Source organism: Xenopus laevis, chromosome 6S, assembly GCF_017654675.1.
Source record: "Xenopus laevis strain J_2021 chromosome 6S, Xenopus_laevis_v10.1, whole genome shotgun sequence".
In the NCBI taxonomy this organism is placed as follows: Eukaryota; Metazoa; Chordata; class Amphibia; order Anura; family Pipidae; genus Xenopus; species Xenopus laevis.
Window position 1 is genome coordinate 7,291,654 of NC_054382.1, and position 135,811 is coordinate 7,427,464.

Consider the following 135,811-nt stretch of genomic DNA (forward strand, 5'->3'; position numbering starts at 1 on the left):
ATAGAGCACCATCTCTCCCTACTATACCTGCTATCCCACAGTCCACACTCCCTTCCCAGAGACTATTATCCACTGTTACTATAGACACCATCTCTCCCTACTATACCTGGCTATCCCACAGCACACTCGATCCCAGAGACTACTTATCATGTACTATAGCACCATCTCTTCCCTACTATACACTTGCTATCCCACAGTCACACTCCCTTCCCAGAGACTATTATCCACTGTTACTATTAGGCACCATCTCTCCCTACTATAACCTGCTATCCCACAGTCACACTCCCTTCCCAGAGACTTATTATCCACTGTTACTATAGGCACCATCTCTCCCTACTATACCTGCTATCCCACAGTCACACTCCCTTCCCAGAGACTATTATCCCACTGTTACTATAGACACCATTTCTCCCTACTATACCTGCTATCCCACAGTCACACTCCCTTCCCAGAGACTATTATCCACTGTTACTATAGACACATCTCTCCCTACTATACCTGCTATCCCACAGTCACACTCCCTTCCCAGAGACTATTATCCACTGTTACTATAGGCACCATCTCTCCCTACTATACCTGCTATCCCACAGTCACACTCCCTTCCCAGAGACTATTATCCACTGTTACTATAGGCACCATCTCTCCCTACTATACCTGCTAAACCACAGACACAGCCCCTTCTTAGAGAGTATTACAGTGACACCTAGTGGCTAAGGACCATCTAGTGAGTGTAACAAAGTTTTCCGGCTGAGACTGAGTGACACAAGAGCTTACAGTTCACTACATGGAAAGAGAAGAGATGAATCTTTCCCAGACCAAAGCAGTTTGTCAGATAATATTTTATTAGCATTCTTTAAAGGAAATGTAATAAAAGGTGCAACATTTGGGTAGCACTAACTGGTCAGTTGTTTGAAAACATGCTTTTAAATGGTTGCTATGGGTTACTAGACCGGGGCAAAGTCACACCTTGTATTACAAAACACAGCATTCAGCAACCTGATATTTAAGACTTTCATTAACCTGGTACAACCTGCATTCTGTGTTCTACCCCCTGGGCCTGTTGTTTTTGATCTTTAGGAATAATTTAGCTTGTAAATATTTGGTCCCATATTTTCCATGGATGAATCAACTGGTCACACCCCAAATACCCCTGACCCATAGACAAACAGGGCATGTGCCATAGCTCATGGGATTAGTGCAATCACTGTGGCTCAGATATAAGGTTCCTTTATACAGAAGTGACAGTAGCCTCTTAGGCTGGCTATTAAATAGGGAAGTACCTGAGCCGCACTGAATGCACCCATTTAGTTTCTGGGGTCGGGGAATGCTGCACTACAAGCTGTCAAGGCGGGGGCCCATCACAGGGAGACACACACCATTCTCAATAGAATACTTTGCTTCTTGCAGACTTTGCAGCAGTGCGTATGACACGCAGATAAAGAACGTGGGCAGGTCCAGAAGATGCAGCAATAATCTTCCTTAAATATGTCCTGTGCCTGAATGAAAGCAAACCCCAAGAATAACTACAGTTTTACTTCTGTTTTTTAAAGGGCAGATGTACACTTTTTCCTTTGGTTTTATGTAATGGAAGAATTAAGATTGAAATCAATAATTATATCCTTTTGCTTCCATTTCTAGAAGGGCGTTACTGGTTTTGTATTGTGTTTTTGCATTGCCATTGTCTCACAGGCTGGCTAGTGACAATCATCTTTATTAAGGTTTGTAGCCCTCCATTTTGTTACCTTCACAAATAGAAGTCAGAAAAGGACAAGGACTGATAGCTTAGGGATACTACTGTGAAATCAGAAATCGAAAGGTTGACCTAATGAATGGGACAGTAATGGATTTTTCCACAGAAGGAACAACACCCAAGGTTTAAGTATAGTATGTGCAGGAACATCACATATGTTTGCTCATATATGCCATAAAACTATAACAGCATAGGTATTCCCTGTACTAAGCACAATTCAGCAGGAACAGTCCCTGAGTTTGCTCATAGTCTGTACAGAGAGATCCCATAAAACTATGGCAGCATAGGTATTCCCTGTACTAAGCACAATTCAGCAGGAACAGTCCCCTAAGTTTGCTCATAGTCTGTACAGAGAGATCCCATAAAACTATGGCAGCATAGGTATTCCCTGTACTAAGCACAATTCAGCAGGAACAGTCCCCTAAGTTTGCTCATAGTCTGTACAGAGAGATCCCATAAAACTATGGCAGCATAGGTATTCCCTGTACTAAGCACAATTCAGCAGGAACAGTCCCTAAGTTTGCTCATAGTCTGTACAGAGAGATCCCATAAAACTATGGCAGCATAGGTATTCCCTGTACTAAGCACAATTCAGCAGGAACAGTCCCTAAGTTTGCTCATAGTCTGTACAGAGAGATCCCATCGAACTATCACAGGATATCTATTTTCAGCAAAATATGAGTGGTATAGCGGCCCTTTAGTTGCACAGTAGTGATTTTTGGGTCAAGAAAAATTTGATCCGCACCTGACCCCAATCCACCACCTGCACCCTAACCTGGCGAGCCTCCAAATATATAGGCTATGTAGGCGCAAATCTTTAAGAACCACTTAAAGGAGGCCGCAGCAAACTGTGACCGACATTTCTATGCTGATGATATCAGTACAATGACTGCACTGCGAGAACCCATGAGAGTTAAGAGAGGGCAGACGTAGGGTGGTAGTAAGGGGCAGGTAAAGTGCATGTAGGGTCATTGCCAACCCATTCATCACTAAAAACTTGGGCAAGGTCTCAGGAGTCCACAAAAACAAAATATTCAAAAATGTTATTCTTACACCTCTGCTGCCTCCATATTTTAAGCCCCAAGAAATTCTTGGGTATGGGTCTATGGGGTGTCAGCTTAGTGGGCAAAAGCTGTCCATTGCCTGGTGCACCAGGGCGTTTGACATCAGTATCACCCAATCAGCAGTCTTTTTTATTAACTCAGCACAAAAGGCAAAAACGAATGTGTCTGACATCGGGATAGGAAGTGGGTTTGTTCTAACTGTAACTGTAGTCTATTGCTGCAATGCCTGTAAGTGACCATTGTGGAATCAGTCAGTCACCACATGCTCTTGTTACCATGTCTTGTTGTTACCATACATACAGGAATGCAAATCTCATTTATAAGCAGGACTTTGTCTATAATAAATAATAATGTAGTGTACACAGGACAGTCAGCACATTCCTTCTCTGTATATTTGTATTAAACATTTAGGTATGAGCGGTCATGTTTAGTGATGGGCGAATTTATTCACCAGGCGCAAATTTGCAGCGAATTCCTGTGATTCGCCGCCAAGGAATAAATTCGCGAAACGGCCGCGAAAATTCAACGGCATCAAAAAAAAAGGAAGCCGGCATAAAAAACGAGACGACAACGTCATTTCGCGAATTTTTCGCCGTTTCGCAAATTTCCCTGGAAATTCGCAAATTTTACGGCAAAACGCCCCAAATTCGGCCATCACTAGTCATGTTGTTTCCACAGTATAGGTATGGGACTTGTTATCCACAATTCTCAGGATAAGGGATCTTTCTGTAATGTGGATCTCAATGCAGAAAGTCTGCTAAAAAAATATTTAAACATTAAGGGGAACATTTACTTTGCTCGATTGAAGGAATAGAATAAAAAAAACTTTGAAATTTGAATTTTTTTTTTGGCTACTTCGACCTTCGACTACGACTTCGACTTCGAATCAAACGATTCGAACTAAAAATCGTTCGACTATTCGACCATTTGATAGTCGTAATATTGTCTCTTTAAAAAAAAACTTCGACCCCCTACTTCGCCACCTAAAACCTACCGAGGTGCAATGTTAGCCTATGAGGAAGGTCCCCATAGGCTTTGTAACAATTTTTTGATCGAAGAAAAATCGTTCGATCGATGGATTAAAATCCTTCAAATCGAACGATTAGAAGGATTTAATCATTAGATCGCACTATTTGCGGTAAATCCTTCGACTTCAATATTCGAAGTCGAAGGATTTACATTCGGCAGTCGAATATCGAGGGTTAATTGACCCTCGATATTCGACCATATGTAAATCTGCCCCTAAATAAACTCAATAGATTGTTTTACTTCCAATAAGGATAAATGATATCTTAGTTGGGATCAAGTTACCTGGAAACCCGTTATCCAGAAAGCTCCAAATTTTGGGAAAGCCTTTCCCATAGTCCATTATAATTAAATAATCCCTATTTTTAAAAATGATTTCCTTTTTCCCTCTAATAATAAAACAGTAACTTGTACTTGATCCAAGATATAATTAATCCTTATTGGATGCAAAACCAGCCTATTGGGTTTATTTAATGTTTACATGATTTTCTAGTAGACTTAAGGTATGAACATCCAAATTACGGAAAGATCCATTATCCGTAAAACCCCAGGTCCCAAGCATTCTGGATAACAGGTCTCACAAATGTACAAGGTACTGTTTATTATTATAGAAAAAATGGAAATCATTTTGAAAATGTTGAATTATTTGATTAAAATGGAGTCTATGGGAGATAAGAATCCCATAATCTGGATAACAGGTTTCCGGATAACAGATCTTATATCTGAAACGTATAATAGTGTGAGATGTGCATTGTTCAGTTTTTTTTTTTGTGGTTCTAACATTATTTAGCTTTTTTGTTCAGTGGCTCGTAATTTTAGCAGTTGCCTAGGGTTCAATTTACCTTAGCAACCAGGCAGTGGTTTAAATGAAAGAACAAGGGGATTAAGGAGAGGGCGCACACAGAGAGATAATTCTTCAAAGTAATAATAACAAAATTGTGACCTTACAGCGCTATATTTTTTTGGTTGCTGGGGTCATTTATTTTTAAATATTGTATGTGCCAGTCTGTTACATCATGTATTTAGGGGGGTTATTTATTAAAATCTGAAATTTTCACACTTTTTTCTGAAAACAACTCTGACCAAAAAATTTATTGTGCGGGGAAAAGACTTGATAAAATCAAGAAAAAATCGGAATCATAACATTTTTCGGATTTGTTGCCTGAAGCAATGACTTTTTTGGATTTGACGCCCAAAACCGAGAAATCTTCGGATTATTGATTGAAACCCAGCTCATAACAGGATATCTTAAAAATATCAACGGGGACATCTGGCATTGATTTCTACATGAACTCGGCAGGTCTGAGTTGGAGTATTTTTTATTCTGACTTTTAACACCATCAGGGATTTATAAACCTCGAAAAATTTGAGTTTTTTTTTAACTACAAGAAAATGGTGTTTTTCCCCTTTAAAAGTCCCACCAGAAAAAAAATAGGACTTTAATAAATAAGTCCCTAAATCGCCTCCACCGCACATGCAGTTTCCTCTATTTTATTTTTAGTGGTGCGGTTGCAAAGGTGACTGGCCGCAGGCAGGGATGCAGTTGCTGAATTCAGGAAATGATACTGAGCCGAGAGAGAAGTGGATGCAGGAATGAGCAGGCAGTTCAGGACTTGTTAAAAGAAATATTCCAATGGCAGATGGATGTATTTAGATTTATTACAGGGGATGCAACACAGGACCAGAGCAGATAGTTAAGCTTGAGGCAAACCTTGACCACAGTAGACAGCAGCGTCTAAGACCAAGGGCAGATGGAGCTTGGTTACTTGTAGTAATGCTGTGTGCTGTCTGCCATTGGCTACTTGTAGTAATGCTGTTTGCTGCCTGCCCTTGGCTACTCGTAGTAATGCTCTGTGCTGTCTGCCATTGGCTACTTGTAGCAATGCTGTTTGCTGCCTGCCCTTGGCTACTTGTAGTAATGTTGTGTGGTGCTTGCCCTTGGTTACTTGTAGTAATGCTGTGTGCTGTCTGCCATTGGCTACTTGTAGTAATGCTGTTTGCTGCCTGCCCTTGGCTACTCGTAGTAATGCTGTGTGCTGTCTGCCATTGGCTACTTGTAGCAATGCTGTTTGCTGCGTGCCCTTGGCTACTTGTAGTAATGTTGTGTGGTGCTTGCCCTTGACTACTTGTAGTAATGTTGTGTGCAGCCTTCCCTTGACTACTTGTAGTAATGTTGTGTGCTGCTTTCCCTTGGCTACTTGTAGTAATGCTGCTTGCTGTCTGCCCTTGGCTACTTGTAGTAATGTTGTGTGCTGCTTGCCCTTAGCTACTTGTAGCAATGTTGTGTGCTGTCTGCCATTGGCTACTTGAAGTAATGCTGTTTGCTGCCTGTCCTTGGCTACTTGTAGTAATGTTGTGTGCAGCCTTCCCTTGACTACTTGAAGTAATGTTGTGTGCTGCTTTCCCTTGGCTACTTGTAGTAATGTTGTGTGCAGCCTTCCCTTGACTACTTGTAGTAATGCTGTGTGCTGCTTGCCCTTGGCTACTTGTAGTAATGTTGTGTGCAGCCTTCCCTTGACTACTTGCAGTAATGCTGTGAGCTGCTTGTCCTTGGCTACTTGTAGTAATGCTGCTTGCTGTCTGCCCTTGGCTACTTGTAGTAATGTTGTGTGCTGCTTCCCCTTGACTACTTGTAGTAATGTTGTGTGCAGCCTTCCCTTGACTACTTGTAGTAATGTTGTGTGCTGCTTGCCCTTGGCTACTTGTAGTAATATTGTGTGCTGCTTGCCCTTGGCTACTTGTAGTAATGCTGTGTGCTGTCTGCCCTTGGCTACTTGTAGTAATGTTTTGTGCTGCTTGCCCTTGGCTACTTGTAGTAATGTTGTGTGCTGCTTGCCCTTGGCTATTTGTAGTAATGCTGTGTGCTGTCTGCCATTGGCTACTTGTAGTAATGTTGTGTGCAGCCTTCCCTTGACTACTTGTAGTAATGTTGTGTGCTGCTTGCCCTTGACTACTTGTAGTAATGTTGTGTGCTGCTTGCCCTTGGCTACTTGTAATAATGTTGTGTGCAGCCTTCCCTTGACTACTTGTAGTAATGTTGTGTGCTGCTTGCCCTTGACTACTTGTAGTAATGTTATGTGCAGCCTTCCCTTGACTACTTGTAGAAATGCTGTGTGCTGCTTGCCCTTGGCTACTTTTAGTAATGCTGCTTGTTGTCTGCCCTTGGCTACTTGTAGTAATGCTGTGTGCTGTCTGCCATTGGCTACTTGTAGTAATGTTGTGTGCAGCCTTCCCTTGACTACTTGTAGTAATGTTGTGTGCTGCTTGCCCTTGACTACTTGTAGTAATGTTGTGTGCTGCTTGCCCTTGGCTACTTGTAATAATGTTGTGTGCAGCCTTCCCTTGACTACTTGTAGTAATGTTGTGTGCTGCTTGCCCTTGACTACTTGTAGTAATGTTATGTGCAGCCTTCCCTTGACTACTTGTAGAAATGCTGTGTGCTGCTTGCCCTTGGCTACTTTTAGTAATGCTGCTTGTTGTCTGCCCTTGGCTACTTGTAGTAATGTTGTGTGCTGCTTGCCCTTGACTACTTGTAGTAATGTTGTGTGCAGCCTTCCCTTGTCTACTTGTAGTAATGTTGTGTGCAGCCTTCCCTTGACTACTTGTAGTAATGCTGTATGCTGCTTGCCCTTGGCTACTTTTAGTAATGCTGCTTGCTGTCTGCCCTTGGCTACTTGTAGTAATGTTTTGTGCTGCTTGCCCTTGGCTACTTGTAGTAATGTTGTGTGCTGCTTGCCCTTGGCTACTTGTAGTAATGCTGTGTGCTGTCTGCCATTGGCTACTTGTAGTAATGCTGTGTGCTGTCTGCCATTGGCTACTTGTAGTAATGTTGTGTGCAGCCTTCCCTTGACTACTTGTAGTAATGCTGTGTGCTGCTTGCCCTTGGCTACTTGTAGTAATGCTGCTTGCTGTCTGCCCTTGGCTACTTTTAGTAATGTTATGTGCTGTCTGCCCTTGGCTGCTTGTAGTAATGCTGAGAGAAGCAGATCTGCTCCATACTCCAGATCCATTCATTGTAACCGCTTTCTCTTGCGTGCAGTCTCATGCATACTGCTTTTGTGTATTTGCTCCGCTGCATGTGACTGCACATAAACCGGTCTTATTCAAACCAATGGAGGTGGGGCATGGAGCAGATCTGCTTCTCTCAGTCTGAAAAAAATATGCAAAATAGAAAATATTGTGTGTGTGCCTTAACCACCTTATTAACTTGTAGGTTGGGTGCAAAGCAGTCCAGAAACCCTTGCCAGGGGTTTGCATAGACATACAGGAAAAGAAAAATACCGCTGCAGCACGTCTTTGTTGCAAAAAGTGAAAACTTGAATTTATCAGATCAGGCAACATTTCGGGCTCGCTCTTGTGCCCTTTCTTAGGAGGTGTGGCCATAAAATGGGCGGGCCAATAACATTTAGCCACAGGTTTTTGTCTCTCTTTTTGTTTTTCAAATGTTGGGAGGTGCATGAATGATTCTGCATATTGGGAATGGCAAGACAAACAAAGGCCCGACTGCGTAAGGGAGTTTTAAAAATAATAAAGACAATATTGGTGACTCACATGGGCCTGTGACTTTGAGATTGTTTTGAGAACAAAGTATAGACAATCCCTGTCATGGGGCAGGGAACTGAATATTTCCCAGAATAACTGGCAGGCGGCCAAAAATCTGAATTTCTGCTTTATGTCAGTCATTTTAGGGAAGTCTTTGGTTAGACACACTGTATCACCAGGCACTCCTTTATCTGGAACAAATACTAAAATACAATTTACCCCATATAGCCAGGCTTGTTCCATTATATATCGGTGCAATGACTTCCGGTCAGGCGCACTTCTGAGGCCAGTCCATTCCCTGTGGTAAGTGTGAGGCTCAAAGAGACTCTCTGGTGGGCCTGCAAATGGGACACGACTGGCTGAATTGTTGGCATAGTGGTGGGACCTGGTCTATTGAGGGGCATAGCAAGTGCACAACTTAGCGTTGCCACCTTTTTTGGAAAAAAAATACCGGCCTTCCTATATATCTATCTTTTTTCCCTATTAATAACATTGGGATCACTGACCTTCCTATATATTTATCTTTTTTCCCTATTAATAACATTGGGATCACTGGCCTTCCTATATATTTATCTTTATTCCCTATTTATAACATTGGGATCACTGACCTTCCTATATATTTATCTTTATTCCCTATTAATAACATTGGGATCACTGGCCTTCCTATATATTTATCTTTATTCCCTATTAATAACATTGGGATCACTGACCTTCCTATATATTTATCTTTATTCCCTATTAATAACATAGGGATCATATCACTGGCCTTCCTATATATTTATCTTTATTCCCTATCAATAACATTGGGATCACTGACCTTCCTATATATTTATCTTTATTCCCTATTAATAACATTGGGATCACTGACCTTCCTATATATTTATCTTTATTCCCTATTAATAACATTGGGATCACTGACCTTCCTATATATTTATCTTTATTCCCTATTAATAACATTGGGATCACTGGCCTTCCTATATATTTATCTTTATTCCCTATTAATAACATTGGGATCACTGACCTTCCTATATATTTATCTTTATTCCCTATTAATAACATTGGGATCACTGACCTTCCTATATATTTATCTTTATTCCCTATTAATAACATTGGGATCACTGGCCTTCCTATATATTTATCTTTATTCCCTATTAATAACATTGGGATCACTGACCTTCCTATATATTTATCTTTATTCCCTATTAATAACATTGGGATCACTGACCTTCCTATATATTTATCTTTATTCCCTATTAATAACATTGGGATCACTGGCCTTCCTATATATTTATCTTTATTCCCTATTAATAACATTGGGATCACTGGCCTTCCTATATATTTATCTTTATTCCCTATTAATAACATAGGGATCATATCACTGGCCTTCCTATATATTTATCTTTATTCCCTATCAATAACATTGGGATCACTGACCTTCCTATATATTTATCTTTATTCCCTATTAATAACATTGGGATCACTGACCTTCCTATATATTTATCTTTATTCCCTATTAATAACATAGGGATCATATCACTGGCCTTCCTATATATTTATCTTTATTCCCTATTAATAACATTGGGATCACTGACCTTCCTATATATTTATCTTTATTCCTATTAATAACATTGGGATCACTGGCCTTCCTATATATTTATCTTTATTCCCTATTAATAACATTGGGATCACTGACCTTCCTATATATTTATCTTTTTTCCCTATTAATAACATAGGGATCATATCACTGGCCTTCCTATATATTTATCTTTATTCCCTATTAATAACATTGGGATCACTGACCTTCCTATATATTTATCTTTATTCCTATTAATAACATTGGGATCACTGGCCTTCCTATATATTTATCTTTATTCCCTATTAATAACATTGGGATCACTGGCCTTCCTATATATTTATCTTTTTTCCCTATTAATAACATTGGGATCACTGACCTTCCTATATATTTATCTTTTTTCCCTATTAATAACATTGGGATCACTGACCTTCCTATATATTTATCTTTATTCCCTATTAATAACATTGGGATCACTGACCTTCCTATATATTTATCTTTATTCCCTATTAATAAAATCGGGATCACTGACCTTCCTATATATTTATCTTTATTCCCTATTAATAACATTGGGATCACTGACCTTCCTATATATTTATCTTTATTCCCTATTAATAAAATCGGGATCACTGACCTTCCTATATATTTATCTTTATTCCCTATTAATAACATTGGGATCACTGACCTTCCTATATATTTATCTTTATTCCCTATTAATAACATAGGGATCATATCACTGGCCTTCCTATATATTTATCTTTATTCCCTATTAATAACATTGGGATCACTGACCTTCCTATATATTTATCTTTATTCCTATTAATAACATTGGGATCACTGGCCTTCCTATATATTTATCTTTATTCCCTATTAATAACATTGGGATCACTGGCCTTCCTATATATTTATCTTTTTTCCCTATTAATAACATTGGGATCACTGACCTTCCTATATATTTATCTTTTTTCCCTATTAATAACATTGGGATCACTGACCTTCCTATATATTTATCTTTATTCCCTATTAATAACATTGGGATCACTGACCTTCCTATATATTTATCTTTATTCCCTATTAATAACATTGGGATCACTGACCTTCCTATATATTTATCTTTATTCCCTATTAATAACATTGGGATCACTGACCTTCCTATATATTTATCTTTATTCCCTATTAATAACATTGGGATCACTGACCTTCCTATATATTTATCTTTATTCCCTATTAATAAAATCGGGATCACTGACCTTCCTATATATTTATCTTTATTCCCTATTAATAACATTGGGATCACTGACCTTCCTATATATTTATCTTTATTCCCTATTAATAAAATCGGGATCACTGACCTTCCTATATATTTATCTTTATTCCCTATTAATAACATTGGGATCACTGACCTTCCTATATATTTATCTTTATTCCCTATTAATAACATAGGGATCATATCACTGGCCTTCCTATATATTTATCTTTATTCCCTATTAATAACATTGGGATCACTGACCTTCCTATATATTTATCTTTATTCCTATTAATAACATTGGGATCACTGGCCTTCCTATATATTTATCTTTATTCCCTATTAATAACATTGGGATCACTGGCCTTCCTATATATTTATCTTTTTTCCCTATTAATAACATTGGGATCACTGACCTTCCTATATATTTATCTTTTTTCCCTATTAATAACATTGGGATCACTGACCTTCCTATATATTTATCTTTTTTCCCTATTAATAACATTGGGATCACTGACCTTCCTATATATTTATCTTTATTCCCTATTAATAACATTGGGATCACTGACCTTCCTATATATTTATCTTTTTTCCCTATTAATAACATTGGGATCAACCATCATTTTTACTGGCCAGGTGGCAACTAGGGTTGCCACCTTTTCTAAAAGTCTTTACCAGCTGGTGGGGGGGGGGGCGGGAACAAAAGGGGCATCCCATGATGCAAAAGGGGGCAGAGCCAAGCAAATTGCCACAAAAGGGGGTGGGGCCACGACTCGCGATGACCAGAAAGCCAAAAAAGGTAAGTTCTAAGCGAAATTGAGGGCGGGCCAAGGTCTTTTTTTTAAGGGTATTACAAATTTACTGCCAACTACATTGCCGGTTATTTTGTAATAGTGGCCCCCGGCATTGGCAGGTGTTTTACCGTCTAGGCCAGTAAAATACCGGCTGGGTGGCAACCATAACACAACTCCATTTTTTATTTTTTTTATTTTTCTTTCCACCCCATTTCCTTAGTTGGTAGGGCCCACTCTGAGGTGAAATCCGTGCTAAAGGCCCTAACGTGTTTGATAACATCTCTGCATTCAGTGATTTAAATATTAACGTTATTGCACCCTGGATTCAAACACTACCTCACCAATAGCGCCACAGAGGGGAGGTCACATGATCTCCTACCATAGACACCAGGCCAGCAGATAGAAAGTCTTCCCATTCTTTCCTTACTCTGGCAACAAAGTGCCACTTTTCTGTGGTAGCTTGCGGCTTGTTTGTAGAGAGGGAAGGAAGGCAGTGCTGCTGATTAATCTGTGCCAAGCTCCCATGTGAGGGCCAGCCAATTGGTCAGGATTGCCCTATAAATAGTTTGTTAAGCACGGCTGTGTGTCATTCATTCATTCAGACATATCTGCCAGCACTTACTACTACAACAACATGTTTTATGGCACCACATTTCCCACAGATTACTGAGGGGAGAGAGGGACATTTTGACTGTCACAGTTCTTTGACCATTGGCAGCCGCAGGCCAACAATAAAAATGCCCCGTGTGACTTTAAGTTTCACCCTGATTTGTTCCTCAGACTTGGATTTCAAGTGTATCTGGTTATAACATTGAATACAATGTCCAGTATATATATATATATATATAGGTATATAACTGGTGAAAGATACTGTTGGGGGGTCTGCAGATAGAGGAGGCCCAGTAAGGACCTGTGAGGTATTTCTTGTTCAGAAAACCACTGGAATTATAAAAGGGTTATTGTCAGTGTTATTTCTATATATCTGTAACCTTGTTATGAGCTAAGGGGGCCCAGTCTGAAGGTCAGTTAGGGGGAGATTTGGGGTGAGTGTTTATTTGTGCCCTGGGTACCCCTGGAACTATAGCAGGGTGACTGTTACCCCAATGTTTCTAGATATCTGTAACCTTGTTATGAGCTAAGGGGACACAGCCTGAAGGTCAGTTAGGGGGAGATTTGGGGTGAGTGCTTATTTGTACCCTGGGTACCCCTGGAACTATAGCAGGGTGACTGTTACCCCAATGTTTCTAGATAACTGTAACCTTGTTATGAGCTAAGGGGCCCAGTCTGAAGGTCAGTTAGGGGGAGATTTGGGTACCCCTGGAACCAGGGCAGCCATCAGGGGGGGACAGGGGGGAGAGTTGTAGGGGGCCCCAAGGGCCCCGGCCACACCACACTTACTTGATTAGCCGGGCCCCCCATCTTTCTGAGAGCTGCTGACTTCGGGAAGGCATGGACGTTTAAGGGGCCCTTGCCACCAATTTTCTCATAATGTGGAGGGGGGGCCCTGGCCACCAATTTTTTTTTCTCATGTGGGGTCCTAGCCACCAATATTTTTCATGGGGGGGCCTGACCACCAATATCTTTTCATTAACATGCAGGAACCCTAGCCACCAATATTTTTTTTTTTCCTACTGTGCGGTGGGGGGCGGACCTGTGGGGTGGGCAGGGCGGACCTGTAGGTGGGGTTTGTGGTGGGTGCAGCCCAGGGGGCCCAGGAAATTTTGTCGTATGGGGCCCTGCGATTTCTGATGGCGGTCCTGCCTGGAACTATAGCAGGGTGACTGTTACCCCAATGTTTCTATATACTGTATCTGTAACCTTGTTATGAGCTAAGGGGCCCAGCCTGAAGACCAGTTAGGGGGAGATTTGGGGTGAGTGTTTATTTGTGCCCTGGATACCCCTGGAACTATAGCAGGGTGACTGTTACCCCAATGTTTCTATATAGCTGTAACCTTGTTATGAGCTAAGGGGACCCAGCCTGAAGGTCAGTTAGGGGGAGATTTGGGGTGACTGTTTATTTGTGCCCTGGGTACCCCTGGAACTATAGCAGGGTGACTGTTACCCCAATGTTTCTATATAGCTGTAACCTTGTAATGAGCTAAGGGGACCCAGCCTGAAGGTCAGTTAGGGGGAGATTTGGGGTGAGTGTTTATTTGTGCCCTGGGTACCCCTGGAACTATAGCAGGGTGACTGTTACCCCAATGTTTCTATATAGCTGTAACCTTGTTATGAGCTAAGGGGACCCAGCCTGAAGGTCAGTTAGGGGGAGATTTGGGGTGAGTGTTTATTTGTGCCCTGGATACCCCTGGAACTATAGCAGGGTGACTGTTACCCCAATGTTTCTATATATCTGTAACCTTGTTATGAGCTAAGGGGGCCCAGTCTGAAGGCCAGTTAGGGGGAGATTTGGGGTGAGTGCTTATTTGTGCCCTGGGTACCCCTGGAACTATAGCAGGGTGACTGTTACCCCAATGTTTCTATATATCTGTAATCTTGTTATGAGCTAAGGGGCCCAGTCTGAAGGTCAGTTAGGGGGAGATTTGGGGTGAGTGATTATTTGTGCCCTGGGTACCCCTGGAACTATAGCAGGGTGACTGTTACCCCAATGTTTCTATATATCTGTAACCTTGTTACAAGCTAAGGGGCCCAATCTGAAGGTCAGTTAGGGGGAGATTTGGGGTGAGTGTTTATTTGTGCCCTGGATACCCCTGGAACTATAGCAGGGTGACTGTTACCCCAATGTTTCTATATATCTGTAACCTTGTTATGAGCTAAGGGGCCCAGTCTGAAGGCCAGTTAGGGGGAGATTTGGGGTGAGTGATTATTTGTCCCCTGGGTACCCCTGGAACTATAGCAGGGTGACTGTTACCCCAATGTTTCTATATATCTGTAACCTTGTTATGAGCTAATGGGGACCAGTCTGAAGGCCAGTTAGGGGGATATTTGGGGTGAGTGCTTATTTGTGCCCTGGGTACCCCTGGAACTATAGCAGGGTGACACCCCAATGTTTCTATATATCTGTAACAAGGAAAGGTTGTGGTAGCACTCCATGGCTAAATAAAAATATACTACAAAACAATGGAAGTGCTACTGATCTGGCCAAATTAACTACAGACATAGAGAAACAGAAGAGAGATTTATCAATGCACATTCCCTGGTCCATTGTCATTTCAGAAATCTATGCAGATGCATGTATTTACAAAGACAGGGTTTTTTTAGTTACAAAATTATGATCATAAGATTGATAAGCCATCATACGATGTCAAGGTAAAACCCATATGGTGGTCCCTAACTATTTACCTCTGGTCTGGCCTTTTGGTACCTTATCAGACTGTCAGTACTTTCTAAAGAGATGTTAAGGAAATGATCTGCCTATGGCAAACCTGAGCACAGCAACATTGAAAACACTGTACAATGGGACTCAGAGAAGATTTCAAGTGAATGATTATTTCCTCTCCTGTAAACCCCAAGACCTGTAGCACATAACCCATCTTTCTGCGTTAATAAGCCACAAAGAGAGTGAGATATGCCACCAAACTTGATTCATAAAAAGAACTCTGCATAGCCAGGACAACTTTGATTTTTCTCAGCCTGTTTTGAGAGATATTGTAAATACCAACCCTTATGGTTACATAAGGAAATGAATAAAAAAAAGGAAGTAATTGAGTCCCTTTGGCACAATTTACATATTAATTTTATTTTAAAAAATTAAGATTACAAAGTATACAAATTAATAAAAAATATAGGCATAAAATGTATGGTCCCGGACATGGATTTACAATATAGAGTTTATGCTTCATTGCTCTATTAATATGAATGTACAATAAACGTTCCACATTTTCTATATGAGTGCATAGAGTGTTTGCCACTCCCCTACACAGAACCTTAGAAAAAGTCTAAGAACGTATAAATAGCAACAAGTGCCCTTAAATCACCTCCAGAATAAGGCAAAAATATAACAATGCACTTTGGCCATCAGTATAAATGTCTATAATGTATAAACATGGGTCTCACTCAGATCTGAGTTCACTGATCACCATTATTTAATACCCATCCTATAGTAGTTTGGGGGCTACGTAACATGAGTGTGCTCTGGGCCAGCCAATCAGCAGTTGGCTATCGCTGTTCTAGTGCAGTTAGAATAATGAAAGCAATTTCTTTATTTGCCATTGGCTGCTGTACTGGGGTGAACATTTGCCCATGTTTCTGTGTAACCCCAAGTAATTATTTTAGATACAACTGTTTTTTTTTTATATCAAATAATTCCTCGGGTTACATCCTTCATTGCAATTATCGTATTATGTGAATAATAGTTCCTAATTAACCTACAACTATCCATGTATAGCTGCAATATTTCTTACCTTGACTGAGGCATTTTGTGTGGATCTCTACAAGACCTTTATTTAGATCCACTGCGAGGGAAAGCAATACAGCAGCCCACACTCATAGATCAATATAAATATGCAGAACTCGGTAAAATGAACTATACCCTCATTTATTTATTTAAAGAAAGAATAAATGATAAATATTATCAAAGCACCGTCTCCCTTTAAATACTATAATACTGCATCTTTTGCAGTATTATTATTGGGTTTTACAAGTGCTATAGTTTGGTCTAATCTGTTGAAAAAGTATTTTTGTAATTTCATCAATATTTTGGTTTTGTCCAGTGTTTCAGAGTGTAGAAAAAAATAAAAATGTTTTGCTCATGTGCTAAATTACCCAGAAATTCAAGATTCAGACCATCTCAATTCTTTAAACAGCATACTAAAGGGACACTATATATGATTTTGTGCAATTCCAATTTGTGAAGAGGACAAAAAAGCTTTAAAGGATATGGAAACCTTAAAAATAAGCATAAAATTGATGAGGGGGCTATTCTAAACACTTTTGCAATGTACATTCATTATTTATTGATTTTTATTCCAAGATATTAAAGGATACATGTACTGTTAATATGAATGAATTGTGTTACAACAGCGCCACTTGCTGGTCAGTTTCTGACCATTCTGACCCCCAAGTAGAAGAACATCAGAGCAGCCTCTTTCTTTCAGCTTCCTTGACTACTTGGTGCGTCTCAGGGGATTCGATTGATTGAAAATCGGGCAGATATCGATTGGGCAGGTTCAATTTTTCCCTGCCGTTGGTGGGCATTCAGGGAAATATCCACTCGTTTGGCGAGTATCGTGTATGGCCACCTTAAGTTTAACATGAATTGGTGGGCATATCAGGAAAATCTTTAATATCTTGGAATTCAAAAAAATAAATAATGAATGTACATTGCAAACGGGCTTAAAATAGCAACCTCATCAGTTTTACATTCACTGATTTAAAAGGTTTACTTATGCTTTAAGCAGCTGTTGATAAGCTAAGCTACACTAAGTAGAAACTGAAGTTTGGCCTGTAATATAAGCTGATGCTACAGGTTTGCTGATTATTAAATTCTGATGCTAATTGCACTGGTTTCGGTGCTGCCATGTAGTAATTATCTGTATTAATTACTAATCAGCCTTATATTGTGACATTTCTATTCTATATTTACTGTATATTGTGAGTGGCTCCCTAAGCTCAGTAAGTGACAGCAGCACAGAGCATGTGCAGTGAATCAGCAGAAAAGAAGATGGGGAGCTACTGGGGCATCTTTGGAGACACAGATCTTTACTGCTAAACGGCTGTGGTTGCCTTGGGCTAATACAGAATCACAAAACATAATGTACAACATTTCTAGCTACTTCTTTAGTTAGACTTTAGTTCTCCTTTTAATGATCTTACGTGCCAAACTGCCACTTGCACCTGCTTTGATGTTTACGGTACACAGTGCAAGTGCAAGAGCCTATACGTGTAATTTAACAGTGGAACAACCTGTGCCTTATTTTTCAAATGGGCATTTTGACAAATCAGGTGCAAGCAGTGGTCAGTGCAGTTAAATTTAAATGTATACACCGTGAGTACAAAACATGGCCTATAACACATAGTGCACTTTATTTCTTGTTCTGTTATAAACAGATATATATATATATATATAGTGGGCCTATTGTAAGGTGCAGTGATCCAGAAGACTACAGAAACTTAGATAAAGTGGCAGTTCACCTAGAAATTAACTTTAAATAGGATGTTCACAGAGTCATATTATACAGCAAGGTTTGTCTCGCTTATTTAGGTTTTTTTTTTTTACTGAAATTTTTGCCTTTCCTTTAAAGAAAAAAACCACAAACAATAAATAAGGAAGGCCAGTGGCAGGCTGTCTCAGTGGCATAAATAGAGTGTGCTGGGCCCCCCGCTAAAAAATCTTCAGAGGGGCCCAGCACACCCTGATCCCCATCCTCCTGCCTGCTTCCTGTCTCCGCCCTCTCCCTGTTTCCACCCAGAATCCGCCCACCCCTGACCAGAGTCCGCCCACTATCCTCCCCGATCTGCTTCCCGCTACAGGTAAGAAAGCGGCTGGGGAAGGGAAGGGTAGGGGTTCTTGAAGGCTATATAGGATTTAGACTTTTCAGGCTCCCCTTTTCCCAGGGACCCACTGTATCTGCGGGGTTGGCTTCCTCTAAAGTTACGCCAATGGGCTGTCTTAAGGTAGCCATACATGAGCCGATAAAAGCGGCACATTCGGCCCTTACAGATTCAGTCAGAAGCTTGTTGACCCATGTATACGGCTTGCCTTACCAATTTTTGGCCAAATGTCTATTGGGCAGTTTAGAAGATCCTGCTGGACAAGGATCATATTGTTGTGTTTGCTGACATAAGTACCACGGGTCCGACTGCATCCAGACCTGCCAGGGACATGGAGACTCTAGATGGCTCGGTAGGCTGGTAAGAAGAAATCAAGCTGTGGGTTGGTAGGGCATGGTAAGCCACTGGTGGTGTAGATGCCGTCCTTTCCAGACAGGTTTTCATGGATCACTGTATGATAAGATAATTGGGGCTCAAGCCAAATGATTCAATAATTTGCGGATGACCAAACTAATTGGAGTGCAAATCAGACAAAGATACCGGCAACCGTAACCAAACAAGACATTCTTTCTCTGTTAATTTCAATGTCAACTGCCCTGTGGTCCAATGTCAACTGCCGCCCGGGCCCTAGTGGGCCCCGCAGCCCAGATGTGAGTAAGTTTAACACTGTTATTTGTGTCGGCTGGGGGAAGTGTGTAGAACAGTGTGTGGCATAGTGCGCTGCAGCAAAGGGAAGACACCATCACTCCTATATTAAAATTGTTGTTCTATTTTCCTCTTGCAGTCTGATTCAGCTGATAGGAACAGCCGTCAGGAACATGTAGCAACTCGGACAGGTGATCCTTGTAGGTTAAAACATCCTGGCACATCCTTTATAAGTCAAACTGTCAGGTGGCTCGGCATCCACTCACATCCATTCCATATAAACAAGGAACATTCACCACCAGAACTCTCCCTCTTCACACAGTTCGGTGGTTCCGCAGCTGATTTACACATTCACCACCAGCTAAACTCTACCTCTACCTCAGGAACACCCCCCAGTAGGAAGACGCCTTTTGTTCTCCATAGAAACACTCACACCATCTCTGTTTTGTTTTTTTTGGCATTGAGAGAACTTAGAGGCTATGGATGACAAACAGATGCCTTAACAGTTCTTCCGCCGTCGGCCTCCGTTTCTCTTCCACAAATACTTGTTTCATGAAGTCCCTGCAGGCGTTAGAAATACTATCCGGGAGGCGGGGCTTGGTGGGCTGAGTGGCAATTTTAAAGATGGCCGCCATGGCTTCGTACTCTGACCAAGGAGGTTTTTCTGTCAGCATCTCCACCACCGTGCACGCCACGCTCCTGTGGGTGTAAAAGAGGAACATTTTATCAATACATTTACTATTTCACAGTGGCTTGATTTTTGGCGGGAAGCATCCCTACTGGGAAGAGTCCTTACCACACATCCGCTTTCCTCCCGTATCCCTCTCCGCTGATCACCTCAGGACTCATCCAGTATGGAGTCCCAGTTACAGACTTAATGCCGGTCCCAGACATGCAGATGGTTTGGATACGTTTGCTGGCCCCGAAGTCTCCGAGTTTGACGTTCCCAGCGGAGTCTCTCAGAATGTTGGCACCTGCACACAGCAGACACGGAGGTTTTTCTAGTGTAATCTGAGAGGGACGATAATCCAGTCTCTTTCCTTTGTTATGCTGAGAGGACATTTAGTATATCTCGGAAATAGCCAGGCAACGAGCCACAATTAAGCAGCTCACAAAGCCAATATTTTATCTAACAAGTCCAGACTTCCCGTGCTGTCCTCTCTGCCGGAGCCTGATGTGTTCCTGCCATTTCTTTTTTATTATCTGTTTGGTACAGCCCAAAGCTGCTATTGTCGAATCACTACACTAAAAATCACACATTAACACCTAGGGGGTTATTTATCAAAATCCAATAAATTCTCACTACGACCAAATCTGCATGGATTTTTTTCCCCCTTATTTATCAATACATTTTCCCAAAAATTTCTTGTGCGAGAAAACACTGAATAAAATTGTGAAAAAATGCAAACACCAGATTACTCCGACTATTTCGGAAACGCAGCACAGATCAGGATATCTTCTGGACAACTCCCATTAACTTCTACAGGAACGCGGCAGGTCTGAGTTGGAGTACTTTTTTATTTGGACTTATAATACCCTCGGGGGTTTAATAAATCACAAAAATCTTTATTTTATTTCTATGATAAAATGGTGTTTTTCCCCTTTAAAAGGCCAATGATATAAATCAGACTTTAATAAATAACCCCTCTAATCTCAGAAATTCCTTTCTATACCCCCATATTAAATTTATGACAATTAGGGGGTTATTTATTAAAGTCCGATTTTTTCTCATTGGCCTTTTAAAGGGGAAAAACTGCATTCTTTCGTGGGAAAAAACTAAAACTGTTTGGGATTTATTAATCCCTGACGATGTTAAAAGTCCAAATAAAAAAGTACTCCAACTCAGACCTGCCGAGTTTCTGTAGAAGTCAACGGCAGATGTCCAGAAGATATCCTGATTTGCGCTGGTTTTACAAAAAAGTTGCGGTATTTGGGTGTCAAATCCGAAGAAGTTGCGGTACTGAGGCTTCAAATTGAAAAAGTTGCGGTATTTGGATTTTTTCGTGATTTTATCAAGTTTTTTCTCAAACAAGAAGTTTTCAGGAAAAAATATTGATAAACAAGGGGAAAAATCAGTGTAGATTTGGTTGGAGTCGTTTTCAGAAAGTTCAGACAAATTTAAGTAACTCCATAAATGTTTAACAGTAGCGAGCGACAGTAATTGCTAAACGGGTTCAATTAAAAATTCGGTAGCATTTCAAACAGATATGTTTGTCTCCACTTCAAGTATCTTGAAGGGTCTTTTCAGGCTTCTGTGGTCCCTTTGCTTATACTTTAGCAAACCAAGGAAAACATAATCAAATACAGGTATAGGATCTATTAGGCTTGGGACCCAGGGATATATGGATAAAGGGTTTTTCCATAATTTGGATCTCCATACCATAAGTCTGCTAAAAATAATGTAAACATTAAATAAACCCAATAGTGTTGCCACCAATATAACTTTGTGCATTTACGTTACCATCAAGTACATGGTACTGTTTTATTGTAACAGAGAAAAAAAAATAGAATTATTTGCTTAAAATGGAGACTATGGGAGACGGCCTTCCTGTAATTCAGAGCTTTCAGAATCACAGGTTGCTGGATAAGGGATCCCACATCAAGGGAAAATAGAGTTTGCGTTTACAGAAACACATCTTGCAGGAAGAAAAGTGGGGCTGCTGGGAAGGGGGGATGTGACTAGGGCTGGGGACCTCACGGAACCAGGGGGTTTGGGGGGTCACCCGGTGGGCCCCGGAACCCCAGTCCAACATTGCCAGCAGCAAACAAACAACTGCTCTGTGAGGCTACAAAATGATTTACTTATCTTTCTATTAAAGGGGTTGTTCACCTTCACATTAACTTTTAGTATGTTATAGAATGGCCAGTTCTAAGCAACTTTTCAATTGGTCTTCATTGTTTATTTGTTATTGTTTTTGAATTATTTGCCTTCTTCTGAATCTTTCCAGCTTTCAAATACAGTAGGGGGTCCCTGACCCCATCTAAAAACAAATGCTCTGTAAAGCTATATATTTATTGTTAATGCTACTCATTACTCATCTATTCAGGCCTCTCCTATTCATATTCCAGTCTCTTATTCAAATCAATGCATGGTTGCTAGGGTAATTTGGACCCTAGCAACCCGACTGCTGAAACTGCAAACTGGAGAGCTGCTGAATAAAAAGCTAAATAACGCAGAAACCACAAATAATAGAAAATGAAAACCAATTGCAAATTGTCTCAAAAAATCACTCTCTACATCATACTAACAGTTAATTAGTGAACAACCCCTTTAAGGAGACAGAGGTCAGAGTTATTTGAAAGGAAGGGAAAATTGAAACTGGAGAATGTCTGACACCCACCTTTAATGTCTCTATGTACAATCATATTGCCGTGCAAGTAGGACACGCCCTGCAGTATCTGTCTCGTGTACCGCCGGGTGACATTTTCCGTCAGTGCGCCGTAGGCTTTCAATTGGTCTTTAATAGAACCCTAAATGGGAATAGGGAAAATATGTCTAATTCACAGCTTGCGCAGTACGTATACTGTATATATTGTTATATCTTGTGCATGCATCGTTCACACGCTCGGTTGTGTAGAGATTCAGATGACAGTTTTGCCTTTATTTGGCCTACAGATCTGCAGGAGGTGGTGGGGGATCCCCATTTGCTGGACAGTGATCTGTTCCGACTAGGGATGCACCGAATCCAGGATTTGGTTCGAGATTCGTCTTTTTTCAGCAGGATTCAGCCGAATCCTTGTGCCTGGCCAAACAGAAGCCAAATCCTAATTTGCATATGTAAATTAGGGGCAGGTAGGGAAATCATGTGACTTTTCAACCACAAAAGAAGAATTTTTCCACTTTTTCCTTTCCTGCCCCTAATTTGCATATGCAAATTAGGATTTGGTTTGGTATTCGGCCGAATCTTTCACCAAGGATTCGGCCGAATCCCAAATGGATTCGGTGCATCCCTAGTTCCAACAGCATTTCTTTGAAATGTCAGCAGCCAATGCTGCCATTGTTTAGAATCTGTCATAATCAGTATTTTACCTGGAAGATACACTGAAGAGAAAGCCTGCTTATAAGAAAGTATATTTCCCATGAATCTGTTTGACAGAGATTTATACTAAGGCAGACTCCTTCATAAAGTAACTCAGTATCCATAATGCAGCATGATCCGCACTTAGTATAGAAAACAAAACTGCAATGTTTCATCATTCAGCAGCTGACTCACACTTACATACTTAAAAGATATGTAAATATTAAAAATAAGTGAATGTAAAATTGAAGAGGGGGCTATTCGAAACACTTTTGCAATGTACAATTGTTTATTTTTTAATTCCAAGATATTAAGGGATACATGTACTGTTAATATGAATGAATTTTGTTACAACAGCGCCACCTGCTGATCATTTTCTGACTATTCTGACCAGCAAGTAGTCAAGGAAGAAGTTGTCAGGAGAAAGAGAGAGGCTGATCTGATGTTCTTCTGCTTAGGAAAAAAAATAGAAACCTTTCTCAAATCTTTCCTAAGCAGAAGAACATCAGAGCAGCCTCTTTCTTTCTCCTGACAACTTCCTTGACTACTTGGTGGTCAGACTGGTCAGAAAATGACCAGCAGGTGGCGCTGTTGTAACAAAATTCATTCATATTAATAGTACATGTATCCTTTAATATCTTGGAATTAAAAAAAATATAAAAAATGAATGTACATTGCAAAAGTGCTTAGAATAGTCTTAATAATCCAGCAACCAGATGGCTGAAATTACAAACTGAAGAGCTGCTGAATAAAAAAAGCTAAATAACTCAAAAACCACAAATAATAAAAAATGAAACCCAATTGCAAATTGTCTCAGAAAATCACTCTCTACATCATACTAGCAGTTAATTTAAAGGGGAACAAAGGAGAAGGAAAGGGGCTCTCTACTTGGGGGTGCGAAAGGTTAGGCACCCCCAAGTGATTGTATTGAATTACCAGACACCTGGGGCCGGTGCTCCTATCAGCAGAAAACTGCACAGGGTTCCTCAAGTGAGCACCATGGAGCAACCGGCTTCTTCTTTCTTTTGGGTGCCTAACTTTTGGCACCCCCAATTAAATATGCCTTTCCTTCTCCTTTAACGGTAAACAACCCCTTTAACGAGCACAATACCCCCAGTAGTCTGTACAGGCATTCAACATTTCCTACTAACCCCTGGCATATATTCCACAAAGATGGACAGTTTTTTCTCCGTTGGATCCCGCAGGCAGCCATAATACTGAACTATCCTTTCATGCCGGTGAAGTTTTAGCAGCTGAATCTCACATTCCAACGCGTTCACCTCCTGTAGGCAGAATCAGGTTTAACATTGTATGAATTAAAAAAAAACAATTTCTAGGGATGCACCGACTCCAGGATTCGATTCGGGAATCGGCCAAGATTCTGCCTTTTTCAGCAGGATTTGGCCGAATCCTTCTGCCTGGCCGAACCGAATCTGAATCCTAATTTGCATATGCAAATTGTGGGGAGGGCGGGATTTCACGCGAGTTTGTTATAAAACAAGGAAGCAAACCAATTCTTTTCCACTTTTTCCTTTCCCACCCCTAATTTGCATATGTATTCGGTTCGGTATTCGGCCGAATCTTCCAAGATGGATTCGGTGATTCGGCCAAATCCAAAATAGTGGATTCGGTGCATCCCAACAAATTTCAAATAGAATCAGAGTGATTTTTCTAGTACCCTCTATGTACGTTTAATGTGAGGATTCTTGGGGGTTATTTATCAAAGGTGCATTTTAGAGTAATGTGAATTGCTTTAAATTGTGATAAATTAGATTTTATTCACAATTCAAATGGTATGTTATTGATGAAAAAATTCAAACGTCTAAAATTCGATCGAATAGTCCTGGCTAGAAAATTCGAACTGAATTTGAATCGAGTTTTCCTCCGAAAATAAAAAAAAACTTGACTTGTGTGCGTCAACCTTTTTTGAAGTGCAACATTTTTTTTCTCTCATCGGAGTCATTTTCGAATGAAACTTGGTTTCTCACTACTATTAACATCTTCAAATAGTTTAAGGGACCTCTGCCATTGACTTCTACATGAACTCGGCAAGTTTTAGGTGGAGAAGAGATCAACTAGAACTGTTTCCAGGATAAATCTCTCAATCTCAATCTCTCAAATTCAAATTTGAGTTGGTGGCTTTAAATTCGAATTTGTGAGTTTTGACCAAAAAAATAAAAAATTAGAAGTTGACATTTGAACCTTAGTAAATCTGCCCTCTAGAGTCACAGATCATCATCTTGTTCTTCACCAGCCAAGATTAGAGGTAGAGTGCTTGACAACAGATTAGTCTGAACAAACACAGAGGTGCACAAAACAAAGACAAAACCCCTTGAACACCAATATATGACAGCTAATCCACTACACTGTGGACAAAATCATTATGATCTGATCGACTGGCTCCCAGGAATACAATGTACTTGGTACAAAATTTGAACATGCAGCATACTCACTTTGCTGGTTTCTTGACTGTCTGGGTCAAAGGGGACCTGCTTTACAGCTAATTCTCTCCCTGTGTCCACATCGTAGCAGAGATAGACCTCCCCAAATGCTCCTCTGCCAAGAAGCTTCCCCAGTCTCCAGTTTTCAGGTGCCTGAGGAGCTGTAAGGAAAGTTTGCTTAAAAGATGCAATACCCTCCCTCTCCTACTCTTCCATAGCCTGAGTCATCTTAGGAAAATGACTAAAATGAAGTGTTATTATTAGTGCTGCAATTTATTAATATAGAATGTGGAAGCTAAATGCCAACTCAATAGCTGGAGATGCTTTTAGGCCTAGCATAATAGCATTGCTCTGCCTGTCCTTTGGTTTGAAAAGGGGTACCCCTAGCTTTAAAGGAACAATTCAGTATAAAAATAAAAACTAGGTAAATAGATAGGCTGTGCAAAATAAAAAATGGATCTAATATAGTTAGCCAAAAATGTAATGTATAAAGGCTGGAGTGATTGGAGGTGTAACATAATAGCCAGAACACTACTTCCTGCTTTTCAGCGACTTGAAGGGGGCCCACATGGGACATAAGTGTTCAATGAGTTTGCAATTGATCCTCAGCATTCAGCTCAGATTGAAAAGCAACAGTTATGACCTATGTGCTGCCCCTCAAGTCAATGATTGGTTACTGCCTGGTAACCAATCAGGGGAAACCAATAGAGCTGAAAAACAGGAAGTAATGTTCTGGCTATTATGTTACACATCCACTCACTACACTCTATTACATTTTTGGCTAACTAACTATATTAGAAACATTTTTTATTTTGCACAGCCTATTTACTTACTCCGTTTTTATTTTTATACTCAACAATTCCTTTAATGCCCCCGTGTATGTGCTCTCTTTAATCCAGTATAAGCAAGTCAAAGCATGTTCTTGGCATACATCAAAAACTGGACCAGAAACAAATGGCATCCCACAAACTGTAAATGGTTGACTTGGTGAGGTGGAAAGAATGTGAATTCTTTGCACTCAGTACAGATTTAAAACACGGGATAGAGAGGAGAATCCCAGTGTAGCGATACACTTACACTTGTTCTTCTGTTCCTGGGATGTAGAACTGAAGAAAGGTAAGTTATGTTCCGAGCTATTCCACCGCTTCTTCCTTTGCTCATCGCAGGACATAGTGACTAACCCGCTCTCCCCGTTCACACTTCTTGTTCTGTGGTTGGTGCCGAGTGGGAAAATGTTCTCTTGTGGGATGTAACTTCTAGGGAAGGTTCTCCGACCTGAACGATACCACAAGGAAATGCATTAAAATACAGTAGCTGCTCCCTACTCTTGCCTTGCTCATACATGACTCCACATATTGGAAGAGATGTGTTTAAAATGACCACAATTATGTGTATATTGCACAAGTATTAGACTGGTGAATAGAGAACTCCAGGGAAATATGTGTAGTGTTGCAGCAATTGTGGCTGTATTTGTGTTGTGGCTCAGGAAAAGCTGGATAATGGGTCCCTGGAGTGAATGGAGGAAAGCAGGGTGGGCCTTCCATTCCTTGCTCCATTGAGTGTTTGCAGCTGCCCAGCTAGAGGTAGTTAAAAAGTGGGACTGCACCTCAGTGCTCCGAATAGACACCTCCATGTTCAGGAAGGTGTGTGTGTAGCTGGGAAAGAGACTGTGTTTCCCTTATGAGCTTGGAGAAGTGTTGGAGAAAGCTCCAAAGGAGTGGAGAGAGGAAGAGGAAAACCCTCCCAAGAGACTGCGTGAGTCTAACTGAGGATTCTGGGACTTGTGTACATCCAAGGCTTTAAAGGGCAAGTAAAGTCTAAAATAGAATAATGCTATAAATGCAGTTTTTTGTATACTAAACATAAACATGACATACTGCACCACAAGCCTAATTAAAGAAATGATTTATGCTTTCAAAGTTGGCCACAGGGGGTCACCATCTTGTAACTTTGTTATACATCTTTGCAAGACCAAGACTGTGCACATGCTCAGTGTGGTCTGGGCTGCTTAGGGATCATCATAAATGATCAAAACAGCACAAGTCAAATAATATCTACCAGAAGCCGATACAACAAGACTGATTAATAATCAGAATATACAGACTGCACTGGGTCCTGTGTTGTCATGTAATCTAATGTGGATTTTATAGTTTTTGTATTGTTTAATTCAAACTTTCTCCAACTCTGCAGAACCAGTAGCTGCAGCCAAATAATCCTCCAAATCGAATCCCAGTCTATCTGTTTAAATCTGGCTCCATGATCTTTGTCCCTGCAGCTGGAGTTGGAAACAGTAAAGGGGACTTAAAGCCAAAATAAAATCCAATACAAATCTCTACACAGTCGCCGACTGCTATACAGGGAAACAAACAAAGCTGCTTGAGTTCTGCATGGCTGGGAAGTAAGACTGGGGCTCCCCCTGCTGTCCATAAGTATGATTGTTTCCCTGCAGAGCAGTTAGGGACCGTCTGACAATTCCTATCCACAGCAGTAAATGAAGGGAGAATTTCACTGCATTCAGTCAGGTTTCTTATAAAAACAGTACACATTTTTTAATTAAAGTATATTGGAGAAAGGTTTCTTTTTCAATAAAGAAAGTAAAAATGGGATTTTGTTTTTTTACCTTTACATGCCCTTTAAGTGCTAGAAATTTGTGTTACTGTGTACACCAATGTGGGTGTTGAACTGGGACTGCTAATTCTTATGTGAAGCAAGAGAGCAGAAGCGTTGATTTTGTTCCTAATAAAAGCCAGCCAATTTCACACAACTGTTGCTTTATTTTTCCTGACCCCTGAAAATCAGCACTCCATGCCCAAGAGATTCTGTGAGAGGGCAGAACAACTCAACTGTAGGTTATTGTGGCCAACACCCAGCTGATGTCCATGTTCATGATGCACTATTGCATTGATGGGAAAGTTTATTAAAGGGATGGTTCACCTTCAAACAAATAGTTTTTTTCAGATAGATCACCAGAAATAATGACTTTTTCCAATGACTTTCTATTTTCTATGTGTGACCGTTTTTCTAATATTGAGGTGTAAAGTGTAATTTATCACCTTCTAAAGCAGCCCTGGGAGGGGGGGTCGCCGACCCTGTAAACTGTTCTATATTGATACATTTAGTTGATACATTTCTTATCTTTGTCCCTGCTGAGCAGAATCTCTGGGTTTCATTACAGGCAGCTGTTAGACTTGATACAATAGTTGCTAATACTCCAGAGATGCTGCTGAGAAATGGATCAACGTAGGGGCAGATTTATCAAGGGTCGAAGTGAATTCGAGGAAATTTTCGAAGTAAAAAAAAAGTAATTTTTGGGATACTTCGACCATCGAATAGGCTGCTATGACTTCGACTTCAATTCGAAGTAAAAATACTTGGACTATTCGACCATTCAATAATCGAAGTACTGTCTCTTTAAAAAACTTCAACTTCAATACTTCGCCAAATTAAACCTGCCGAAGTGCTATGTTAGCCTATGGGGACCTTCTAGAGCATTTTTCTACGTTTTTTTAAGTCGAAGAAAAATCGTTTGATCGATGGACGAAATCCTTCAAATCGTTCGATTCAAAGGATTTCATCGTTCGATCGAACGATTTTACTTCGACTGCAAATGGCGAAATTCGATGTAAAAAACTTCAACTTCGATATTCGAGGTCAAAGTATTCCATTTGAATTTTTAAGCTTTTTCTACTTCGAAATTTGACCCTTGATAAATCTGCCCCTAAATGTTGCAAAATTGTAACAGTTCAGAATCTGCCCCTTGAATTACTGAGCTGCCAGACTCAAACACCAGAGACACGAACATTCAACTTTAAACTTGGATTTTGGAAAAACAGTAAAAAATAAATAATGGAAAGTAATTGAAAAAAGTCTTTATTTCTGGGAAACAATCTAAAAAAAGTTGAAAAAAGTGTTCAGTCAAGAGAACCACATGCTCAAGTGCCTCAACCAACAGCCTCTGCAACATCTCACCATCGTTGTAGTCTTTTCGGGAAAAGTGATATTGCCGGGGAAAGGTTCCTCCTTTTCCAAACCTCTCGTAGAACGGAATTTCAAACTCTAGAAAATAACATCGATGTAGTCAATATAATGAAGACCTGCTTACATCAGCTTCAAAAGTGAGCTTCTCTTTCATGCCGGAACCTAATCAAGACCCAAGAGTTGTATGCTGCCGGCTCATTGAAGATGCTGAGCTAGAGATGGCTATCCCAAGCCTTGCAGCTGTACAAATACTGTATGTCACAAAATCCAGTTTTTGTGAGGAATAACAACTATCTCTTGAGGTTCTGAATACACAAGAGTGATTTTGTGTCCATTTGAAGGACAAAATAGACTTACTATGAGAATTATTTCCAATAGTAACTTCTCTATGGACATGCTGAGACAGACATTCATAGATGCTACAATCCTGATTGTATACAGTTCCCTTTTATGTTCATCTGAAGCACTGTATCAAGTCTTTTACCTAAACACTCCAAACTGTCATTCAGCTGGCCTTTTCCTCTTGGGACTGGAGTGGAAAAAGCAGGGCTGAAAGGCAAAATCAGACAATGGGTTAAAAGAGAACTAACTCTTAACAAAAAAGCAGGTCACAAAATGCTGCACAAAATGTTTATTGGTTCTATACCAGCCCAAGGCAACCACAGCCCTTTAGCAGTAAAGATCTGTGTCTCCAAAGATGCCCCTGTAGCTCCCCATCTTCTTTTCTGCTGATTCACTGCACATGCTCTGTGCTGCCGTCACTTACTGAGCTTAGGGACCCACTCACAATATACAGTACACATAGTATAGAAATGTCACAATATAAGGCTGATTAGTAATTAATACACATAATTACTACATGGCAGCACAGAAACCAGTGCAATTAGCATCAGAATTTAATAATCAGCAAACCTGTAGCATCAGCTTATATTACAGCCAGGGAAGCTCATTTTCTGCTGGATAATTAGTGACGAGCCCTAAGCTTAGCTTCTCAACAGCCAATCAGAGCCCACTGAGCATGTGAGTGTCACAGACACTTTCCAAGATGGTGACCCCCTGTGACAAGTCTGAAGTCCTGGATCATTGCTGCTATTGACAAGCTCAAACTTTAGGCTGGTGAAATAAGTTCACTATATAAAATATGGCATTTTTAGGGTTTAGTTCACCTTTAACACTAAACATTCTGTGCATTAAACATATATGGGTCCATGAGGCCAAGTCAGCAGCCAATATCTGCCTGTATGTGGGAATCTTTATATTTCTTAACTGTGTAAAATTGTGGGCTAACCCAAAAGATATTCTATGATTCTGTCTATGTTTTAGGCAGATAGGTAGGTCATTAGGATCAGGGATCAGTAAGCTGCTTCCAACCCTGTCTAAAAGCTTGGGGTATCCAACCGGTTTTTAAATAAGAGTAAAAGCACATGGTGGAACATGAGAAAAGCCATGGTGCAGTGACCAAGCTCTACATACCTGTCCAGGGATCTATCCAGTGACTGGCAGCTGCTAGAGAGGGATTCGTTAGGGCTCATGAAAGGGTCAATTACCTGCAGATAACAGAACATTAGACTTATTATAAATGTAGCACTTTGGGTCCCAAATGCTGCTTTTGCAACGTCTCAGCTTCATTTGGCTTTGACATTCAGAATCATCACCAAAAAGTTTATCTGCTGATGGTAACCTCTAACCCATCACACTGGATATATATTTATTATTTTTTAGCCATTTTTTTTTCTTTTATGCTTCACTTCCAGTTCAGAGACACAATAAAACAAGTTCTGGAGAACACAAAAAGCATTGGATATGTTATTTCCATTGTGACCACCATAGATGCACTAATACAAGACACACAAGTAGCTTGCACTAATACCTGTGCTGTTTACCAATGTGCAGGTGTAGAGGTGTATTTAAATCCACATTATTTTGCACATAAGGGCAGAGACAAACGCTTAGATTCGGGGAGATTAGTCGGCCAGCAACAAATCTCCTCTTCTTTGGGTGACTAATCTCCCCAAACTGCCTTCCCGACGGCAAGAATATGAATTGTCGTCGGGATTGACGTCGAGATTAGTCATGTACTTGAATGGCTGCCCCCATGGCTACACAGCAGCTTGTTTATATAAACTATAGTAGTACTTATCTGTTATCTACTGTGTATCCTGTGCTTGAATGCCTGCCCCCATGGCTACACAGCAGCTTGTTTATATAAACTATAGTAGTACTTATCTGTTATCTACTGTTTATCCTGTGCTTGAATGGCTGCCCCCATGGCTACACAGCAGCTTGTTTATATAAACTATAGTAGTACTTATCTGTTATCTACTGTGTATCCTGTGCTTGAATGGCTGCCCCCATGGCTACACAGCAGCTTGTTTATATAAACTATAGTAGTACTTATCTGTTATCTACTGTGTATCCTGTGCTTGAATGGCTGCCCCCATGGCTACACAGCAGCTTGTTTATATAAACTATAGTAGTACTTATCTGTTATCTACTCTGTATCCTGTGCTTGAATGGCTGCCCCCATGGCTACACAGCAGCTTGTTTATATAAACTATAGTAGAGTTTCTGAAGCAAACACAGCAGTTGTACCAGTGCACTTTCACTTTTTATGGTGTTACTGTTCCTTTCCAATACCCCTGGTTACATACACAAGTATAAGTGACAAGAGTGAGCCCCTAGATTCCTTTTGGGATGGTGGTGGCTATTTCCATCATTGCGTCAGTCTGAGATGCCTTACCTCAGGAATGAATTCCCCTTCGCTATTAATACTAGTGTACGACCCCTGCCGTGCGATTTGCTGCTGTTCATCAGGAACACTTCCGGGCGGGGGGGAACTGCGGCCTGTGTGCAAGGAACCTAGTGATTAAAAAAATGTAGACAGTAAAATTCATTGTTTTACACTTGTATGGAGCAGAAAGGTTCTGAAATACACAGGTGAGCAGTGGTACACGGGGTCGGACTGGGTCAGGTCAGGGGAGGGGGTAAGGGGAGTTGGCAGCAGCCTCTGTAGTGGGGTATAGGGGGGCACAGGGGGCCCTGGGGCAGCAACCACAAGTCTGATTCTGATGGCCATAATCCTTCACCTACATTAGTTATTAAACAAAGAGATCTGGGTACTTACCTGTTGAATATTTCCGGGCCTTGCCAGCATCTTTGTACAGGGAACCCAGAATATCTCCCATAGACTTAGATATTCTCATATCATGGGCCTTCGAGCACACGGGCTGCAGATACTGCTGAGCATAAAAATGGTTCATTTAACAAAAGCACCAGAGAAAAATCCATATGAAATGAACAAAACTAAATGAAGTCGACTTGAAACGAAAATAGGCTGGTCCTTCCCATTACTGAATTAGGAGCCATTAATCAAGTGCAAAAAGAATAGGAGTAGTCGGCCATGTCTGCTGAGGCTTGTGCCCAGGCCCGGACTGGAAATCTGTGGGTTCTGGCAAATGTCAGAGGGGCTGCTATAAGGTCCCATAGAAAGTCAGTATTTAGTGGGCTAGTGGAGGCTGTTTGGGCCTCTATGTGGGTTGTTTGGGCCTCTGTGTACCTGAAATGCCAGAGCCTATTTTGATTCTGCTTGTGCCGGTACTCCACTATTTTTAAAAAGTTTGCAGGCTTCTGTGCTCCAAACTGTGAAAAGTTAGGGAGGTGCAAGTGAAATATTTATTAGGCACAAGTTACAGAACGCAGATAGACCCCGGGCACAAGTCTAATAAGCACTAAGGGGTATGATTTAGTGGAAATGATCCCTATTGTCTCCTTTCATCTCTATTAAAGGAGAAGGAAAGTCACGCCAAGTGATTATATATACAGGTATGGGACCTGTTACCCAGAATGCTCGGGACCTGGGGGTTTCCTGATAAAGGATCTTTCTGTAATTTGAATCTTCATACCTTAAGTCAGTGATCCCAAACCAGTAGCTTGTGAGCAACATGTTGCTCTCCAACCCCTTGGATGTTGCTCTCGGTGTCCTCAAAGCAGGTGCTTATTTTTGAATTTTAAGCTTGAAAGCTAATTTTAATTGCATAAAAATTAAGTATAGTGCCAGGGAGAGCCTCTTGTAGGCTGCCAGTCCACATAGGGGCTACCAAATAGCCAACCACAGCACTTATTTGGCACCCCAGGGGACTTTTTCATGCTTGTGTTGCTCCCCAACTTGTTTTACATTTGAATGTGGCTCACAGGTTAAAAAGGTTGGGGACCCCTGCCTTAAGTCCACTAGAAAATCATGTAAAAAAATGTGGGTTATTTGGATAAAATTGAGTCTATGGGAGATGGTCATTCCGCAATTCGGAGCTTTCTGGTTAACGGGTTTCCGGGTAAAGGATCACATACCTGTACATATATATATATATATATATATATATATATATATATATATATATATATATATATATATATATATATATACCTGAAACCCCTGGCCGGTGCTCCTTGCAGGAGAAAACTGCACCGGTCCGGGGGTTCTTCCAGGGAACACCACTGAGCGACCGTCTTCCGACTTGTTCTAACTTTCTATTTCCCAGGGGAAGACGAATGAGCAGTACAACGAAATAGTCGACTTCTTCATTAAAGGAGACATTTTGTGTAATAAATAAGAATGTACCAGTGCATTATACTAATTTAGATTTAGCATTTAGAATAAATGAAAAAAATAGTGTTTCAGGCTGATTTATTGAATATTACTGCAAAAACCCTAATAATCCCTCCCTTCTCTTCCACTTCCTGCTCCCTGAATTCCCAGGCTGTGCACTCAGCTCACGGCACTGTAGGACAGGAACCAATCAGCAGCTAGCAGGACCTGATAGGGAACTGAAGCCTGCAGTGTGACTGCAGGGCTGTGATTGGCTGTCCCCCTCCTACTGTGCTTCTGGAAGGGACTGTTAGGACACGCCCACCCTTCATTTGAAACAGGGACCAGAGAACATCTATAGGGAGCTCCAATATAGGGGCTATTTTTAAAGATAATAATTTTTAGCACTATGTAAAAGCAACACCATATATTACTCACAATTGCCTACAAAATTAGGGTTTTTATCATTTATCCTATATGTCTCCTTTAATGTTCAGCTTTTCGCACTACTGCTCATGTGCACCCGCGAGAAGAAAGAAGAAGCCGATTGCTCCGTGGTGCTCGCTGGAAGAACCCTGGACTGATGCATCTGGGAGAGTTTGTTTAGTAGGTAATAGACTAAAGTAAGCCCCACCTGAAAAACAGCAAAGCATGTTTATAATGACAGGGCTAGTAATTACCCTCATTGCTCTCTCAGGAGTTCTGCTTACTATCATTTTCTTTGGTGATTTTACAAGTATCCTCAAGCTCTTCAGAGCCGGGCAGGTGTCCAAGTATTCCAAAGCTCTATCCATGTCCTCCTGGCACATCAGAGGGATCAGGAGCTGGAGATTAAAAAAAAAGAAAAAGATGATCAGCTTGACCTGACTTTCGGGGCTCACTAGTTTCAAAGAGGGGTGTTGCTGCTGAGCCTTGTCCATAGAGATTGTGGGGAAATTAATGGGGGGCACTATAGCCTCTATACCTGTGAATTCCTTTAGGTCTGTCATACCTCCCAACATTTTGGAAATAGAAAGAGGGACAAAAAGATTTGCCATACTTAGCACAGCAACATTTTTTGACCACATCCCCCTTATTATATTCATTTACAAAATGTGGCAGGTTATGAACGTTTGAACACATTTCTGTGGTTTTTATGTTATTACAGTTTTGCTAATGAAGGTGAATTGCCCTTTAAGCTGCAAGTCACAGTTTCCCCAAGAGACCTGCTTATCTTAAATTGTTACAATTGTTAATTTGCTTATCTTAAATTGTTACAAATGTATCTAAGTGCACCTGTCACCTGTATTCTAGGCTATCTGCCAAAAGCCAATTAAGTTTAAGAAACTTTGTATCTTTTTCTGGCTGTTCCGTGCAGGAGATCAAAAAAGAAAGTCGGGACATTTCAGTAACAATCCGGGACTGCAGGCTGAGCTATCAAAATTGGGACTGTCCTGCAAAAAATGGGACAATTGGGAGGTATGGTCACTATATTATTGGTGGGAAGAAAACAAAGCAAGCTGCATGGAACTTTTATACTTGCCACAAAGCCATTGTAAAATATATATACAAGGCCCCATAAATTTGACTTGAAGATCAATATTTTGACATCATTTTTACTAGTTTTTTCATGCTCTGTATACCTGTAAATATCCCCAGACCAGCAGAGGGCGCTGTGTGAGCACACAACTGTTTCCAAATGGGGACATAATGAAAAATAAAACTTTCCTGACTTGAGATAATGTTTAGTCTTGATTGTAAAGTATCTCCATGGGCCCCAGTCTCCATTTGTTGTTCTGACTCTCTTATTCCTTCTAATAAGGGCTGAGACCAGGGCCACAGATTTCTACTTTTTCCATCTTCAGGGTATAATAAATCTTTAAAAATTCGAGGTTTTTTTTCCACTAAAAATTCAGATTTTATAGTAAAAAAAACTAGATTTTTTGAGTTTTTGTTATTCGGACATTAATAAATAGCCTCCTTAGTCTTGGAATGACTATGCATGGAGAAGGCCGAATACAAAAGTGGCAAAGACAGAAACAAATGATTTCAGTGACTGTAGTGACATTTAATGACATTTCTTGACATATGGGGCGTCTACACCACTTCCAGCATTTATAATCCCTCTCTGAGGTATCAGCAAAAGATACACGTGGAATGCCCACTGACTGCAGCCATGTATCAATATATAGTGAATATATAGGGAACACTTTTCTCCATCTATTCTACTTCTTTCAAAATCACATTCACATTCCCAAATGTTTCCATTGTTTGTTCTATGTTTGTTTCTGTTGTGTGAGAGTGAGTGCAGCATGTGGGATAGTGTATAAATGCAGATGTATTCAGCTCGCCTTCAGTTCTGTCTGAATCTCAGATTATGATGACACCATAACCGACTTCTGTTCATGGTTCTGGAAAGGAGTGTCAGCTGAAAGTCTAGATATGAAGCAACGCTAAGGAATTCATGGTATAACTGCTGAATGAACAAACTGCGGGGCTGCCCCTGGCACCCAGATTAATTGCTTTTTAACCCTCCTGAAGAATCAAGGTGAAAAGTGAAAAACAAAACTACAGGTATGGGATCCATTATCCGGAAATTCACTATCCAACAAGCTGAAAGATGATTAATAAAATGTAGCAATAACAATACATTTGTAGCCTTACAAAGCATTTGTTGTTTTTTTTTAGATGGGGTCAGTGACCCCCATTTCAAAGCTGGAAATAGTCAGAAGAACAAGGCAAATCATTCAAAAACAATGGAGACCAATTAAAAATTGTGTAGAATTGGCCCTTCTATAACAAACTAGGTGAACCACCCCTTTAATAAAATAATTCCAAATTGTAAAAAAATGATTTCCTTTTTCTCTATCATAATACAACAGTAGCTTGTACTTGATCCCATCTAAGATATAATTAATCCTTATTGGAGGCAAACCCAGCCTATTGGATTTAATTTCATAATATTTTTTTAATAGACATTAAGGGGTTTATTTATCAAAATCTGAATTTTTCTGATAATTCATTTAAAAAAAAAAAAAAAACGACCTAATTAGAATCCACAATTTGACCGTAAGTAATTAAAAAAAGTCTTGATTTATTCAAATCTGGGAAAAACTCTAATTGTATGTTTTTCAAAATTTTGGGCTAATTCCAGCGCAGACCACAGAAACTTCCAAATAGGTTAGGGATCTCTCCTATTGACTTATATACAACATCAGCAGTTCTGAGATGCCGAATTTTTGGATAATAAATCTAAAAAAATGCAAGTTTTTTTCCCACTAAAAATTCAGATTTTATAGTAAAAAAAAAAATCAAAATTTTCAGGTTTTTGACGGACTTAAATAAATAACCCCATAGTATGGAGTATCCAAATTACAGAAAGATCTTCTTATCCGAAAAACCCCAGGTCCTGAGCATTCTGGAAAATACAACATTCCTGCATTGCTTAGTGTATTTTCCACATAAGTCCATGATAACTACAGAATTTCATTGCCTTCATTTGTTTGCAGAAATGTGATTGGCCGGCATTTATTACCTCATTGTTTGCATAATGTAAATCCATCGTTTGTCCAAAGGCATCTGTGATTTTTTGCTGAACATCCTTCAATTTGATTGGCCTGCGGAACTCAATAATCCTGTATTCAAAAAAAAGGAGGGGGGACAGTGTATATTCTATAGTGAAATTAAAGAATATGTCAACTTCACAGTAATAAAGGGGTCTCTCTCTCATGCTTCTCTGACAGCCGACAAGGATCTCAGCATTCAGATGTGTGAGGTCTTTACAAAGGAAGGCTTATAAATAACGAGCTTGTATATTAGATTGGTACCAATAAAACATGAGAGCCAATGCGAGTTTCACTGGCAATGTCAACACAGAGGGGATCACTATGTAATTTATAATAAACACAGATCAGTGTAATATAACAGCATGGCCATTCCTGGGAAACTTATCATCACTTTGCTTAAATGTTCCATTATATTCTTCATCTTCTCTCCTTCTTCTAACGATCAGAAACCACTGCCTGTGCAACTGAACTACAAACCCCATCACTGTCCAGCACGTTGTTGTAGTTCTGCAGAGTCTGAGTCAGGTGCAGTGAAGAGATATAGGGAGTCGGTCTCTGAGTCCTAGGCAAGGGTGCAAAGTGCAAAAAAAAGAACGCAATCTGCTATGGTTTTTTGCATTCTGGCGTTCTGTGAAGTTTTTCTCGCATAATGTGCGTATGGGGGGCCAACTCAGGAGTAGGATTTAAAATAAAATAGTGAGTGTCTATGGCAACGGCGCACTACAACAAGCACTGGATTTCCAATGGAGACAGATCCCAAATTAAATAATTTTTTTACCCTCTTAGTCAGGGGTTCTCAACCTTTTTTTACCCATGAGCCACATTCAGTTATAAAAAACAGTTGGGGAGCAACACAAACATGAACAAAATGGAGGGCAGGGTTAGAACCAGATCCTGTGGCTAACCAGAGAATTAAAATCATCATACTGCTATACCACCCTGTATCCAATCAGATCATTAGAATAATCACAGGGCTAGACCACCCTGTATCCAATCAGAGCATTAGAATGATCCCAGGGCTAGACCCAACTGTATCCAATCAGAACATTAGAATGATCACAGGGCTAGACCACCCTGTATCCAATCAGAGCATTAGAATGATCACAGGGCTAGACCAACTTGAATCCAATCAGAGCATTAGAATGATCACAGGGCTAGACCAACCTGTATCCAATCAGATCATTAAAATGATCACAGTGCTAGACCAACCTGTATCCAATCAGAGCATTAGACTCATCACAGGGCTCAACCAACCTGTATCCAATCAGAGCATTGGAATGATCACAGGGCTAGACCCACCTGTATCCAATCAGAGCATTAGAATGATCACAGGGCTAGACCAACCTGTATCCAATCAGAGCATTAGAATAATCACAGGGCTAGACCAACCTGTATCCAATCAGAGCATTAGAATAATCACAGGGCTAGACCAACCTGTATCCAATCAGAGCATTAGAATGATCACAGGGCTAGACCAACCTGTATCCAATCAGAGCATTAGAATGATCACAGGGCTGGATCAACCTGTATCCAATCAGAGCATTAGAATAATTACAATACTAGACCAACCTGTATCCAATCAGAGCATTAGAATAATTACAATACTAGACCAACCTGTATCCAATCAGAGCATTAGAATAATTACAATACTAGACCAACCTGTATCCAATTAAAAAAACACTAATAGACATTTCTTTGATCTCAGGAGAGAAACTCACACCAATTCTAATGCTCCACGTTGAGTGGAATCCCTGAATAGTTTCTTTGAAGCTCAGAGCTGTGGAAACATTTGACCCTGGCACAGAAACCTTTCTATATTCAGTATTTCTCTTAATGACTCACAGTTCCCTTATCCCAGGCCCAGGTCCTTTGCATCTCATTCCATCTTTCCCAAGAAGAATTATTATGTCTAGAGCAGCCGATCCAAACAACCTACAAATAGTCTATTTATAAGATATAACACCTGGTGATACTTGGACCTTTATCTGGACCACAGGCACTTTCTAATTTTAGAATTAGTGAATGGGATATGTTTCCTATGCTTAGAAACTGCCCAGTGAGTCATACTGGTACCAGCAGCTATTGTTAATGGTTTTTTGTTTCTGCTGTGGTTGTCTGTGTGTAACCGATTGCCTGGAATCCTCTGTGGATTATATTCCATTTTTGCAAAGGATCATGGGGCAAATTCACTAAGATTCGTAGTTGCACCAGCGTCCGCTTTGCCGCACTTCGCCAGGCGTATTTTCGCCAGCGCTACGAAAATTCACTAAAATCCGAAGTTGCGCTCAGGGGAAGCGTAAGGTTGTGAAGTTGCGCTACCGTTAATTCGTCAAGCAAAGCGAAGTTACGCTAGCGATGCTTAATTTGCATATGGCGACAAATTGAAGTTACAATGGAGGAATATGTAGCAGCACTACACAAGCCTGGGAAACCTTCAAAACTGCAAATAAAACTTTTATTTTGCCCTACACATGTGCCCACTGTATAGTTAAGTTGCCATGAGTCAGGAAATGTAGGGGGGAAGGAGGGGAGCCCCAAAAAATGTTTCGATCTTTTTCAGCCCATAAAAAAGAAAAAACGCCAGTGTTTTTTGGGACTTAGAAAAATTTTTAACTTTTTTTGAAGCAATCCCTATCTACTCTATTGCGCTTCGCCTGGTCTGAGGTGGTGAAGGAAGTCTGGCGTAAAAGGTAGCGTTCAGAAAAATTTGCGCGTCAGTGAATTTGCATAGTTACGTCCGTTGCGCAAATTCGCCAGGTGTAAGGGTGCGAAGTAACACTAGCGAATTTACGCCAGCGTCCGTTAGTGAATCAGTGAATAAACGAAAATGCGCTACGCTATCGAATTAAGCTAGCGTTAGGCGCTTCGTCCTTTAGTGAATTTGCCCCCATGTGTCTATGTTTACAGTGTTCCTTGTCTTCTCTTCCTTATCAGCTCCTCTGTGCTATTAAACATGCCGACATTTACCGAGAGATTCAGATGTACATGTTTCTACCACTAATAAACTGGCCACCTTGATTGATCCTTACACAAAATCATGTGCAGAATAAGTAAACCTTAGAAATAAGTAGGGATGCACCGAAACCACTATTTGGGATTCGGCCAAATCCCAGAATCCTTGGTAAAAGATTCGTCTGAAAACCGAACCTAATCCGAATCCTAATTTGCATATGCAAATTAGGGGCAGGAAATGAGAAAGTGGAAAAAATTCTTCTTTTGTGGTCGAAAAGTCACGTGATTTCCCTACCCGCCCTAATTTACATATGCAAATTAGGATTCGGATTCGGTTTGGCCAGGCACAAGGATTCGGCCAAATCCAAATCCTGCTGAAAAAGGCTCGAACCGAATCCTGGATTCGGTGCATCCCTAGAAATAAGTGAATGTAAACGTGCATTCAATGTGCATGTGTAAATGTGCATTCATTATTTATTTATATTACTAAAGAATACATGTATGAATTTTGTTACAACAGCGCCACCTGCTGGTAACTTTCTGACCATTCTGACCACCAAGTAGTCAAGGAAGAAGTTGTCAGGAGAAAGAAAGAGGCTGCTCTGATGTTCTTCTGCTTAGGAATAAAATTAGAAACCTTTCTTAAATCTTTCCTAAGCAGAAGAACATCAGCCTCTTTCTTTCTCCTGACAACTTCCTCCTTGACTACTTGGTGGTGCTTGTTGTAAAAATAAGTGAACCTTTAAAATAAGGGAATGTAAAATTGATGAGGAGGCTATTCTAAGAACTTTTGCAATGCACATTCATTTTTTTTTTTTAATTCCAAGATATTAAAGGATACATGTACTGTGAATATGAATTAATTGTGTTCCAATAGCACCACCTGCTGGTCAGTTTATGATCAGTCTGACCACCAAATAGTCAGAGAAGTTGTCAGGAGAAAGAAAGAGACTGCTCTGATGTTCTTCTGCTTAGGAAAAAAATTAGAAACCTTTCTCAAATTTTTCCAAAGCAGATGAACATCAGACAACTTTCTCCTGACAACTTCTTCCTTGACTACTGGGTGGTCAGACTAGTCAGAAAACGTAAAAATAAGTGAATGTTAAATTGATGAGGGGGCTATTCTAAGTACTTTTGCAACGTACATTCATTATTTATTTTCTTTAATTCCAAGATATTCAAGGATTAAGGATATAGAGCAGCATCTTTGTTTCTCCTGACAACTTCTTCCTTGACTACTTGGTGGTCAGACTGGTGGGAAAATGACCAGCAGGTGTCGCTGTTCCAACAAAATCCATTCATATTAACAGTACATGTATCCTTTAATATCCTGGAATTAAAAATAAATGAATGTACATGGCAAAAGTGCTTAGAATAGCACCTTCATTAATTTTACATTCACTTATTTTTAGGGATGCACCGAATCCACTATTTTGGATTCGGCCGAACTCCCGAATCCTTCACGGAAGATTCGGCCGAATACCAAACCGAATCCTAATTTGCATATGCAAATTAGGATTCGGATTCGGTTTGGCCGGGCAGAAGGATTCGGCCGAATCTGAATCCTGCTGAAAAAGGCCGAAACCTGAACCAAATTATGGATTCGGTGCATCACTACTTATCTTTAAGGTTTACTTATCCTTTACAGTTAAGCTTTATCAGGAGGGAGTGCTGTGATGGTGGGGGCCCTTGCGCTGGCAGCCCCAGTGGACCCGGACAACTCAGTCCAACCCTGCCCCCAGGATATTGGGTGGCTGTTGGTTTCCCTTTAATTAAGTGAAAATCAACTGTATGCCAGGCTATAATGTAGGGCAATTTGCAACTAAATATATAGGGAATTATTAACTGCTAATTATCCATAAACCCAGCTGTTCTTAATAAAATCTACTTTTACACTAAACCCAGTTCTAGCTCTATTTTGACTACATTTAACTAATGACAGATCACACTGATATGGAGGTCTATGCTCTGAGCTCTGTAACTTACAGCTGTAATATTTGCACAGCTCACGCTCGGATCAGCCCATCTGACAGTTGGGCAAGTTGATTGGTTGGTCACTCTGAAGCCAGAGGAGACGCACTGGGAAACTCCCATATCAAATAGACTGTGTACCGGCCGGCACTTGAGAAAATCTGTTTGCTCTCCGTTCATTGGCTGCTTGGAAACCTCATCACAACATCAATTTAAAGGGAAAGTTCACCTTTAGAATCAACTAAACGTGATTTAGACAGTAATACCATGACATAATTACCAGTCAGTCTTTAAATTTTTATTTTGTTATGCTCTTTATTAGAGAAAAGCATTTTTTCATTCTATCCTGCATCACTCCATTGTGGTTTATAAAGTCCAGGGCCGTATTTACATATAGGCACCCGAGGCCCTGTGCTTGGGCGGCAGCTTTTGGGGGTAGCCTTCTATAATTGAATACATTTTTTGAAAGAAAAAGAAAAAAATCCCCCCAGCCACCGTGAGACACTTACTGAATAAATCCGCTGAAGGGTGAGGGGCTTGTTGTGTTAAAGGCCGGAAATGATGTTGGGGGGCACTGTAACGTCTGGTACGTAGGGTGGCATGGGACCCAATTACAGCGCACTCCGATCCCCATCTTCCCGCCCACTTTATGCTGCCACTGCCTCTGCCCCAGTAGTGAATTCACGGATCCGCACACACACTATTATCTGCAGTTGGGGACGTGGTCCCTCTTTTTATTATTATACCACCAGTAACATACCTCCCAACATTCTGGAAACCGAAAGAGAGACAAAAAAATTTGCCGTTAGGAGAGCGGCAATTTTTTTACCACACCCCTTTTGCGGCCACATCCCCCAATTACCATGTTCATTTTACAAAATTTGGCAGGTTATGAAAGTTTGAACACATTTCTGTAGTTTTTATGTTTTATCACAGTTTTACTAATGAAGGTGAATTGCCCTTTAAGCTGTGAGTCTAACGGGACAGTTGGGAGGTATGTAGTAAGATAAATGTTTCGGGGGGATTTAACCACCCTGCACACACTATTATCTGCAGTCGAGGACGAGGTCCCTCTTTTTATTATTATACCACCAGTAAGATCAGCGTTGCGGGGGGATTTACCCTCCGTTCATAAGGATGACCATGTCCCTGACTGCAGATAATAGTGTGTGCAGATCCGTGAATTCACTACTGTTGCTAAGGGACCTTGCCGGGTCGATGGAGGACCAGCACCACCGTTGCAGGAAAAGTGGAGTTGCGTGAGTGCGGTAGATTTAACACATTACTTTGAATATGCCTCTCCACCAGGGTCGGATTGGGCTGGCGGGACACTGGGAAAAAACCCAGTGGGCCCCGGCCAGCCCAGACCTGCTCCATTGGCTGCCCCAAAAAAAACATAGCTGCGGCGGTGTTGGTGAGGTGCATCTCCTGCACATATGCGCCGTAGTCTTCTGCGTGTTGCACGTTCGTGGATGAGCGTGCCGGTGCTGGTGGGTTTTACGGGTAGGAGGGGGACTGCCAGGAGGGTCCTTGTTTTGCAACTTCCGGTGGGCCCCCTAGGATCCAGTCTGACCCTGGACTAGGGTTGCCACTTTTTCTGGAAAAAAATACCGGCCTTCTTATATTCTTGCTGTTTTTTCCTATTAATAACATTGGCATCAAGCATCATTTTTACCAGCCAGGCCAGTAAAGACCGGTCAGGTGGAAACCCTACCCTGGACTTTACAGTCCTGGGCCCCCCTGCAACTGCAGGGTCTGCTTCCTCTATAGTTACCCCACTGCAGCCACAAAACTAAACTTATACTTCCAGCCCATTGTGCTGCTCAGTTGTGTGTTTTTGTTCAGGTTGTTTCCATAAAAGTGACAAAGTGTAATGAGGGGAGCAGCCTTGGCAGGGTTATTATTCTAGGAGCAGTGCCCAAAATCTGCCTCGGGAAAGGTCAGAGACATGAGAAGCTGCCGCAGAGAGTACACAGGCCCGAATCCAAACGGCACAGCATGGGATACAGGCTTCCTCCATGAGAAACACACAAAGGAAACAGAGGATTCCACATTTAGCTTCCCCTTTACGTTTAACATCAGCAACGACACTGAAAACATTATCCTTTATAAAATGAAAACTTACCTTTTCTCTCCGTTGTATTCAAATTTTATTCTGGCGTCCTGCTGGAGAGAAAATACTGCATTTTAGTCAATTTTAGTATGAAATTCCAAATACCCTGTGTTTATTAACTGCACAAATGACCAGGCTTTTCCAAAAACCAAAAAAAATACTAAATAACAAAATCAGTATAATTATCATAAATGCTTTCAGTATGTTTATTTTCCTCCTTACAGGGAAATGAAAAGCAACGTTAGATTAGAAATGATAATTAGGACTTCTTTCTTCTCCCTCATTCACTGCCATCAGTGATCTTCCCCCTTCTTAGTTACAGGGTAGAGACACACACTGCTATTTCGGGATATTAGTCGCCCAGCGACAAATCGCTTCTTCTTCAGGCGACTAATCTCCCCGAAACTGCCTTCTCGCCGGCTACAATGTAAATTGCCAGCAGGATGGCACTCAGAACGCTTCGTTTTCAGAAGTCGCCTGAAGTACGCCAGCGTGAAGGCAGTTCGAGGAGATTAGTCGCCCGAAGATAAAACGATTTGTCGATGGGCGACTAATCTTCCGAAATAGCAGCGTGTGTCTCTGCCCAATGACTCCTTGGCCCCCCTACTTTAAGATACTATATCATTGTTCTAGTTCAGCCTACTCGTTTTTTAAAGTCGCTCGAAATTGCCTCGTGAGGCAATTTCGAGCGACTTCGAAAAACGTATCGCTGCGTGTGTGTAAAGGCACAGGCGACTTTAGCGCTAGTGGGTGCGAGATATCAGCAAGCCATTCAGGGAGATTAGTTGCCTCAAAGACGCAGCGATTAGTCGACCAGGCGACCAATCTCCCTGAATCTTCCCATGTGGCTCTAGCCTAAACCAAGTAGTCAAGGAAGAAGTTGACTTTCTTGACTACTTGGTGGTCAGAATGGTCAGAAAATGACCAGCAGGTGGCGCTTTTGCTGCTTGTGTATCCTGATTTACAGACTCTTATCTAATGAGGGGTCTCACGGACTCCCTGCCTGATGCCCCCACCCCTGTACTTTGGCCCTGCTGACGTGTGGGTGGGTTTCTCTGTGTCACATCCAGTTTATTAGATGAACTGCAGCCCTGATAAACTTGCTAAACAAGATTAGGCTTTTGGCTGTGAGTATCCCCCATGGAGGGCTAATAGTACATAGGAGATAGCAGCTGACAGTCAGAGATCCACCCTAGTCAGTGATGGCAGACAGATAGGGAATTAGAAATACTTGGAAATTGGGATTTTTATAATGACTTATTAAAGAACTCTCAATCTGATTATATATACAGGTATCGGATCCATTATCCTGAAACCAATTATCCAGAAAGCACTGAATTACGGAAAGGCTGCCTTACAACCCAACCCGACAGTCTGCCTGGTATCTCCTCTGATTGACATGGCGATCAGCCAATCACTGATCGCCACATCTTAACCATACCCACGTGATGTAGCATGCCCGTCCACAACATCACTGACTCGCCCCTGTGGTGTCATGAACTCCCTGCCCAGATCGTGAGCCGCACAAAGGTGGCAACCAGGTCTGAACTGGGAGTCAAAATAGGCCCTGGCATTTCAAGTACAGAGAGGCCCAATCAGCTCCCCACCAGCCCACTAAATAGTGACTGTCTATGGCATCTATGGCCTCTACCATTTGCCAGAACCCACAGATTGCCAGTCCAGGCCTGGTGGCAACCCTTCCCCCATAGACTCCTTTATAATCAAATAATCCAAATTTCTAAAAAAAAAATCCTTTTTCTCTGTAATGATATGAGTGCCTTGTATTTGATCCAAAGTAAGATAGAATTAATCCTTATTGGAAGCAGAGTCCGATTATTGGGTTTATTTAATGTTTATATGATTTTCTAGTAGACTTAAGGTATGAAGATCCAAATTACGGAAAGCTTCATTATCCGAAAAACCCCAGGTCCCGAGCATTCTGGATAACAGGTCCCATAACTGTAGAGTCTGGACTAGCAACACATGACCTGATACTCAAATATTTTAGGCAGCTACACAGTGTAGAATGATTCAGATCACACTGCAGAAGGGCTCCAACTTGTTAATGAAGACTCGGGTCTCCCCTTTGCTAAAATCAAACCCAATTATTTCTCCTTCATCGGAGGGGTTGGGGCTTAGTCTATTACACGTAAGGTTGAGACCCTGCTGGTACAACTGCCAGTTAGTGATACCTCTCTTATAATTACAGGGGAAGCTGTACAAATGCCACTTACTTCTGCCCCAGAGACACACCTTATTATTCCCTTGATTAAAAAAGGATCATTGCTGTGTGGGCGGGCAGAAGAATTTCATGTATTTACAACTTGTCTGCAAGCCGAGAACATAAGAGCTTGTTTCCATAATCTCATTCTCCAGATGACGAACTCAACAAGAAAAAAAAAAAACTTCCTCCTATGATCTCTCTGCAAACACTGAATGCAGCTGTAACCATCGGCCAGTAACATCTGCAGAAACATATATATATATATATATATATATACAGTATAAATAGGGATGCACCAAACCCTGCTTTTTAGGGTTCGGCCGAATCCCCAAATACACCGGCCGCATACCAAACCCAATCTGACTTGGTTTGGCCAGGCTCTTGGATTCAGCTGAAACCCGCTACAAAAAAGTTCAGATTTGGCCGAATATTGAACCAAATCCAGCGCACCCCTTCTATGTTCTGTACTTGATGGAGAATACAGAGTTATTGCACTTGGGAAAATGGGAAAAGGAACATTTACTGGGTTTGACGGATTTATTGTCAAAGAACCCATGGCACCCAGCACACTTACCCTTTACGCTGCCACCTAAGTGCTTTAGTCCAGCCTCTTGTCTGATAAAAAATCACCCCCATTCCACCCCCTTGTAAGATGCCATATTAGTGTTCTAGTCCAGCCCATTACTTGATTTCGGAAGACCCTACACCTCCCATCCACCTGTAAACTGCCATTATAGTGTTCTAATCCAGCCTGTCTCTTCATATAGAAACTCCTTGCCCCTCCCTCCAAAGCTGGCCGAATATCAAGGGACTGCTATACAGAACAAAAATCAAGCAAAGTAGTTAAACGTTCCCTGACTATTTCTCTATATGTAGGTTGTTTAGGTGGTGGTACCTGTGATGGATTATAATGAGAGTTGATCACCACTGGTAGGTATTAAGTATTAACCCTTTATTCCCCCTGCTTTTGAGAGTTTGAGACTTATTGGTTTCATACCTTACTTTTTGGTTTAGCCATACCTTAGCTCATAACAAAGTCACAGTTATATACATGAAACCAATATCATTATGGTCAGCCTGCCATAGTTATATTTCTATAGAGAATAGTACAGTATCTCAACAGTCTAACCTTAATATTGTGCCCCAAGTCTGTACTTTGGGTCCAATCAGGGTCGGACTGGGCCGGCAGGACATAGGGTACAAACCCAGTAGGCCCCGGCCCTCGTAGGCCCCACTGACCCAAACCCACACCTGCCTGCATGGCCTGCACTCCCTTTGGATCTCATCCTCCTCCGGCCTGATCAATAGAACACACGGGGGAGAGGGGGCCTCTGGTGTGGGTTTGACTGGGACAGGGGGACCAGGGGGGACCTATGTTAGACCGCCTGTTTACAAGGAGGAGTTCTTAACGCCTGACATGTAAGTCTTTAACACTAAAACTATGGCAGGCTGACCATAAAGACATTGGATTTATAAATTAAATGTGACCTTGTTATGAGCAAAGGTATGGCTCAATGAAAAAGTAAGGTATGAAACCAATAAAAAATACCTTGTGTGTCCCTCACCAAATTTAGCAAGTGTGCAAAATCAAATACAGCTTCCAATGCACAGAGAGCACTGAGCGTGAACATTTCTTGAGGAGTCCTGTGCTTCTATGGTCCATTTGCAGCCCAGTAATATAACAGCAAACCACCAATAACATGGCTGTGATAGGCTGCCATAGGAGTGCGGCCTTGATAAGTGATCCCGATCCAACAGGCACTGAACTACAGCAGGGAGATGATAGCAACGTCAAGTTCTTGGTAAGGAACAAGAGCCTTAGTTATGGAGATTTCATTAGTGATATGGTGTGTAGCACCCGCTCACTCCTCTCTTCTGAAGAACTGGCCCAACATTGGGTCTCGCCAATACTTTGTTCCTTGTTCTCTGAGCTGTCATCACTCTATGGTTATCCAACTTTTGCATTTCTCCTAAATGTCCAAAACCCTTGTTCCTGGCACGTGGTACTACCTCTGTGTGTCCTAATAGTAATAACCACAAATCAAGCAATAAGAAGATACCAATACCAAGTTGGCCAACACTGAACCCAACATTGCTTTGGAGAAACATAGCTGAATCACACTTCTGCTGCGTTGGTGGTGGGCAGTAAATATTATGGAGAGTATTTGGCATTTACATTGTTATATATGTTAGCTGTGGAAGCCCATTATGCCCCAAAAAAATTATTTTGCCCTGGTTGAATGTCAGCATATTCATTTATTCACTTTCTTTAATTGGCTCCAGTCCTGTGGGTTTGGCTGGAGTGTTGGGGAAAGAATGACACACAGTGATCTGGAATATTAATCATCTGGTGATCATTGTCTTGAAAATACCAGGGTGATAAGGAATGAAGAGAGCACCGGATCCATAAAGTACCCTGGATTTATTAACATGCCAGGTAGATTCCTTGCTGATCACTGGCCACATATCACTCACATGGGATGTTGTTTTGGCTCCATGGGATAATAAGCTGGCGGTGCAGGAGGAGAGCCAAGATATTAACCAATGTTGATGTTTATATGGCCAACTTTAACTTTGATAGTGATCATCTTCCACTTCTAATGTACCAAAAGTGTCCTTACACATGGTCTTCAAATATTGGTGGGTCTCCAATCCCTCTCAATTAATCTAGACAGAGGAAGGTATAATGTTGGCCAAGCTCAGGTATGGTGCTGTATATTTGAATTGATAGATGAGTCTGATTTTCATGCACTATGGCAACACCTGAGGATGGCCAAAGCCAACAAATAGACCCAGTGCAGCCCAAAAAAGGCCAGTTAATGAAGACACTAGTAGGCTTTTATTTTTAATGCCTTTTGTTGTAATGGATCTAGTGAAAACTCTAATTTATTGTCCGAATGGGTCCCATACACACACAAAAAACAGTTTAGTTGGAATTGGCTTGTATGATACACTGTATACAAGAATTCTGAGCATGTGTGTGTGTGGCCAGCTTAAGGCCTGTTCTTGATTTCACAAATGAATCTGCCTTAATCTCCCCCATCTTCCCTGTAAAATGTTGTAGGCCCACCCAGGATAATAATGGAAAAGCCCAGGGGCCAGCGAGCATAGGCTGATCCATTCCAGCACAGAAGGGGTGTTCCATGTTGGAACACGTCTGTTTGTCCATATGACCTGCCAAAACACAAAAGCAATGTTTTCTTTTTCATTCTTCGCTCTGACCCAAAACTTCCTCCCACAACTATCGGCCCCCTAAGTACACCAATCTGCCGTGGCCAGTGGCCAAGGAAAATAAACTCAGTCATCTGCTCGGTGAAGATGTAAACACAAATAGCTGAAATATTCAAACTTAATACATACTCCACCTACAAAACTACAGCTCCCATCATCCTCCCTCCAGCTGTTGTCAAACTACAACTTGTACCACCGCTGCCGTCTTGTGGATGTTGTTGTTGCACTACCTCCCCGTCATCCCTTGATAGGTGAAGGCTACTGAACATTGTAGTTCACCTATAACTAGTGAGCCATAGGTTGGACTCATTTACAGTTACCCCCCTAATAGCCTTATTTACTAACTGCAGGCAAGGTGCAAAAATTATTGCAATCTGCCCACGTGCCACTAGGTGCAAGAAATGCACACAATTTGCACCTGTTCTTTGCACTTAGAACCTCTCCTGGTGGGCCTGGTAGTAGTAGTTGTATAAGAAGTGTTGGACAGGTAGGAAATCCTTCCCCTGTAGCCCTGCTGCAATGGGTTTATATAACACAGGGAAAGGACCTGTTATCCAGAATGTAAGGGACCGGGGGTTTTCTGGATTACAGATCTTTCTGTAATTTGGATCTTTGTACCTTAAGTCTCCTTAAAAAAATCATAAACATGAAATAAACCCAATAGGCTGGTTTTATTTCCAATAAGGATTAATTATATCTCAGTTGGGATCAAGTACAGGTATGGGATCCGTTATCCGGTAACCCGTTATCCAGAAAAATACGAATTACATAAAGGTCATCTCCCATAGACTCCTTTTTATCCAAGTAATCCAAATTTTTTTTTAAAAAATCTAATTTTTCTCTGTAATAATAAAACAGTATATTGTACTTGATCCCAACTAAGATATAATTAATCCATATTGGAGGCAAAACCAGCCTATTGGGTTTATTTCATGTTTACATGATTTTCTAGTAGACAAAATATGAAGATCCAAATTACAGAAAGATCCATTATCTGGAAACTCCCAGGTCCTGAGCATTCTGGATAACAGGTTCCATACCTGTATATATAATCGCTTGGGGGGGCCTTTCCTTCTCCTTTAATGTACAAGGTATTGTTTTATTATTACAGAGAAAAGGAAATCATTTTTAAAAATGTGGATTATTTGAATAACATGGAGTCTATGGGAGAAACATACCTCCCAACACTTGAAAAACGAAAAGAGGGATAATAACTTGTGCCGCACTAAGAGCAGTGAACATTTTGGTCCACGCCCATTTTATGACCACACCCCCTAATTACCATCTCCATTTTACAAAATCTGGCAGGGTATGAAAGTTTGAACACATTTCTGGGAGTTTTAAGGCCATGTTTTATGTGTTATAACAGTTTCCTAATGAAAGTGAAATTGCCCATTAAGCTGCTAGTCTCAGTTTTCCCAAGAGACCTGCTTATCTTAAATAGTTACAACTGATTCTTTGCGTATCTTAAATTGTTACAAAAGTGCAGCAGCTGCAGGAGATCAAAGTCGGTGCAGGAGATCAAAGAGAAAGTCGGGACATTTCAGTAAAAACCCCGGGACTGTGGGCTGAGTTGTCAAAACCGGGACTGTCCAGCAGAAAACAGGACAGTTAGAAGGTATGGAGACGGCCTTCCTGTAAATCAGAGATTTCTGGATTACAGGTTTCCGGACAACAGATCCTATGCCTGTAATAAGAATATGAATATAGACTCCCCTTAATTAGGATTCCCCAGAAGTTTTAATACTTTCTATAACTGTGCCTTGCACCCATATGGGAGGATAGTTTTGTATATAAACCAACACTGCTCTGCAAATACTTCATAACAAGGGAATTAACAAGGTTTCTGGGACACGGGCAGAGACCGTTAAATTGGAAACATATTACTGGACTGGACCAGGGGAGGAGACTGCGCATGACGTGCTGCCTGATCACTAAACCCAGCAAGGAAATTATGAGTATTGAAAGTCACCAGAAATACTTGTGTTGCTGCCCTCACTTTCCAGCCAACGTTTTTTTTTTCCCCTCTATTTTCCATTGGGGGCCACAGGGAAAAGCAGCGTGCGGAGGGATTAAAGGCAAAGAACAGACACCATGTTATAGAATGAAGTGTGTGCAGATATTGTGCAGATTCAGCGACAAAATCATTAAAGGGCAACTTAAAAATGTAACTTTCTATCAGGGAAGGCAAATCCTGCATAAAAGTGGCCCAATCCTAGCTTTAGTGCATCCTTACAAATTAAGGGGTATTCCAGATAACAGATCTTTCTGTAATTTGGATATTTATACCTTAAGTCTACTAGAAAATCAAGTAAACATTAAATAAACCCAATAGGCTGGTTTTGCTTCCAATAAGGATTAATTATATCTTAGTTGGGATCAAATACAAGCTACTGTTTTATTATTACACAGAAAAGGGAAACCATTTTTTAAAAATTTGGATTTTTTGATTATAATGAAGTCTATGGGAGACATAAGTAAAGGTGGCCGGGCCATACACAGGCCGATAAAAGCTGGCGACAGACCGAGTTGGCAGTTTATTGGCCCGTGTATGGGTCCCTCCGACGGCCTTCCCCGATCGATATCTGTCGAAAGTCGGCCAGATGTCGATCGGACGGGACTAAAAATCACATCGGATCTCGGCTGCATCTGTTCGTTGATGCGGTCACGCGATCTGACCGCCCGTTAGCCATCGTTAGGATCCGATCATTGGGCCCTAGGGCCCACGATTGGATCAGCCCGATATTGCCCACCTCAAGGTGGGCATATCGGGTAGAAATCCGCTCGTTTGGCGACATAGCCAAACAAGCGGATCTTTCCGTGTATGGCCATCTTAAGCTCCATAATTTGTAGCTTTCTGGATAACGGGTTTCCAGATAAAGGATCCCATACCTGTATACAGTATATAGCTTCCGCTCACCGTTGACTAAACAAGACCAGGCCCGGACTGATAATCTGTCCGTTCGGGCATTTGCCCGAACGGCCGCTCTATCCTGTGATGAAATGGGCCGGGCACTGCACTTATCTGATTTTAAAATTTAGGAGCAAGGAGCGCACAGTTCACATAGTTTTGAGTGCGCACGCTGAAGTTATTTTCAGAGGGAGGGGGAGAGAGAGCGAGTGAGGGAGTGAGGAGAAGTCAGCAGTGACGGCACTCCCCCCGGAACTTCGTGGGCTGGCTGGACAGTGCGTGTGCTGAATAAAGTTATTGGAGATGTCACGGCTCTCATCACAGCCACGTGACTCGTCTCCTTTGGAGAGAGAGATTGCCTGCCCCTGCGCTCTGCATCTTAAATCTGTCAGGTCAGTATGTGAGGTCCTGGGAAAAGCTACTGCACAGTAGGCATATAGGGGAGGTTAAAGCTATAGACATGGGAAGGAAGCTGATAAGAGGGGTCACTGAAACTGTTTACTGCTAAGAATGTTTGTGCTGCTCAGGTACCAGACACAATCTGGACTTGGGGGGGGGGTTAGGGAGTTCTAGTTTAGCAAGTGCTTTGTTTTTTAGTTTAACTTTACTATGTATTACAATTACTGCCTGCTTTAAGAACATTGTGTTACCCTAGGGTAAATTGTATCTGTAATGGAAATCTGTTGTTTTTGAAGTACAACACCCCAAAATCCTGACCAGGGCCGGAACTAGGGGTAGGCAGAAGAGGTACGTGCCTAGGGCGCAAAGGCAGAGGGGCGCCAGGCACTTACCTCTTTTGATGCCTTCCCTTAGTTCGGACCCATCTGTGGCTGCAGTTCCTGCTCAATGACGATTGTGCGCTCTTCCGCAGTCACTCGTTCTCTTCTGCGCATGTGTGAACAATTGGAAGCGCCGTAGTCGGCCAGGTTGCCTTGGGCACTGATCCTGACGTCCCCTCCCCATTATAAGTTCACTTCTTGCTATTTGTTTTATGGGGCCCTTTTGCCTCAGTGTTGGATGTTTAAAGCAGAAAGGTGAGTTCCACCTGTGCCAGCTACTTGATGAACTGAGTCATTCCTAGGGCAATAGCAGTAGAGCCAGTTATTAGGGCCTTATTGGGCCCAAATGTACAGCAGTTACACCCCTGGTGATGGTTAAATCTGTCCCATTTAGCTTCGTGGAAAAATATGCAAAATTTGAAAAGGGTTAAATCTGTCCCATTTAGCTTCGTGGAAAAATATGCAAAATTTGAAAAGGCATATTTTCAAATATATTCATTTATTTTTTAGACTTTTTTTTTTTACTGCACAGGTATTGTAGTTCATTTCTGTGTATTTCCTTTATTTTTAGAAATCAAAAGTGTTATGTATTTCATGTGCGGCCCCAGAAAAAAAATTCTTCTTCGAATGTGGCCCAGGGAAGCCAAAAGGTTGGACACGCCTGCAGTAAATTATAATTCATAATGTACCCCCTAATTTATAAAGATATGTATGCTTTTATATTGTCACATAACTTCTCTGTGACTTATAATATCTTTATAAATTACAGTAGGGGGTACATTATCCACTATATAATATATATATATGTATATTTATGAAATATGCGTGTGTGTAAGTAAAAGACCAGCACGCATTTATGTGTGGGCTGCTTTGATTTTTTTGCCAGGGCTGCTTTTTACTCCCAGTCCGGCCCTGAACAAGACCCTGGTGCTACCATATTAAACTTTATTACTTAATAGACGAAAAAATAGGATTTTTGAAAAACTGTAAAATTTTATATAACCCATTAAAATATTTTTAATGGGATAAATAACATTTTGTATTTTTAATTCTTTTTCAAAAATCCTGGTGTGCACCTATTTTTCTGTCTATTAAGTAATACAGCTTAATATGGTAGCAACTTGTTTAGTGAATGGTGTGCGGAAGGTTTAAGGACAATCTATCTATCTATCTATCTATCTATCTATCTATCTATCTATCTATCTATCTATCTATCTATCTATCTATCTATCTATCTATCTATCTATTATCTATTATCTATCTATTATCTATCTATCTATTATCTATCTATCTATCTATCTATCTATATATATTCATATGTATTAGAATTGCAATAAAATGACATGTGAGTACTTGCATTGGCACAGAGCATTCACATCTAAAGACTATAATTGCAACCTGTGTGACTAAACAAACTGAAACACATCCGCTATACTATAAACTCTCCCCAACTAACTGCTACATTGTGACATCAACATCTGCATCTGTCACCTTTTCACCTTAAAGAGGTGGTTCACCTTTACATTAACTTTTAGTATGTTATAGAATGGCTAATTCTAAGCAACTTTTCAATTGGTCTTTATAACTTATAGCTTTTGAATCATTTGCCTTCTTCCTCTGACTCTTTCCAGCTTTCAGTTGGGGGTCACCGACCCCATGTAAGAAAACAAATGCTCTGTAAGGCTACACATGTGTTGTTATTGTTACTTTTTATTGCTCATCTTTTGTATTCAGGCCTCTCCTATTCATGTTCCAGTCTCTTATTCAAATCAGTGCATGGTTGCTAGGGGAATTAAGACCCTAGCAACCGGATTGCTGAAATGGCAAACTGGAGAGCTGCTGAATAAAAAGCTAAATAACTAAAAAAACCACAAATAATAAAGAATAAAAACCAATTGTAAATTGTCTCAGAATATCACTATCTACATCATACTAACAGTTAACGTAATAATGAACAACCCTGTTAAATCATAACCCCCATGAACGCCAAATCAGCGGAAGACCAGAGGCATACAGGTGTACAGTAGATGCATGTGTTAAATATCTGGAGGCGTTTGTATTTCTCCCAGTTTTCCCAGCATCTGGACTGACTCTGATTTCCCATAATGGGACTTATTCCATGAAATGCACAGAGTAGCAGTGACAGCAGCGCATATATTTTCTCGAGGGGCAGCACACTAACTGCCATGGTTTCCTAGCAACAGGCGGCTTTGAGAAAACACTCCCAAACAAGCAACTGCATGAGGTCAGCAGACCCCTCTGCGCTGAGAGTCTCTTGTGCAGTTAAATGTTAAGCAGATGCTGCTGTGAGATGAGGAAAGAGGAAAACTAGTGTGTAAAGGACAACTAAAGCTCAACAAGGAATTAGGCGAGAAATGTTTCTGGGCTTCTGTACCAGCCTAAGGGAAGATCTGAGCCTCTGTAGATGCCCCATCTGTGACAGATGAGTCTCACCTTCTGCTTGATGATTTACAACAACTCCTAATCTTAGCTTCTCAGCCCGGAGCCCACTGAGCATGTGCAGTGCCACTGACACACAAAAGATGACCTAACAAGATGAGGAGCTGCTGGAGGCAACTTTGAAGGCCTCAATCATTACTGTTATAGGGCTGCTGAACCCCAGGGCTGGTACAGCAAGTTCAGTATAGAAAATACAGCATGTCTAGGCTTTAGTTCTCTTTTTAAATATAAAAGAAAGGACAAAATGCTCGGAGTAGTAGGCAGATGAGCTCAGACTGAAGGTCATTTAGGGTAAGAAATTGGGAGTAAGTCCACCTGCTTTCCAATATACATCTAAAGCTATAACATCAGTTTTTGGGGTGACTGTATATTTGCAACCCTGGATATCCTTGAAACTATTATTAAATTACTGATACACCGATATTTACCTACCGGTATATCTGTACTCATAAGCTTTTGGGGTCTGAACAAAGCTTGGCCTTGATAGGGGCTTGAACTGGAAACTTGTGACAACCGCTGCCCTATTAGGGGCGGGAAAGGAAAAAGTGGAAAAAAATTGGTTTACTTCCTTGTTTTGTAACAATAAGTCACGTGAAATCACACCCTCCCCACAATTTGCATATGCAAATAAGTTTTCGGATTCGGTTCGGCCAATCACAACGATTCGGCCGAATCCGAACCCTGCTGAAAAAGGCAGAATCTTGGCCGAATCCCGAACGGAATCCTGGATTTGGTGCATCCCTAGCTTTTATACAGGTCATGGAACTCCAAGGTTACTTCTAATATCCTCATATTTATTTAAGGGGAACTTTATTTATTATAATTAGTGATGCACTTAATCCAGCATTCGATTCTGGATTCAGCCAGGATTCTGACTTTTTCAGCAGGATTCGGATTCGGCCGAATCCTTCTGCCCGGCAAAAATGAATCCTAATTTGCATGTGCAAATTAGGGACGGGAGGGAAATTGCGTGACTTTTTGTCACAAAACAAGGAAGTAAAAAAGGTTTTTCCCCTTCCCACCCCTAATTTGCATATGCAGTATTCGGCCGAATCTTTCGCGAAGGAATCGGGGGTTCGGCCGAATCCAAAATAGTGGATTTGGTGCATCCCTTATTATAATACAGTTTCAGTGAGTCTTGTGACAAAAATGACATCACCACTCACCATTTATAACTGATGACATCACTAGTCACCATTAATAAGGATATAATTTACAAGATATTTATGGCTTTTGTGTAATATACAGGTATATCTATATACATATAGATTTAAAAACACCCCTTTAATTAACAGTATGGCTTTACATTCCATGGAAGCAATAAAAGGTTTATTGTGCGCTGGCTGTTTGCTGCGAGTATTCTTTTTCACTGGTTAATAGCAAGGTATATACTGGTTGGTACTGGGTGGGGGTTAAAGGTCAGTATTTCAGACAGGAGATTGTTCCTTTGTGGCTGCTTGGGCTCAGACACCGTGACACCTGCCCAGTGGTTCTGACTCAGCTGATGAATGTGTTACTGGCTGGAAACTGAAATCTGTCGATTCTGGCAAATGCCACTGCGGCTGATGTAAGATGGAAAGTCACTATTTACTGGGTCTCTGTCTACTTTTATTGCAGGGCCTATTTTGAATCTGATTACAGACACGACACTGGTTAATGCACACTGGTATCAACTGATCAACCCACACCCCCATAACCCCCCCAGTCTGGCTAGTATAAAATGAGTAAAAAGGTGGCAACCCTAATCCATAGCTCCCAACTGTCCCGTTTTTCGCGGGACAGTCCCAATTTTGACAGCTCAACCCGCAGTCTCAGATTGTTACTGAAATGTCCCGACTTTCTCTTTGATCTCCTGCACTGAACAGCCAGAAAAAGAGGTGGCAAAGTCTAGTTGCCTCATCATCCTACTACCTTGCTGTCTGTACCCACATGTAAAAGAAATGAATGGGGTCCTGGTAGGGGACATATTCAGGGTCAGACTGGACCAGGGGGACCAGGTGAAAAAACCTGATGGGCCCTGTCGACCCAAACCTGCTTCCCGCCATGGATGCTGCACCCTTACATCCACCCCAGCCCTGACTGCAGCCACAAGAAGATAAAATAATGTAAAGGCCGGGGGAAGAGGTAGAGGGGGGTTGTAGCTGGGGTAGGGGGCCCGGGGAATGTGTGGGCCCCAGAAGCTGCTGCTAGTCCAATGCTGGACATATTTAAAGGAGATCTATTATGTTTTGTGCTTCTGTACCAGCCCAAGGCAACCACAGCCCTTTAGCAGTAAAGATCTGTGTCTCCAAAGATGCCCCAGTAGCTCCCCATCTTCTTTTCTGCTGATTCACTGCACATGCTCTGTGCTGCTGTCACTTACTGAGCTTAGGGAGCCACTCACAATATACAGTACACATAGAATAGAAATGTCACAATATAAGGCTGATTAGTAATTAATACACATAATTACTACATGGCAGCACAGAAACCAGTGAAATTAGCATCAGAATTGAATAATCAGCAAACCTGTAGCATCAGCTTATATTACAGCCAGGGAAGCTCATTTTCTGCTGGATAATTAGTGACGAGCCCTAAGCTTAGCTTCTCAACAGCCAATCAGAGCCCACTGAGCATGTGAGTGTCACAGACACTTTCCAAGATGGTGACCCCCTGTGACAAGTTTGAAGTCCTGGATCATTGCTGCTATTGACAAGCTCAAACTTTAGCCTCGTGCAATAAGTTCACTATATAAAATGTGACATTTTTAGCCACATTCATTTTTAGGCTTTAGTTCTCCTTTAACAAGAGCCAATCTGCGCCTTTATGCCGCCTGAGACGGCCTTCCGTTGCCGCCCGACCCCTGCTCGCGGCGCTTAGTTACCAGGAGCAGCATTTTTGCCAGAGTGTGCCGGAAGGTGGAGCTCAGGAAAGTAAAGCACAACACACAGATAGCACATTGCTGCGCAATTTATTACACTTATTGAGCCAGTTATGTGACACAGCATGTGTTTGTGATCGTGTTTATATTAGCGTATTAGAGTATTAGCGTATTAGAGTATTAGAGTGCCCCTTAGTGCTGGCTCAGACGGCCCCTCTGTTTGGCTCTGGCTCTGCTCCACATCTCATACTGGATGAAAGAATCCTGGTACAGCACAAAGTATTGGGTGATGCAAGTCTGCAGTGGTGGAACTACCAGGGGTGTGGGGGTGAGACTGCACCCTCTTGGGGCCCACCAGCAGTTCACGCGCATGTGAATTCGTTCTGGCGGGGGGCCCAGAGCAGGGTAGTTACCTTATTGCAAACCAGTCCCCTCCTGACCGTCTTCCATAGAACAGGTGCTTAGTACAAGGAACTGCACACAAAGAAACAGAGAGAGGAATAATCACCTGCTTGAAGTTCTTTTTGTGATGTCCGTCCAACAATCCCCCGCACTTCCCCAGCGCTGCCAGATCCTTCATGATCAGCTGAAGGGCTTCCTCTGCGTCTGAAACGAGAGATCCCCAAATAATCATTTGTAGGGAAGAGTGCACCGGATTCCTCATGCACAAACATATAAATATATAAATATTACTGTTGGACTTTACACCTAGTCACCAAGATGTTTTGTTTTCCTCCGTGCTCTGAAGTTTATTCCTTCCACACACTGAACTCTGAGCTTAAACTTCTCAGAACCTTTGGAAGTGATAACCCTACAGAAGTGACAAGTAGGGGCAGTAGCAGCCAATTGGAATGCCCTATCTTTGTTCCCCTTTAAGTTAACTTTTAGTATGTTATAGAATGACCTATTCCTAACAACTTTAGTTAGTCTTCATTATTTACCTCTTCTGCCTCTTTCCAGTATTCAAATGGGGGTTGCTGACCCCAGTAAACAACTATTGCTCCATGGGTCTACAATTGTTCTGTTAAGGGATGCACTAAATCCACTATTTTGGATTCGGCTCAACCCCCGAATTCGGCTGAATACTGAACCCTAATTTCCATATGCAAATTAGGGGTGGGAAGGGGAAAAAAATTTTTACTTCCTTGTTTTGTAACAAAAAGACATGCGATTTCTCTCCCCGCCCCTAATTGCATATGCCAATTAGGATTTGAATCGCCCGGGCAGAAGAATTCGGGCGAATCCTTATCCTCCTGAAGAAGGCCGAATCCTGGCCAAATCCCCATCCGAATCCTGGATACGGTGCATCCCTAGTTTTGTTATTGTTTCTTTTTAATACTTGACTTCTTATACCGTATATTGCCTGTTCATATAGTAGCCTCGCATTCAAACCACTGCCTGGTTGCTAGGGTAAATAAGACCGCAGTAACGGTTGGCTGAAATACTAAACAGAAGAGCTGCTGATTGGACAAGCTCAATCCTGGTAGGCGTCAGTGCTGGGCCTGCTGTTCATTGGATGTGCAGGACTGAGGGAGAGAGACAGCAGTCAGGGCTTTAAAGTTGTTGGTGGTGGCTGTGGATTTTCAGTGACCACAGGGTGGGTGGGTGCAGGCAGGGCCGCCATTAGAAATCACTGGGCCCCGTACAACAAAATTTTTGGGGCCCACCCTGGCGCCCAAGTCCCACCCCAGATCCCGCCCACTCCACATCACAGTTAAAAGACCACACAGACATCAGCGCTAAAAAAGTAACCCTCCCACACACAAGTTAAAAAAAGCAATTGATGGTCAGGGCCCCTTATAAGTTAAAAAATAATTGGTGACAGGGCCCCCCATAAAAGTTTTTTTAAAAAAGCATTGGCACCGGGGCCCCCCTTACAGGTAAAAAAACATCTTAGGCTATTTTCGTGGCTTCGGGTCTTTTCACTGCTTCGGAACGTTGGCTGTTCGGCACTTCCGCATTTCGGCTGCTTGGGACTTTTAAAAATGGCCAAAAAGCTTTGGCGCTCTCAAGGGGGGCCAGGCACTTTCAAAAGTGCAGCACTGCTGGGCCCCCCTTCATGCCCAGGCCCGGGACACTTGTACTCCCTGATGGTGGCCCTGGGTGCAGCACCTAGGGTGGTGGGCCCTTCAGTCCATATTCTCTGGTGGCCCCCAGGTATTCCAGTCTGACACTGCTTGTAGATGCAACAATGTGGCCTGATCTTCATAATTAGGGATGGGCGAATTTGACCAGGTTTGTTTCGGCAAATATTAGCCGCCGGCAAAATGTTGACAACACTCATTAAAGTCTATGGGTGTCAAACAATTTTCGCCGTGGGTTGTTTTTTTTTTTGCCGCACAACGCCATACAAGTCTATGGGTGTCATTTCCGCAGCGAAACAATCCCTATTCATAATCAGTGACCCTAGACTTGTACTAGTTTAGCCCCATAAGCATCACAGTCAACTCTAGGGGATACCCACACATGTCAGCTCCCACAATTTTGCCATCTCTTACCCAGTCATTTGTAGTAACAACCCAGTCTCCTCCTCCTAGTAATTTGCACCCACATTCATTAGAATTAGAAACATGGGAAGAGGCAAATTGGCACGAGAAGCACCCAAAAATGAAAAATGTCTGAGTTGATGTTCCTGGGCACCTAATGACAGCCTATTGCTTTATTTATGTAAAAGGCCCTGTGCCAGACCAGTGTAAATTGGGTATAGCGTGATTAGCGTGATTAGGGTCGAGGGAGCTGAACACAAGCAATGGCTCTGTCTTATAAAATAATATTATTTTGGAGCAACAAGTGTAAGTCAATAGGGAACGAGGGGTTACATTCATGTGAGCGGCACCCACTCTGTTAATAAAGGAACGGCTTTCTGGAAACAGCGAGGGCAGAACCAGGATGAATACTTCCAGGAATTGCAGGGAAGTAAATCTCAATTAAGTGTACGTAAGATGTTCCATACAGTTATTAGGATAAATAAACTTGTCCATTGTCTCGAGAGCTTGAGCCAAACATCTGAAATGAGCTCACACTCAGCACAGGTTTGGGGTCTATTATGCAGAATTGATTGCGATCTAGGGGGGCTCATTTGCTAAGGTGCACCATGCAATAAGGCTAATAAAATAATATAGATACAGTCTATGAAGCTTGGAGGTCAAGTACACGGCACTGTGTTACAGATAATACAGATAAAAAACGAATTGATTAAACAGAACTCAATGGCAAATGGGTCATTGCTGCATTTTGGTACTTTTTTAAATATATGGTTTTTTTTTTGATAACGGATCCCCTAGCTTTATAGAGAAAATGGGTCCCACCAGGGTCCTGCACCAGAGGATAGAAATGTATGTTTTTAGGGCCACCATCAAGGAGGAAGGAGTGGCCCTGGTCTTTAAGTGGCCTGGTCATATTCGGGCTCCCAGACAGATTCATATCCCTTTATGGTTCTGATTTACAGACCCTGAAAGGGATGAGGAATGATGGTAAATGGGCTGAGTTTGGGGCAGATTGGACTTGTTTAGTTGTACTGGGGATGTGGCCAGATAATAAAACACTGGCCAAGGCTGGGGCCGTTATTAAAAACTTACCAGCAACATACCTGTAAATCTGTAATACACTTCAGATGGACCCCTGGCTCGTCTACTTTAGCCCCAGTTCACCCAAATCTTAGTCCTGCTCTTTGTAATGAACTGGCCCAGTTTAGCCCGTGATGTTGCATCATAATAATTCCCTTATTCTCTGTAACTTGCACTTGATCCCAACTAAGATGCTGTATAATTAAACCTTATTGGAGGCAAAACGGAGTTTATTTAATGTTTACATGATGGTTTAGTAGTAGACAAGGTATGAAGATCCAAATTAAAGAAAGATGTTATCCGGAAAACCCCAGGTCCCTAGTATTCTGTATAACAGGTCCCATACCCCCAGTAATTAATAAACTATTTCTATATTAGCAATGTCAATGTCTTGGTAGAACAGGTCAACTTGTCAATATTTTGGGCCCTAAATAGAACATCTAGTTACATCACTGGTCCCTTCTCTCCTAACTCCTGGTGCTGAAGTTTTTCAAAACCCCAGAACACAAAAAGTTGCAAGATTTAAGCAACGATTGCCCAATCTCCGGAGCCCAGTCTGCTAGGAAGTCAATAAGAAGAATTGCCAGTTTTGGAGACGCCACACAAGACAGATCAATAATTCAGATATTCGGCACGCCATACTCACCTCTAGCGCTTCTGCGGAATGGAATGAGGCGCACATACGCCAATGCGACGCTTGCAAGTCACCCCATGGAACGACTGCGCTGATTTCTAATTCCAGGAGACTCGAGTTACTCAGCGGCATGTGGCCATTTTTAAATTGTATTATGTCATCGGAAAGGAGAACTGCTTTATCTGACAGAATCACAAAATAAGGGGAAATTTCTACAGAGTTCCATTTAAAGGGAAACAACAACTTTTCTCCCCGTTCCTTGGTTATATTATTCGTTAACGTACTCACTTCACTACGCTCATTTCAAGTCATAACGTGTGTGAGTCAAGTGTCCACTCTTCTGTCCCATCTCCAGAGGTGACACTAAAACTCACACGTCTGTATTGACAGGAGGACCATCTAGTGAAAGTAGGGTAAACACTATTTAGAATTTCATTTTTTGCCGCCCTAGGCCCCGGTCTTTGTGGCCTCACCACAAATCTGGGCCTGGGTTCAGCAGCCCTATAACAGTAATGATCCAGGCCTTCACTGTTTTCCCCAGCAGCTCCCCATCTTGGATCTTGTTAGACCATCTTTTGTGTGTCAGTGGCACTGCACATGCTCAGTGGGCTCTGGTCTGCAGTTGACACACTAAGGGGCATATTTATCAATTTAGAATTGATAAAACTTTGGAATTTGAATTCAAAAAGACCAACTGAAATTAAGTCAAAGTTTTTTTTTTGGGTCGAATAGGTCCGTTTTCGATTGAATTTTTTCATTTTTTTTTCAAAGTCGAATCGAATTTGGACTATTCCCTAGTCGAGGTACGCAAAAAATAGCTCGAAATTCGAATTGTTTTCATTCGAAAATTCACCTCGACCTTTGATAAATCTGCTCCTTAGCTTAGGTATGGGTAACCGAGCCGGAAATGAGGTTCATCTGCTCAGGGTCCGCCTAATGGCAAAGACGCGTTGGCCAGGCCCTCCCCCACGCCGCAGGTGCAACCTCTTTTTTGCCCCCCCGCACTTACCTTTTCCCTGTTCGAGGCCGCAACGGGGGGCTGGGAGGGAGGTCAGAAAGGCAGCGCTAATAGCGGGACAGGGCCGGCGGAGCCCACCAAGATATTTCCCAGTGTCCCAGTCCAGCCCAGTCCGACCCTGCATCTGCTTTAGAAGCTGATTCTACTGGGCTGAAGATTAAATTCTGATGCAGACTGCACTGGTTTCAGATCTGAGCATTGTATTATAACTTGTGTATGTTGTACATACTAGGGATGCACTGAATCCAGGATTCGGTTCGGGATTCAACCTTTTCCAGCAGGATTCGGGTTCAGCTGAAATCCTTCAGCCCAGAATCCAAATCCTAATTTCCGAATATGCAAATATGCAAATTAGGAACAGGCGGGAAATCATGTGACTTTTTGTCACAAAAATCGCAAGTAAAAAATGGTTTCCTCTTCCACCCTAATTTGCATATGCAAATTAGGATTCAGTTCAGTATTCAGTTGAATCTTTCGTGAAGGGGGTTCAACCGAATCCAAAATCCCTAGTACATACACTGTTAATATTTAAGTCCCAAGGCTCAGTAAGTGACAGCAGCACAGAGCATGTGTTGGGAATAAGCAGAAAAGAAGATGGGGAGCTACTGGGGCATCTTCAGAGACACAGATCTTCCTTGTAAAAGGGCTATGGGGGCTTGGGCTGATACAGAACCTCAAAACATATTGTTTCTAACCTAATCCTTTATTGAGCTTTAGTTCTCCTTTAGGGCAGAGACACACAAGGAGAATCGAGGACAAATCTCCTCTTCTTCGGGGCGACTAATCTCCCCGAACTGCCTCCCGCTGGCTAGAGTGTAAATCACCAGCGGGATGGCACTCAGATCGCTTTGTTTCTTCATGGGGCGACTTCGGGCGACTGTCTCAGAATATCCCTCTCTACATCCTACTGAAAGTTAACTCAAAGGTGAACAACCCTTTAATCTTTAATTTTAGTTAAAATAATGAAATAATGAATGTCTATATTATGCTCCTGGGGACTAAGCAGCTACTGGTTTTCTTGTTCGCAGTTTTTTAAGGGTTCCATTGAAAGCAGTGACTGGCATGGAGGTACTTCAATGTGTAAGAACACAATGTAACTAATAGGCTCAATGTGACATTCGAGTGCAGTTTTGTGGATCAGCCAAGAATGTAAATAAAGCCTGGAGATAAGGTTGTTTGTATAATGATTTACTAATTTATAATTGTGTGTGAAAACTCTGACATTGAACATTGAGCTGAAATATGTGAAGGTGCTGTTTCCATGATGGAATGCCATAGTTACACAAATGATATACATCTCATAAGCAACATGTTTCTGTAGTACATCCCTCACACTTGCACTGCTAATCCGGTGGGACCCCAGGGGTTAGGGCTCGGGTTAGTTACAAACAGAGTACAGGTATGGGACCTGTTATCCATAATGCTCAGGACCTGGGGTTTTCCGTGTAACAGATCTTTCTATAATATGGATCTTTATATCCTACTAGAAAATCATTTATACATTAAATAAACCAAATAGGCTGTTTTTGCATCCAATAAGGATTCATTGTATCTTAGTTGGGATCAAGTACAAGTAATAGTCCTACCCTGCTTTATCCTATCTGATCCCCATTGTAAGCAGCAGTCCTGTCCTGCTTTATGGCAGCTGAGATTCTAGCTATCTGTATAACAGAACATTCTCTCCCAGTGGCTGCACAGATCCTATCTGATCCCCATTGGAAGCAGCAGTCCTGCCCTGCTTTATGGCAGCTGAGATTCTAGCTATCTGTATAACAGAGCATTCTGTCCCAGTGGCTGCACAGATCCTATCTGATCCCCATTGTAAGCAGCAGTCCTGTCCTGCTTTATGGCAGCTGAGATTCTAGCTATCTGTATAACAGAACATTCTGTCCCAGTGGCTGCACCGATCCTATCTGATCCCCATTGTAAGCAGCAGTCCTGTCCTGCTTTATGGCAGCTGAGATTCTAGCTATCTGTATAACAGAACATTCTGTCCCAGTGGCTGCACAGATCCTATCTGATCCCCATTGTAAGCAGCAGTCCTGCCCTGCTTTATGGCAGCTGAGATTCTAGCTATCTGTATAACAGAACATTCTGTCCCAGTGGCTGATAATATTTCTGGTAAAAGGAGCCATTCATGGGCATTGGGCTCCTTAAGGGGCTTAGATTAATATGCAAAAAATCTAAAATCTTAATGATGCCACTTGCAGCTCTCCACCTGCTGTTATACTGGATATAAATTCACTCTCAGTCTCAGCCAGACAACTTGGCATAAAAAAGAAGTATTTGCAATAACAGCCCAGTACAGGTTACATATTAATGTTTCTTCCCAGGGTAGTCAGGGCTACCAAATAAACAAAAGGGAACAAGAAAGGTGTTGGAAGAATTGACAAATTGCTCATTTGAGCTACCGTATGTATTGAGACTGCACTGAACTTGCACCCAGTCCTGGGACTCAGGAATCCAGGGGCCGAGCAACAGTCAGGGCCTCCTTACATGAACAGAAAGCTTCTCAGGAAATAAAGAGTAAACCGACTGCTATAAATACATTGAGTATCATTCAGAATAGGGACAGGAATAGAACAGACCGGCACCCGGGGCCATTTATCAATGGCTGAGACACCAGGCTGAATGCAGTGTATTCTCTATGTACGGCAGCACAATGCCAACAGGAAGATCTTTATGTATGTGATGTGTATGTGATGTTTAGGTGATGTGTATGTGATGTGTATGTGATGTGTATGTGATGTGTATGTGATGTGTATGTAATGTGTAGGTGATGTGTATGTGATGTGTAGGTGATGTGTATGTGATGTGTAGGTGATGAGTATGTGAGGTGTAGGTGATTTGTACCGGTATGTGATATGTAGGTGATATGTAGGTGATGTGTAGGTGATGTGTAGGTGATGTGTAGGTGATGAGTATGTGATGTGTATGTGATGTGTATGTAATGTGTAGGTGATGTGTATGTGATGTGTATGTGATGTAGTATGTAATGTGTAGGTGATGTGTATGTGATGTGTATGTGATGTGTATGTAATGTGTAGGTGATGTGTATGTAATGTGTAGGTGATGTGTATGTGATGTTTAGGTGATGTGTATGTGATGTGTATGTGATGTGTATGTGATGTGTATGTGATGTGTATGTAATGTGTAGGTGATGTGTATGTGATGTGTAGGTGATGTGTATGTGATGTGTAGGTGATGAGTATGTGAGGTGTAGGTGATTTGTACCGGTATGTGATATGTAGGTGATATGTAGGTGATGTGTATGTGATGTGTAGGTGATGTGTAGGTGATGAGTATGTGATGTGTATGTGATGTGTAGGTGATGTGTAGGTGATGAGTATGTGATATGTAGGTGATGTGTATGTGATGAGTATGTGATATGTATGTGATGTGTATGTGAGATTCTAAGTAAGTTTAGTGTACTCTGCAATGTATCTTTAAACTTGTCCCAAAACACCGGGCACTTACGTTTGGGTCAGCATTTATTTATCCAGCATTTACGTTTGGGTAACTCACTGGGTTGGGAAAATGTGCAGAGTATAGTGCTAGTAAGCACAAAGCAGCCATATCCCTAATGCCTGCCATAGGCAGTGTCAGACTGGCCCACTGGGATACCAGGAAAACTCCCGGTGGGCCCAGGTGTCAGTGGCCTCTTGCTTCTAATCATTTGGCTTATTTCATGGTCATTTCTTATTTCTTTATGGGGAAAATATCCAATAGGGCCCAATAGGATTTTTCCTGGTATTCCGGTGGGCCAGTCCGACACTGGGCATCGCCAAAGCTCCTGAAATCACCAATATTCCACTGCCCTAATAAAGACAAGGACTTACCCATGTTTAAGGCTGTGTTAAGTCTGCATTCCAGAAGAATCACTTGGGCAGTGAGGCGTCAGTCTGCAGAAGTAAAAATAAAGGTAAATATATTAAAGAGAACACCAGGCAAAATCCAAGGTATAAATACATAAAATAAATGCACAGATCTGTTCAACTCCGTAATAGTGTGTAATGTCTTTATATTGAGACTGCAGCTTTATACCGGTATGGGACCTATTATCCAGAATGCTCGGGACCTGGGGGTTTCCATACAACAGATCTTTCCGTAATGTTGATCTTCATAACTTAAAGGAACAGTAACATCAAAAAATTAAATTTAAAGTAATAAAACTATAATGTAGTGTTGCCCTGCACTGGTAAAACTGATCTGTTTGCTTCAGAAACACTACTATAGTCAGGGTCGGACTGGGCCGGCGGGGCACTGGGGAAAAAACCCAGTGGGCTCCAGGCTCCTGAGGGCCCTGCCGGCCCAGACCCGCTCCCTTCTGATTCTTCCTGCTGCGACCTCCCTTTATCGGGCAGGTTGCAGCAAATACAAAGTGTGCCCATCCTCACACGTGCATGCGCAGTGCAGGGGGGGCAGGTCGGTGGGGAACCTACTATAGTTTATATAAACAAGCTGCTGTGTAGCCATGGGGGCAGCCATTCAAGCACAGGATACACAGTAGATAACAGATAAGTACTACTATAGTTTATATAAACAAGCTGCTGTGTAGCCATGGGGGCAGCCATTCAAGCACAGGATACACAGTAGATAACAGATAAGTACTACTATAGTTTATATAAACAAGCTGCTGTGTAGCCATGGGGGCAGCCATTCAAGCACAGGATACACAGTAGATAACAGATAAGTACTACTATAGTTTATATAAACAAGCTGCTGTGTCGCCATGGGGGCAGCCATTCAAGCACAGGATACACAGTAGATAACAGATAAGTACTACTATAGTTTATATAAACAAGCTGCTGTGTAGCCATGGGGGCAGCCATTCAAGCACAGGATACACAGTAGATAACAGATAAGTACTACTATAGTTTATATAAACAAGCTGCTGTGTAGCCATGGGGGCAGCCATTCAAGCACAGGATACACAGTAGATATCTGTAGATAACGGATCCCATACCTGTATTTAGCAATTCATTCATATACTCTACAGACTGCACTGGTATATTAGTAATAAAGAGCATTTTGTTGCACTGGTACATGGGACACAATCGGACTCACGGACTGCCTGTTTGGGACACAGAACCTGATGTAGATCTAGTCCCAACCAGCCAGTCCAGCACCAGTCAGATCCTACCTGCTATCCATTAGAGGAACAGTTCAGTGTAAAATTAAAACTGGGTAAATAGACAGGCTGTGCAAAATAAATAAAGTTTCTAAAATAGTTAGTCAAAATTGTAATGTATAAAGGCTGGAGTGACTGAATGTCTAACATACCGGTAATAGCCAGAACACTACTTCCTGCTTTTCAGATCTCTAACTCTGAGTTAGTCAGTGACTATAAGGGGAGCCACATGGGACATAACTGTTCAGTTCAGTTGCAATTGATTTTTAAGGCGGCCATACACGTAGAGAGCCACTCGTTTGGCAATATCGACAAACGAGCGGAATCTCTCCCCGATATGCACACATTTAGGTGGGCGATATCGGGCTGATTCGATCATGGGCCCTAGGGCCCAACTATCGAATCATAATGGAAACTATACGGGCGGTCGGATTGCGGGACAGCGACCCTGCCTGATCTACATCTGGTCGACTTTTGGCCAGATATCGATCGGGGAAACCCGTCAGAGGGCCCACACATGGGCCAATAAGCTGCCGTCTCGTTCTGTCTGCAACTTTTATCGGCCCATGTATGGGGACCTTAAGCATGCAACTCAGAAAAGCAACAGTTATGACCCATGTGGCCCTCCCCCAAGTCACTGATTGGTTACTGCCTGGTAACCAATCAGTGGAAACCAAGAGAGCTGCAAAGCGGGAAGTAGTGTTCTGGCTATTATGTTAGACATCCACTCACTCCAGCCTTTATACATTACATTTTTGCCTAATTAACTATATTAGATACATTTTTTATTTTGCACAGTCTGTCATTTACACAGTTTTTATTTTCACTGTACTGAACTGTTCCTTTAAGACAGTAAGTATAGGTACCTAGATCTGTTATCTGGAAGTCCATTATCCAGAAAGCTATTAAATACAGAAAAGCTGTCTCCTATAGACTCCATTTTATCCAAATAATTCCAGTTTTTAAAAATGATTTCCTTTTTCTGTGTAAAAATAAAACAGGATCTTGTACTTGATCCCAACTAAGATATAATTAATCCTTATTGGAAGCAAAACCAGCCTATTGGGTTTATTTAATGTTTACATGATTTTCTAGTAGATTTAAGGGAAATTACAGAAAAATCTGTTATCTGGAAATCCCCTGGTCCTGGGCATTCTGGATAACAGGTCCCATACCTGTATTAACAAATGCTATATTCTCTATATTCTCTAAAACATTGCTGCACACTGAGCAAAACCGTAACACGACAGCAAAACAATGGCACATGCACCGCAGATATATAGGAAGTTATGGGCAGAGACTGCTCGAGAGACACAAGAGAAAACATTCTAGAGCAATGGGGGTAGAGTGCAAGAAAGGAAGTGGTAATAAACACATTTTGAAGAAGCTGAGGTAGAAAGTGAATAAAAAAACAAAACTACAGGGCTTTGGCCACACAACACTAACCACCATGGAGCAGGTTTCAGGAACCCAACAAAAATGAAGTCTCAGTTGTAATGAAAATTACACTTGAGGTAAAACACAAAGTATATTTCACACAAGCACCATGGATTCTGAAATCACAAAAAGCCAAAACCTCGAACAAAGGAATCCCATGAGTATCACATGAAAAAGTACAAGAATGAGAGTAAAAGGGAGTTACTGGTGGGTGAGCACAGAGATATCGCTCTACAGCACAGAAAAACAAAGAACTGCTCTTACAGCCGAATAGGTGGCTCTACCTCAAGGCCAGGGTACTAGGAACCAGGGCCGCCATTAGAAATCACGGGGCCCCATACAACATTTTCAGGGGCCCCCTGAGCACTGGCCACCCTGGCGCTCAGATCCCACCCACTCCACATCACAGTTAAAAGACCACACAGACATCAGCACTAAAAAAGTAACCCCCCAACACACACAAGTTATAAAAAGCTATTGATGGTCAGGGCCCCCTAATAATTTAAAAAAAACATTGGCGCCAGGGCCCCCCATAAAAGTTTTTTAAAAAAAACAATGGTGCCAGGGCCCCCCTTACAAGTAAAAAAAATATTTTATAAAAAAAAAACATTGGTGGCAGGGGCCTATAAAATATTAAAATAATACATTGGCGGCCAGGGGATTTTAAAAAAAAAAAACACACATAGGTGTTCAGTAGAATTGAACTCGTGGCTTCAGGACAACTTCACCTCCTATAGTGACTTTGTGTCTTTTCACCACTTCAGGACTTCAATTTCGGCTGTTTTCGTCTTTGTCTTTTCGCCGCTTTGGGACTTCCGCATTTTCGGCTGTTGGGGATTCAGAAATGGCAGCAAATCTTCGGCGCTCACAAGGGGGGCCCCCCTTCATGCCTGGGCCCGGGACACTTGTCCCCCCTATCCCCCCTGATGGCAGCCCTGCTAGGGACCAAGGCTAGCTTGAGAATAGAATCCACCCAAGTCATGGGGGCTCATGGGAAAATCTGTATACACAGAATTGTATTGTCCTTTACAGTCATGTGGCAGCAGAGCCATCTGAAATAAGCGCCATTATGGTCGAAACACGATGTTTCATTTCATGATGTCTTTAATCAGTGGCTTAACTAGATATTACTGGGCCCCACAGCAAATTATTTTTCAGGCCCCCAAAATGTTAAGAGGTTGACTTGTTTCTCCAATATTTATTGAAATTGTATATGAATAAGGGCCTTATGGGGCCCCTATACCTCCTGGGCCCCCCTGCAGCCGCAGGGTCTGCTTCCTCTATAGTTACGCCCCTGTCTTTAATATTCACACAATATTTGCATGGAATATCTGCACCGGGCCAGTTCAGTAGGTTTCACAACATCGTTATAGGGATCCATTTTAAGGACACAGACCAAAAGTGGAGAATGTGGATATTTCTTTGCAGCAATTGGCAGTTTTTAACAGTGACAATTAGGAATCCAGGCCGAGAGTTTTACAGCTACACAGTCCTCACAGGAATTCAGCCTGGAACAATGCAGGACACTGGTGCGGCACAAATACAGTTCCCTTTCCAAAATCCTGGGATTGAAGTACTGAGCTCCTAATAAACTATTTTGGCCAAAATAACACTTTCATTTAGCAGCTTGGCTATAGTTTATATTAGTAGTTAAGGAACCCACTATATAAGGTGGCCAAAGAGTTTCCCTGACATGTTTTAAGGGATAATGTACCCCCTACTGTATATGATAAGGATATTAGAAGTCACTGACGGGTTGTTCTGTGACCATATAAAGGCACAAGGTTGCAGGCTGAGTTATACAGGGAACTCTGAGTATCACTCATGTATTATAAGGGATAATGTACCCCCTACTGTAAATGATAAGGATATTAGAAATCACTGAGGGGTTGTTCTGTGACCATATAAAGGCACAAGGCTGCAGGCTGAGTTATACAGGGAACTCTGAGTATCACTCATGTATTATAAGGGATAATGTACCCCCTACTGTAAATGATAAGGATATTAGAAGTCACTGAGGGGTTGTTCTGTGACCATATAAAGGCACAAGGCTGCAGGCTGAGTTATACAGGGAACTCTGAGTATCACTCATGTATTATAAGGGATAATGGACCCCCTACTGTAAATGATAAGGATATTAGAAGTCACTGACGGGTTCTGTGACCATATAAAGGCACAAGGCTGCAGGCTGAGTTATACAGGGAACTCTGAGTATCACTCATGTATTATTGGGGATACTGTACCCCCTACTGTAAATGATAAGGATATTAGAAGTCACTGAGGGGTTGTTCTGTGACCATATAAAGACACAAGGCTGCAGGCTGAGTTATACAGGGAACTCTGAGTATCACTCATGTATTATAAGGGATAATGTAACCCCTACTTTAAATGATAAGGATATTAGAATCCACTGAGGAGTTCTGTGACCATATAAGTAATAATAATTAATAATAATAGATGTACAAACAAAAATCTAGGGATTATACATAGACCAGTGGAAAATGGAACCTTGCAGCTAGGCTGCGACATGACAAGCTGCTGATTTGGCATTTGGAATATGCTCTGCTTTAGCAACCAAACACAGCATTGGTGCTCAGCGAAGATATATGAGATTTTCCAATTAACATGTTGGGGAGCAGGGGTTGAAGAAAAAGTATTAATAATTAAAGTTATTATTCAATAAAATAAAGTGTAATGTTTATCAAATATGGTCTTGGTAAACGTTTGTTCTCTCTGAATTGGGTGAATTCCTCCCTGATCAGTGATCATTTTTATTGCCCCAGATGCAAGAGCACCTAGGGGTGCCAAATTGTACCCCTTAGTTCTCATGCTGTAGTTGCATCCAGACCAATGGCTGCTGCACCTTGTACCCTTGGCTGGAAAGAAAAGGCTGCAAATCTAATCCTGTCCTATATATCAGAACAATGTTGGGAATCACAGAACAGCTGGAGGGTCCAGGTTAGATATACTTGAATTATATAAACCCCCTCTTACATTATTATATTCTGGGGAATAACAGCACAACAAGCCGGTGCACCTGGGTAAAACTGACAGTGAAAGGTCGACTCTCAGCAGATAAGGGGGCATGTGAATCTGGCAGAAATGGTTGTAAAAAAACAAAGGAGTTGTTGATGAGAAGGTATGAAGGGAATTCATGTGAAATTTTCCAGGCCATATCAGTAGCTTGGCTTCCGTATTAATAATAATGGCTATCAGGAAACTGAATTGGCATGAGCAACTGAGGATTCACTGCATTAGAATGTCAGAACTAGAGTAGCACAACTAGAGTATATAGTTGGAGCATTAGAATTATCACAGGGCTAGACCAACCTGTTTCCAATCAGATCATTAGAATGATCACAGGGCTAGACCAACCTGTATCCAATCAGAACATTAGAATGATCACAGGACTAGACCAACCTGTATCCAATCAGAACATTAGAATGATCACAGGACTAGACCAACCTGTATCCAATCAGAACATTAGAATGATCACAGGACTAGACCAACCTGTATCCAATCAGAGCATTAGAATGATCACAGGGCTAGACCAACCTTCATCCAATCAGAACATTAGAATGATCACAGGGCTAGACCAACCTGTATCCAACCAGAGCATTAGAATGATCACAGGGCTAGACCAACCTGTATCCAATCAGGACATTAGAATGATAACAGGGCTAGACCAACCTGTATCCAATAAGAGCATTAGAATGATCACAGGGCTAGACCAACCTGTATCCAATCAGAACATTAGAATGATCACAGGACTAGACCAACCTGTATCCAATCAGAACATTAGAATGATCACAGGGCTAGACCAACCTGTATCTAATCAGAACATTAGAATGATCACAGGGCTAGACCAACCTGTATCCAATCAGAACATTAGAATGATCACAGGACTAGACCAACCTGTATCCAATCAGAACATTAGAATGATCACAGGGCTAGACCAACCTGTATCTAATCAGAGCATTAGAATGATCACAGGGCTAGACCAATCTGTACCCAATCAGAGCGTTAGAATGATCACAGGGCTAGACCAACCTGTATCCAATCAGAGCATTAGAATGATCCCAGGGCTAGACCAACCTGTATCCAATCAGAACATTAGAATGATCACAAGGCTAGACCAACCTGTATCCAATTAGAACATTAGAGTGATCACAAGGCTAGACCAACCTGTATCCAATCAGAACATTAGAATGATCACAGGGCTAGACCAACCTGTATCCAATCAGAACATTAGAATGATCATATGGCTAGACCAACCTGTATCCAATCAGAACATTAGAATGATCACAGGGCTAGAGTAACCTATGCTCAGGCATTCAGTAAAGACATATATGCAACAGCATCTCTAGTGGTTATAAATGAGATGAAACAAGCAAGATTTAATGCAAATATGATTATTACACTTATCCACAGAAGGATTTCCAAGCTCTAAACCTCTTGGAGCACAAACACATGAGCCGGGAGTTGCATCGCAGGAGCAGTGTGAAAGTTGTGCCTCCCAGTGACAGATTTGTGCTGCCGGCCATGTGAAAGGATGAACAAGTTATTTGTGCCAGGAAACAACTCTGGAATACAAGAAAACTTTAACTCCCAAAAAAAACACAGAGTCACAAGGCCGGCACAATAAAACCAGCCACGTATACAAAGACACACCGAGGACAGGCAGACTGTGTGCAGAACCAATGCCACATTGCTATTAGGGAGCCCTGTAGTATTATAAATATGTATATATACAGTATATACAGTATATATATAATCCCATCAAATGATTTGCAGCAAGAACAGGCTCAGTGATGTACCTATAGCCCCACAGACCTGGGTGCCCACCAATGAAACCCACTGAAAGCCAATAATGAATGTAGAGTGGAGAGTTACCATTTAACTGAATGTATTTTTAATTATTTGGTTAGAGTTTCCCTTTTTTTCTATATCAGTGCTTCTCTGCAACACTAGGACAGCCCATTAAGGCTTCATTTGTCTGTAACATCAGCGGATGCTCCCACTACTCATCATCAGCTGCACATCTACTGCACCATCCCTGTGTAAGGGAATTCCCCCTCCCCAAATATGTCCTTCTGGCACAACTTTGTCTTTCCACATAATTATATAACACTGTGCCCCATCTTTCCCAGGCCCAGGCACAGCATGATGACATTATCCTTATGTCCCACCCCAGATCCAACTGAGAAAATGTTCTTAAAACTCTCTCTTTGTCTCATGAAATGCTTTTTATCCTCCTGTGACTCATGGGCAGGAGCGTAATCTTTAAAGAAGTCAAATTCCTCAGAAAAAGTGCCTGGAGAAAAAGAGAAGCAGCTAGAAAAGCAAATTACAATTCCCTGGGGCGTACCAACTTATTAGCCCCCCTCTGTAAATATAATCAATAGCTCTGGATCCCACACTTGGCCTCCTCTTTGCAGATTAATGCACCAGCCAGGGCTTCTTTCTATAGCAGTGCCGAGTCTCAATAACTGAATTTCCCGGTGATCCCTTTTGACACTCCCGGACTGGTGAACACAATATAGGAAACTAGGAAAGGAGAACAAACTGTAGAAGCTCCTGTATAAAGAATAAAGTCCCACTGACATGCACTTTACTTTTCCAAAGCACCAGATCCAAGTCCAAGTCGTCCGCATAGTAATGCACCTGGTGGGGTTGCAATCCAGCCATTAAAGGAACAATAATACTAAAAAATAAAAGTGAATGACAATATAATGTAGTGTTGCCCTGCACTGGTAAAACTGCTGTGTTTTCTTCAGAAACTCTATTATAGTTTATATAAACAAGCTGCTGTGTAGCCATGGGGGCAGCCATTCAAGCACAGGATACACAGTAGATAACAGATAAGTACTACTATAGTTTATATAAACAAGCTGCTGTGTAGCCATGGGGGCAGCCATTCAAGCACAGGATACACAGTAGATAACAGATAAGTACTACTATAGTTTATATAAACAAGCTGCTGTGTAGCCATGGGGGCAGCCATTCAAGCACAGGATACACAGTAGATAACAGATAAGTACTACTATAGTTTATATAAACAATCTGCTGTGTAGCCATGGGGGCAGCCATTCAAGCACAGGATACACAGTAGATAACAGATAAGTACTACTATAGTTTATATAAACAAGCTGCTGTGTAGCCATGGGGGCAGCCATTCAAGCACAGGATACACAGTATATAACAGATAAGTACTACTATAGTTTATATAACCAAGCTGCTGTGTAGCCATGAGGGCAGCCATTCAAGCACAGGATACACAGTAGATAACAGATAAGTTCTGAAGAAACTCATTGTATACTACAGAGCATATCTGTTATCTACGGTGTATCCTGTGCTTGAATGGCTGCCCCCATGGCTACACAGCAGCTTGTTCATATAAACTATAGTAGTACTTATCTGTTATCTTTTTGATTCAGACCAATATTCATTGTTGAATGGACCAAATCTGAGGACTTATAGTCATGTGACTTTAAAGGGGTTGTTAGCCTTTAAATTACGTTTAGTATGATGTAGAGAGTGACATTCTGAGACAATCTGCAATTGGTTTTCAGTTTTTATTAATTGAGTTATATGGCTTTATATTCAGCAGCTCTCCAGTCTGCAATTTCAGCAATCTGGTTGCTAGAGTCCAAATTCCCCTAGCAACCATGTTTTAATTTGAATAAGAGACTGGAATATGAATAGGAGAGGCCAGAATAGAAAGATAAGTAATAAAAAGTAAAAGTATCAATACATTTGTAGCCTTACAGAGCATTTGTTATTTAGAAGGGGTCAGTGACCCCGATTTGAAAGAGTCAGAAGAAGAAGCTAATAATTAAAAAAATATAAATAATAAACAATGAAGACCAATGGAAAAGTTGATTTGAATTAGCCATTCTATAACATACTAAAACATAAATTAAAGATAAAGCACCCCATTAAAACTGAAAATCCCAAATTGGGTCAGTACAATGTAGTTTTGAATGTGCCGATGGGAAACCCATACCTGTCAGCTAACAGGCCCAGTTCCCTTATACACTGGAAATTCAACTGAGGTCCCTCTTCCCTAAGGACAGCAGGGTGAGAGGATGGTGTCACTTCTTTCTTGCACTTTTTGGCTCGTTCCTTGGAGACAAAGGGGATTTCCCATTCTCACTGCAGTGGAACCCCCGGAGTTTCTCAGGAACTTGTCAGATTTTGGTGTGTATATACTGTATATATATTTATATTGTTGTGCAGAGAAGCATGGTGCCTCGTTCTGCATGGCTGTGCTCAATAACAGGATACCATCATCACTTCTTTGTTGTAAACAATGTGTAATGCTGAATAACCCAGGGAAGTCCATAGAAATATTATTGAAATGCATTTTTAAAAGGTTACATACATTATTACTGTTGCAAGGGATTGTCTTTCCAATAGGTCCCCTTCCTTTAATGTCAATAAGAAAGCTTGGCCAGTCAGAGGAATCAGCAATTCGCCATGTTTCTTTACCCACCATGCAGTGTTTTCCCCAACTATTCAAGCATAACTACAATGCACTAAAACACTTGCAGCCACGCAGGGAGTGAGACTGTGAGATAGCAGGTATAGTAGGGAGAGATGGTGTCTATAGTAACAGTGGATAATAGTCTCTGGGAAGGGAGTGTGACTGTGGGATAGCAGGTATAGTAGGGAGAGATGGTGTCTATAGTAACAGTGGATAATAGTCTCTGGGAAGGGAGTGTGACTGTGGGATAGCAGGTATAGTAGGGAGAGATGGTGTCTATAGTAACAGTGGATAATAGTCTCTGGGAAGGGAGTGTGACTGTGGATAGCAGGTATAGTAGGGAGAGATGGTGTCTATAGTAACAGTGGGATAATAGTCTCTGGGAAGGGAGTGTGACTGTGGGATAGCAGGTATAGTAGGGAGAGATGGTGCCTATAGTAACAGTGGGATAATAGTATCTGGGAAGGGAGTGTGACTGTGGGATAGCAGGTATAGTAGGGAGAGATGGTGCCTATAGTAACAGTGGATAATAGTCTCTGGGAAGGGAGTGTGACTGTGGGATAGCAGGTATAGTAGGGAGAGATGGTGCCTATAGTAACAGTGGGATAATAGTCTCTGGGAAGGGAGTGTGACTGTGGGATAGCAGGTATAGTAGGGAGAGATGGTGCCTATAGTAACAGTGGGATAATAGTCTCTGGGAAGGGAGTGTGACTGTGGGATAGCAGGTATAGTAGGGAGAGATGGTGTCTATAGTAACAGTGGGATAATAGTCTCTGGGAAGGGAGTGTGACTGTGGGATAGCAGGTATAGTAGGGAGAGATGGTGCCTATAGTAACAGTGGATAATAGTCTCTGGGAAGGGAGTGTGACTGTGGGATAGCAGGTATAGTAGGGAGAGATGGTGCCTATAGTAACAGTGGGATAATAGTCTCTGGGAAGAGAGTGTGACTGTGGGATAGCAGGTATAGTAGGGAGAGATGGTGTCTATAGTAACAGTAGGATAATAGTCTCTGGGAAGGGAGTGTGACTGTGGGATAGCAGGTATAGTAGGGAGAGATGGTGCCTATAGTAACAGTGGATAATAGTCTCTGGGAAGGGAGTGTGACTGTGGGATAGCAGGTATAGTAGGGAGAGATGGTGTCTATAGTAACAGTGGATAATAGTCTCTGGGAAGGGAGTGTGACTGTGGGATAGCAGGTATAGTAGGGAGAGATGGTGCCTATAGTAACAGTGGGATAATAGTCTCTGGGAAGGGAGTGTGACTGTGGGATAGCAGGTATAGTAGGGAGAGATGGTGCCTATAGTAACAGTGGGATAATAGTCTCTGGGAAGGGAGTGTGACTGTGGGATAGCAGGTATAGTAGGGAGAGATGGTGTCTATAGTAACAGTGGGATAATAGTCTCTGGGAAGGGAGTGTGACTGTGGGATAGCAGGTATAGTAGGGAGAGATGGTGCCTATAGTAACAGTATGATAATAGTCTCTAGGAAGGGAGTGTGACTGTGGGATAGCAGGTATAGTAGGGAGAGATGGTGCCTATAGTAACAGTGGGATAATAGTCTCTGGGAAGGGAGTGTGACTGTGGGATAGCAGGTATAGTAGGAGAGATGGTGCCTATAGTAACAGTGGATAATAGTCTCTGGGAAGGGAGTGTGACTGTGGGATAGCAGGTATAGTAGGGAGAGATGGTGCCTATAGTAACAGTATGATATTAGTCTCTGGGAAGGGAGTGTGACTACTGCGTCATTCCTAAAAAGACCTCCGCAACCCTCTCCATCGGCAATAGAGACGCAGGAAGACTCATGGCAAGGCCTGGACTCGCAGTCTGACACATTTCCACCTCCATTGGGGGAAACCCAGAACCCAGATTTGGGACAATTTAAAGCTTTATTACAACAAGAACTGGCAAAAACTGCTACTAACATAACTAACAAGATCACAAGCCAGATCCATGAGTTGGGCCAGCGGATCGATGTTATGGAGACAAAGATGGATGACGTGGTAACAGTATTAGACGCTCATGAACAGGACAATGTCCAACTCCAAACGCAATTGAAGGAGGCCCTGGACAAGCTGGAGGACACGGATAATAGATCCCGCCTAAATAACCTGCGCATCCGTGGGATCCCGGAGTCCGAGACAGACCTGCAATCTGTAACCCATACGATACTTTCTGACACAACCCATGACTTCCCTACCTAACTTGTATAACATCTTGACTAAATGTGGGAATCTCTCAGGATTGGTTATCAATCCGGAAAAGACAGAGGCTCTTAATATAGGTCTTCCCCAAGATGTAGCCAAATTGCTCACCCTTAACTTTACATTTCAGTGGCGGAAAACGTCGGCCTCCTTTCTTGACATCCATTTGATAATATTATATTATATATAATATAAATTATTCCAACATATATCGCAAACTGGCCAAATGCCTAGAGGACTGGGGCAAATACCATATCTCGTGGATCGGCCGCATTTGGGCTGTCAAGATGACGTTATTCCCCGTTCACTTAGCCTTTATGATTTGAAAAAAATTCGAAACTAAGCTACTCAAATTTATATGGAATAATATATACCCCAGGGTAAAAATAAATATATTATATAGATCTTTTTCTAATGGAGGCTTAGGTTTGCCTAATCTCAGATACTACTACTGGACGGCACAGTTGTGCCAGCTTCCATCGTTACATTGTACCTTAGACCCTCCTCAGTGGGTTGCAATTGAGAATGCTTTTGTTGCTCCATATGATGCCTCAACATTCGTCTGGTTACCCAAGAAAGTCCGACCTAAAATTATGAGCCCTTGCTTAGCCCATTCCCTACACTTATGGGATAGAATTTCTTGTAAGTATCCACTCATTACTCCACACACTCCAGTTGCGCCTATCTTTGGCAATTCGGCTTTTCCGGCAGGATTACAGAAACACCTATTTCAGTGGTGGCTACAAAATGGACTGATATCTGTGAAATCCCTACTAACCTCAAGAGGTCCCTACACTATTCAATATCTGTTAGATCATTACCAACTCCCGGACTCAGAGAGATTTCGAGCCTATCAGGTTATACATTTTGTACAGGGGTGTTGGAATGCTACCAAATCCCATATCGTTCTCAGAACGATGGTGCGCTAAGGGTATAGCTCCTAAAGGAGATATTTCAATTCTTTACCTACAATTCAACACCCCAGCTCGACTATTAGATTTACCATATGTAACTAAATGGGAAATGGATATAGGGAGATCATTACCTGAACAGGATTGGTTAAAACTTTGGGGAAATACACATAAAAGTTCTATTAACACGGTTATGCTGGAAGTGGGTTACAAGGTATTATTTCGATGGTATTTAACCCCAGCAAGATTAGCTACGTTTTATCCAGATGATAACAATACATGTTTTAGGGGTTGCTCCGCGACAGGATCAATGTTTCATATTTGGTGGACGTGCCCCATAGCTGTGAGATTCTGGATAAGGATCTATACCCGTATCTCTTCTGTATTACATGTCAATTTGAGGAGAGATCCATATGTTGCTCTGTTGGGAGCATTAACTAGCGACGTCCCCAGGAAACAGGTCCGCTTAATTAACCATATTTTCTTAGCTGCCAGACAGGTTATTGCCAAAGCGTGGAAATCACCTCATTTACAGTATAACATGGTAAAAACGATTAACGATTACGATGCGCAATGGGCTCCGGCGGGATCAAAAATCAAACCTGTCCGATCGACCAAACGACCAATCTCCGCCGGACGAAAGATGTCGGCACTCTCCACACACGATCCGAAAATCGTACGAATCCTCGATTTGTACGATAGGATTTTGAAACTGTTCAATGTTTTATATAACGTAACTTACATTTGGTATCCATTACTTTTCAGTATATTGGTGATGAATATTTGGTCTACTTTACTTTCTTTATCCTTGTTTTCTATTTTTTATTTATTGTTTCTTTTTTTCTTTTATTATTTGCCTTTTTCGTTTCCATTTCCCTTTTACATACAATGATGTTGTGTACTGTTTCCAACACAAAGTGAAAGACAGACAAACAATGTTATACTTACGGACAGGGCCGTCATCAGGGGGGGACAGGGGGGACAAGTGTCCCGAGCCCGTGCCTGAAGGGGGGCCCGGCAGTGCTGCATTTTTGAAAGAGCCGGGCCCCCCTTACGAGCGCCCGAGCCGTGCGGCCATTTCTCAGGATGCCGAATGCGGAAGTGCCGAAAAGCCAAACAGCCAACGCCTAAGTCCCGAAGCGCCGAAAAGACTCGAAGTCACAAAAACAGCCGAAGTCTCGAAGCGGCGAAAAGACCCGAAGTCACGAAAGGAGGCAACGTTGAAGTCCTGAAGCCTTGAGTTCAATTCTACTGAACACCAGTTTGTGGTTTTTTTTTTTAATCCCCTGGCCACCAATGTATTATTTTAATATTCTATAGGCCCCTGCCACCAATGTTTTTTTTTTTAAAAAAAGATTAATTTTTTTGGGGGGCCTCATTTTTTTTTAACTTATAAGGTGGTCCTGACCATCAATAGCTTTTTATAACATGTGGGGGGTGTTACTTTTTTAGGCGCTGACGTCTGTGTGGTCTTTTAACTGTGATGCGGAGTGGGCGGGATATGGGTGGGTCTTGGGCGTAAGGGTGGGCGGGGCAAAAAAAATGTTGTTGTACGGGGCCCCGTGATTTTTAATGGCGACCCTGCTTACGGAATCCTTTAGTGTATGTACTTTGTAAAATGTCATTCATTTTATTGCTTTGCACGAAAATAAGAATATTGAAACAGGGAACCCGTCTTGGGTTTAGGAATAATTTATATGCATCAGGCAGCTGAGATGAGATAGTTGTGTGTCTGTCACTGAGGTTTCCTGTCTGTAATTACACACACTTCCCGTCAGACAGAGAGATAACACAGTAACATGGTGCCAATGGCCGACCATTCACATGTCACAGCAATTACTAAGCAAGAGAAAACTCACATTTGTGCAATTAATACAATGCTAAATTAGAAGGAGAAGATTAGGTCATTGGCATTTATTGGGCAGGGCCTATACTGGGTATTGAGATCTGAATGAGCATATGGACCATACAATGCAAAGTCTTTTGAGTTAAAGGGGAAATATCTCATTTAAACACTGACTACGTTTAGTCAGTGTTTAAATGCTGCATTAAACCTACAATTAGTTGATGGTCTCATTACTACAGCACCAGTGCCTGCCACACAGCCAGTGTCTAAAATTTCACCACAAAGCAACACTTCACTGGGTTGTGCAAAGAACTTTGTGCACAAAGATAAGTTGAGACCAGATGTAAAACCAGTACCATTTCCTGATTTGCTATAAACTTGATAGACTATTACAGTAAATGGCCTGAAATTGCATTTGTTTCTCATTTAACATCAGCTACAGTAATAACATTTCTGTCTGCAGTCTTCAGCAGAGAAGGTAATCCAAAGGAGTTAATATCAGACAACGGACCACAGTTTGTCTCATATGAGTTTAAGTCCTTTCTGAGAGAGAGGAATATGGTGCAACGTACGTGAAACGTCAACAAGCCAAATGCAAGGCTTATACTGACAGAAAACGTGGTGCAAGAGAAGAACACTTTCAGCCTGGATCTTTAGTCAGAATTAAGAAACCAGGAATACTGAAACAAGGACAATCTAAATTTACTACACCACTTTAAGTGAGACGCCAGCGAGAACCATACACATATGAACTGTCTGATGGACAAATATGGAATGCAAGTCGTCTTCCTTCTGTTAGATATGACTTTGGAGAAGCTCCATTTGATGAATGACATTTTCCTACTCCTGATGTCAACTGCAATTGGCCTGAAGAAAGTGAACCTATAAGGCATACTGACAGAATCAGAAAACTACCTGCATGGACCCAGGACATGATGTGAATAATGTATATTATTGCTTTGTTGTTGTTTTTTACATTTGCCCAAATGCTTTCCTACTATAGGGGGGAATATGTGGTGTTTATACAAATGGCCTGCGGGCGTCACTGTGCACAGGACTTGTACTGTGCATACACAGGACTTTCTGTACAGCTTGAAAGTGAAAGCTTACTGTTGTGTAAGGCCTGCATGAATCTGCTAATAAAGCACTGTTATACTCTACTCATCCTCGGCTACCCAAAACATAAAACATATGTAGGGGGTGCTGGTGGCATGTAGATAGAGTTGCCACATGGACAGTATTTTATCTGCCTAATATCAAATGAAGCTTGATATTAGGGATGCACCAAATCCAGGATTCGGCCTTTTTCAGCAGGATTTGTATTCGGTTGAATCCCTCTGCCCGGCTGAACCGAATCTGAATCATAATTTGCATATGCAAATTAGGGACGGGGAGGGAAATCGCTTGACTTTTTGTGACAAAACAAGGAAGTACATTTTTCCCCTTCCCACCCCTAATTTGCATATGCAAATTAGGATTCAGATTCGGTATTCGGCCGAATCTTTTGCAAAGGATTCAGGGGTTTGGCCGAATCCAAAATAGTGGATTCGGTGCATCCCTACTTGATAGCAATGCTATTAATATGAAAAAACACAAAAATATAGGAAGGGTGCATTTTTTTTTCTCTACCCTGATATGTAGACTGAGTTGCTTGGGGGGTGGGTTGGGCAAAAGCGGGGTCAAAAAGTCCCCTTTTAGCAGGATTTATGATGCACAAATATAACTTCAGAAATATACATTTTTTTGTTCCAAACATAAGTTTCCAGTGGAGGAGTTAAAAACTCCCAGTACAAAAAACCAAAACAAAATAAGAGGAAAAAAATACTTCCTCTGTAAACGTTGGCAAAGTTTCAAAGTGTTCTTTCAATACAGCACCGTAAGGCAAACAATTTTCCCATTCCCATTGGAGCAGTGGTTTACACCACCAGTGGGCAGGAAAAAACACTTCTAAGCATAATAAACTGTGGAAAATGTACGTTTCAGAAAAAGTCAAACTTAAAAGTTTGGTAATCAAAACCATGGAGGACAAAAAGAAAATGTAGCCTCAATAGGAATAACACAGTTTTAGCCACCAGATGGCGCTATCCTGCACGGCAACCATTCAAGCACAGGATACACAGTAGATAACAGATAAGTACTACTATAGTTTATATAAACAAGCTGCTGTGTAGCCATGGGGGCAGCCATTCAAGCACAGGATACACAGTAGATAACAGATAAATACTACTATAGTTTATATAAACAAGCTGCTGTGTAGCCATGGGGGCAGCCATTCAAGCACAGGATACACAGTAGATAACAGATAAGTACTACTATAGTTTATATAAACAAGCTGCTGTGTAGCCATGGGGGCAGCCATTCAAGCACAGGATACACAGTAGATAACAGATAAGTACTACTATAGTTTATGTAAACAAGCTGCTGTGTAGCCATGGGGGCAGCCATTCAAGCACAGGATACACAGTAGATAACAGATAAGTACTACTATAGTTTATATAAACAAGCTGCTGTGTAGCCATGGGGGCAGCCATTCAAGCACAGGATACACAGTAGATAACAGATAAGTACTACTATAGTTTATATAAACAAGCTGCTGTGTAACCATGGGGTCAGCCATTCAAGCACAGGATACACAGTAGATAACCGATAAGTACTACTATAGTTTATATAAACAAGCTGCTGTGTAGCCATGGGGGCAGCCATTCTATACTACAGAGCTTATCTGTCATCTGCTGTGTATCCTGTGCCTTTTCCATTTTTTCAGCTTTGAATGGCTGCCCCCATGACTACACAGCAGCTTGTTTATATAAACTATAGTAGTACTTATCGGTTATCTACTGTGTATCCTGTGATTGAATGGCTGCCCCCATGGCTACACAGCAGCTTGTTTATATAAACTATAGTAGTACTTAGTATGTTGTAGAATGTTGAATTCTAAGCAACTGTTTAATTGGTCTTCATGTTTTCTTATTAATAGATTCTTCTGAATCTTTCCATCTTTTCAAATGGGGGTCACTGACCCCATCTAAAAAACAAATACCCTGTAAGGCTACAAATGTATTTTTTTTGGTACTTTTTCTTGCAATATGGATCCTAGCAACCAGATGGCTGAAATTACAAACTGGAGAGCTGCCGAATAAAAAGCTAAATAACTCAAAAACCACAAATAATAAAAAATGAAAACCAATTTCAAATTGTCTCAGAATATCACCCTCCACATCATACTAAAAGTTAATTTAAAGGTGAACAAACCCCTTTAATAACAGTAATGCCTAAACAAAGGTTGACTGAGGATTATGGGAAATTCTGTGTTTCAGTAGCCTTGTACAGGGTGAAACTGTGGGCACTTCAACGGGCATCACTTGTGCACGACAAATCTGAGTTTCCTATGACAATCCGTGGAACAATACATCCGTCCTCACATTTTTTCTGTGATAATCACCAATTTTGGCTGTTCATCTGTAAATCCTTTTATAGTCAATGTATTTCTCTGTTGCAGCTTCTCCCAGGATGCCTTGCAGCATTAAACCTAAAAACGAATCGAACAGACATTCCTGCTGGAGGCTCCTCATGGCATATGTTCTACTAGAAGGAGTGACAGCCAACAACTGCCCTTATGACTTGACCGGCAGTTGGGTGATTGGAAGAATAGGAAACTATAGGAAGTGTGCTGAGTGCAAGTTGCTCACAAGGGCTCTCATAGGAACGCCGGGATAATACGGAAATTTCTGCTGCTTCTCTGTGCCGTCAGCAGAACAGTTTCCTGAGAAGGGCCAACCATAAATCCTTGACTAGTTTTTTTTCCCCAAATTATTTTTAGCATATCTTCTAAAATTGTCAGTTAAAGGGGAACTAAACTCAAAAAAACCATTGTTAAAGGGATTCTGTCATGATCTTGTTTAGTTGTAATATTGGTGTGTAGATGCATCTAAGCTCATTTTGCCTGGTCATGTGATTTCAGAAAGAGCCAGCACTTTAGGATGGAACTGCTTTCTGGCAGGCTATTGTTTCTCCTACTCAATGTAACTGAATGTGTCTCAGTGGGACCTGGATTTTACTATTGAGTGTTGTTCTTAGATCTACCAGGCAGCTGTTATCTTGTGTTAGGGAGCTGTTATCTGGTTACCTTCCCATTGTTCTTTTGTTTGGCTGCTGGGGGGAAAGGGGGGTGATATCACTACAACTTGCAGTACAGCAGTAAAGAGTGACTGAAGTTTATCAGAGCACAAGTCACATGACTGGGGGCAGCTGGGAAACTGACAATATGTCTAGCTCCATGTCAGATTTCAAAATGAAATATAAAAAAATATATTTGCCCTTTTGAGAAACTGATTCCAGAGCAAAATTCTGCTGGAGCAGCACTATTAACTGATGTGTTTTGGAAAAAAAACTGTTTCCCATGACAGTATCCCTTTAATATTCGACTATGAGGATGGGTAACAAGTATAAAACGCAATGGAGGTGGAAATAAAGTGCTAAGTAACACATTCGCTTCTTATTTTGGTTCCCTCTCTTTCCCATTCAGAAGGTTTCCTATACACTCAATGGGAACTGTAGTCTGATAACAAGGAATTGCTGCTAGCAACGAGCACAGCCCTAATTAAGGCATCCCAATTCTACAATATTCTATTTTAGTGAGCCTGACTCACACTCTGCTGAGGATGAGTCCAAGTCCAAGCTAGGATTACCTAGGAGATGGGGGGAAAAAAATAAAAGAATCCCTTCTCTTCACCCTTTGCTGTGACTGTTTTGTTAGCATTATATATCCACACCTGCTTACAATTAAAATAGCCCATTTTTAAAACAATAAAAGGAGACAGGCCTATAAAACAACACTTCTCCATTGGTCATGGAAGTGCAAAGAGACACCCCCTTCTCCGAAATAGCGGGGCCTAGAGAAGCCGCGTGCGGGATGATATCATCGTAAAGTCTTGAAGAATTCACAGCGGGAAGGGAAAGTCTACTAAAGGCTTGTGCTAACAAGGACATCCTGTGGGGGAGAACACATCCAGGGACGGGAATCTCCAGGCCTTCTGCAAATAATCGGCAGGTTGGCTTCTGCTACATTGTTTCAGGAGTCACAACCATGCAGCGTTTGGGTTTACATCCCCTTTATAAAAGAAAAAAAAAGACATATTTTGGCCAGAAACAAACGAATGACATTTCTCTGGCATAAAGGGATTTTAGTGTTGGAACCAATAATGTAGTTTGGATTGTTTTGCACATTGCAGCTGTTCCTGTGCATCGGAGCCAATGCTCTTCTTTCCCAGAGATGCTGATTGTGCCAGTGGAAGTTTTTGGTCGCACGCATCCAGGTTCTTCCTGCAGAGGTAAATACCATGTCGTTCCCACACGCGGAACCTATTTCAGGCCCGTCAACATAACAAAAAGTTTTATTAGGACATGGCCTATGAGTAAGTGCCCCAACAGGCACGAAATGCGTTAGGCCATGTCCTAATATGTCCTAAGAAACTTTTTGTATTATTTTACTTGCTGCTTGATCAAGTTTTGGAGGAACTCGTGGCTTTGTTCCTATGTATATGCGCCCAGGGCCGCCATCAGGGGATGGCAGGGGGGAGAGTTGTAGGGGGCCCCCGAGGCTAAGGGGGGCCCGGCCATGCCACACTTACTTGAGAGCTGCTGACTTCGGGAAGGCATGGATGTTTAAGGGGCCCTGGCCACCAATTTAGGCCACCAATTTTTTTTTCTCATGTGGGGTCCTAGCCACCAATATTTTTTAATGGGGGGGCCCTGGCCATAAATATTTTTTTTTATGGGGGGCCCTGACCACCAATATCTTTTTATTTTTTATTAACATGTGGGAACCCGAGCCACCAATATTTTTTTTTGTTTTTTTACTGTGTGGTGGAGGCGGACCTGTGGGTGGGGAGGGCGGACCTGTGGGTGGGGAGGGCGGACCTGGAGGAGGGGCTTGCGGTGGGTGGAGACCTGCGATTTCTGATGGCGGTCCTGTATGCGTCCTTGGATTGGGGTGAACTGTATCAGTGATGGGCGAATTTGTCCCGTTTCGATTTGCCACAATTTCCCGTCAAATTCGTGAAACTAGCAAAAAAAAACGTCGGCGAAAAGTCAATGGGCGTCCGGCATCGGAACCGTTGCCGGTGTCAAAAAACGTTGATGCCGGCGGTAGAACCAAATATTTCACTAGTGAGTATGTCCTCCCAATTCATATTCCATTTTTGAAATTGCATTCGCATTTAGTAGTGCTCATATAGGTTGGATGTACCATCTCTTTTGTAGTTCCATAAACATAAGCCCAAAAAGCCTCTCTGTGTGACAAAGCATTTTGGAATAAGACCCCAGGAGCTGTTTACACCAAGAAGGGTGTGTGGGAAGGATCCCCTGCCCCCTGGTCTAAACCTGTATTCCCCATTGATTTCTGTTCTGAATAAATCTGGGTGATCTTTGGCAAAACAACCCAAACTTTACGTGTTTATTATTTTGCTGGGTTCCTATGTATTTGCTGCCAATGACCCCGTCACACCTTCATTCAGTGCAACTCTATAGGGAGCAGCTGATCAGTAGTCGATATACGACTTTTTAACGACCACAATTCTTGCTACTGGGAGAACATTCCAAACGTATTTTGCACCGGTGTCAACAGTGAAGCCCCAAGGCTCTGATCCGTTACCAAGAACATGAAATGGGCAGAATACAGTAGCATATCTCCCAACCTTTTTAGGAGGGACAGTCCCTCTTTTGACAGCTCAACCCGCAGTCCCTCATTTGTACTGGAAAGTCCCTCTTTTCTCTGCACTGATCAGCCAGAAAAAGAAACAAAGTTTCTCACTTAATTGGCTTTTAGCAGAGAGCCCAGAACAGCTAACAGGTGCAAATAAGATACTTTGTAACAATTTTGAGACACAAAAACACAGTTTAGATAAGGAGAAATATTTTCAAACTTTCATAACCTGACAAATTTTGTAAAACAAACATGGTAATTAGGTGGTGTGGCCACAGAAAGGGGTGTGGTCAAAAAATTGCTGCGCTACGTGCGGAAAAATTTTTTTGTCCCTCTTTTTACTTCCAAAATGTTGGGAGGTATGCAGTAGCCATAATCTAGCGCTCTATCTTCATGCACCCATTTGATAAAACAATTCAATATATATAAATAGTGAATTATTTACCTCGTTTGGGAAACTATTATGATATTATAAGTCAGAGAGGAGTTCCATGGCAGGCAGAGGGCTTTTACACAGACATGGGACTCCTCTGTGACTTTTATGGGCATATACATTTGGAGACCAATATGGAGTTGTTTGAAAACACTCGAACCGAGTTTTTTAAAAATCAAATCAAATTTGATTTGAGTTTTCAGGTCGATCCTATTCACCCGAGTTTTGAAAATTAGATTTTTTTTGCAATAAAGTTCTATTGGTCGAACTACGAGTTCATGGGAGTTTTAAAAAAAACTAACATGAATTCAAAATTCGACTCTTGATAAATCTGTCCCTTTAAATCCAGGGGGTAAATTTTTTTATTACAGTTATGGGACCTGAGTGATTGGAACCTGGGGTTTACCTGGGGGCCCACGGCACATGTCTACTCTGCAGTCTCCTACAACCAGACCTGATATCGACAACAAACAGTGTCAACAGCAGCGACTATAACTCCCAGTATCACAATGACAGCCAATGGCTCCAGTAAGGATGCTGGGAAATGAAGTGCAACAACAGCTGAAAGTCTCTGCGTTCCAGATCTCAGTGCCTAGAAATGCCAAATATGATGGATATATATGGTGATTTTTTTTTTCTAATGTTTTTAGTGCCAGGGAATTTCCAAGTCACTGCAATTAATAGATAACACAAAATAGAGAAAACAAGTCCATTTTCCTGAAAATATTTAGCTCAGTAATTACATAGCGTGCCCATTACATCATGACGGGCGTATGACTGTAAAACGTTAACCTTTCGTCTGAGCAACAAACTGTTGCAGGAATGGGAAGCACGTGCTTATAAAGGCTCTGAGACTGCTGAACTACATCTCCCAGCATCCCCTGAGAGCAGTTGGATGGAGCAAGGTAAGGAAGGTTATCATTTAGAAATAAACTCAGTCCTGGAGGGCATTATCTATTATATGAAATGATTACAGAAATGGAAAGGCCACTGGTCCAAATGTAAGTGGCAGATATAAAATGGAGAGTAATTTACTACCAGTCTGAATAAAGTTACTGATTCCAGTGCCCGCTCCAAGCCAGAACACACACAGATTTTGAGTCTACAGTGGTGCCTACAGAATGTGAGTAGGCATTAGCACCTATTTTTAATTTTCGCACACATGGCTAAAAGAAAATTGGGGTGAACATTGCTCAGGATCAAAGTTAGGGCACAACAGAGGAGCTACTTGATAATGGCCTCTTAGTAAAAGATATCTGTGACGGTACAGTAAGTAAACGAAAAAGTAGAACAAGCAGGAGAACAAGAAAGGTTCATAAGAGCTAGACAGCTATAGTAGAGCAAGATGGTGACAGCAGAACAAGACGGCAGTAGAGCAACTTGACCTACAGTCACCTTCTTGCTCTACTGTGACCATCTAGCTCTTCTGACCCCATCTTGTTCTACTGCTGCCGTTTTGCTCTTTTACCTACTGTACCTGCTGCAGGGCAAGACAGTGACAGTAGAGCAACATGGTCACAGAAGAGCTAGAAGGTCACAGTAGGGCAAGACAGTGACAATACACTATTGTGATAGTAGAACAAGATGGTGACAGTAAAGCATCTTGACCTACAGAAACCTTCTTGCTCTGCTATGACCAGCTAGCTCTTCTGAATCCATCTTGTTCTACTGCTGCCATTTTGCTTACTGTACCTTCAACAGGGCAAGATGGTCAAAGTAGAGCAAGATGGCAGAAAGGCAATAGTAGAGCATCTTGACCTACAGTCACCTACTTGCTCTACTATGACCACTTAGCTCTTCTGACCCCATCTTGATCTACTGCTGCCATTTTGCTATTTTACCCACAGTACCTTCAGCAGGGAAAGACAGTGACAGTAGAGCAAGATGGTCATAGTAGGGGCAACGGTGACAGTAGTAACAGTAGAGTTAGATGACAACAGTAAACTAAGATAGTGATAGTAGAGCAAGATGCCATAAGTAGAGCAAGACAATGACTGTAGGGCAAGATGGTGACAGAAGAGCTAGATGGTCACAGTAGGGCAAGACAGTGAAAATAATGTATAGATGTGTAGAACAAGATGGTGACAGTAAAGCATCTTGATCTACAGTCACCTACTTGCTCTACTATGACCACTTAGCTCTTCTGACCCCATCTTGATCTACTGCTGCCATTTTTGCTCTTTTATCTACTGTACCTTCAGCAGGGAAAGACAGTGACAGTAGAGCAAGATGGTCATAGTAGGGGAAATGGTGACAGTAGTAGCAGTAGAGTTAGACGACAACAGTAGAACAAGATAGTGATAGTAGAGCTAGATACCATCAGTAGAACAAGACAATGACAGTTGGGCAAGATGTGACAGTAGAGGAGGATGGCACCAACCAAGAAGGGAACCGTAAATTATGATGGTGACAGCAGAACAAGATGATGTCAGAGGTGAAAGTCACTGTATATCAGTGCTGCGGCCCTTTAGTTATCACTGCTCCACCCAGCACCCACCTACACCTAAAGACCCCACCATGAAAGCCAGTCCTGTTTGGGGCTGCAGCTACAGTGCAAAGCTATATTTTACATTGTGTAATACATATCCCTAGCAATTAAATCAATAATGTGCACTCACACCCCACTTTTCAGATGTTAAACTACAGCTACCAGCACGTATTGACATCCAAATTTGTTCAACTCTTTTCCTGGAGTTCCTGAATAGTAAGTGTGCTTAAAGGGATACTGTCATGGGAAAACATGTTTTTTTTCAAAATGCATCAATTAGTAGTGGTGCTCCAGCAGAATTCTGCACTTTTTTCCGTTTTTCAAAAGAGCAAATTGATTTTTTTTTAAATTTAATTTTGAAATCTGACGTGGGGCTAGACATATTGTTAAATTCCCAGGTGCCCCCAGTCATGTGACATGTGCTCTGATAAACTTCAGTCACTCTTTACTGCTGTACTGCAAGTTGGAGTGATATCACCTCCTCCCTTTCACCACCAGCAGCCAAACAACAGAACAATGGGAAGGTAACCAGATAGCAGCTCCCTAACACAAGATAACAGCTGCCTGGTAGATCTAAGAACAACACTCAATAGTAAAATCCAGGTCCCACTGAGACACATTCAGTTACATTGAGTAGGAGAAACAACAGCCTGCCAGAAAGCAGTTCCATAGTGCAGCACTGGCTCTTTCTGAAATCTCATGACCAGGCAAAATGACCTGAGATGCACCTACACACCAATATTACAACTAAAAAATACACTTGTTGGTTTAGGAATTAAATGTTACATGGTAGAGTAGATTATTTTCAGTGTAATTTAGAAATACAAACTACAGCATAAAAATCACGAATGCATTCCTTTAAAAATGGCTGCTTTGTTTGCTGTCTAAAAATTGATTTATCACACGTACAATGTAATTAAAGTGCAATTTGTGTAGTCACAACTTCCCACAGGCAGCAATTGCAACAGCGCCCCCTAAAAAATGCAATGCCGGTGCAAAGTTACTGCAGCTGTACAATTCTGAGTTCAGCATCTCCTAGTCCTTTTAGCCATGGCAGAATAAAAAGCTACTTTACCTATTCTGCAGGATCCGTCCACACACATCTCTCCATTGGCTCTGCTGTCACATAAATCCAATTCAGATTCTTTCCCAAAACTTATTGTGAGCAACACAACATTCTTCGCAAAATAAACGATTTACAGGAAGTGCATTCTTTAAATGAGAAAACTATTTGCGGAATTTTGCATTTTGCTTTAACTTCCTTCAATTTTTTTGAGTGCTGATGTCACAATGGAGCATTTTTAACCCTTCCTTCTCCGGCAGGGGGAGAGTGGTTGAAGGTGATGTAATGACATGTGAGAGAGAAGTGAGTTTTGGGCTCACAGAGCGGTTGGCATAGAGGCACAGTGCTGATGAGGGCAACTTGTTGTGGGCTATTTCTGCTAACTTATATTTAATATATATTGTAATTATAACTTTGTTTAATGTTATTTGCCTTTAAATACATAACGCCATTAGTATTTAGGGATGCACCAAATCCATGATTCGGTTCAGGATTCTGCCTTTTTCAGCAGGTTTCAGATTCAGCCGAATCCTTGTGCCTGGCCGAACCGAATCCGCAAATCAGGATTCGGTCGAATCTTTCACGAAGGATTCGGTCGAATCTTTCACGAAGGATTCGGACGAATCGAGAATATCGGATTTGGTGCATCCCTATTAGCATCAATATGTTTATAAAGCTTAAAAATACTCCAAAGTGCTGTAACAAATGGTTATAACCGTATCAATACGGAAAGGTGCAGAGTACCCTGCTCAAAAGAGCTTACACTCGAAAGTTGAAATTCGGTCGAATGTTTCACGAAGGATTCGGACGAATCGAGAATATCGGATTTGGTGCATCCCTATTAGCATCAATATGTTTATAAAGCTTAAAAATACTCCACAGTGCTGTAACAAATGGTTATACCCGTATCAATACGGAAAGGTGGAGAGTAACCTGCTCAAAAGAGCTTACACTCGAATGTTGAAATTGATACTTATGTCCATATATTCCCATTTGCAACTGGGATTAATGGCACCCATTGGCAGTAATCACAAGCTTCTCACTTGTGGGTGCAACTAAGCATGCACCTGCAAGTGGGATTCTGGGGGAGTGCTGCATTGTGGGTAAAAACACAAGCTCAAATTTCGACCCCTACAGCTGCCATCAATCATTTCTAAAATGTGTTTGCCACTGCCCCATGCACAGGCAAAGGATTCCATGACCTCACAGACCTTATCATAAAGAAACCCCTCACCTTTGCTGATGATTAAATCTCCTTTCTTACAAAAACATTTTTCAGTCTCCTTTTTTTTTTGCCAAAAAGTCAACAAAGATCAGTTGGACACGCTTGTACCAACACATGTAAAAAAATCCCATTATTTATAGCAATACACGATGTACTGCCAACACAAGCCATAAAAATAAATCTGGGATTGGTACAACGTTGTAACATTAATTAGAAAAAGATTTTATTCGCAAAATCTGCAAGCGTAAAATTATAGGCGATTTTCCATGCTCTGATCTCTTGCGCAACTGGAAGAAATAAGAGCTGCAGTTCAAAATCATGAAAATGTTCCCCAAATTCTGTATCATATGGGTGGGACAGGAGGGTTTCATTAAAATCAATGACAGGATTGTCAGTCGGGATGTTTCTCTGCTGCTGGAGTGACCAGTTGGCTTTCAGCTTGTTGTTATGTCCTTACATGGAATGACCCTTCCGGGCATCTCCAGAGCTAAATATACGGGCCGGACACCCTAAGACTGACCATACATGTGGAGGCCATTATTCTGACCTGTGGATCTGCTACACTTCCTCATCTGCCAACAAGGGGCATTGTTAGACCCGGGCCAAGTAGTATTGGCACCCAAAGCAAAACTACTCGGGCCAGTGCCTGCCTGATCCCACCCCCACCCTCTCACATACCTTTCATTCTTTCAGTGGCTCTCCACCTGCACCCCAACCCAACTGCACCTCAGGCACCAACCCAACTGCACCTCAGCCACCAATCCAACTGCACCTCAGGCACAAACCCAACTGCACCTCAGGCACCAACCCAACTGCACCTCAGGCACCAACCCAACTGCACCTCAGACACCAACCCAACTGCACCTCAGGCACCCCAACCCAACTGCACCTCAGGCACCAACCCAACTGCACCTCACCCCAACCCAACTGCACCTCAGGCACCAACCCAACTGCACATCAGACACCAACCCAACTGCACCTCAGCCACCAATCCAACTGCACGTCAGGCACAAATCCAACTGAACCTCAGACACCAATCCAACTGCACCTCAGGCACCCCAACCCAACTGAACCTCAGGCACCAACCCAACTGCACCTCAGGCACAAACCCAACTGCACCTCAGACACCAACCCAACTGCACCTCAGGCACCCCAACCCAACTGAACCTCGGGCACCAACCCAACTGCACCTCAGGCACAAACCCAACTGCACCTCAGGCACAAACCCAACTGCACCTCAGACACCAACACAACTGCACATCAGACACCTACCCAACTGCACCTCAGGCACCAACCCAACTGCACCTTAGTCACCAACCCAACTGCACCTCAGGCACAAACCCAACTGCACCTCAGACACCAACCCAACTGCACCTCAGGCACCCCAACCCAACTGAACCTCAGGCACCAACCCAACTGCACCTCAGGCACAAACCCAACTGCACCTCAGACACCAACCCAACTGCACCTCAGGCACCCCAACCCAACTGAACCTCGGGCACCAACCCAACTGCACCTCAGGCACAAACCCAACTGCACCTCAGGCACAAACCCAACTGCACCTCAGACACCAACACAACTGCACATCAGACACCTACCCAACTGCACCTCAGGCACCAACCCAACTGCACCTTAGTCACCAACCCAACTGCACCTCAGGCACAAACCCAACTGCACCTCAGACACCAACCCAACTGCACCTCAGGCACCCCAACCCAACTGCACCTTAGTCACCAACCCAACTGCACCTCAGGCACCAACCCAACTGCACCTCAGGCACCAACAGAACTGCACCTCAGGCATAAACCCAACTGCACCTCAGGCACCAACACAACTGCACCTCAGGCACATGCTGCCTATTATAAATTCTGTTTGGATCATCTTTCATCCAATAGGATAGATCCAACCCCCTAGCTAACATAAATGCCCATTAGAATAGGCCAAAACTGGACATGTATAACAAGCTAGGCAATTTAAATAAGCTCCCTCCATCCAATAAATCTCTTATGTTTAAAAACCTACTAATAATGGATAAACCAATCATACAAATCATACGAATCATAAGATTTTTGGACTGTGTGTGGATCATCCTGAAATTTTTCGCACCATGGCGATGGGTCGTTTAGTTGATTGGACAGGTTAAATGGTTTTTGTCGGCTAATGATCATTTCTCTGCATGTATTGCCTATCTGACAATATCAATGGGTGACTGTCACTTCTATTTGTCGGACATACGTTTCGTACGACTGCTGCCTGTCAGTTCATGGCCAGAACATTGTCTGATTTGTTCTTTTTGCTACTTTATTTAATCAGAATGGTTAGTGGCAGATTGTGATGTCCAAGCGTTCATCAGATACATGGCTAAAATCTGCACGTCTATGGCCAGTTTAAGAGGGAACCACTTTTTCTGCACTCTCAGTACAAATTAGACTCCATTATAATCAAATAATCCAGATTTTTACAACTGATTTCCTTTTTATCTGTAATACTAAAAGAGTAACGTGTTTTTGGGGATGCACAAACGTTAGCTTATAAAAGCCCAATTCTTCTAATTAGATTGCAAGCTCTATTGAGCAGGGCCTTCTTCAGTTTCTGTGCCGATCAGTAGAGTGTGTAATCTGTTAATTGCATTTAGATTAGTATTATTAGATCACTATTATTATTAATACAGGTATGGGACCTGTTATCCAGAATGCTTGGGACTTGGGGTTTTCCAGATAATGGATCTGTCCATAATTTGGATCTTCATCAGGGGCGTAACTATAGAGGAAGCAGACCCTGCGGTTGCAGGGGGACCCAGGAGTGTAGGGGGCCCAGTGAGACCCTAATTAATTAGCAATTTTAATATATCTTGGTAAAATAGGCCAACTTATAAATATTTTGGGGCCCTAAATTGAATTTGCTATGGGGCCCAGTAACAATTAGTTACGCCACTGATCTTCATAACTTAAGTCTACTAGAAAATCATGTAAACATTAAATAAACCCAATAGGCTGGTTCTGGTTCAAGGATTAATTATATTATAGTTTGGATCAAGTACAAGCTACTGTTTTATTATTACACAGAAAAAGGAAATCAATTTAAAATATTTGGATTATTTGATTATAGTCGAGTCTATGGGAGCTAGCCTTTCCGTTATTTAAAGCTTTCTGGATAACGGTTTTCCAGATAATGGATCCCATACCTGTTATAATAATAACATAAAGAGATATTCACTTGATATAATAAAGGTATTATCTATCTATTTCATGGTTTTTTTTTTTCCTATGACGTCACAATGGGCTGGCTGAGAGAATAACTCATAAGATACTATAGGTAGCAATGCAGTTGGAGTGTGTAGAACCCACCCTAGAGGAGGGAGTGCCTGATTCTTAAATTTAACTCCCAGGGGAACGTCGCTCATACACGTGTGCGGTTGTTGTTTTCTAACTTTGAGCGCCTCTGGGGGAATCTCCTCTCTGACAAATCGGCAAATTCATCAAATTTAATAATAAATGAGTCAATTGAAACATTTCCAGAAAGAAAAATACCCGGTGGCCAGTAAATTGTACAGTACAATATTCTAAATTGTCAACTGCAGGAACCCCCTTTCTGGATTGTTTCTGGATGTTTTTTGACACTGGTGACAATTTAGACGCCGGCATTGATTAACGGACGCCCACTGACTTTAATGGGCGCCGGCATCAACAAATCTGTGTTTCGGATATTTTGCGCCGGTTTCGCAGATTTTGCAGGGAAATCCGTGAAATCTGTGGCAAAAAGGGACAAATTTGCCCATCACTACACATAGGGTTAAAGATCCATTGACAAAACTATATAGGGGACATTCAGTGCATAAGGAGAAGTATATTGTGCAAAGTTTGCTCTCACTCACCCTTCCTTCCCTGGAGCAGAATCCTGCAAAGAGATCCACTGGGGGTTATACTATAGGGTGATCCAGCAGATCCTGCACTGACAGCAGCCTCAGGAGATCCAGTACTAATGGGGTCGGGGATCCCTTACACTGAGCCAATCCAGTAGAAATGCAGCCTATGGAATTCTGCATGGGATCTGCTGGGGGAGTCCCAGAATCAGTTGGGAAAATTCACCACTGGGAGGGAATGTTTGGATTAGATGGGGATCCTGCAGCTCCAGGTGGAGAATTCCTGGGATCAGAGGGGGAATTCTGCCCTGAATAGGGAATTCCTGGGATCAGAGGGGGAATCCTGCCCTGAATAGGGAAATCCTGGGATCAGAGGGGGAATCCTGCCCTGAATAGGGAAATCCTGGGATCAGAGGGGGAATCCTGCCCTGGAGTCTCCCAACAGCTGACAGCCCATTCCTTGCGATGCTTCTAAACGCGACCCACGACCGTGCGATCTGCAGCTTCTCCACCGCCAGTTCCCGGCCTGAACTCGGAGTTTCTCCAGAACGTGAGAAAAACCCAAACTAGAGAACACGAAACCGAAGTGTAAGGGAACCAGAGCCGCTGTCAGCAGGAAAGGGGCTGAGACCGGCGATACCAACTGTTCTTCCCTTGTACCCGCAGCGCCACCTGCTGCCCCCAACCTGCAAACGCACCTGCTCTCATGTCACTCATGTTAGTTCCACTAATGATTTCCTTCTTCTGTTTTATAAACTTTATAAACAAACAATCAGCCTGATGGACTGACACTTAAGGTCCCCATAGAAGCGACGATTCTTCTTGCCGAACGACCGATTTTAGGGAAGCCCGACCAATCCTTCGAAATTATCGTGCGGTTAGTGGTATTCGAACGATCGTACATCTTACGATTTTTCGGCCGACATCTGTCGGGAAATTGATCGGCCAGGTCAAAAAATCTTTGTCGGTCCCAGTGCAATCTCTCTATGTTTGCAGGGCCAAGCAGGCAGCTCCCCTTTGTTTTCCTGGTAAATTGGTCTTTTTAGTTGATGGTAGATTCGTACGATCGTACGATCGTTCTGAGAAGATCGTGGTCTCACAATCAGGATCTGATCTTTTAAAAATCTCAACATTCTATGGGGAAAAAAGCCATAGAGGGTGCTGCAGCCTACTGAAACATGCAATAGATTGCAAGCTCTTGTAAGCAGCACCCCCATTTCTGTTTTTTTTTCCCTTTAAACCTTATGTATGACATATCATTTATTGTTTATTATAAATGAATGGAAATTGCTGTATTGCTTGCCTCGTCTCCATTCCTATTTGCCGTACGTCACATGGCAGTGGGTACTAATGGGTTAATCCCTGATCACGTGACACGCAGGAAATGACATGGCAGTCAATAAATTTGAATTTCAGCCCCACCACTTATTTTTCGTGCACTTGAGCGCATCCCAATAGGAGCACATGGTAATGGTCTTTGTACACTTGATAAAGGGCATCGACCCGAAACCACAACCTGGAATAAAAGTTTTGCAGAGAGTCTGCTGGAGTTCTCCTTCCTTTACTATTTTGATTTACCGGCGCAGCGCCGTTTCTGACGAAGGAGCTGCCTGAGGCCGCTCCTGCAATGCCGCCCCCTCTCGCGACTTACCTGTCGATAGGGGGAGACAGGAACACTATTGTGGAGAGCGCAAGTGCGCTCTCTCGGAATAGTACGGCCGATTTTCCAGTTTAAAAACCGTAAATTCAGCTCTTAAAGGTGCAGGAGCGGCTTTTTGCCGCCGCTGGAATCCTCTCAGGCGCTGTCGCCTGGGGCAAACAACTCAGCTTGCCTCATTGGCGGAGCGCCCCTGTGTGTAAGGGCTCTTACTAGAGTCCTGCAACAGGTTGGGTACCCGCAGGTACCTGCAGGTTACCCACAAAAACCTGCGGTAGCCTGCGGGTTGCGGGTAGAAGTTCCGGGTGCGGGTGTAGACACAGGCCGGCGGTTCGGCGGGTTTGCGGGTCGGGCCACGGGTCTTCTCAGTAGTGATTTTCACTCCTTTTTTCTGATCACGCCTACTTCCGATGATGACAGCACTTACTGATTCTTAATGGTCAGCGGGTCCGGGTTGCGGATAAGGTACTTGCGGGTCGGATAAGAATGCGGGTTGCAGGTCCGGGTTGTGGATTGCAGGTTCCAAGGGCCTTGCAAAGACCTTTATTCTCTTCAGAGATATAATGGCTCCTACAGTCGTTACATCACTGCCAGCCTTTTGGCCAATCGGGATACTGTCATGGGGAAGAATGTTTTTTTCAAAACACATTGGTTAATAGTTAATAATTTTATATTGTAGAGTGAATTATTTGCAGTGTAAACAGTATAATTTAGAAATCAAAACTACATCACAAAAATCACGACGAATCACTTTAATGATACTGTAAAGGTGGCCATACACTGGCCAATATAATACCAGCACATTATACTCATTTAGATATAGAATAATTGTGCTTAAAAAAAGTAGTGTTTCAGGCTGATTTATTGAATATTTCTGCAAAAACCCTAGAAATTCCTCCCTTCCCTTCCACTTCCTGCTCCCTGAATTCCCAGGCTGTGCAGGGGAGCCGGCGGCTCTCAACTCACTGTACTGTAGGACAGGAACCAATCAGCAGCTAGCAGGACCTGATAGGGAACTGACGCCTGTCTGTGCTTGTGTGACTGCAGGGCTGTGATTGGCTGTCCCCCTCCTACTGTGCTTCTGGCAGGGACCGTTAGGACACACCCACCCCTCTTTTAAAACTGGGACCACAGTGAACATCTATAGGGAGCTCCAATAAAGAGGCTATTTTTAAAGATAATATTAATTTTTAGCACCATGTAAAAGCAACACCATATATCACTCATAATTGCCTACAAAATTGTTTTTTTTTATTTTTTCCTATATCTCTCCTTTAAATGAGTCACCATTCTATATGTTGGGAGGACCCTCCTCTCAGGAAACCAGACAACCAATAGTTTAATAATTTGAGGCCCCTGGGGGAAAAGGGGGGGGGGGCAGGCCATGCTAACTAAGAAGTATTGAGCCCCATACTACTTGATGGTGGCCCATACCTCCTAACAATTTTTGACCACACCCCTTTTTGCAACCACACCCCCTAATTACCATGCCCATTTTACAAAATTTGGCAGGAAATGAAAGTTTATGACATAAATCTACAGAAATGTGTTCAGATATCCTGATCTGTGCCACATAAGCGGTTAAATGGACTGTTTACATTATAGCCATGTGGCTTCCCCAGTGTCCGGCTCTAGAGAGGAACCCCCTTGTTCTGTCTAAACGTTTCTATTTTTAATACAGGGAAGCTGGGAGATATCAGCAAGAAGAGGAAAGGGACCTTCTCACACTCCGAAACTGCACAAGAACAGAGGAATTGACTTTTTACTTCTCACGGAATAAAAACGTCTGAATGTCTACACGTGAACATTACATGGTTAATCTGTTACAAGGCAAACTGAGACTTACCCACCTTCCATGGGAATCGTGTTATCCTGGATCACCCCAAAAATCTATTCCGCGTATGGAGATACAGGATCGGGTCAATCAAGGCCTCATTGTGAAGTATGCAGAATCCTTTCATGTAGAATGAGCTTGAATTTGAACTATAGTTTCCCTTTAACACTCTAGGGGGCATTGTTTACAAACAATGGAGATAAATATCTACATGGCAACCAATCAGCAATTCGATTTAAACAGCCACCTACAAGTTAAGGTGGCCATACACGGGCCAATAAAAGCTGCTGACAGACCGAGTCGGCAGTTTATTGGCCTGTGTATGGGGCCCCCCGACGGGCTTCCCCGATCGAGATCTGCCCGAAAGTCGGCCACATCTCGATTGGATTGGACGAAAAATCCCGTTGGATTGCGGCCGCATCTGTTCGTTGATGCGGTCCCGCGATCCGACCGCCCGTTCCCATTCGTTAGGATCCAATCATTGGGCCCTAGGGCCCACAATCGGATCAGCCCGATATTGCCCACTTCAAGGTGGGCATATCTGGGAGAGATCCGCTCGTTTGGTGACATCGCCAAACAAGCGGATATCTCCATGTATGGCCACCTTTAGAAATCAAAAGCAAAGATCTGATTGGTTGCTATGGGTAGCGGCTCCAGAGATCTCCGGAGATATTTATCTCCAATGTTAGTAAATAATATATTCACTGTGCCCCATTTAGAGTCATTGTTCTCCAGTGCAAACCTCCCAAACGGCGCAATTTTTGCGTGCCCGTTTTATGGCCACACCCCCTATATACCACAAACTTTTTACAAAATTTGTTAGGTTAAGGAAAGTTTGAATGCATTTCTTGGGGTTTTAGCATTTCTTGGGGTTTTAATGTTCAGGATTTATGTGTTTTTACAGTTTTGCCAATGAAGGTGAATTGCCCTTTAACCTTTTAACCACGCCCATTTTGTGGTCACACCCCGCAACTACCATGTTCATTTTACAATATTTGGCAGGTTATGAAAGTTTGAAAACATTTCTGTGGTTTTTATGTGTCATTACAGTTTTGCTAATGAAGGTGAATTGCCCTTAAAAGCTACAAGTCACAGTTTCCCCAAGAGACCTGCTTAGCTTAAATTGTTACAATTGTTTCTTTGCTTATCTTAAATTGTAACAAATGTATCTAAGTGCACCTGCCTCATATTTGTCAGAGAGCCCAAAGCCAATGACATTTTAGAAACGTTGTATCTTTTTCTGGCTGTTCAGTGCAGGAGATCAAAGAGAAAGTCGGGACATTTCTGTAACAATCCAGGACTGCGGGTTGAGCTATCAAAATCAGGACAGTCCTGTGAAAAATGGGACAGTTGGGAGGTATGTGAACTTACAAATCATGTTCATCAGGATCTGCCATCATTTCATGGAAACATTGTTACATTTATGTAAAAATTTGTTGCTTTGTGGCATCATCGAAGGTTCCCAGGATCACAATAGACCGTGTTGATGCCACAATACACAGCAAATACTTCCATAAAGAATACTCCCGCAGCTGCTTCGTTCATTTTTCACTTTAACTTACCTTTAAGGCAGTTTCATTGGTCCGTGTAAGGCTGGAGGCCCAGCCACGATAAAAGCAGAGATGGTCCAGTGCAAAAAGGTTGCCGTGGGCAACAACTCCCAATGTTCATCAATGAGCCCCACAGGCATTACATGTACAGTGTAGATAAAAGACCAGCGGTAGGAAACCCAGTCCATTCTGGGACAAAGTACGCCAGTTCCTAAAGGGGCGGTTCGCACTTAAAGGGATCCTGTCATCGGAAAACATGTTTTTTTCAAAACGCATCAGTTAATAGTGCTGCTCCAGCAGAATTCTGCACTAAAATCCATTTCTCAAAAGAGCAAACAGATTTTTTATATTCAATTTTGAAATCTGACATGGGGCTAGACATTTTGGCAATTTCCCAGCTGCCCCAAGTCATGTGACTTGTGCCTGCACTTTAGGAGAGAAATGCTTTCTGGCAGGCTGCTGTTTTTCCTTCTCAATGTAACTGAATGTGTCTCAGTGGGACATGGGTTTTTACTATTGAGTGTTGTTCTTAGATCTACCAGGCAGCTGTTATCTTGTGTTAGTGAGCTGCTATCTGGTTACCTTCCCATTGTTCTTTTGTTTGGCTGCTGGGGGGAAAAGGGAGGGGGTGATATCACTGCAACTTGCAGTACAGCAGTAAAGAGTGATTGAAGTTTATCAGAGCACAAGTCACATGACTTGGGGCAGCTGGGAAACTGACAATATGTCTAGCCCCATGTCAGATTTCAAAATTGAATATAAAAAATCTGTTTGCTCTTTTTAGAAATTGATTTCAGTGCAGAATTCTGCTGGAGCAGCACTATTAACTGATTCATTTTGAAAAACATTTTTTTTCCTATGACAGTATCCCTTTAAGTTAACGTTTAGCATATAGCTAATTGTATGCAACTTTTCGATTGACCTTGTTTTTCTCTTTTTTTTTTATAGCTTTTGAATTATTAGCCTGATATTTTTCCAGCTTTCAAGTTGGGGGTCACTGACCCCATCTAAAAACATATGCTGTGCAAGGCTACAAATGTATTTGTATTACTCCTCTTTTTATTCAGGCCTCTCCTATTCATATTCCAGCCTCTTATTCAAACCAATGCATGGTTGCTGGGGGAATTTGGACCCTAGCAACTAAATTGCAAACTGGAGAGCTGTTAAATAAAAAGCTGGATAATTAAAAAAAACAACACAAATAATAAAAAATGAAAATCAATTACAACTGTTCTCAGAATATCCCTCTCTACATCATACTGACAGTTTGTACACTTTGGGCTGTGAGTAGTTCTAACCAGGCCTTCATCAGGGGAGCACGGGGTAAAGATGTAGCGGCCTGGGCCTCTCCTATTTATATCCCAGTCTCTTATTCATATCAATGCATGGTTGCTAGGGGAATGTGGACTGTAGCAACCAGATACACCAGGTGAAATTACAAACTGGAGAGCTGCTGAATAAAAAGCTAAATAATTCAAAAACCACAAAAGGAAAACCCAATTGCAAATAATCTCAGAATATCCCTCACTACATCATACTGACAGTTAAGACAGAGTTCCCTGTCCCACTGGGAGGAGACACTAATACAACACAACAAGGAAGCCGGGAGCTCAATACAGTGACAGACCACGCCCCCTTCCCGGCTCAAACTGGTCGCGCGTCATTTCCCAAACTTTCTCGGCCACTTCCTGAAACTCCAGCTCTGGCCGATACCACCTGGCGCAGAGGGGTGGGGGAGGTGACGAGTACATTAATATAGAATATATTACAAAGGCAGCGCGTTGACTGGATCCAGCCGCATTATCGATATTTGTCAAAATTTTAACGGGGTTGAATTGCTGTTGCTTTTGGATTATGGTGAGTGTATATTTGTTGTTTCCAACTCTCGCTCCCCTGCTTGTTGAATGGTTTGGCCCATGTTGAGATTAGTTGTGGTTTGTGGAGCCTCATCATTCAGCTGGAGAGTTTCCATATCCCACTGTTACAAGAATTATTGCTGCTCCTATCTGTCTTCCTCCGGGTAAGTGACTGTACTGGGGGAGCTGTACTGGGGGAGCTGTACTGGGATGGAAGGCTGTAGTGGGATGGAAGGCTGTAGTGGGATGGAAGGCTGTAGTGGGATGGAAGGCTGTACTGGGATGGAAGGCTGTACTGGGATGGAAGGCTGTACTGGGGGAGCTGTACTGGGATGGGGGCTGTACTGGGATGGGGGCTGTATTGGGGAGCTATACTGGAGAGGGCTGTACTGGGAGAGCTCTACTGGGGGCTGTATTGGGGGGCTGTACTGGGGAGCTGCGTGTGAGTGGGTGGGTGGCAGAGGGAACTGGTGGGTAAATGAATGGGGACAAGTGGTTGGCTGCCTGTCTGTCTGTCAGTGAATGGGGCAGGTAGTTGGGGGATAAGGACTGCTTGTGGGCCAGTGAATGTAGGACAGGCTGCTGGTGGGATATGCTGCTAAATGAATGGGTGGGAGGCAGACGGTGGCCTCTGCTGGGTGTGGGTATGTCAATGGGGAGCAGACAGTGCATGGGAAATGCTGGGTGTATGGAAGTGGGTGGGAGGCAGCTGGTGGGATATGCTGAGTGTTGGTAAGTGAATGGGGTTTAAGCAGCTGGTGAAATGTGCAGGTTAAATGAATGGGGGGACAGGCAGCTGGTGGGACATTTTCAGGATAAAATCAATATGTCAGGGTAAGATTTAGTGGCAGATAACAGCTGCATGGTATGAACTACAACAATGTGCATCCAGACCAGCCTTTCATGCAGCTCCATCCAACATTCACTCACTGCTCAGAGTCTGTATCTCTTGTATCCCTCACACTGATTGGATAGAATTGCACTTGCTGTAAACTCTGTGTTGTATGAAATCGAAGCATTTGTCACGCACACACTCACTCACACTCATACTGTTGACGCAAAGCTTTTCTAATTATTCTCCACTTCCTCTGTGGTCAGGTGTAGAACAACATTCACTTCCTGTGTGATCATTTTGCAGAAGTCCCTATTGTTGGTGCCCAGTGACTTTGTGGGTGCCCAGTGGAACACGGACTATGGGATTTGGGCTCCGCACCCTGCCAGCGACAGACATCCAGACTGCGGCTCTTACCAACTTCTTCTTCTTAACCCTTGTGACTGCTTTTTTGCAGCTTCCTTGTGTAAGTCTGGGACTTTCATTTAATAGTGATCAACACTGGAGATATTTACTCTTTTGTGTATGTTTTTATTAAAGGGATACTGTCATGGGAAAACATGTTTCTTTCAAAACACATCAGTTAATAGTGCTGCTCCAGCAGAATTCTGCACTGAAATCCAATTCTCAAAAGTGCAAACAGATTTTTTTTATATTCAATTTTGAAATCTGACATGGGGCTAGACATTTTGTCAGTTTTCCAGCTGCTCCCAGTCATGTGACTTGTGCCTGCACTTTAGGATGGAACTACTTTCTGGCAGGCTGTTATTTCTCCTACTTACTAAATCAGTCTCAGTGGGACTTGGCTTTTACTATTGAGTGTGGTTCTTAGCTCTACCAGGGAGCTGTTATCTTGTGTTAGGGAGCTGCTATCTGGTTACCTTCCCATTGTTCTGTTGTTAGGCTTCTGGGGGGGGGGTGATATCACTCCAACTTGCAGTACAGCAGTAAAGAGTGATTGAAGTTTATGAGAGCACAAGTCACATGACTGGGGGCAGCTGGGAAACTGACAATATGTCTAGCCCCATGTCAGATTTCAAAATTGAATATGAAATAATCTGTTTGCGCTTTTGAAAAATGTATTTCAGTGCAGAATTCTGCTGGAGCAGCACTATTAACTGATGCGTTTGGAAAAAACAGTATCCCTTTAATGACATACAGTTCTTAAAGAAATACTGACACAATTCTTTCATAATGTCATCTTTGCATACTATTTATAATTTTGCCATAGAACTATTTGCCCAATGCCTTTACATTACCTGCCCCCCCCCCATGTTCCTCTATCAGGGGCTGACATACTTGTGCTGCATTAGCATTAGAAATGTTAACGGACACGTCAATGGGCTTGTTCACCTTTAAATTAACTGTTCGAGTGATGTAGAAAGTGATATTCTGAGACAATTTGCAATTGGTTTTCATTTCTTATTTGTGTTTTTTTTTTTCTTACATTTAGCTTTTTCTCCAGCAGCTCTCCAGTTTTCAATGTCCACAGTCTTGTTGCTACAGTCCATATTACCCTAGCAACCATGCATTGATTTTTAAAAAGAGACTGGATAATGAATAGGAGAAGCCTAAATAGAAAAATGTATAATACAAAGTAGCAATACAGTAAGTAGCCTTACACAGCCTTTGGTTTTGGATGGGATGAGTGGCCCCCATTTGAAAGCTGGGGAAAAAAACCAAATAATTTAAAACTATAAAACACAAAGGCCAAATGCTTAGAATTAGTCATTCTATAACATATTAAAGGGGTCGTTTACCTTTAAGTTAACTTTTAGTGTGTTATAGAATGGCTAATTCTAAGCAGCTTTTCCATTGGTCTTCATTATTTATTTTTTATGAATTCTGAATTATTTGTCCGCTTCTTCTGACTCTCTTTCCAGCTTTCAAATGTGGGGTCACTGACCCCCATCTAAACACAAACGCTCTATAAGGCTACATATGTATAATTATTGCTACTTTTTATTACTCATCTTTCTATTCAGGCCTCCCATGTTCATATTTCAGTCATTTATTCAAATCAGTGCATGGTTGCTAGGGGAATTTGAACCCTAGCAACCAGATGGCTGAAATTGCAAACTGGAAAGCTGCTGAATTAAAAGCTAAATAACTAAAAAAAAAAAAAAAAACACAAATAATAAAAAATGAAAACCAATTGCAAATTGTCTCAGAATATCACCCTCGACATCAAACTAACAGTTAAGTCAAAGGTGACCAACCCTTTTAAAATAAATAAGATGAAGAGATGCCAATTGCTTTGCTTTGACTGTTCTCTGCTCTTTCCCCAGGGATGATTGTGGGTACATGAGGTGCAGAAGCCACACTGAAATACTCGAGGGGCTCTTCTGCTTGATTTATTAAAGAGAAATACGGGCACATGCACAGCTGTTATATCACTGGATGTAACTCAAGACAAGAAGGAATAGAATGAGCACCATGGCTTGTGGGAGCAGCATGAACAGTTTTGATATGAACTCCATCCCTCTTGTGGCTTTAAATTATACAGTCAGACACAGGCTGTGTTTGTATCTCAACCCCAATGCTGTGGTGGCTGCTGACTGGACTCGATTGGCCGAAGAGATGGGCTACGACTACCTGGAAATCAGGAATTTTGATCGGTACCCGGACTCCACCATGAAGTTACTGGAAGACTGGCAAAAGAAGTGCTTCCGGGCTACTGTTGGAGGGCTACTGGAGATGTTAAAGAAAATGGAAAGAAACGATATCCTAACGGATCTTGCACCACTTATTGGTATGTATATACCATGGGGGGAGATGTACATTGTATTACATACATTATTATTATTATTACATTAATTCAAACCATCCAATCGGAGGTTCTACAGATCAGACCTAATGGCTGCTTGTTTCATGGGCCAGGACTATGTATCATATAGTAAGTTAAGTTGAAAAAAAGACCCACGTCCATCAAGTTCAACCTTTTAAGTCTATATATAACCTGCCTAACTGCCAGTTGATCCAGAGCAGTGACCCCGAACCACCGGCTCATGAGCAACATGTTACTCACCAAGCTTTTAGATGTTGTTCCAAGTGGCCTCAAAGCAGGAGATTATTATTTAATTCCAGGCTTGGAGGCAAGTTGGTCAACTAAAAACCAGGTGTACTGACAAATAAAGCCTCCTGTAGTCCACATAGGTGCTACCAAATAGCCAATCACAGCCCTTATTTGGCACCCCAAGGGACTTTTTCAAGCTTTTGTTTCAACCCAACTCTTTTTACAATTGATGGTGGCTCATGGGTAAAAAAGGTTGGGGACCCCTGATCCAGAGGAAGGCAAAAAAAACAGTTTGAAGCCTCTCCAATTTGTCTCAGTCCCTGGATCAACTTGTACTATGAGCTATCTCCCATATCCCTGTATTCCCTCACTTGCTAAACACCATCCAACCCCTTCTTAAAGCTATGTAATGTATCAGCCTGTACTAGAGTCCTGCGCGGGTCCATTTTTTGGAACCCGACCCATAGCCGCAACCTGCCATGTGCAACCCAGACCCGCAATACACATTCTTACCCGCTTAGAACCGATACCTGACCCGCAAATACCTTATCCACAACCCGGACCTGCTGACCATCAAGAATCAGGAAGTACTGTCATTGTAAACCAGAAGTGACATCACGGGAAGTAGACGTGATCAGAAAAAAGGAGTAAAACTCGCTATTGAGAAGACCTGCGACCCGCAGAACTGCCGACCTGCGTTTATACCCGCACCTGGAACTTCTACCCACAGGGTACCGCAGGTAACCTGCGGGTACCCGACACGCTGCTGGACTCTAGCCTGTACCACTGATTCAGGGAGAGAATTCCGCATCTTCACAGCTCTCAGTGGAACAAACCCCTTCCCAATATTTAGCTGGAACCTCTTTTCTTATAATCAGAATGGGTGACCTACTGGTAAATAAATCATTAGAGAGATTATTATATGATCCCCTTATATATTTATACATAGTTATATCACCCCTTAAGAGCCTCTTCTCTAGCGTGAACATCCCCAATTTGGCCAGTCTTTCCTCATAGCTAAGATGTTCCCTTTACCAGCTTAGTTGCCCTTCTCTGTCCCCTCTCTAATACAATAATGTCCTGTTTGAGTGATGGAGACCAAAACTGTACGGCATATTCTAGATGGGACCTTACCAGTGCTCTATACAGTGGAACAATGACCCCCTTCTCCTTTGATGTTGCTACATGGGCAGCAGTACATTGTGGGCAAGCTGAGGGTAACATTTGGAAGTCCTCAGCAAGGACTTTCATATACATTCTGTAATCCTCATTACCTTCTATGATGGGTTTGAGAAGGTCTATTGAAATAATAAACGTAGGAGTGCATTAACTCCTGTTGGTGTCGGCTGCTGTAGAATATATAGTGAATAAAGTACCCCCTCTTGTAAATTATAAGGGTATTATAAGTTACAGAGTTTCGTGACTATATAAAAATACGAGGCCGAAGGCCAAGTGTTTTTATACAGGTCACAAAACTCAGAGGTAACTTCTAATATCCTCATATTTTGCAACTGGCGGTACTTTATTTATTATAATACACATTTCGGTGAGTCATGTGACTGAAATGACATCAGAACTCACCGTTTATAACTGATGACTTAAACGGTGAGTTCTGATAAGGATATAATTTACAAGATATTCATGGCTTTTGTGTATTATATACAGTATCTGCATAAAAGCACCATAGGGAGATGCAGTATTCTCTACACTTCCAGGTTTCTCTTTGGTCTGCACAGAAAGGGTTAAATGTTGCAAACGATTTGACTAAATGTCCCGACATCCTAACCTTTATATTTAATGTTTCAGAGGCCGACTGTAAGAAGTACCTAGAGAAGAAGCACGGGCCCCTGCCATTGCAAGATGATAATGTGGACAGCAGTGAGCAATACCGAATTACGAAAAGTGACGATCCTTATGGTACGGAGGGGCCCATGGTTTCTTACTTTGCAATGGACAAACTGCTTGTAAAGGAAAGCTAGTTAAAGCTAGTTAGATTACTGGTACAAGAGCCAGTGTTGCCTGGTAGAGGAAACACTGTTATAGGGAAGTGCAGCTCTTTAGTTTAGAATTTAAATCCAATGGAGGTGCACACCGTCAGTTGTTTATCTTTGATTAGAAGGCTGTTAGTATGTAATTCCCCTGGATACTCCGTCCTGATATCCATAAATCATGTAACTGTGTGTCTACTCTGACACATTTAAATGATTTATATAATTTAAAGGGATTCTGTTATGATTTTCATGGTGTCATTTTTATTTCTAAATGACACTGTTTACACTGCAAATAATTCCCTCTACCATGTAAGATGTCATTCCTGACCCAACAAGTTGTAATATTGGTGTGTAGGTGCATCTCAGGTCATTTTGCCTGGTCATGTGCTTTCAGAAAGAGCCATCACTTTAGGATGGAACAGCTTTCTGGCAGGCTGTTGTTTCTCCTACTCAATGTAACTGAATGTGTCTCAGTGGGACCTGGATTTTTACTACTGAGTGCTGTTCTTAGATCTACCAATGTGCTGTTATCTGGTTACTTTCCCATTGTTCTGCTGATGGGCTGCTGGGAAGGAAGAGCAGCAGTAAAGAGTGACTGAAGTTTATCAGAGCACAAGTCACATGACTGGGGGCAGCTGAGAAACTAACAATATGTCCAACCCCATGTCAGATTTCAGAATTAAATATAAAAAAACGTGTTTGCTCTTTTGAGAAACAGATTTCAGTGCAGAATTCTGCTGGAGCAGCACTATTAACTATTAAGCAACACATTATTGTTGCTTTTTATTACTCCTCTTTCCATTCAGGCCTCTCATTCGTTTTACATTCCCTTATTTAAATCCATGCATGGTTGTTGGGGTAATTTGGACCCTAGCAACCAGAATTTGCACACTGGAGAGCTGCTGAATAAAAATCTAAATAACTCAAAAACCACACATGATAAAAAAAAATGTAGACCAATTGCAAATTGTCTCAGAATATCACTCTGTGCATCATATTAATTTAATTGAAAGGGGAACAACCCTTTAAGCAGAGGGCCCCATTACATTAAAATTTACCATGAAACCAGTGCTCCTATCAGGACCCCACTACTAACTCACAGCAACACCAAGCTGTCTCTTTCTGTGCCAATAGATACTCCCACAACGTATTTACACTAGATAGTAGCCAAATAGCCTGAACAGAAGGAAATGTACAATATGTAGAAGGGTTTCATTATCTACTAGATATGAATATCCCAGCACACACTCTCTCTGACTGCACGTATGTGACCGGTTCAAGATTAAACTGAATTTTAACCCCGATATAATATACTTTCCTTGTTTTCACTCAATAACCCTGCTCACTATACTGTGTGTTTTTGTTTATTTCTGATTAACCCCTCGCAGGAAGCATGCCTGAGACATTTGACGCTTTCATCTGCTGCTGTGCCCAAGATATCTTGTTTGTGCAGGAGATGATCAGTCGGCTGGAACAGACAGATTATAAACTCAAACTGTGCGTCTTTGATAGGGACGTCCTTCCGGGAACCTGCTTGTGGTCCATAACCAGTGAGCTTATAGAGAATAGGTAAAGACTCCATATGTAGCAATCTAATGCTTTGGGTGTGATACACTGAGTGTTTTGCTTGGTGCTGTAACAGCAGGAGGGCCGCCATCAGGGGGTACAAGTGTAACGGGCCTAAGGGGGGCCCAGCAGTGCTGAATTTTTTCGAAAGTGCCGTGCCCCCCTTGACAGCGCTGAAGCCGTACCGCCTTCTTCCGAAGTCCCGAACAGCCGAAGTGCAGAAAAGCCAAGGCACGAAAGTGCTGAAAAGAACCGAAGCCACGAAAACAGTGGAAATTGAAGTCCTGAAGCGCGAAAGGACCCGAAGTCGCGAAAACAGCCGAGATGGAAGTCCTGAAACAGCGAAAGGACCCGAAGTCGCGAAAACAGCCGAAATGGAAGTCCTGAAACAGAGAAAGGACCCGAAGTCGCGAAAACAGCCGAAATGGAAGTCCTGAAACAGCGAAGGGACCAGAAGTCGCGAAAACAGCCGAAATGGAAGTCCTGAAACAGCGAAAGGACCCGAAGTCGCGAAAACAGCCGAAATGGAAGTCCTGAAACAGCGAAGGGACCAGAAGTCGCGAAAACAGCCGAAATGGAAGTCCTGAAACAGCGAAAGGACCCGAAGTCGCGAAAACAGCCGAAATGGAAGTCCTGAAACAGCGAAAGGACCCGAAGTCGCGAAAACAGCCGAAATGGAAGTCCTGAAACAGCGAAGGGACCAGAAGTCGCGAAAACAGCCGAAATGGAAGTCCTGAAACAGCGAAGGGACCAGAAGTCGCGAAAACAGCCGAAATGGAAGTCCTGAAACAGCGAAAGAACCCGAAGTCATGAAAGTAGGCGAAGTTGAAGTCCTGAAGCCACGAGTTCAATTCTACTGAACACCAATGGGTTTTTTTTATCCCCTGGCCACCAAAGTATTATTTTAATATTCTATAGGCCCCTGCCACCAATGTTTTTTGTTTTTTTTACAACTATTCTTTAGGGCTCCAATTTTTTTAACTGTTAAGGGGGGGCCCTGGCAGCAACATTTTTTTTTTATAACTTATACGGGGGCCCTGTTCCCCAATAGGTTTTTATAACTTGTGGGGGGGGGGTTACCTTTTTTTAGCTGATGTCTGTGTGGTCTTTTAACTGTGATGTGGAGTGGGCGGGATCTGGGGAGGACAGGGCCCCCAAAAATGTTGTTGTAAGGGGCCCCATGATTTCTAACGGCGGCCCTGAACAGCAGTATACCACATCACTTCTGTCGTACCTGGGCATTTGTTTTAACTGTGACCCAAGTGGGGTTTTTGCTGTGTGCTCTGAGCAGCCCCCCAACCTCTGCTGATAATGAGTGTTAATCCACAATGTATCACATTGTTATACGTCCGCATGATATATTTGGCATTAAAAAGAATTTGATGTTTCTGTTTTATCTGCATAACATGAAAGTGTCGATACAAAGGAACCTGTCATTGTTTTATAGGTGTCGCAAGATGGTGGTGATCATATCTGATGATTATCTGGACAGCAGCGAGTGTGATTTTCAGACCAAATTTGCTCTTAGCCTTGGTCCAGGTAAGATTGATTTGTGTAGTATAATCACTAATTCTATTACTGTACTTCTAAAGGTGACCATACACTGATTTATTGATCTATAGACTTTCAGATTATTTGCCCATATATGGGGCCTTCCAATAGGCCTCCCCAACTGATATCTGGCCATAAATAGGGCAGGCGGAGGATTGTCTAGTTCATGCGGTCTTCGTCCTGTTGGCACCCAAACAATCTAGGGCTGAACAATCGGATTAGCCGGATATTGCCCTGGCTTTGTTGGGCACATCGGGAGAAAGATCCGTTTGTTTGGCCACCTCACCAAATGAGCAGATCATATAATGTATTGCTGCCTTAAAGGGGAACAATCATAAAAATGAAAATTTAATATAAGCTTTATTGTACTGAAATAAGAAACCTACGGTAAATACAATCAATTAAATATTCTGCATCATTTCTGTAATAATCAAGTTAATCTTCACTATCCCTCAGCATTTATTTCTCTTCATTCTCTCATTCATTGAAAGTTAGATTAAATTTATGTTATGGGGGGGGGGGGCCTTTTGCCTAGAAGATGTATTAGAGGTCACTCTATTAAACTCACCAGACATCATGTCTCTCTACATGCAGAATTTGTGCAAAAGGCAGTTATTTTGTTAGATTTTGTTTGTACTGGAATCTGTTATCGTAATGAGCTCTAATACATCTGCTAGGAAAGGAGCCCCCCTATAATATATATTGGATCTAACTGTCAGTGAATATCTGACACCCAACTGCTGCATGAAGACAGAATGAAGAGAAACAGATGCTGAGAGAGGAATAGTGAAGATAAACTTGATTATTTCAGAAACAGTACAGAATATTTAATTGATTGTATTTAGAAAGTTTCTTATTTCAGTATGATGGAGCTTGTATTACATTTTCGAGATAGTTCCCCTTTAAGGCTGTTGGCGCAAGGTCTCCAGTGTATTTCAATAAAATAACCTAAACCTGTCCCTACCTCTTCCCAGTTCTCCAGTACTGGTGCTGTCAAGTAGTTGGGGGCAGCAGGGGTAGTTTCAGGTGCTTTTTTGACACTGTTCTTGAGCACTAAGACCAAAATTCACTAAAGGACGAAACGCCTAACGCTAGCGTGAATTCGCCAGCGTAGCGCAATTTCGTTCATTCGCTGATTCACTAACGGACGCTGGCGTAAATTCGCTAGGGTTACTTCGCACCCTTACACCTGGCAAATTTGCGCAACGGACATAACTACGCAAATTCACTAACGCGCGCATTTTTCTGAACGCTACCTTTTACGCCAGACTTCCTTCGCCACCTCAGACCAGGCGAAGTGCAATAGAGTAGATCGGGATTGCTTCAAAAAAAGTTAAAAATTTTTCAAAGTCCCAAAAAAACGCTGGCACTTTTTCTATATTATGGGTGATAGGCTGAAAAAGTTCGAAACATTTTTTGGGGCTCCCCTCCTTCCCCCCTACATTTCCTGACTCATGGCAACTTAACTATACAGTGGGCACATGTGTAGGGAAAAATAAAAATTTTATTTGCTGTTTTGAAGGTTTCCCAGGCTTGTGTAGTTCTGCTACATATACCTCCATTGTAATTCAATTTGGCGCCGTATGCAAATTAAGCATCGCTAGCGTAACTTCGCTTTGCTTGGCGAATTAATGCTAGCGCAACTTCGCAACCTTACGCTTACGCTTCCCCTTTGGATTTTAGTGAATTTGCATAGTGCTGGCGAAAATACGCCTGGCGAAGTGCGGCGAAGCGGACGCTGGCAAATTTGGGCCTTAGTGTGCCATTATCCTTAGGGAATCCATTTAGAAGCACAATTGTTTGTTAACCCTATTTGTACCACAAATCAGCTGTTACACCGTCCGTACTCTGGAGCGCCGTGCCAAGGCCGTAGAATTTATTTGTTGATGGCTCATCCGGCACTGAAGCGTTAATACCTGTGGATTCATACTGCTGGAGGAGATATATGAATATATATCCTAATCTATTTCAATGTTGATATGGAGTGAGTACCTGTTGGTAACGGCAGTGGGTGGGGCTAGAACTATCCTAAAGCCAATCAAAACATGAATACAGCCAGCAGTTATCACATCCGCTCCAGGAGGAACAAATCAGTCCAGTTTAGTGGTTTTACTTTTGTCATGTCTGACTCCTGAACCAGTCTTTCTATGCACGGCCATAATTCCGGGTGTCCGTTTTTATTTACTTATTTATTTTGTCTTCCAGGGGCTCGGGAGAAACGCCTCATTCCTGTTAAGTACAAACCTATGAAGAGGCCGTTCCCCAGCATTCTGCGCTTCATCACTTTGTGCGACAATACAAACCCTTACACTAAAGTCTGGTTCTGGGACAAGCTCGCCAAAGCTTTGGCCCGGTAAAATGGGCTTACATGAGCCCCAGCAATTGTGCCGTTGGAAAGATAACCATTTAACCGAGGATTAACCCCCTCCTGCAGACATGGGGGGACTAAAGATGTTTATATAGAATATAATTATTATTCTTATAACTCTGCTGTCTCCAGCAAGCCAGGGACCAATACCCCTTTTTATGAAGTTATTCTCTGGTTATTGCTATTTTAATGTGTATTTTTCAATCTATAAAATTATAGGAGAAAAAGGGAGTTTTATAAGAAGAAAAGGCTACTTGAAAATGCCTCTATATTAATCGAGTCAGTAGATAATAGAATCTATTGGGCAGATTCAGTGCTAAGTAAAGCCTCATTAGGTGGAAGCGGCTCCTTTTTCCCCCATTCAGTTATGAGCTGACTGAATTGATTATGACGGTGGTAGAAATGGATATAACAAAATCTGCACTTTTCTTGCACCTTTTTGGTGTGTCCGTACACACCAAATATTATAATTATAATTCCTGCAAGTAAGGTTCTCAAAAATGATTAAACTATATATTTTTATCTCTGTGCATCATTGGTTTTTTTTCCTGCTGTATGCTACTGTTGCTCACCACCAGTATGGTAGCTCCCGCTCCTATAATGTTTTGCTGAAATGCAAAAAAATAAGTTTTATCAGTGTGACATTGCAGAAAAAGAAATATTGGCAGATCTGTGCCCAATTTGTTCCCCCTTGTGCTGGTTTGATCCAGAACAATCCGATCATCATAGCTTTTGGGTGAGAAACAATGTGGTCCTCACCTGATTTGATTTTGAAACCTGTATTATAGAGACCTGTCAGATTCTAAACATAATTTTATTTTAGCCCAGTCTCTGCTGATGAAAATCAGCCCCAAAAATCTCTGAGAAGCAGTGACAGGCAGATTTTTAAGTGCTCTTACACACGGGCGTTTTTTCCTGTGCTTTCTTCCGTTCAGCCGCAGGGAAGCGCAGGAGTAGACGCACTCAATTATTAAGAAGGGGGCTGTACTCACACAGAAGCATTAAAGTGCCAAACGCGGGTTGGGACACAGCATGTTGCATTTCACCTGCGTTTGGCGTAGGGATGCACCGAATACAGGATTCGGCCAGGATCCGGCCTTTTTCAGCAGGGTTCGGCCGAATCCTTCTGCCCGAATCCGAATTGCATATGCAAATTAGGGGCGGAGAGGGAAATTGCGTGACTTTTTGTCAGAAAACACGTAAGTAAAAAATGTTTTCCCCTTCTCATCCCTAATTTGTATATGCAAATTTGGTTCGGTATTCAGCCAAATCCTTTGCGAAGGATTCGGGGGTTCGGCCGAATCCAAAATAGTGGATTTAGCGCATCCCTAGTTTGGTACATACATGCGTCTGTGTCAGTACAGCCCCCTTCATAATATAATTATGGGGGCCTTCGACACCACCTGCTACATACAATGCTGTTCTAACATCTGTACCCCGACGGTTTCACAACACTTCACTTATCCATTCATGCAACTCTCACAAGTAACACCTCTTTCTAGGGGTTGCATAACACATTGGATAATCCTATCACAGTAACTACACAGAATCTACACCTCTGTGAGTTTCAGATGTCACCTCTATTTAGAGTTACAATGGGCCATTGTGATTGGTTAAATGGAAGAGTTTATAAGCCGAGAACTTCCCACACCAGTCAGTTGTACTGAAGAAGCTGCTCGGATGAGTAGTGAAACGTCTTCATTGATTACTCAGCAAGTCCAGTTGTTTTTAGATTGATTTATATTAGATATACCACGACCTGGATGAATGAAAATCTTCATAGTCATATTGACGGATCGTGCTGCGTCGCATCGTCGATTGCGACGCGACACGACTGTCGGATGCAGATGCGTCCCATCAACAATGCGACACAATCCAACAATAGCATTACTTACCTTATTTCCGTCACATCACATTGGTCGTTTTTGCACAGTGCGTCGGAACGCGCTGGAATCGTCCGTGAAGTCCTGACACCTAACGTGTTGCTGCACTGAAGGTAACAATATGGCAGCTCCCACACATATTTATACAGCTGTGCAAAAAAAACAAAAAAAAAAGCACACCGACCATATACGATAAATATAATTGGAAGAGCGACTGTTTGTGCGAGTTTAGTGCATTCAGTGCAGCACAATAGGGGGTGTAATTGCTCCAAAGTAGCAGATGTTTTGTCTGCAGAATTAATTGCGCCGAGTGAATGGGATAAACAACTATTTGGATTTGTAGCAGAGCCACTTTACTGATATTATCAGATTTGGAACATGTCGATGAATGGCATTACCCCCCCCCCCTCTATATTAGTAAGAACTAATCACTAAATGCAATATTGTCTTGTATAATGAAAGGAATTGATAATGAGCAATGTCTATTTTCCTAGTGACTTATTAAGGTTAAATAATAGAACTATAAAAACTACTAGGCCCGGAACTAGTGTCTCACACCTGGGGGCAGATTTATGAAGGGTCGAAGTGAATTCGAGGGAATTTTCGAAGTAAAAAAATTCGAAATTCGAAGTCATTTTTTGGATACTTCGACTATCGAATAGGCTAAGAGTTCGAATTCGATTTGAAGTAAAAATACTTAGACTATTCGACAATTCGATAATCAAAGTACTGTCTCTTTAAAAAACTTCGAATTCAATACTTCGCCAAATTAAACCTGCCGAAGTGCTATGTTAGCCTATGGAGACCTTCTAGAACATTTTTCTAAGTTTATTGAATTCAAAGAAAAATCGTTTGATCAATGGATGAAATCCTTCGAATCGTTCGATTCAAAGGATTTCATCGTTCGATCGAACGATTTTACTTTGACCGCAAATGGCCAAATTCGATGTAAAAAAACTTTGACTTCGATATTCGAAGTTGAAGTATTCCAGTTCGATGGTCGAATTTCGAAGCTTTTTCTACTTCGAAATTCGACCCTTGATAAATCTGCCCCTTGGTGTTTCACATTTCCATCACATGCTTTCACCTGCACCTACGCCCCCCTCTCAATAATAATAATAATAATAACTGATGAGCAGCAGTAAAATCCAGTTGGCTGATGGTTACGCTGTGATGTCACGGGGTTGCACAACATGCAGCTTTCATTGGCAGATTAGCTCATCCTCATCCTTATCATATTAGCTGGTCTGTGTGTATCACTAACTGGGCCAAATGAGAAGTAATGGAGTGATGAGCCCTCAGGTGGTTGTGTGGTACAATGCCATCTTTGCCTTGGGTGTCAAAAAGAGCCTGTATTACGGCACAAATACATTCAAATAAATTGGTATAGATGGCTTCATTTCTAGTAACTAATCAGTGCATTCCCAGTACAATGCAATGTGCTGTAAAACTACAGAAGCATAGGTATTTCCCTGTACTAAGCACAATTCAGCAGGAACAGTCCCCTAAATTTGCTCATAGTCTGTACAGAGAGATCCCATAAAATTATGGCAGCATAGGTATTCCCTGTACTAAGCACAATTCAGCAGGAACAGTCCCCTAAGTTTGCTCATAGTCTGTACAGAGAGATCCAATAAAACTATGGCAGCATAGGTATTCCCTGTACTAAGAACAATTCAGCAGGAACAGTCCCCTAAGTTTGCTCATAGTCTGTACAGAGATCCCATAAAACTATGGCAGCATAGGTATTCCCCTGTACTAAGCACAATTCAGCAGGAACAGTCCCTAAATTTGCTCATAGTCTGTACAGAGAGATCCCATAAAACTATGGCAGCATAGGTATTCCCCTGTACTAAGCACAATTCAGCAGAAACAGTCCCCTAAGTTTGCTCATAGTCTGTACAGAGAGATCCCATAAAACTATGGCAGCATAGGTATTCCCCTGTACTAAGCACAATTCAGCAGGAACAGTCCCCTAAGTTTGCTCATAGTCTGTACAGAGAGATCCCATAAAACTATGGCAGCATAGGTATTCCCCTGTACTAAGCACAATTCAGCAGGAACAGTCCCCTAAGTTTGCTCATAGTCTGTACAGAGAGATCCCATAAAACTATAGCAGCATAGGTATTCCCTGTACTAAGCACAATTCAGCAGGAACAGTCCCCTAAGTTTGCTCATAGTCTGTACAGAGAGATCCCATAAAACTATGGCAGCATAGGTATTCCCTGTACTAAGCACAATTCAGCAGGAACAGTCCCTAAGTTTGCTCATAGTCTGTACAGAGAGATCCCATAAAACTATGGCAGTATAGGTATTCCCTGTACTAAGCACAATTCAGCAGGAACAGTCCCCTAAGTTTGCTCATAGTCTGTACAGAGAGATCCCATAAAACTATGGCAGCATAGGTATTCCCTGTACTAAGCACAATTCAGCAGGAACAGTCCCCTAAGTTTGCTCATAGTCTGTACAGAGAGATCCCATAAAACTATAGCAGCATAGGTATTCCCTGTACTAAGCACAATTCAGCAGGAACAGTCCCCTAAGTTTGCTCATAGTCTGTACAGAGAGATCCCATAAAACTATGGCAGCATAGGTATTCCCTGTACTAAGCACAATTCAGCAGGAACAGACCTGAGGCCAGAGAGGGAGGTCGGGGCCAGTGGCATAGGAGACCTTAGAATTAAATGGAAATTGATTGATAAGATGGCTGTTTATTCGACTTTTGAAAGCTTCCATTGGAGACAAAAAATAGAAAGTAATTTACTAGTATAATACGACAGAAAACAATGGTATTTTGGACACTGCGTGAACCTGAAACTATACACTTATATTAAGTCTCGTTCCCTGATCAACTATGGCGCCGCGTATTTCACGTAACGTACAGAGTTCAAGGCGCTCACGCTCGCAGGCGTCAGGCGCCTTGAGACGCTCCACATCTTCGACCTATCCGACTTCCCCATCAGCCCGTGAATAAACCAATCGGAAGACAATGAAGGCGGGTTAACTTGGATGACAGAGCGGCCATATTGAGTGGGGCAGGAAATAGCGACTCAAAGTAAAAAAATTGTTAAAATTGTTTCCTGAATGCAACTTTAATCGCAGTATTCGCTTTGTCAATAGGACCAGGATAGGAATAAAGTGTGCAGCTGATATAAGGGGGTCATTAATTCCGAGGAAAGCGAGATGCTGCCATTTGGCTTTTTAGGGGAACCAGAACTGAATTTGTCGTGAATACATTTATTAAAATATTTGTTTTGTCCATTGGTACCTGGTCGGGTTTCTGTCATTGATTGTACAGGTTCCCCCCTCTTTTCAAGAAGAAAATGTGATTGACAGCTGGGGTGGGGCTTTATCATTAAAGGGGTTGTTCACCTTTAAATTTACCGTTAGTAGGATGTAGAGAGGGATATTCTGAGACAATTTGCAATTGCTTTTCATTTTTTATTATTTTTGGTTTTTGAGTTATTTAGCTTTTTATTCAGCAGCTCTCCAGTTTGTAATTTCAGCCGTCTGGTTGCTAAGGTCCAAATTCCCCTAGCAACCATGCATTGATTTGTATAAGAGACTGAAATATGAATAGGAGAGGCCTGAATAGAAAGATGAGTAATAAAAAGTAGCGATAATAATAAATGATTAGCCTTACTGAGCATTTGTTTTTTAAGATGGGGTCAGTGACCCCCCCATGAAAGCTGGAAAGAGTCAAAAGAAAAGGGCAACTTCAGTTTTCATTTCAGTGGAAAATGGAAACAGAAGAAGAGATTCATTTGATCACCACGACTCTCCCAACAAAGTCAAATCTACAGTGTGTCCCAAACCCGAGCATTCTAGATAACAGATCCTATACGTTTACTGGTGAGACCCACAAGCCCACTTGTCTCATTTATTGCACTCAGTACATTAATAGTTGAGCAGCTTTCATCTATGGGACACTGCAGAGCTTACATCTGAGCACTTATCCATCAGCCACTCTGCCTTATTGTAAGGACTAATGGTTGCCTTGGTTGTAGGTTCTGGGGAACTGAGAGAACAAGTATGACTGGTACTGGTAAATCATTATGTAGCACAGGCAGTACAGGAACTTGCAGTACAGCAGTAAAGAGTGGCTGAAGTTTATCAGAGCACATGACCGGGGACAGCTGGGAAACTGACAATATGTCTAGCCCCATGTCAGATTTCCAAATTTCCCAAAAAAAATCTGTTTGCTCTTTAGAGAAACTGATTTCAGAGCAGAAGTCTGCTGGAACAGCACTAATAACTGATGTGTTTTGAAAAAAATATGTTTTCCCATGACAGTATCCCTTTAAAGAGACACTAAGGTGCCCATTTACTTAGTTCGAGTGAAGGAATAGAGGAAAAATATTTCGAATTTCGAATGGTCGAATATAACTACTTCGACTATCGAATGGGCTACTTCGACCTTTGACTTCGAACTGTTCGAACTAAAAATCGTTTGACTATTCGACCATTCAATAGTCGAAGTACTGTGTCTTTAAAAAATTCTTCAACCCCCTAGTTCACCACCTAAAACCTACCGAGGCCAATGTTAGCCTATGGGGAAGGTCCCCATAGGCTTCCTAACAATTTTCTGATCGAAGGAATATCCTCCGATAGATGGATTAAAATCCTTCGAATTGTTAGATTCGAAGGATTTAATCGTTAGATCGAACAATTATTCCTTCGATCGTAGGAATAGTGGTAAATCCTTCGACTTCGATATTCGAAGTCGAAGGATTTTACTTTGACGGTCGAATATCGAGGGTTAATTAACCCTCGATATTCGAGCCTAGGTAAATGTGCCCCTAAGGTTTTGCCTGCTGCTGTTTTCTTTTGGATAGCAGTAGAGGACACAATGCCCCATGTGACAGCCCTTAAAGGGACAATATACAGCCTTTTCAACATTGGTTCATTGAATAGGGCTTGTGCTGCAAATACTATTTTTTTTGCCTATTCTTTTAATTAAGAAACATCTATAGTTTATTTTAATCCTTCTCTTAACAGGGACATTTTTAAAAATGAAACTAAAGTCTACTTCCTGATCCCAAACAAACCAGCAGTCTACTGAGCAGCCTTTGTATTAATAAACCCCTCCTTACCCCCAGCTACAGCCTGTTATCCCTTTAGATAAAGAACAGCTCATTATACACAGGTTTCACAGTGGATTGCTGGTTTGTTTTGCTTTGTTCTTTGGGATCAGGAAGTAGACTTTAATTTCATTTTCAAAATTTTGCCTGTTTAGGGTTGAGACACACGGGCAGATTCTGGCGACTAATCGCCTCTTCGTCTGGGTGACAATCTCCCTGAACTGCCTTCGTGTGTCTTCCCGTCTGCTTTAATGAAAAGTCGCCTGCACTAAAGCACACGCGACGCTTCGTTTTCTGAAGTTTCCTCGTAAGGCAACTTCGGGCGACTTCATAAAAAGGAAGCGCCATGTGTGCTTTAGCGCAAGCGACTTTTCATTATAGCGGACGGGACGACACGCAAAGGCAGTTCAGGGAGATTGTCACCCAGACGAAGAGGCGATTAGTCGCGAGACGACTAAATCTCCCCGAATCTTACCCTTAGGGTAAGGTCACACCTGGATTATGAATAGGAGAGGTCTGAATAGAAAGATGAGTAATAAAAAGTAGCAATAACAATACATTTGTAGCCTTACAGACCATTTGTTTTAAGATGGGGTCAGTGACCCCTCATTTAAAAGCTGGAAAGATTTGGAAGAAGAAGGTAAATCATTCACTATAAAAAAAGAAATGAAGGTCAATTGAAAAGTTGCTTAGAATTGGCCATTCTTAAAATACTAAAAGTTAACTTAAAGGTCAACCACCCTTTAAGCTTGATGCCAATTTTATTACATTTGGAAGGAAGATAAATATTTGGGTACAGTTGGTATTTTTTCAGAAAAGGTGGCAACCCTATCTGTTATAGAAGTGAAGGTTAGTGCTACTGCCACATAAAAATAAATAAATGTGGTACCACTTAATGAAAAAGTATTAACTCAAAAAATACCAATAGAAGTAAAGAAAGAAAGAGAGAAAACACTCACAGTTCACCTCAGTCCCGAGGTGCAAAGTCAAAATCACTGTGTCCAAACGGAATGTGAGGGTCTCCAAAAAATTCAAAAACAAATGTAAAAAAGTAGAAAATTTATTAGGACATGATACCTAACGCGTTTCGTGCCCCAATAGGCACGAAACGCGTTAGGTATCATGTCCTAATAAATTTTCTACTTTTTTACATTTGTTTTTGAATTTTTTGGAGACCCTCACATTCCGTTTGGACACAGTGATTTTAACCCTATCTGTTATCCTATCTTCAACTTCTTCTTTGCAGGGGCCCCATTACTAAATGCAGCTGTGATTATTATTATCAGGGCCGCCATTAGAAATCACGGGGCCCCGTACAACAAAATTTTTGGGGCCCCCTGGGCCCCGCCCACACTGACTACCAAGCTCCGCCCCATATCCCGCCCACATCGCAGTTAAAAGACCACACAGACATCAGCGCTAAAAAAGTAACCCCCCCCCACACAAGTTGTAAAAAGCTATTGATGGTCAGGGCCCCCTTATAAAAAAAATTGGGGCCCCAAAAAAAAAAAATTAAATTTTTTTTTTTTAAAAAACATTGGTGGCAGGGGCCCCCTGTTAAAAAAAACTTGGGGCCCCAACAAAAAAAAATGTAAAAAAAACTAAAAAATAAACAAACATTGGTGGCAGGGGCCCCCTTCTAAGTTAAAAACAAATTGGGGCCCCAAAAAAAAATTTGAAAAAAAATTAATTTTTTTTTGAAAAAAAAAAAAAACATTGGCGGCAGGGGCCCCCTTATAAGTTAAAAACAAATTGGGGCCCCAAAAAAAAATTTGAAAAAAAATTAATTTTTTTTTGAAAAAAAAAAAAAACATTGGCGGCAGGGGCCCCCTTATAAGTTAAAAACAAATTGGGGCCCCAAAAAAAAAATTTGGAGAAAAAAAAATTTTTTTGAAAAAAAAAAAATGGTGGCAGGGGCCCCCTTACAAGTTAAAAACAAATTGGGGCCCCAAAAAAAATTTTAAAAAAAAATAATTTTTTTTTGAAAAAAAAAAAAAACTGGTGGCAGGGGCCCCCTTACAAGTTAAAAAAATTTGGGGCCACCAAAAAGAAAATTAATTTTTTTTAAAAAAAAAAACCCAAAAAAAAACAATGGTGGCAAGGGGCCCCTTACGAGTTAAAAAAAAAATTGGGGCCCCAAAAACAAAAGTTTTAAAAAAAAGATTGGTGGCAGGGGCCTATAGAATATTAAAATAATACATTGGTGGCCAGGGGATTAAAAAAAAAAAAAACACAAACTGGTGTTCAGTAGAATTGAACTCATGGCTTCAGTACTTCAACTTCGCCTCCTTTCGTGACTTCGGGTCTTTGCGCTGCTTCAGGACTTCGGCTTCGGCTGTTTTCGTGACTTCGGGTCTTTTCGGCGCTTCGTGACTTCGGGACTTCGGCTTTTTCCGTGACTTCGGGTCTTTTCGTCGCATCGGCTTCGGCTTTTCGGCACTTCCGCATTCGGCACTGAAGAGGCAAGACGTACGGCTCGGGCGCTCGTAAGGGGGGCCCGGATCTTCAAAAAAATGCAGCGCTGCCGGGCCCCCCTTCATGCCCGGGCCCGGTACGCTTGTCCCCCCTGTCCCCCCCTGATGGCGGCCCTGATTATTATTATTATACGTTTACCAGACCAGTAAAAACGAACTGGTTGCTATGGGTTACAAGGCACTGGTAAGCTGTTATTATTTAAACCCAAAGCCCTTCAGTATTTAAATGACACTTGTGCTTCCTTGTTTTCTTTACATAGAAGTACTTATGTGCCACTTCTTCACCACCTGGGTTTCAGGGAACTAGACAAGTACTGTATCATTTATGTATATTCTGTATGTTTGCCAGCAAGCAACACAATAGGGGTTTTACTGCAAACGCAGGTACCTGTGGTCCTTAAGCTCCCACAAAGTACATCTGTTAAACCACAAAATGTGTTGTTCCTCTAGCGAAACGTTGCAAGTGCAGGGGTGTAAGGTTTAAACTGTGTTTTCAGGACACAAGGTGACAGCAAAAGGGAAAGGCAACAGAAAATGAATGCTACACTACATGGTGTATGTCTTTTCAGTCTTCAGGATAGTGTATGACCAGCCTTATGTGAGAATAGTGGAGTTATACATTTTTTGAATGGGGATTGCAAGCATCTGTTTGCCCCTAGCTCTATGGGACTGGGGTGAGTGGCAGGTCCCAAATGCTATTAGGATGCACTACTACAATGACTAGTGCACTGCTGTTCCGACATACAAGGAGCTCGTGTTAGAGTCCTGCAGCGGGTCGGGTACCGCAAAAAAATGGACACCCTGCGGTATGAGGGGAGGATTCTCAGATCCGGGTATACCCGCGGGTCTGCAGTCTGGTTGCGCAACTACATTTCTTATTTTATGTAATATTGTCTATATGTTACTCCTTTTAAAGTTTTACAAAACTTGTTTCTGTCCCCCACCCACTTTTGATGACGTCACTTCCAGTTTGCAGCAACATCACTTCCTGTTCGATGGTGGTCGGCTGTTGCGGGTCGGGTTGTGGATAAGGCAGTTGTGGGCAGGGCCGGATTTACATAGCAGACGCCCACTGAGTTCTTCACCCCTCCCCTTTATGCCTGCAAATTTTCATCGGGACAGGAGCAATGGGGATCGACCCACGGGAAATTTAAAAAACGATTGCATCTCCTGCGGATCCCCAGTATTTGTCAACCAATGTGGGTGTGGTTGGGCAGAATGCCACCCCCTAAAATTCTGCTGCCCTAGGCCGGGGCCTTGGTGGCCTTTCCACAAATCCGGGCCTGGTCGTGGGTCCGGGTTGGGTAGCAGATCAAAGTGGGTAAATATACGGGTCGCGGGTTCGGTTCCGGGTCTTAGAAATTGATTCCATGCAGGACTCTAGCTTATGTATTGAAGTAGGCCTGTTTGATATAAGTGACCAGCCTGTGACAGGTAAGGAGAACTCTTGTTATTAGAACTACTCAGAGCCCAAAGGGGTTATTCATACTTTTAGTATGATGTAGAGAGTGATATTCTGAGACAATTTGCAAATGGTTTTCATTTTATTTTATTTGTGGTTTTTGGAGTTATTTCGCTTTTTATTCAGCAGCTCTCGAGTTTGCAGTTTCACCAATCTGGTTACTAGTGTCCAAATTCCCCTAGCAACCATGCATTGATTTGAATAAGAGACTGGGAAATGTATAGCAGAGGGCCTGATAAGAAAGATGAATTATAAATATAAATTTGCAGCCTTAAAGAGCATTTGTTTTTTTATCCAGTGCATAAAGTTATGTAATCACGGCACATGGGAGCTTTACCGAGAGATGAGGATTTTTGTAGCAAGCTGTCATATTTGAGACTTTGTGTTCCTTTGCAGGGGAGAAGCTGTCAGCTTTTGATGGGGTGCATTATGTTTTGCTGGAATTGCTAAACTTCATCTGATGCCCTGGATTGAGTTGTCACATAAGAAACAAGGCAATGTCTCCTCTCATAAACTAAGAGGCCCCTTTATCAAAGGTCGAATTTCAAATTCATGTGATTTTTTTTTTAGTTGGAATATACTCACAATTCAACTGGGAGGTTATTTAAGAAAAAATGATTAATATTCCATCAAATGGTTCTGACCTGAAAATGCGAATCATATTCGATTTGTACAAATCGAGTTTTTCTCCCGAAAAAACTTGAATGTCAGGAAGGCTATTAACAGCTCCAAATGCCATTGACTTGTACATGAACTCGGCAGATTTTAAGGCCCCCATACACGGGGCGATAAAAGCTGTCAACAGACCAATCGGCAGCTTATTGGTCCGTGTATAGAGCCCTCCGACAGGCTTTTCCGCTCAATATCTGGCCGAAAGTCAGGCAGATGCCGATCAGGCAGGTTACAAAATCCCGTTGGATCACGCCACATCTTTTCATTGATGCAGTCCCGAGATCAGCTGAATGTCGCCCACTTCAATGTGGGCATATCGGTGGGAGAGATCCACTCGTTTGGCGATATCTCTACGTCTATGGCCACCTTTAGGTGGCGAAAATTCAAATTAGGACTATTTCCATGGCAGATGTGTGATAAATCTCACAATTAAATTTGCATTTGAAAAGGGGGATTCAAATTTGACCTGAAAATTCTAACCATATTCGATTTGTATTCGATTCGTACAAATCGAGTTTTTCTCCCGAAAAAACTCGAATGTCAGGAAGGCTATTAACGTCTCCAAATGGCTCAACGACCTCTGCCATTGACTTGTACATGAACTTGGCAGATTTTAAGGCCCCCATACACGGGGAGATAAAAGCTGCCGACAGACCAAGTCGGCAGCTTATCGGTCCGTGTATAGAGCCCTCCGATGGGCTTTCCCGATCGATATCTGCCCGAAAGTCGGGCAGATGCCGATCGGGCAGGTTACAAAATCCCGTCGGATTGCGCCTGCACCTTTTCATTGATGCGGTCCCGACATCAGCCTGATGTCGCCCACTTAAATGTGGGCATATCGGGGAGAGATCCGCTCGCTTGGCGATATCTCTAAGTCAATGGCCACCTTTAGGTGGCGAATATTCTAATTAGGACTGTTTCCATGGCAGAGGTGTGATAAATCTCACATTTAAATTTGCATTTGAAAAGGGGGATTAAAATTTGAATGTGTGAATTTTGACACTAGAAAATTCAAATTCTAATTTACTATTCTGCCCTTGATAAATTGGCCCCATAATGTTTGGGTTTTACCCAATTACGCATCTATAGCCAGAAACATTTGACTGGTTTTCCTAATACTCGGAGCTGCTCTTTAAAATTGATGGATGAATAAACATGTTCCCTTGACAGCTTTACCTGGAGCCTGTGATATTTTATTAATGGAGCTCTTTTCTTTAAATGTAACCCCCCTCCAGCATCTCCAAAGTGACAGTGAATTAAGAGAGGATTTTGTCAACAGAAGTGTTTACATGGAGACAATGGATATTGTGGAGGAATAGTTAAATATAAAACCCATCATGGGGACAGCAGTGAAACCTGACTCTTTTTTTAGCTGTAGCCAGGCCCAAGGCAAGAAAGAATTTGGCAACAGTGGAATTATCTATGTGTCACTGAAGCAACAGACCGGAGAATTCTGTTCCAAATAAGTAAGGTCACAATGATAATATTGTATTAACGAGGCCACAATTGTAATGTGCGATTGAAATTCAATGCAGACCTCATGTGCCAGCCAAACTCTAGTGCCAAGGCTGAAAGCCAGGGTTAAATCTTGGCCTAGAATTTCATGGTTACAGGGTGCTAATTGGCCACATCACTGTTATTTGACCAACCATTTAGTAACAATAGCTTACTTATAATTGTATCCAATAAGTCAAATTATTAAGATTCCTACTTATATTAACTGTATGTATTTTTAATTAGACTATTTTGTTTTAAAAAGGAACCCTTGCCCCATGCACCCTCCTTATGAGTTGAATCTTCCTCAACTCCAAACATAGGACCCCCAATATTAAGCGCACTGACCTGTTCTTTGATCGGGCTGAATTATGTTCTTTGGAAGTCTTGATGTAAATGTATTTTCAGGGGGTCCTGTGGTTTTGCATTTCTGCCACTTTCTGGATTTTGCTGCTTCACTTCTTCCTGCAGGATTCTTGTTGATGCAGTTCTTATGTTCCTGTAGTGTCTAGGCTCTGTGGTCCCTATGTTCCTGTGGTTTCTAGGCTCTGTGGTTCCTGTGGCTTCTAGGCTCTGTGGTCCCCATGTTCCGGCTGGTTTCAAGGCTCTGTGGTCCCCATGTTCCTGCTGATTTATATGCTCTGTGGTCCCAATGTTCATGCTGTTTTCCATGCTTTGCGGTCCCTGTGTTCCTGTGGCTTCTAGGCGCTGTTGTCCCTATGTTCCTGCTGGTTTCTAGGCTCTGTGGTCCCCATGTTCCTGCTGGTTTCTAGGCTCTGTGGTCCCTATGTTCCTGCTGATTTCTATGCTCTGTGGTCCCAATGTTCATGCTGTTTTCCAGGCTTTGTGGTCCCTATGTTCCTGTGGCTTCTCAGCTATGTGGTCCCCATGTTCCTGCTGATTTCTAGGCTCTGTGGTCCCCATGTTCCTGCTGGTTTCTAGGCTCTGTGGTCCCCATGTTCCTGCTGATTTCTGTGCTCTGTGGTCCCTATGTTCCTGTTGGTTTCTTGGCTGTGTGGTCCCTATTGGTTTCTTGGCTGAGTGGTCCCTGTGTTCCTGCAGGTTTCTAGGCTCTGTGGTCCCCATGTTCCGGCTGGTTACTAGGCTCTGTGGTCCCTATGTTCCTGTGGCTTCTCAGCTATGTGGTCCCAATGTTCATGTTGTTGTCCAGGCTTTGTGGTCCCTATGTTCCTGTGGCTTCTAGGCTCTGTGGTCCCTATGTTCCTGCTGGTTTCTAGGCTCTGTGGTCCCTATGTTCCTGTTGGTTTCTTGGCTGTGTGGTCCCTATTGGTTTCTTGTCTGAGTGGTCCCTGTGTTCCTGCGGGTTTCTAGGCTCTGTGGTCCCCATGTTCCGGCTGGTTACTAGGCTCTGTGGTCCCTATGTTCCTGTTGGTTTCTTGACTATGTGGTCCCTATGTTCCTGTTGGTTTCTTGACTATGTGGTCCCCATGTTCCTGCTGGTTTCTAAGCTATGTGGTCCCTATGCTCCTGTAGGTTTCTTAGCTGTGTGGTCCCTATGTTCCTGCTGGTTTCTATGCTATTTTGTTCATATGTTCCTGTTGATTTCTAGGCTATATGGTTCCTATTGGTTTCTTGGCTGTGTGATTCCTATGTTACTGAAAGTTTCTTGGCTCTATGATTCCTCTGTTCCTGCTGGTTTCTTGGCTCTGTGGTTTCTCTGTTCCTGGCAGTTTCTTGGCTCTGTAGTTTCTCCCACCCTGCCAATTCCTAGGCTGGGTAGATCACAGTGACAACTAATTTTTGGATGTACAGGGCCTTTATCCTTACAGTTGTAAGACTGTGGGTCTTTATCATACTTAGCAGATACTCAGATCTTTTTAGTTTTCGAGCTTTGTGTATCTTTGGTTCTTGCTAGTTTGTAAGCCCTGTGGAGCCACTCCATCTGCCAGCTTCTGAGCTGTGAGGATCCTGCTTTCTCCTCATTTCTGTGCTTCATGAGCCATATATTCCTGCCAGTTTTCAGGCTTGTTGGTCTTATTTTGGGGTGAGCAGGTCCCCTGTTGCTTCTAGTTTTGTTGGGTTGTGTGGGTCTTATTATCCAGCCTGATATAAGACTGAGGGAATTCTTTGTCTCACTAGTTTTGAGTGGAGCAGTTCCTCTCTTCCTAATAGTTTAAAGGCTGTGCAGGTTCCGTGCTCTTGCCAGGTTCTTTACTGTTTTACTGTAAGGCCTTGTAGTCCATCCAATGTCAAAGCTCTGTCAGTTGTCTTGGCTGCCTTGATCCATGGTTCCTGCCAGATTTAGAGTTGTGTGGGTCCTGTGCTCTTGCCTGTTGCTTGGCTGTAAAGGTCTTGTATTGCATTCAGTATCAAAGCTATGTACAGTAGGTTTAATGTTCTTGTCTGTCTCTTGAATCTAAGGTTTTATTACATTGAATATACTGTAATAACTGTATAGGTTCTGTGCTTCTGCCAGTGTCTTAGCTGTAAGGGTCTTGTGTTTCATATAATGTTGAAGTTGTGTAGGTGCTGAGCACTGTCTAATTTAGCAAAGTGCATCATAATGGCTAATTGAATTTGTGGGGTCAAGTAAGGGATCAAAATATTGGTAGAATTCCCACTCGGACACATTATACCTTGTTCCAGACAGTTATAGGGGTGGTTTACTTAGTACGTTATAGAATGGCTAATTCGAAGCAACTTTTCAAATAACCTTGGACTATACCCTGTGTTCAAATACAAATACAGTAACTACAGTCCTGTAAATTAATATCCAGTGTGTTTAGGATCTCTGCCACGATGATGTGATCAAATACACATCTGTTCTGTAGCAATCAACATGCCATTGCTTAATAACAAACGTCTGAAACAATATCGGGAGACGTAAAAAGCTGAACTGGCATATTGGAAAAGCGCTGGAAAGATCATATCATTTAATAAGTGGGTGAGGTGTCAATAATAGCAAATTAAGGGTTGGAGTTTCCGTATAAATCAGGGATGTCCTTTAGCTCCAGAATCATCCCTGATTATTTCTGCCTGTTATTTCTGATTTTAATAATACAGTTGGGGGAATTATTTGGTTTGGCAAATATTTGATTCAATATTCATATACTAGAGACAATTTATGCCACAGGCTCCTTATGTAGCTCAACCGCACTTCGATGTTACCATCTTACCTTACTACACATAGTATGCTACAATTACAGACCCTCACCAGAGATCATCTAGCCTTACTACACGCTGCTGTCACCATCTTGCTTTACAATACACACTGTACCCCAAATACAGGCCATCAGGTGTGCACAACAGAGCTTGGGCTTGCAGCTGACACTATGTTCAAGGGCCCTTCTGTTACTCTTTAGTTGGGCCCCTACTAGTTTTGTAGTTTTTGTATTAAAGTCTGAATGACTAAAATTCGAAAAATTCACTTTTTTTTTACTATGAGATCCAAATTTTTAGTGGAAAAAAAACTAAAATTTTTCAAGATTTATTATAACAAACAAAGGAAAGTTGTGCTCACCACTAATTTTTAAAACCATTAGGCGGGGGTGCAATGAGGCTGTGACCACAAAATACATATAGACAAATACAAGAGTCCTCTGCACTCAACCCAGGGACTAAGTTGCAGGTAAACTTAGTCCCTTTGTAAAATGTATTATGAAGCAATAGAATTCTTAATGAATCAGATGAAAATTAAGTGTAGGACTGGCCAGATATGGGATGACTTTGATGTAGTTGGCCAGATTAAATATATTGCAATATATGGACAAACAATCCCTGTTTTGTTTAAAGGGTAAGGCATTTTTTAGTAGCAGTAGCACAAAATGTCTCGATGTCTTAAATATATTGATAATGGGTTGAGTGCAGAGGACTCTTGTATTTGTCTATACGAGATTTATTATACCCTGACGATGGAAAAAGTCTGAATATGAAAATCCGGCATCTCAGACCTACCGAGGTTGTATATAAGTCAATGGGAGAGGTCCCTATCCTATTTGGAAGTTTCTGTGGTCCGCGCTGGAATTAGCATGAAAATCCGACTATTTCAGGAAAAAAACGCCTGAAAAAATCCTACGATTTGGATTTTTGCTTGTGTTTGTCCCCGATTAAACTGTTCTTTTTTTTTTAATAATAAATAAGGTCCAAAGTTTGGTCTGACTTTTTTTTATTCAAATACCCTACTTCAGATTTTGATAAATAAGGCCCATAGTGTTTGAATTCACTTTGGAATTTAGTTGAATCTTTCATAGAGGATTCATGTATTTGGCCAAATTATGGATCTGGTGCTTCCCTAGGGCAAATTTACCAACTGAGGGTGCCTGTGTTTCATAAATGATCCCCATTGAGTTGCAGGGATAATTATACCCTATGAATATGAACGACTGATTACTCATACACTGCATTTTCATCCCGCGAGCTTCTAGCATGGCGCTGACACATATTAGCCAAAAAGCTTTGGTTTTAGAAATCAAATAATTATGTGTCATAAACACGTCTTGGAAACAGATTTAAATGAGTATGAAAACAAATATAGCAATCATACCAAATGCTGTGCAGATGTCTGCTTCCCCGGGAAAGAGGCACGCAGCCTGCAGCGGCCATTGCTGAGCACAAAAAGATCTTTTGCTCATGGGCTACACTAGCCCAAGGGTTATAATTGGGTGGATAGTTTGTGGTGTGTTAGATGTTACTTTGTATTTTGCACTTTTAGGCGACCCACCAATTGCCTTGAGTGGGTGCTTCCATCTACTCTTTCATACTCTTTCATACCATTCCCAACTCAACTGCGAGGGCAAATAATGACTGGTGTATATTGCCACAAAATGTGTCGTTATCATGACATAGTCTAGTCCAGATGGACCCCCTTAGATGAATGATCAGTTCAACCTATGGTTCCCATAACCACGACTGTCAGTTGGGAACGTAGCAATCTGATGGTGTCTGGCTGACTTTTTTTTTTTTGTTGCTATACATTGAGTGTTGGATGAAGACGAATGAATAAATGACACCGTCCTACGAAAAGAGCAGAAGTTGAAGTCCCAAAAAGACCCGAAGTCCCGAAAAGAGTCGAACTCTGAAGTCCAGAAGCCGTGAAAAGACCCGAAGTCACAAAAAGAGCCGAACTGCCGAAGTCCCAAGGTCGCCAAAAGACCCGAAGTCACAAAAAGAGACGAACTGCTGAAGTCCCGAAGCCGCAGAAATACCCAAAGTCCCGAAAAGAGCCGAACTGCTGAAGTCCTGAAGCCGCGAAAAGACCTGAAGTTAATATTCTATAGGCTCCTGCCACCAATGTTTTTTTTTTAAATATTCTCTGTGACCTACATGTTTTTTTTAACTTGTAAGGGGGCCCTGTCGCTAGGGTTGCCAACTTTTCTGGAAAAAAATACCGGCCTTCCTATATATT

At 42.0% G+C, this 135,811-nt stretch overlaps 2 protein-coding genes across 8 annotated transcripts; one reads left to right on the top strand and one right to left on the bottom strand.

Moving 5' to 3' along the window:
* Positions 1-17,658: 17,658 nt before the first annotated feature.
* map3k22.S (mitogen-activated protein kinase kinase kinase 22 S homeolog) lies at positions 17,659-99,786 on the bottom strand. Of its 7 annotated transcripts, none has more exons than XM_041567336.1 (17): positions 99,172-99,786; positions 68,214-68,276; positions 59,665-59,762; positions 44,704-44,741; positions 37,625-37,724; positions 34,791-34,934; positions 32,653-32,767; positions 32,269-32,387; positions 31,002-31,075; positions 30,013-30,077; positions 29,520-29,606; positions 26,628-26,825; positions 25,563-25,711; positions 24,261-24,392; positions 22,432-22,561; positions 19,887-20,064; positions 17,659-19,789 (listed from the first exon to the last, which is right to left on the bottom strand). In XM_041567336.1, the coding sequence occupies exons 2-17, from the start codon at positions 68,215-68,217 to the stop codon at positions 19,561-19,563; spliced, it is 1,860 nt and encodes a 619-aa protein (XP_041423270.1). In that variant the 5' UTR covers positions 68,218-68,276; positions 99,172-99,786; the 3' UTR covers positions 17,659-19,560. The 7 variants fall into 7 exon arrangements, with proteins under 7 accessions (XP_041423270.1, XP_041423271.1, XP_018124478.1 ...); XM_041567337.1 differs by having other exon boundaries at positions 32,653-32,764; positions 99,172-99,785; XM_018268989.2 differs by having other exon boundaries at positions 32,653-32,764; positions 34,821-34,934; positions 44,704-44,744; positions 99,172-99,785.
* A 6,325-nt stretch (positions 99,787-106,111) lies between these two features.
* myd88.S (myeloid differentiation primary response 88 S homeolog) lies at positions 106,112-117,902 on the top strand (the record flags this gene model as incomplete). The annotated part of the gene is given in 7 exon segments (NM_001095786.1): positions 106,112-106,220; positions 107,195-107,354; positions 109,177-109,640; positions 111,711-111,821; positions 113,284-113,464; positions 114,909-115,000; positions 117,218-117,902. Coding segments are annotated over 5 exon segments (852 nt in total). The 3' UTR covers positions 117,370-117,902.
* Positions 117,903-135,811: the final 17,909 nt, after the last annotated feature.

Bases quoted from the DNA above. Each gene is read 5' to 3' on its own strand.
- map3k22.S (XM_018268986.2), bottom strand. The intron at 32,768-34,790 runs GTAATTACTAGC...TTTTATGCTCAG, and splicing joins CTCCTGAGAGAGCAATGAGG to CAGTATCTGCAGCCCGTGTG. The intron at 26,826-29,519 runs GTGAGATGTTGC...GGTATCGTTCAG, and splicing joins CCGAAAAGACTACAACGATG to GTCGGAGAACCTTCCCTAGA.